Raw genomic sequence first — 143,821 nt, forward strand, 5'->3', positions numbered from 1 at the left:
CTGTGCCCCAACCCTCCCCCATACATCTTCATAATCATTGGGTAGTACCTTGTACTCCCCCCTGAAGGACAATAGCTTCCTGGGTGGTTTGGGGGCGAGCTTCACTCAAAATGTACTGCTGTGGGGTCATTTGGTATGAGTTGTCAGGTGCCTGATTTATCTCCCTAAGATAATTATCAGTCCTAAAATTATTATTCCTGAAATCACCATTATAATTATAATTCCTGTAATTGTTCCTATAAGAATTTCTCCCGTTGGTATAGTTCATCAGTACCCAGGAAAAATTCCTACAGTTCATCATTATGTGGCCCTTCTTATAACAGAATTGGCAGGTAAGGGACTGATAGGTTCTTGGAGAGGGGCTAGCACCATTGGTTGATTAGGTTCTTGGAAAGAGGCTAGCACCATTGTTTGATCATCATGCCCTTTGTTTTGTTCATCAATATTTTCCTCCAAAATTGTGATGTTTTCTCAAGGTTTCTATGATATTATTGGCCTCTTCCTGTTTTTCCTTTTGGCCTTTAAAGACATAAGAAGCAGTGTTTTGCAACTCTTCAAGGTCCATCTGAGGCAACCATAGGCAATGCATCTTAAAATAATCTTGGACCACACTGCAAGAGTTGTTGACAAAATATCTCCTTATTTGCTTAATATCTTTGTCTTTAGAAATATCAAGGCCTAGATATTGACCCCCCCCAAGCTCAATGAGCTTATCCATGAATTGTGAGGGTGTCTCATTTTCTGATTGTCTAAGCCTTCCAAATTTTGGCCATTCTTCCATATCCTCGGAGCATTCTAACATAGCTATTATAATGGCATCCCTACAACGATATAAGTGTAAGTGCAACCAGTCTGAGGTACAGTTATAATCCCATGCAGGATCCTGAGCACAGTGTGGTGCACTACGCCCCCGGGCCTTGTTAGCATGAGAGGTGATTTTATTTTTCTCACGTTCCATTAGAAAAGCATTGAGCAAAATCTCAACATCCTTATAGGATGGGTCATATTGATAAAAAATATCAGCCATCTTCTTGTTCACACCCAAGGGTTCCAATTCAAATGAAGGTATATTATGTATCATTTCTCTAATTTCTTGGGGAGTAAAAGGAATATGGTGTCTTAGGGTCACCATATCCCCATTGTGTCCTAATTTGGGCACTTCCCTTAATGGGAAAAGGCCTTCATAGTAGTCATCTGAGGTCTGTGATTCCCGAGAAATTGACTGTGGGGGTGCCAATGCAACATTGGTAGGAACAGGTATGGTAGCAGAATGAGATTTCTTTGGAATTAGGGCTGGTTGTGAGGTGGGAGAAAGGGCAGCAGATGGTTATAAGAAAGATATGGGGAGGTAAGAGCAGCTAGGAGTTGCAGAGCATGAGAGAGATGTTGCAGAGTATGAGAGAGCAGGGTCTGCACCTGATGTATATGAGAGGGATGTCTCATCTCCATTTTGGGAGAAAAAGGTACGTCCTCTATTTGTGGTTCAGGAGCAGGCTCACAAAATTCAGACTTGTTTTGGATGGGATCCATATTTTTTATTAGGTCATGTAAGTGTTTGAATTTTTTTGGATTGAATTTTCTTGTCTATCTCTATTTCTGCTTTAATCTCTCATATAGGGGTATCTTTTGTTTTAAGAATGAAGATCATAAGGGGGAAGCTGGGTAGCTCAGTGGACTGAGAACCAGGCCTAGAGATGGGAGGTCCTAGGTTCAAATCTGGCCTCAGCTACTTCCTAGCTGTGTGACCCTGGGCAAGTCACTTGACCCCCATTGCCTAGCCCTTACCACTCTTCTGCCTTGGAGCCAATATACAGTATTGACTCCAAGATGGAAGGTAAGGGTTTAAAAAAAAAAAGAATGACGATCAGAAAAATAAAATGCCCTAGGATCACAAGGAGGAGGAAGGAATTTTGAATTTTACATGCTTCTAATTGGGCAAAAAGCAAAAGGATTTCATGCATGGTAACATTTATGCTGCTTAGCATTTTGATCAAAAAATGAAAAAATAATAATGTATATTTATTCTTATTGATTTTTTTTCTTATTATAAGGGGTGGAGTAGAAGATGAGGGTATTTAGCTTATTTAATTTTTTATGATTTATTGGATTTTTGTTTTTAAAAGGGGAAAATATCTTTAATTATTTATTTATTTATTGCTGCAATCTAGTGGCAGTAAACAACCACTGTAGCTAAACAGGAAAAGGGGGAAAAACTAAAGGAGAAGAGAAAGAAGAAAAAAAAGAGAAGAAAAGAGAACCAAAAAAATCAGTGCTCAATATTGACTCCCTAGTGGCCAAGACACAGCACTACAATTGGGCAAGATTAGGAGCATGGTAAGGGGTGGTTAAAAAAGGGGGGGGGGGGGCTAGGAACTTCCCAGCCAAGGCAAAGAGCCTGGTAGAGCCTAGGAGGCAATCAGCTGTCCAGCAGGGAAAGGAAAGCTTATACTCAACATCTGGAATGAAGATCAGGGCAGGGAAAGCGGCAGCAGAAGCAGAGGCAACACGGTGGTGGGGGCCAGGCTGGAACTAGCTCTGGCTAAGAAAAAAAAAATGGCCGTGGCTTTAGGTCACAGGTAGGAGAAGCCAAGCCAGGTGTGACAAGACTTCAGCACCAGGGTGGGCCTAGGGTGTTTTGACTGAGGCAGTGGGGGAGTGGCTTTTCCACCAAGTCCCCTAAATTAAGGCAGCTGAGGTGTAAAGATACTCAAATACTCGGAGCTGCCAGAGGCTTGGATGGCAGAAGAGCTAGAGGAATGAGCCACAGCTGGGCGGCTGGAGGCGGGGGAGCTGAAAACTACAAGTACAAAAGTGGCTTTGCTTGCAAACCAGCAGTTTTAAACTGCCAAGTTGCTCAGCTGTAACTGGGCTGCCAGCTTTAAAGAAAAGGAAAAAAGAAAAGCCAACTTCTAGAATCCTTTCTGGAAAAGGGGATTATGGGAAATTTAGTCTCTAAAGTTCAAAATTCTATATCAACACACTGCAACTCTCTCCTCTGTTCTGGATCACTGCCTCAGCCTGTTTCTCTGTCTCCAGGTGAGTCCAGAAGTTCTGTCTCCTTTCAGTTAAAGGCAGAAGGGCCCCTTCCCTTTGATCACTTTTAATGAAAGGGAAACTGAGGAAAACCAAAAGCCAGAAAAACAGAAATGAGGCTGAAAGGTCAGGGCACCCCTGAATCCCTTTCATTTGAAGGGATTGGTGACCTCAGCCCCACCTGCAAACCACTTCATGCCCAGCAAAGCTGGGACTTTCCAGACCAGTCCCAGGTCTGGTCCACAACATCCAGGCTCATCTCTATGATCCAACGTGAGGCCACTCCTGGACATGTCATTCCTTGCTGTGTGGGTGCAACTGACCAGACTCATCTTCCAGGGGCTCTTCCTGAGAGATCCAAGTAGACGTTGCTGGAAAGAGGCTGGCCACCAGCTGGCAGCCATGCAGAAGCCAGGACACGGCAGCAGCCCTTAGACCAATGCTATTGTTTCCTCCACCTGCAAACTTCTGGTCTTTATTCTACCCTCATGGAAAAGAACGGAATTACCTATGCCCCCTCCCCCTTGTAAAATTAAAATCCAATAACTATATTATATAATATTATATTTTATATTATATTTTATAAGATTTATTAATAGTCACTTGAAGTAGAGGAAACAGATGAAAACAAACGGTAAAGAGAAGCTTGCCCAGACTTCAATGGCAAGAGAACAGAGAGAGGAGTTGAGGTTACAGACTTTTATTTACAAAACCGAAGGACTTAAGGTGGGGACGAAAGGAAAGGGATTCTGGGAAATGTAGTTTTTAGAATGCAAGATTCTAATTGCATACCCTCCTCCCCTCATGCCTAGCACAGGGAGATGGTTCAAAACCCAACCAGAACCTCCCAGAGGGCCCCTTGTGGGACTCAGATTCAGCCTCAGTTTTCCCAGATGTAAGTTGAGGCTGCTGGACTCTATTTCCTAACAGCTCCTTTCAGGGGATCGCCCTATGACCCTCTATGAAGTCCCAGCTTGGGACTGAAGGGCCTGGAAGTCTCCCGCAGGTGCCAGAAGGGCCGAGCTTATCCCCTTGGAGCTCTTTAGTACCCAGAAGCATGTAAGCGGCTCGCTCTGTGCCGGGTCCTGGGCTATGAGCTATGGGGGACATCCAGGACTGTGGCGGGCATCCCCTGCCCTCAGGGAGCTCCCCAGCTGCCGGTTCAGGTTAATATAGTGAAACTGTCCCCAGGTCTGCGATCTTGAGGAGCTCTCAGACTCCCTTCCTGTTCCATGACAGCCTCGCGGGCTTCCTCTAACGGCAGGGAGGCCTCTTCCGCTCGGGTTCCGCTTTCTCTTCTCCAGGATGGGGGAGGGGAGGTGGTGATTGCAAGCTTGGCCCGCGCATGCGCCCCTCCGTCAGGAAGGCCCGCACCTACGAGACACGGGACATCCCCTCAGCTTGGCTGCCAAGTCCTAGAAGTGCTCCCCACGCGCTTGACCCCAGGCAAGGGGGCAGCACCAAGGCCGGCGGAACCTCCCTCCATCCCCGGAGGTCGCCGTCTCCTCTTCCCAGGCTCGCGAGCTCTCCCGTTACTAAACTTCTGCTACCTGGCTGGGAACTTCCCGCGGCGGAAACGGGCCCTTCTTCGGGCCTTCATTTGTGCCCGAGACCGAGGCTGCCCAAAGCCCCGCTCCCCTGGGGAGCTCCTTCCGCAGGGAGGACCGAATCGCCCATCCCGCCTCCATTTCTCTGCCGCCCGCGCGTGGGGAGAATCTCCCTGAGGCCCCCACACTGTCTTAGGGCCCAGAAGAGCCTGGAACTCCGCACGCCTGAGGCCCCGGGACGCTTTTCTTTCCTTCCAGAACCCCGGAGACTGCAGCGCGGCGCCCAGAGCCACTGTGCAGGGGCGGGGAGGGAGGCGGGGCTGAGACAAAGGAAAGGAAAGAGAGGTGGGCCGGATAGGCAGTGGCAATCTAACCTGGGAACAGGCGGCGCAGAGGCCTCCCGGAAACAGGAAGTGAAGATCACACCAGTTCCACCTCCTCCTCCAATTCCTAGGCTTTTCCCTCCGCGGCTCCTTAGCCAGCCGTGGAATTCCTCCGCCTCCAGCCTCCATCCTCGGTAATTATGAAGTGGTGGCGGGAGACAGCTGGAAAGGGGGGCCGAGTGGGGAGCGGCTAGGGGGAGAGGAGCTTGGGGAAGGGCGGGAGGCAGAGAGTAAGACTGAGTTCGAATCCTCCCTTTTACGAGACCCTCTGGGGCAGACACCTCCCGCCCGTGCCTCCCGGAGTCCAATTCCTGGATCCCCCCTAAGCCGCGAGCCATTCCCCCACCCACCCCCGTCCTGCCCTGCGACTGCAGCTGAGCTGTGCTGACTGGGGCAGGAGAGAAGCGGGTCATGCAGCGTCTGGATGGGTGTTTCCTGCGGGGTACAGTGTATCCTGGGGCTGCTCTGGTGTCTGACAGGGGTCGGCTGTGACTTCTGGATTCCTCTGCAGGATTTTCTTTTCTGCTAAAACGTCCTTTATGGAGGGGGTGTCCGGGGAGGGGGGGGGCAGTACCAGATGCAGTTTTACTGAGCCCTCTAAGGACCCAGGAGTCCTGCCTCCCAGTCTCGGTTCCAGACCCCGGAGCACCTGCTCCCCTGCCCCTTGAGCAGCCAGCTCTATTCTGGCTAAACAGGCAATAATGTGCAGAGTGAAGGGGAATTCAGGAGGGCTTCCCAGAAGAGACGAGATTTTTGTTCGGACTGTCCTGAGCCCTGGGCGAGCAGTGGTCTGAGCTGGGGAGGGAGAGCCTGTGAGCCGCCCATGAGGGACAGCCAGAGAAGGGACTCCTGGCCAGGAGCCTGAGGTGCTGTTAATGGACTCCCCAGGAGGCTGGTGTGTCCCAGGCAGAGCAAGTGACAGGGTAGAGGGGGATGGAGCCATTAGGGCTGGGAGGGCAGAAGAGCATCATGGGGGATTTGATTCAGGGTAGGCTAGACCCAAGGAAAGTCACCTGAGGGGCTGAATGGAGGCTGTCAGGGAGGGGGAAGATAGCCCAGGAGGGCAGCAGAGCCCCAGGAAGGCCCTGCAGTCAGGGCTGAGGGGCTGACGGAGGAGGGTCTTCCCCATAGGGAGGATTACCCTCTGGCAAAGGGAGCCCCACCTGGGCTGCTAGGGAGCCCAGTGGAGAGGGCCTGGGTTTCAATGTGGCCTCAGATCCTTCCTGTGCTCTTGGCAGCTCCGCCCTTTTGTCTTTGAACCCTGAGCTGGCTGGAGGATCTCCCCCTGGAGGCTGGCTGAGCCCCCCTGGAGCACTGGGAAGGCCCCCCCCCCCACATCATCCTCCCCTAGTCCTAGGGGGTCTCTAGCAGGCACTTGAGGACTTCTGGGATGGGAGAGACCAGGTGGTCCTCCTGCAGCCCCTCCTGTAGCAATTAAAATTAGTTTACTGCTAGAAGTATTATATTTTATGAGGTTTATTAAAGATTAAGAATTTTAGAAAATACAAGTAAGAAAGCACATGTCTAGGAGGGCCAAAAGGCCCATTCAATTTCACTTACATCATGAGAGACCCGTCTGCGGAAGTAGGAGGGGACCCTTTAAATAGTCATTTGTTCTCGGCCCAGGTGGGAATTTAGGTGAGGTTACAAAGCATTCTGGGAAGTGGCCAAGGACTTCTGGGGATTGAAGTCCAGGGTTCAAATCTCCATTTTTACACTCCCCCATCCCCTGAATTTGGCTTTGGGCCAGTTTCTTGTCTGATAGGGCCTCCCTTGGTCTCTTGGCCACATCCAGGCCCTGTTCCTGGTTCTGGTTCTCCCATTTTTCCTCCTCCCCCACCCACACTGACTCCCTTCCTTCACCTGCCTGATTCTCCTGAGATGGGTCAAACCTCACCACCCCAGAACTCCCAGATGGCCCCTCTTTGTGGGCCTCACACCCCCACCTCAAACCCCCCACCCCACCCATGGGGACCTGTTCTCACCCAGGGGCTCTCTGCTGCCCCCACATTCCTCAGGCTATATCTAGGCAGTTGTGGGGGAGGGGAGGGCAGGGATGGGTCCCTAGAATTGTGGGGGAGTGAAAGAGGGACTGGATGCTGGGGTAAGGGAGTTCTCTCCTGCCCAGCCTGGTGGTGGTGGCCCAGGGGGAATCCCAACCCTTGGGTGGAGTCTAGGAGGAGAGAGGAGCCATTCCAGGGCTTTAAGGATTCCTGACCCAGGTGTCCTGTTCCCCAGCTCCTGCTTAGAGATTCTTCTGTATTGCCCTCAGACCCAGCCCTCTGTGAGGATCCCTGAGCTCTGCCTTCTTCCCCCAAGGGCCACCCAGGAGCCAAAGTCCTTTCCTGGCCCCCTTCTTTGGCCCCCTGGCCCTTGGGCTAGTCCCCATCTCCTAGGGAGACCCCAGCACCCTTTCATTCTGTTTCCCCAGGCTCAGCCACCCCCAGGAACACTTGAGTCTTTCCAGGGTCCCTGCCCTCTGTTATGTTTATAATAGATGAAGGAGAAGGGAACAAAGGGATGGAGACAGAGAGACTGTGTGTGTGAGAGAGAGAGAGATGATCAGAGATGAGTTAGACACCGTTTGGCTCTCCTACCTCTCACTAAAGGTCTCAAGACGGGTATCCCTGAGGTGATGTTTGAGCAAGGATGGACAGAGACCATTGCCCCAAACAAGAGCCTTCGGTGGCTTGAGGAACCAACTTTTTTTTCCCCCAGGGCTTTGCTGAAACCTGGGACCCAAGAAAACCTCCTCTCTGTACACAGTCCTGAAGGGAAAGGCTGAATGGCTTCTACTCTGGATTTACTTGACCAGCCTTCCCCAGTTCCCTCTTTTTTCCTTCTTATCATGTAAAAGGCAACTTTGATCTGACAGCGATTTACTCAGACAGGGGTATTTTATTAGATCAGGGAACAAGAGAGGGTTAGGAAGGAGGGATTAGGAAACCCTAAGAGACACCCCAGCAGTTTGTGCCTTCTCTGCTCAGCCAAGCCAAACGACTGGCTTCTGTGGGTTTTTCTTCTTTCTCCCTAAACTATCTATTAGACTACACCATAGCAGGTCACTAGTGTCCTCCTTGGGTAGCCACAGATTGGGACAGGTCTCCAGGGTGACCCTGCGAGGTTTCAGGGTTAAAAGCCCCTCAGCAGCTGATGATGATATCTCTGCTCCTTTGGTAGGTGCTCCAGTGATTTCAGGAATCTTTCTGTTTCTTCAGGGCAAGGGGAAATTGAGGCAATTCTCAGGTATCTTAGTTTTGAGTCCTGAGCCCAGGTCCTCCCTTCCCATCTCCCTCAGAGTCAAGAGAACAAAAGACCCTCTCCTTAGTTCTATTTCCCACAAGCCTCCTTTTTCCTTCCAACTGTCACTCCTGTCCCTGCTTCCAACATTCTAAATGGTCCCCCTTTGTTCCAGTCTCATTCCTATACCTCCTTGCTAGGAGCTTCCCAACCCCTCTCTTGGCTCCCCTTCTCCATCCTTCCCTGTTCTGACTTCTGATAGAGCCCTTAAGCCTCTTCCCTTCAAGAGGTGATTAGGCTCCCATCCCTAGCCCTGGAGGTTGTGCCTGGGCCCATCCTATGTAGGATCCCAAAGCCCTGCTGCCTCTTGGGGGGTCTGGTAGAATGGGAGAAAGGAGGGGGCAGAAGAGGAGGAACAGAGGGAGGGGGCTAATCTGCCCCTTCAGACCTTCTTCTCTTCCCAAGCTGCCCCACCCCCTCTGTTGGTAGCAGGCTCTTCCCTAGGGCAAGCCTGGCCCTTGGTGGCTCCAGTGTCCTCTCACTCCCTATAGATCCCTGTGGGGCAGCCTCGGATCTGGGAAAAGAAAGGGAAAACCTCTGCCCCTCAGGGTCTCTTCTCCCTCCCCAGTTCAGAGTGCAAAATCCCAGGGCCTGCCTCTAGGAGAGATGGGGATGAGCCAGATCCTGAGCTGGGATGCAGATCAGGGCAGCTTTCTTCTCAATCCTCACCAAGAGCAATTGGCCCAGAAAGTAAGCCCAAAGGCAGTGAAGAAGATGGACTTTTTTCTACACAGAGGGAAAGAGGGGAGGGAGTGCCCTGGGAGCGGGGCTCCAGGTCAGCTCCTGCTGCTCAGAAGGGTTGTGCTGTCAGATGTTCCCTAGGCCAAGGGAGGCTTGTTGGGAAGAGCTTTGGCTGGAGCTCTATTTGGGAAGCCAGAAAGTTGGGGTTGGGGGTGGTGAGGAAAAACGGGAGACTCTAGACCCTGAGTGAGGTGATGTAAAAAGTAATTTTTTATTCCCTTTTTAATTTAACAGGGGACCTGGAGGTGCTCTTACCATAGAGATGTGTAGGGATTAACCAACTCACAGTTACAGGAAGTAGAAACCATAGAGATAGGAAGGAGGAACTATAGAGACAGGAAGTGAGGTGGGAAAGGGGTATAAAAGGGGACCAGCATCAGTTGATCATTCTGTCAGTTGCTGACAGCGATTAGTTGCTGAAATGTAAAGACATGTCTGAGCTTAATGAGAGGGCTTTTTGACTTTAGTCTTTAGGGGGTTTTGGGGTTTGGGTTTGGGCTGTTAGGTTTTTTTTTTCCTTTTGTGAACTTTTCAGGAAGGTGGCTGGTCTTCATTGACAGACTTAATTGGGGTTGGATTAAATACTGATTGAGTTTTGGTTGGACAGGAATTTTGTGAGCTGATTGTTATTAGTGGTAGTTCAAGGCAGGTAGTTATAAGCAGTTTAGGGAGTTATTGGATAACTAGTATAAACATTAGGAAATTTTCTTTCTCTACTTCTTATGTTTCTCTCCTTTACTATATTCATTTTACCATATTCTTTTTCTATCTGTATTTTAATTTAACTAAATTGTTAATTATTAAAAGCTACTAGAAGTTTTCTTTCCTTTGACTTAAAGGGATAATATTAATTTACAACTCTATTCTCATGAAAATTTAAATAATTAAAAGTTCCTCTCTTATTTTGTCAAAACTTCTCATTTAAGCATTACAGAATCAAGGCTGGGAAAAGATGGAGGAACTTCACCAAATGGACTCACTGGGGCTACTTTGCTGCCTCTACAGGGATCCTGGAGTCTCAGGGATGGCATTTGAGAGGGACAGACTCCCAGCCCAGGTCAGTGCATTCCCGCCCCATCAGGCAATGCGGCCCTTCCCTGACTCTGACACAAGATGGGCCGGAAAGCTGCTGCCTCCTACCTGCTGGGCCATTTCTGTCCTCACATCCCAGGGAGGAAGAACAGCACTTCTCAGATCTCATCTTAGCTTTGGGAGTGATTGCTTGGCCCTTGGGTAGCTCAGTCCCCAAGAGCTCACCCTAGGCACTAGCTCCCACATCAGATTTCTCCCCATCACAAATAAGCACCAAGTATAACCATTGACTCTTTCTTCTTCCCTGTTTGGGATTGTGTCTTTGCTCTCTCAGCTTGCCTGGTGATATTCACACCCTCTTCCTATGCCTCTTTTCACCTGTTCCCTCTAGAGTCTGGTCTGGAGCAGAGCCTGAGGGTGTCCCCTGGTCTATGCCATCCTCAGGGAAGACTTTGTTCCCTGGTGTTGTTCACTGGCTTCTGCCTCAAGTCCTCGAGTCTTCCTCTTTCCCATTTCATAGCCCAAGTCAACCAGTGTGGAGGAAGACCCTGGTTTTTGCCTCGCAATGCTCAGCACAAAGGAAGGGAGAAGCCATCAGCCACCCTCCAGGCCACCCATTCCCCCAGTCTGACTAAGGAGACCCGTCAGCAGCTGTTTCCAAACAAGCTCGGGTTCGGGCACAATGGAGGGAGGCATTGTGGGAGAGAAGACTCTAAGGGGAGATCATTGGTTCCTTTGAGGAAGATTCAGCTAGGCCTCGAAGGATGCTCCAAGGGCAGAGACAGGAGGGAGAACATTCCTTGTAGGGAAAAAGACAGCCTTCTGGTGCTGAGCTCCCTGACCCAAAGAGAGTCCAAGGAGTTTGGGGTGAGCCCAGGAAGGGCCCTCACACAGAAATGGGGCCATTTTCTCAGAAGATGAGCTTCAAGTGTTCTTTTTTTTTTTAATTTTTATTTAATTAGATGATTTAGAATAATTTTCCAAGGTTATAAGACTCATGTTCTTTCCCTTCCCTACCCCTACTCCCTCCCGTATCCAACGCGCAATTCCACTGGGTTTAACGTATCATCAATCAAGACCCATTTCCTTATTATGGTGGATCTAAAAGATCACTGATCTTTTAGAGTCTACTTTCCCAGTCATAGCCCCACCTACCAATGTGATCAAGCAGTTGTTTTCTTCTGTGTTTCTTTTCCCACAGTTCTTCCTCTGCATGTGGATAGTGTTCTTTCTCATAAGTCCCTCCAAATAGTTTGGATCATTGCATTGCTACTAGTAGAGAAGTCCATTACATTTGATTTTACGAAAGGTTTCAGTCTCTGTATGCAATATTCTGGTTCTGCTCCTTTTACTCTGCATCAATTCCTGGAGGTCATTCCAATTCACATGGAATCCCTCCAGTTTATTATTCCTTTTAGCACAATAAGAATTCCTTCACCAGCTTATACCAAAATTTGTTCAGCCATTCCCAATTGGAGAGTATCCCCTCCTTTTCCAGTTTTTTTTGCCACCACAAACTGTGCAGCTTTGAATATTCTTCTACAAATCTTTTTCCTTATTATCTCTTTAGGGTAAAAACCCAGCAGTGGTTTTGTTGGATCAAAGGGCAGACAGTCTTTTAGTGCTCTTTGGGCATAGTTCCAAAATGCCCTCCAGAATGGTTGGATCAATTCACAACTCCACCAGCAATGCATTAATGTCCTGACTTTGCCACATCCCCTCCAATACTCATTACTTTCCATTGCTGTCATGTTAGCCAATCTGCTAGGTGTGAGGTGATATCTCAGAGTTCTTTTGATTTGCATCTCTCTGATTATAAAAGTTTTAACATTTTTTCATGTGCTTATTAATAGTTTTGATTTCTTTAACTGAAAATTGTCTATTCATGTCCCATGTCCATTTATCAATTGGAGAATGGCTTGATTTTTTGTACAATTGGTTTAGTTCTTTATAAATTTGAGTAATTAGGTCTTTGTCGGAGGTTTTTGTTATGAAGATTGTTTCCCAATTTGTTGCTTCCCTTCTAATTTTGGTTGCATTAGTTTTGTTTGTACAAAACCTTTTTAATTTGATGTAATCAAAATTATTGATTTTACATTTTGTGATTTTTTTTCCTAGCTCTTGCTTGGTTTTTAAGTCTTTCTTTTCCCAAAGATCCGACATGTATACTATTCTGTGTTCACCTAATTTGCTTATAGTTTCCTTCAATATATTCAAGTCATTCACCCATTCTGAGTTCATCTTGGTGTAAGGTGTAAGATGTTGATCCAAACCTAATCCCTCCCATACTGTCTTCCAATTGTCCCAACAGTTTTTATCAAAAAGTGGGTTTTGGTCCCAAAAGCTGGAATTTGGGGGCTTGTAATAGACTGTCTTGCTGAAGTCATTTACCCCAAGTCTGTTCCACTGATCTTTCTTTCTGTCTCTTAGCCATTACCAAATTGTTTTGATGACCACTGCTTTATAGTATAGTTTGAGATCTGGGACTGCAAGGCCTCCTTCCTTGAGGCTTCCCGAACCCGCAAGAAGCCCCAAGGTAGGAAGATAGAGGAAGGATAGAATTTTGGATATCATGAGGGCATGGCGGAGTCAAGTTAGAGATATGAGGTGGCAGAAATGGGTCAGAAACCAGGCCTTATTGATTATATTGGAGCCACAGCAGAACCCCAATCAGTGGACGTCTTTCCGAAAGGCTAATCCCGTCCAGTGATTCAAATTTAATACCACACAGGTCAGAGACATGATAGAGAAAAGAAAGTTCCTGGCCGAAGGCCAGGTCCCAGGTGAGAGAGATAGAGAAGGAAAGGAATTAAAGATGGAGCTTGGCCAGAGGCCAAGCTCCAGCAAGGACAGGCATCAGTGAGAGCTGAGATCCAAGAGAGAGGTGGAGATTGCTGTGGCTCCTTTTAATGTCTTTGATATGCAAATATACACGATACATAGGGATGATTATCATTGGTTAATGACAAGGTATAGGTGTGGTTTCTCTTAGTCAGGTGAACACAAAGAAACCTGTTTTCCCGCTTAACCTGGGGGAAGCTGGGGTCAAGGGTCAGAGGCTTTCCTAGCCATGCGCAAGACTGAGCATGCTCTCTTCTAAGCCATTGTGTACATTCTGTTTCCCTTGTCCCTAGATAGGGGTGGACTGCTACATTCCTTTGCATTTTTTTTTTCATGATTTCCCTGGATATCCTTGATCTTTTGTTCTTCCAAATGAACTTTGTTGTGATTTTTTCTAATTAAGTAAAAAAGTTTTTTGGTAGTTCAATGGGTATGGCACTAAATAAGTAAATTAATTTGGGCAGGATTGTCATTTTTATTATGTTTGCTTGTCCTACCCATGAGGAATCAATGTTTTTCCAATTGTTTAGATCTAGTTTTAATTGTGTGGAGAGTGTTTTCTAGTTGTGTTCATATAGTTCCTATGTTTTTCTTGGCATATAGATTCCCAAGTATTTTATATTGTCTAGGGTGATTTTAAATGGAATTTCTCTTTCTAATTCTTGCTGCTGAAATGTGTTGGAGATGTTGATTATTTCCACTAGCTTTTTGCTTGATTCTCTGGGATTCTCTAAGTAGACCATCATATCATCAGCAAAGAGTGATAGTTTGGTCTCCTCATTGCCTATTTTAATACCTTCAATTTCTTTTTCTTCTCTAATTGCTACAGCTAGTGTTTCTAATACAATGTTAAATAATAGAGGTAATAATGGGCATCCTTGTTTCACTCCTGATCTTATTGGGAAGGCTTGTAGTTTGTCCCCATTGCAGATGATGTTTGCTGATGGTTTTAAATATATACTGTTTATTATATTTAGGAAAAGCCCTTCTATTCCTATGCTTTCTAGTGTTTCAATAGAAATGAGTGTTGTATTTTATCAAAGGCTTTTTCTTCATCTCTTGAAATAATCATGTGTTTTTTGTCAGCTTGTTAATATGGTCAATTATATGGATGGTTTTCCTAATATTGAACCATCCTTGCATTCCTGGTATGAATCCTACCTGGTCATAGTGAATAACCCTTGTGATCATTTGCTGGAGTATTTTTGCTAGTATCCTATTTAAGATTTTTGCATCTATATTCATCTCTGTTTTTGACCTGCCTGGCTTTGGAATCAGTACCATGTTTGTGTCGTAAAAGTAATTTGGTAGATCTCTTTCTTTGCTTGTTCTGTCAAATAATTTGTATAATATTGGGGTTAGTTGTTCTTTTTAAGGGTAAATTTTAGGGTTGTGACTGAATATAAATTAAATTGGTCACTAGGGATTAATTCAAATCCCAAATAAAATACTCAAGTCAGTTCGGAAATTTTATGGTGGTTTAATTAATATAGAGGGAAAGAATTAAGAAGAAGAGCAAGGGAAAAGGGTATAGGATTTCTCCAGCATAGCCTGAGCCAAGGTTAGTTCAAAGACCTTCTAGCCACAAGGCTTCCTCTGAGATGAGGAACCTCCTAGGAGGATGGCGTTTTAGGAAACTAAAGGGAATGAAATCAGCCTAAACTTTGAGAGAGCTCAGTGAAGATGCCTCACCTGAACTAGGCTACTAAGCTTCTCCCTGTATTGTATCAAAGAGGCTCACTGCCAAACCCTGACAATAACTGCAGCCACTCCAAGATGCCAAGACACTCAATACGCTGCCACCAGCTATCTCTCTGCAAAAAGAGAGTGAGAAAGGAAGTGATGCGAAATATATAGACTGTTTTTTTACATCACTTCCTGTGTCTCACATGTACCAATGTTAGCTTAAGCTTGATTTAGGGCCACCCAGGGGTCTGTAAGTTGTTTCTGATATGTCATTTGCTAGCACATGTCTGTCATAGGGCATTCTTCTCAGTACTTAATCCTTAAATAGCGGTGTAGACATTCCTGTTTTGTTAGACTAAGCAGGGTGGAGTAAATCTAAAATTCACTTATTTGAATGTTTGATAGAATTCATTTGTGAACCCATCTGGACTTGGGGATTTTTTCTTAGGGAGTTCTTTGATAGCTTGTTCAATTTCTTTTTCTGATATGGGGTTGTTTAGGTAGTCTATTTCTTCCTCTGTTAATCTAGGCAATTTATATTTTTATAAACATTCATGTATATCACCTAGATTGCCATATTTATTGCCATATAATTAGGCATAATAATTTTTAATGATTGCCTTAATTTCCTCTTCATTAGAGGTGAGGTCTCCTTTTCATCTTGTATACTGTCAATTATTTATTAGATCAATAGTCCCTTGACTTTCAATTTTATTAATTTCTCCTTTAGGAGAATTAATTATTTTTATTTTTAATTATTTTTATAATTAATATTTATTTAAAATTTAAAATTATATATTATATATAATAATATAATTATAATCAATATAAAAATATAATAAATATTATGTTTAATTAATTAAAAAATTAAAAATTAATTAAAAATTAATAATTTTAGGATCTCTAATTTAGTCTTCATCTGAGGATTTTTAATTTGTTCACTTTCTAGGTTTTTAATTTGCATGCCTAATTCATTGACCTCTGCCCTCTCTAGTTTGTTAATATATGAACTCATGGATATGAATTTTCCCCTGAGTACTGCTTTGGCTGCATCCCATAGATTTTGACAAGATGTCTCATCATTGTCATTTTCTTCAATGAAGTTATTGTTTCTCTGATTTATTCTTTAACTAACAGATTTTGGAGAATCACATTGTTTAATTTCCAATTAATTTTTGATTTGCCTCTCCATGTACCCTTACTAATTATTATTTTCATTACATTGTGATCTTTGTAGGTTGCATTTATTATTTCTGCTCTTTTGCACTTGTTTGCAATGTTTTTATGCCCTGATACATGGTCAGTTCTTGTAAATGTACCATGTTATGCTGAAATGAAATATTCCTTTTTGTCCCTATTTATTTTTCTCCACATATCTACTAACTCTAATTTTTCTAAATTTCATTTATTTCTCTTACCTCTTTCTTATTTATTTTTTGGTTTGATTTATCTAGTTCTGTTAGAGGAAGGTTCAGGTCTCCCACTAGTATAGTTTTTCTATCTAGTTCATCCTTGAGCTCCACTAGTTTCTCCTTTATGGATGCTATGCCATTTGGTGCATACATGTTGATTACTGATATTTCTTCATTGCCTATACTGCCTTTTATCAGGATGTAGTTACCTTCCCTATATCTATTAACTAGATCTATTATTACTTTGGCTTTGTCAGATATCATGATTACGACTCCTGCCTTCTATTTATCAGTTGATGCCCAATAGATTTGGCTCCATTCTCTTAATTTCACCATAGGCGTATCTACCTTCCTCATGTGTGTTTCTTGTAGACAGCATATGGTAGGGTTTTGGTTTCTAATCCACTCTGCTATTCGCTTGCATTTTATGGGTGAGTTCATTCCATTCACATTCAGAGTTATGATTACCAGCTGTGTATTTCCCAGCATTTTGATTTCTACTCCTAGTCCTGCCTTTTCTTCTTTCACTATTTCCTTCTATACCAATGTTTTGTTTTTAATCAGTCTCCCTAATTTCCACCCTTATTTTACTTCCCTTTCTACCCCTCCCTTCTTATTCCCCCCTTATTTTCTTTGCAGTCTTTTTAAAACTACCCCCCCCATCTTCTCCCTCCCTTGTACTGCTTCCCTCCCCACCAATCCATTTGTTACCCTTCTACTTCCCTATAGGGTGAAAATCAATTCTCTGCCCCAATGTATTGGATTGTTCTTCCCTCTTGGGGTCAATTTTAGTGCATGTAAGAGTTGAATATTTCCTATCTCCAACCTCTTTACCCTTCCAGTGTATATACCTCCCACCACGTGCTTCTTTGTGACATATAAATTTACCCCTTCAGTTTCTTTTCCCATTTATTTTAGTATTAACCTCTTTTTAAATTCAATTTGTGTGTGTTTGTGTATATTTATACATACATATATCTATATACATATTTATGTCTTGTCATTTCATCCTATACAGTTTGTCACTGTTCCCTCCAAGTGTACTTCTTCTAGCTGTCCAGCTAATAATAACAGTTTTTAAGAGTTACCAATGACCTCTTTTCTCATAGGGATACATATCATTTTAACTTACTGGGTCTCTTAAAAAAAAGTTTTTTGTTTTTGTTTTTTCTTTTTTCCCTCTTTAATTACTTTTTGATGATTCTCTTGAGTTCTGTGCTTAGACATCAAATTTTCTGTTCAGGTCTGGTCTTTTATTTACGAATTCTTGAAATTCTTCTATTTTATTAAATGACCATACTTCCCCCTATAAGAATATGGTCAGTTTTGCTGAGTAGTTGATTCTTGGTTGTAGACCTAGTTCCCTTGCTTTCCAGAATATCATATTCCATACCTTTTGGTCCTTTAGTGTAGATGTAGCCAGCTCCTGTTTTATCTTCACACATGGTTCCATGATATGTGAATGCCTTTTTCTTGGCAGCTTGTAATGTTTTTCTCTTGGTCTGATAGTTCTTGAATTTGGCTGTAACATTCCTGGGTATTGTCTGTTGGGGATTTAGTACAGGAGGTGATCTGTGAATTCTTTCAATCTCCACGTTTCCCTCTTGTTCTAGAATATCGGGGCAGTTTTCTTGGATAATTCCCTATAGTGTGATGTCTAGCCTTTTTCTTTTGTCATGGTCTTCTGGTAGACCAATGATTCTTAAGTTGTCTCTCTTGGAACAATTTTCTAAATCTTCTCTTTTCTGAATGAGATGCTTCATATTTTCCTCAATTTTTTCATTTTTTTGATTTTGTTTTATGGTGTCCTCCTGCCTTGTGAAGTCACTTGATTCTAGTTGTATTCTGGTTCTTAATGACTGGATTTCATCCCTGGATTTTTGGTCATCCTTCTCCTTCTGGTCTGATTTTCTTTGGAGGTCATCATTCATCCTCCTTGCCTCATCTTTCATCTCCTTTTCCTTCCCCTCTCCTTCCCTTGCCTGCCTTTTATCTTTCCCCCAGCTATCCCCTCCATGGCTCGGGCTCTGGCACATTGGTGACTCTCACAATGACACTGGCTACCTGGGACACAGCAACAGGGCAACAAACACGTGACTGACTCCTACATCCCGCCTGAGATCTAGGCTACACTGGAGGTCTCCTAGAGATTTCCCTTCACACACTGGAAACTGCTTGACTTTCTTCCAGAGCATCCTAGAGCTGGTTTTCTCAATCCTCCATTGAGCTCTTAATGACCCAGCTTCTAGGGCTGGGTCTGATACTGAAAAAGGGCGGGATCTTTGGGCCCCTTCATTCTCTATGGGTCAGTTTCCTTCTGTAACTGACCAGAGGTGGGCTCTTCATTGTGATGTGGCTCTCAGCCCTCTGTGCTCTGCTTTGGCCTGCTCTAGGAGGTGGTGACGTTCAAGGATGTGTCTGTGGAGTTCACAAGGGAGGAGTGGCACCTCTTGTCTCCTCCCCAGAAAGAGCTGTACAAGGAAGTGATCCTGGAGAATGCCTGGAACCTGCTCTCTGTGGGTAAGGAGCTCTCTCTCTGCTGCCCAAGTCTGCCATTCAAGGGAGTATCGATCTCAGCAGCAGGCAAGGTTGGAAGCAGTTTTCAGTCATGAGGAAGAGACGAGGGTTGGTATGCTGAGTCCCAGAGCCAAGGTCCTCCTTCTGCCTGGTTCTCTTATAAAAGGCCTTTGAACTATGTAATGGGACCTTGTGTGCTCCCTTTGGTGCTCCTGAAGTCTGAGATCAAATGCATGTTGGAGAATCTCAGATGTGGAAGTAATCTCTGAGCTGATTCTGTCTCGCCTCTTCCTGGCACAGAATTGTTTCTCCCAAATCCCTTTAGCAAAACTGTTCAAGAGGGTTTTCCTCCCTCCCTATTCCCTTCTTGGATGAATCTACTATTGGGGATCTTTTTCTCTGTAACCAGCGTAAACTCATAGCTCACAGCTCCTAGATGTCCCCAGGAGAGATGGTTTGTTATTAGTCTTCTTTCCTATTGCCCTAAGCCTCTAGCAGAGCCTGTAAGGAAGGGAGTAAGGGATTAAGCATTTATAACGACCTGTTCCTGGCCTGGGGCTCTGCTGAGGGTTTTTCTGTTGTTATGGCACTTTTTCCCCACTTTCATCTTCCTAATTCAGTGACACAATTATCCCCATTTTACAGATGAGAAAATAGATTCGATCAAGTGGCTTGTTCTGAGGCACCCACATAAAATCTGTTTGTCAAAATATAGATTGAGGCCTTCCTGCCTGTAATCCCAGGCCCTTGCCTTCTGCCCTTCTAGCTGCCTCTCATTTCCAGATAATGGATACCTATGGACTGAGTCCAGCCTTCTCTGAAGAGAATGCCCAGAACCTAGCATTCTATTTCCAGATTAGTTCCCTGAATTTCTCCCTACTCCTCTCACCACCCTATATGCTATGGAGATTCTCCCCCAGGAGGCTCTGTAAGCTGCAGACCCTGCTTGCCCTCCTCTATCATTGTCAAGATGAATGGACTGGCTGAGAGATAGCCTTGGACCCAACAGGGATTGTTGAATTCCCCAGGGGACAGGCAGAGACTCCCTGAGAGAAGAGTCCACAAGGCTCAGAGAGGTGTCAGGGAGGGAGAAGCAAGCAGGGTGATGGGACAAAAGTTGATCCCTCAAGGTCCCTGTGTCTGGGGCTTCAGACTGACACAAAATAATGACCCTCAGACTGAGTTTGGGAGTTTAGGAATTTCTGCCAGAATGAACCAGCACAGGATGGGGGAGCAGGGCGGTTGCTAATCTGAGGTCCCCCCAGCAGGGTAACAGGAACATCCTACCCTGGAATCCTGTATTATAGACACTTATGGGTGATATTAGTCTCCTATGGGAACCCCATGGACAGAGTTTCTGAGTGGAGTCACTGGACTCCCCAAACATTCCCTAAAGAAAACTCAGTGACAAGCTTCTCCATCCTCCTCCTTGACTGATTCTCCCTTGCTCAGGGTTTCCAGTGCCCTCGGAAGACATTCTCTCTTATTTGGAGCAGAAGGAAGCCCCATGGATGCTGGAGCAAAAAGGCCTGAGGAGCTGCTGCCCAGGTGAGGAAGGGGAAAAGAAATATGGGAGAGTTTGAGTGATGAGAGACTTCTAGGTGCTGTGAAGATTGGATTTGGCTCTCCCCTGATTGTAACAATGAAGGAAATTAGCTCTTCCTTGATTGTGAAGATTAAATTGTAATCATTTGTTTATTTTTAGATTTTAATCCCCCAAAATGTAAAGCATAGTACACAAAGTAAAAATCCCCATAAAAATCAGGTTGGAGAATCTCAGAAAACTCCCCAAGCGTCTTTATGATGGGGGTGGTGGTGAGGGGGGCGGAGAGGAGAGAAGGGCCTTAGAATCAAAACAAAACCTTTGATTTTTCCAGACCTTGATATTTTAATTGCAATTATCCCTATACATTGCCCCCACATGGTAAGGAACCTCATGTCACCATAAAGGTGGGGAATTTGTACTATGATTGTCTCTTGGATACTGGAGCCTCTACATTGGCCTTGATAAGCAAACCAGATGCAAAATGTGACTCTTTTGGCTCTCTGAATGTAGTAGGTGTATCACAAACACCTCAAAAGGTCCCAAAACTTTCTCCTTGCATAATGTGTGGGACCACTAACAATAGAATACTCTTTTCTTTTAATGCCTGTATCCCCCACAAACTTGCTGGGGAGGGATTTACCATGCAAACTACAGGCCACAATAATTTGTGCTCCAGATGGCCCTATATCATTGGAAGTACCTGAGGAATCTTCAAATTTACTCCCTCAACTTCTCTCAGAGAGCCAGGAGGTAAGAGAGCCTCCCACCTTTGCAATACCTGTAGATATACCGGAGTCTCTTTGGACCCCATCTTCTTCTGATGTAGGCTAACTTAAATCAGCTGTTCCTATGCAGGTTAAAACTAAATCTGGCCCACTTCCTTCCATTCCTCAGTACCCCCTCTCAAAAAAGGCAATTGAGGGTATTACCCCAGTAATAAACTCATTAATTGACCAGGGCATCATAATTCCCTGTAAATCTGAATTCAATACGCTCATCCTTCCCATTAAAAAAAGAAAATTGTAGCCTGATGGCAAGAATACAGGGCCTGAGAACAGTGAACAATCACGTTATAAAGAGATACCTTCTATTGTCCAACATAAATACTATTATTTCTTCCATTCCTAGCACAGCTATATCCTTTACAGTAGTAGACTTGTGCTCTGCCTTCTTTTCCATACCTGTATATGTCAATTCCAGGCATATTTTTGCTTTCACATGGAAGGGCTCTCAATGGACATGGACTCATTTGCCTCAAGCTTACATGGAAAGTCCAGGACTTTTTGTACAAATTTTAATTCAAGATGCTGACAATATAAAATTTAAAACCAGCAAATTTAATCTAGCCTCAGACACACCCTAGCTATGTGACCCTGGGCAAGTCACTTAACCTCCATCAATACCCAATATTGATTCCAAGTTAAAAGGTAAGGGTTTAAAAAAAAAACAGGAAATTAATAAAATATGTAGATGATCGACCCTTGTCTTAAACAAATGCTGAAACATGCCAAGAGGATGATAAGCACCTGTACCTAGAACTACATTAAAGAGGGCATAAGATCTCGAAGGAAAAGGTTCAGTGGTATCTTCCAAAAGTAGAATACATGGGATTTATTCTAACTGCTGGTGCCTGCACAATTTCTCCTAAGCGAATTGAAAATATTGAATCTAGTGAATGAACTCTTTGAAGAAAGATGCTTGCAGAAACCTACACTGCATCAAGAAGATCCAGAATGAACTTTTGGGTACAATCAATTGAACAGAAGGGGATTGAACATTTATTGTAAATATACACTTTTATCCCAAAGCGGATTGCCCCCTACTTTGGCTTTTTGTCAGTGCGCTTAGCAAAACATTGGTTTTGCTTTCTCTCTTTTCTATTTCCCTCTTATCTCTAACTATTGTCATTTCCGCTTAGAAAGTGAAATGTGTGTGTGTGTGTGTGTAGTTAGAAGTTTTTAGGGGTACACAATGATTCTGTTAAATGATCAGTGGGGAGACTAGTTTCCCAATGATCATCAGGGGGGACTGTGAAGATTGGATTTGGCTCTCCCCTGATTGTAACAATGAAGGGAATTAGCTCTTCCTTGACTGTGAAGATTAAATTGTAATCATTTGTCTATTTTTAGATTTTAATCCCCAAAAATGTAAGCACAGAACTTAAAGTTGAGTATGGAGATCTACCCATTTTGGATTTTATCCACAAAAAAAAGGTATGAACATCCATTTCATACATTAAGTGGGAGGTCTGTGACCCATGTGTGAAAGAGTGGGCAGTCCTGGAGTGAAGCATCGTCTGTGATTGGTAGATGTAAAAATTTAGGGGAAGTGATGCAAGAGAAAAAGTTCTCTAAAAGTGGAAACAGACACACACAGACAGATTTGGAGTGGACACTCACACTTCTATGACACACAGCTCTACTGGAGTTGAGGCTGATAAAGAATCTGTTGATTAAACTGACATGTGGTGAGTGTAAAGGCTGATTTTAGTAAATCATTTTTGGGATTTAGTAATTAAATCCCTGCTGACCAATTAAATATATTCAGTCCAAACATAAATTTAACAATTCTCTGGTGAAGCCAAGGCTAGATTGGGGGCAGGAGGATCCAACTTGAAATTCTTTTTCAGAGGTTTTAGCAGGAGCTTCCTGGGCAAGTCACTGAATCCCTGAGCCTCTGTTTCCCTATCTGTCAGATGAGGCTGTTGGACTCCATTTTCTATAAGCTCCCTTCATGGGATCCGTCTGTGACCCTCTGAGAAATTAGTTTTTGGGACTGAAGGGCCTCGAAATCTCCTGCAAGTATCAGAAGGGCTAAGATTATCCCCTCTGAGCTCTTTAGAATTCAGAAACATATATGATGGCTTACTCTTGGTCAGGTCCTTTGCTAAGTTATAGGGGACATAAAGAACTGCAGTGGAAAATTCCCTCCCCTCATGGAACACACTCTCTGCTAGAGCAGACAGAGCATGCCAACAGTTCTGTAAAAGCCCTCTAGATCCCAGCTCCAGGGCAGTCAGTCATGAGAAGAAAGGCTCTAACAAGAAGGTGTACTAAATAGGTCTAATGTGGGGAGATGGCCTGGAGCTTCAGAAGAGCCAGACTGAGGATTCTGGGGGAAAGTGTAGCAGAGAAAACAAGGGAATAGCATTGCCACAACTCACTGCAAATGGCCATCTCTAGCAGTTTAGCTATGAACCCGAGGACAGATGTTAGTATCTCATGGGGAGGAAGAGAGAAATTGAGAGTGTTTGGAGCATTGGGCAGAAAAGGTTTATTGGTTCCCACAGGAAGAGAGCCATTAGCTCATTATTGTAGGAAAGGCTGAAGATGAAAGAATAATGGGGTCATGGCAGGGAGAAATACATGGGCTTAGCTGAGGGATGGGATGGGCTTCTTCGTGCATGGAAAGAGATTTTTTTTAGCTAGGAGAAGAGTGACCTTTTCCTCTGATTCTGAGGCCCAAGAGGATAAGGAGGCAGCTGAGCTTCGTGCAATGTAGAGGATAAGAGAGCTCTGCAGAGAAGTCCAGCTTTTGTTCAGTGCAATATGAGGCCAAGTTCTTAGCTCAGAAGGTGATGCAGGGGGTGGGAGGAAGCTATAAAGGAGATCTGGAGACCTGGGAAATATTTGGAAAGCTGCTCTGCTGGGTGGCAAAAGGAAACCATGAGGGAGACCTCACAGGATTGCCTGGCCATGGTGAAGACACAGCTGAGGTCAGGGAGCCGCAATGCAGAGTGGAGCCATACAACTGGTTTCCTGATTTTCCTTCTCCATTGACCTGCAATCCATGAGCAGTAGTGAAAACTGTTGCCTTACTTGGAAGTGATCCAGGGCTAAGCTTTTCTTCTATCATCAGTTCCAGGCCCTTTCCTGGTCTCTGGGGCTCAGTCTTTGTCCTGTTCTTGGACAATCAGGTGACCACAGTACCTCAGTTTAGGGAGATGAGAGCCTAGAGAGAAGTCTCTGGGATCTTCAGGATTAGGTCTACTCTAGTTCCAAAGGAGTTACTATTGACTGCTGAGAAATAAGGGCAAGAGAGGGACAGAAATATGGCTGAAGCCAGAGCATGTATTTGCCTTCCAGAAGAGACCAGAATGCAAGGATCCTGGTAGAGGTTGGGCCTGACATAAGCCCTGGGCCCCGTCAGTAAACATGTATCAAATGCTGAATATATTCTAGGAGCCATGCTAAGCCCTTAGCATACAGTGGAAGGAAAACAGCAGTCTGGGCTATCCTGGAGGTCACAATCTAGAACCTAAACATGGAGGTGGTTTAGAAAGGAGCAACAGATCCTCAATCTCACTCTGAGATGATCCAGGGAGAAAGGAGTGTTGGAGAATTGAAATGCATTTAATTCAACAGGGAAATCAGGAACTAGAGGAGTGAAGAGAATGACAGTTTAAGGAGAAAAGCAATCAATGGAGGAAATCATCCAAATTCTAATGATAAAAATAAACATCACCATTTGCATATGGCCTCTAGTATATATCATACACTTAATAAATATTTTCTCATTAGATCCTCATAGGAATGCTAGGAGTCACTTGATATTATTATGCCCATATTATAGTTGAGGGACCTGAAACCAGCAGAGCTCCTGTAAGTTGCATAGGTACAATGAGAATGTACCACCACCTGTATTGGGATTTTTAAGAAGAATATCATGAAAAAGCCAATATCTATATAAGGGAGCGGGGGGCAATAGGAAGAGAGTTGTATGAGCTTTATTGCCCATTTCTTTATAAAAAGGATCATGGACTCAACTTATTGTATGAGACATATTTTTAAATATGGGAAATACCATGTTTTTGTTTAAATTGTATTTAGTTGAAAGATTTTATCTTAGTGAAAGAGACATTTAAAGAAAAGAAATGGCTACTCTCAAGGAGCAGGGAACAGAACAAAATCTTTTATGCCTTGGATAAATGTAAAAAAGAGTGCTGAATTTCTTCATCTGATCTCAGATTATGGAACAAAAAGTAGATAGAAAGCAATCATGAAGGGAATTACATAATGCTTACAAAATACATAAAGAGAAGCTAGATGCTGAAATAATAGGATGATTTAATCTACATACACCCAGTGGTGTCATATCCATGGAGAGAGGATTAAATGTGTAGACAATTGTGACAAGGAAATCACTTTTAAAAGACTGATATATATTAATTTAAGGTCGCCAAGGAATTCAGCTATGTAATTCCTTAATGAAAACTCAAGTCAGCTGTCAACCTTTTATGGAGTTTTAATTACAAACAGGAGGAAGAAAGGAATTAGAGATAGAGAGATAGAGGGAGAGAGAAAGGGGAGAGAAGGGAATAGGGCTTAAATACCCCTTCTGTTTAGGCTGGGCCAAAAGGCCCAAGCCCTTAGATAGCTGGGGCAATGAAAGGAGATCAGTCCCTATTACTCACGTGACCAAAAATGGAGAAACAGTCTCTGGGGCCCCCTTCTTCAGCTTCCTTCAGCGCAAGCTTCTCAGAGCACACCGCAACCACTCCGACAAACTCCTCCACACATCCCCCTCGAGTCTTCAGACCCCCCTATCCTTAAGGAAACCATCCAAGTTCCCTCCCCTCAGTCCTCACATCTACCAATCACCTGTCCATCAATTTCCCTGTGCCAATGGAGGCTCTAGCTTAACCCAGGACCGCCCAGAGGTCTCTGGCTTTGCACATGTCTGTTGAAGGTCATATTTTCAAATAATTAAATCTTTGAACCTTTGCTACAGCCCTTTCTAAATCCTGTTAACCTGAGTAGGGTAGAGATTGGAATAATTAAATTTTGATCTAGGCTGCAGCCCTTACTCAATCCTGTTAGGACTGAATAGGGTGGAGATTGATTCCAAGTATCTCTATTGTATCAATTCTAAAATCAATCATGACTCAAAGAAATTCCTGTTCTATGCTTAAGCATAGGTCAAAGTCCTTTCCATTGTTCAGCAAAAGGTTTCTGTCCTAAAGTAATCTTAAGAAGGGAGGAGAAGGAACCTCCCATGCCAATGGGGTTCACATTCCAATAGTCAAGACCCACTATCAATAGGAAATTTTTCAAGTATGAAATTTCCCAATGGTGAAATTTCCAACATTTATAAGTCTAAGAAATTTTGAGGTTTACACAATGATAAGGAAAGCAAAAAGATTGAAACTGAATATTCTAGTACTGTGAACAGAGCATTCCCAGTCATAATATTTGGTCTCAGCTGCTAGGATTTTGGGTCAAGTCACTCATCCAGCCTTTCTGTGGTCCTGGTCTGAGTTAGGAATGTAATAAAGCTAGCCTGACCGAAATCCCAGATTTGTTATGAAGAGCAAATGAGATCACATGGGAGGCTCTTTATTATTTAAATTGTTCTTCAGCTTTGAGGTAATGACATTTTCAAAGGATAGATTGTGCCCATTTAAGTTGGAAGATTTTTCTTCTTATCTGAGGAAATAGGATATAAAGCAGTTTATGTTCTGACAATGGAAGAAAGGAAATAGAGTTATTATATATGTGTATATGTCACTATATATGTATATTTTACTGTTTGTTTCTTTTCTTTTTTTTAATTAATTTAGAATTTTTTCCATGGTTACACTATTCATGTTCTTTCCCTGCCGTCCCCCACCTATCCCCCCTCCTGTAGCTGACATGTTTTACATGTTTCCTTGTGCGTTTCCTTCCTTCTGCGTTTTACATGTGTCCTTGGTCAAGATCTATTTCCATATTATTGATATTTGAACTAGGGTGATCATTTAGAGTCTGTATTCCCAATCATATCCCCTTTGACCCTTGTGATTAACCCTTGTGTGATTTGACCCTTGTGTTTTTCTTCTGTGTTTCTATTCCCACAATTCTTACCCTGAATGTAGATAGAGTTCTTTCTCTTAGGTCTCTCAGAATTGTCCTGGAACATTGCTTGCTACTAGTAGAGAAGTCCATTACATTTGATTGTACAACAATGTATCCGTCTCTGTGTATAAGGTTCTCCTGGTTCTGCTCCTTTCAATCTGCATCCATTCCTGGAAGTCATTCCAATTCATATGGAATTCCTCCACTCCATTATTCCTTTGGGCACAATAGTATTCCATCACCAACAGATACCACAATTTGTCCAGCTATTCCCCAATTGAAGGGCATCCCCTCATTTTCCAATTTTTTCTACACAAAGAGTGCAGCTATGAATGTTTTAGTATAAGTCTTTTTCCTTATGATCTGTTTAGGGTACAAACCCAGCAGTGCTATGGCTGAACCAAAGGGCAGGCTGACTTTTAGTGCCCTTTGGGCATAGTTGCAAATTGCCATCCAGAATGGCTGGATCCATTCACAACTCCACCAGCAGTGTATTAATGTCCCAATTTTGCCACATCCCCTCCAACATTTATTACTTTCCTTTACTGTCATGTTAGCCAATCTGCTAGGTGTGAGGTGGTTCCTCAGAGTTGTTTCAATTTGCATTTCTCTGATTATGAGAGATTCAGAACACTTTTTCATTGATTTCTTTATCTGAAAAATAGTCCATTCATGTCTCTAAACCATTTATCAATTGGGGAATGACTTGATTTTTTGTACAAAGTTTTAGCTCCTCATAGATTTGAGTAATTTAGACCTTTGTCAGAGTTTTTTGTTATGAAGATTTTCCCCAATTTGTTGCTTCCCTCCTAATTTTGGTTGCATTAGCTTTGTTTGTACAAAACCTTTTTAAGTTAACGTAATCAAAATTATTTTACATTTTGTAATTTTTTTCTAACTCTTTGGCTTAAAATGTTTCTTTTCACAAAGATCTGACATGTATACTATTCTGTGTTCAACTAATTTACTTATAGTTTCCTTCTTTATATTCAAGTCATTCACCCATTTTGAGTTCATCTTGGTGTGCAGGGTGTGAGATGCTGTTTTCATCAAATAGTGGATTTTTGTCCCCAAAACTGGGATCTTTGGGTTTATCACAGACTATCTTGCTGAGGTCACTTACCCCAAGTCTATTCCACTGATCCTCCATTATGTCTCTTAGCCAAGTACCATATTGTTTTGATGACCACTGTTTTATAGTATAGTTTAAGATCTGGTACTGCTAGGCCACCTTCCTTCACGTTTTTTTTCATTATTTCCCTTGATATTCTTGATCTTTTGTTCTTCCAAATGAACTTTCTTATGTTTTCTTTTTTATCTAATTCAATGAAAAAGTTTTTTGGTAGTTCAATTGGTATGGCACTAAATAAGTAAAATTGTTTGGTTAGGAATGTCATTTTTATTATGTTAACTCATCCTACCCCTAAGTAATTAATGTTTTTCCAGTTATTTAGATCTCGTTTTAATTGTGTGGAAAGTGTTTTGTAGTCGTGTTCAAATAGTTCCTGTGTTTGTCTTGTTAGATAGATTCCTAAGTATTTTATATTGTCTAGGGAGATTTTAAATGGAATTTCTCTTTCTAACTCTTGCTGCTGAGATATGTTGGAAATATATAGAAAGGCTGATGATTTTTGTGGGTTTCTTTTGTATCCTGCAACTTTGCTAAAGTTGTTGATTATTTCCACTAGCTTTTTAGTTGATTCTCTAGGATTCTTTAAGTAGACCATCATATCATCTGCAGAGTGATAGCTTGGTCTCCTCATTACCTATTTTAATACCTTCAATTTCTTTTTCTTCTCTAATTACTACTGCTAGTTTTTCTAATACAGTGTTAAATAATAGAGGTGATAATGGGCATCCTTGTTTCACTCCTGATCTTCTCATTTATCACCATTGCAAATGATAGTTGCTGATGGTTTTAGATAGATACTGTTCATTATTTTTAGGAAAGACCCTTCTATTCTTATACTTTCTAGTGTTTTCGATAGGAATGAGTGTTGTATTTTGTCAAAGCCTTTTTCTGCATCTATTGAGATAATCATGTGATTTTTGTTGGCTTGCTTATTGATATGGTCAATTATGTGGATGGTTTTCCTAATATTGAACCATCCTTGCATTCCTGGTATAAATCCCAACTGATCATATGACGAATAATCCTCATGATCACTTACTGAAGTCTTTTTAATAGTATTCTATTTAAGATTTTTGAATATATGTCCATTAAGGAGATTGGTCTATAGTTTTCTTTCTCTGTTTTTGACCTGCCTGGCTTTGTAATCAGTGCCATATTTGTGTCATAAAAGGAATTTGGTAGAACTCCTGCTTTGCTTATTCTGTCAAATATATTGTATTGTATTGGGATTAGTTGTTCTTTGAATATTTGATAGAATTCACTTTTGAATCCATCAGGCCCTGGAGATTTTTTCCTAGGGAGTTCTTTGATGGCTTGTTCAATTTGTTTTTCTGATATGGGATTATTTAAGTATTCTATTTCTTCTTCCGTTAATCTAGGCAATTTATATTTTTTGTAAATATTCTTAACACCTATATTGCCATATTTATTGCCATGTAATTGGGCAAAATATTTTAATGATTGCCTTAATTTCCTCTTCATTAGAGGTGAGGTCTCCCTTTTCTTTGATGTTTTTAATTTGGTTTTCTTCTTTCCTTTTTTATTGGATTGACCAGTACTTTGTCCATTTTATTTGTTTCTTTCATTCTTGGGGGTTGTCTTTTGAGGATTTAGTGTAGAGGCTGTAATATAAACTCTTTCAGTGTTTATTTTTCCCTCTTGTTCAAAAACATCAGGGCAGTTTTCTTGGATAATTTCTTGTATGATGTCAAGGATTCTGTTTATTTCTGGGTTTTTAGGTAAACCAAATGATTCTCAGATTGTCTCTTCTAGATTGGTTTTTGTGGTCAATCATCTTGTCCGTGAGGTATTTTATGTTTCTTTCTATTTTGTTAGTCTTTTGACTTTGATTTATTTATTCTTCATGTTTTGAGAGATGATTGGCTTCCAATTTCCCAATACTGGTCTGTAAAGATTGATTTTCTGCTATAATATTTTGATTTTCCTTTTTGGTTTGATCTATCCTGCTTTTCATGGCTTCTAGCTGTTTAATTTTGGTCTCCAAATGGAAGTTCCTGTCTTTTAAACTGTTATTTTCTTTTTGAACAATTTCTCACTTTTCTTGCCAAAACTCTTCCATCTTTGTCATACACTCTGATTTAAATTCATCAAGATTTTGTGGCCAATTTCCATTTTGGGGTGGAGGGGTGTTTGGATGCATTTACTTGTTTATCATCTTCTGCTGTTTCCTCTGTGGTCTGGATTTTTTTCTCCATAAAAATTATCCAGGGTCAATGCCTTCTTATTCTTCTTCTTGATGTTTGGAAGCTGTATTTCCCGGGCATTTCTTGCCATCACTATGCTGGTTTTTCCTTCACTTTCCAGTCAGAAGTCTGAGTGAGGGGGCAGGCTCTCTGTGTATGGAGCTATGGAGCATGGTTTTTCCCTGAGGTCACATCTTGAGTCTCAGAGGCTTCTACTATGACCACCCTCTTTGTACCATTTCTGCAACCAAGGTCCTCACTATTCAGCCTGTGGGATCTCAAGTATAGCTGCTCTCAGGGGTTTGTCCCTGGTGGTCTTAGCTGCCAAGGACCTAGAGGTGCCCCTTGCTCACTTACTGATTCTAGAATGCTGGCTCTGAGTATGTGGCTCCGTCGGTGGGGTGTGGGAGGGTTAATCAGCTCTCATTTTGGTTGAAGCTATTTCACCCCCTTATAGTGTAGAAATGCCCAAATCCCATGTAACTTCAATGCTCCACCCTACTGTGGAATCCCTTCATTCATATGAATTTGGTTTTGGGTTTTGGGGGTTTTTTTTGGTCTTTTGAGGTAGTCTATATGGATAGGTTATGAAAAAAAGAGTCCTGCTTCTACACTGTAACCATGTTAACCTGGAAGTTCCTTCTGTTTTCTTTTAGGAGAGATCATACCTGAATTAAAGGCGAATCCAACAGAGATGAGCCCTCCTGTGGAAGAAATGGACCTACAAAGATTCATGAGTGTTGGTCCTAAAAACTTTACTTCCAGAGAATTCTGTGTTGCATCTCGAAATTTATCCCCTATTGAACATCAAAGAATGCACACTGAAAAACAATCTAGAGAAAGTAATCAATGTGGAAAGAATTTTATTCACAGGGCCAGTCTTGCTCAAAATCAGAGATTATACACTAGTGAGCAAGCTTATGAATGCAAGCAGTATAGAAACACATTCAGTCAGAGCTCCAGTCTTGCTCAGCATCAGAGAAGGCACACTGGGGAGAAATCTTTTGAGTGCAAGCAGTGTGGAAAGACATTCAGTCAGAGCTCCAATCTTGCTCAACATCAGAGAATCCACACTGGGGAGAAACCTTATAAATGTAAGCAATGCGGAAAGACATTCAGTCGTAGCTCCTATCTTGTTAAACATCATAGAAGGCACACTGGGGAGAAACCTTATGAATGTAAGCAATGTGGAAAGACATTCAGTCAGAACTCCAGACTTGTTCAACATCAGAGAGTGCACACTGGTGAACAACCTTATGAATGCAAGCAGTGTGGAAAGACATTCAGTATGAGTTCCAGTCTTGCTCGACATCAGAGAATCCACACTGGGGAGAAACCTTACGAATGCAAGCAGTGTGGAAAGAAATTCAGTGAGAACTCCAATCTCACTGTACATCAGAGAAGGCATACTGGGGAGAAACCTTACAAATGCAAGCAATGTGGAAAGACATTCAGTCATAGCTCTGATCTTGCTAGACATCAGAGAAGGCACACTGGGGAGAAACCTTACAAATGCAAGCATTGTGGAAAGACATTCAGTCTGAGCTCCGAACTTGCTGTTCATCAGAGAAGGCACACTGGGGAGAAACCTTATGAGTGCAAGCAATGTGGAAAGACATTCAGTCTGAGCTCTGATCTTGCTGTTCATCAGAGAAGGCACACTGGGGAGAAACCCTATGAATGCAAGCAATGTGGAAAGACATTCAGTCAGAGCTCCAATCTTGCTAGACATCAGAGAAGTCACACAGGGGAGAAACCTTATGAATGCAAGCAATGTGGAAAGACATTCAGTCAGAGCTCCAATCTTGCTATACATCAGAGAAGGCATGCCGGGGAGAAACCTTACAATTGCAAGCAATGTGGAAAGACATTCAGTCTGAGCTCTGATCTTGCTATACATCAGAGAAGCCACACTGGGGAGAAACCTTATGAATGCAAGCAATGTGGAAAAACATTCAGTCTGAGCTCCAATCTTGCTAGACACCAGGGTATTCACACTGGGGAGAAACCTTACAAATGCAAGCAATGCGGAAAGACATTCAGTCAGAGCTCTGATCTTGCTGTACATCAGAGAAGGCACACTGGGGAGAAACCTTATAAATGCAAGCAATGTGGAAAGACATTCAGTCTGAACTCCAATCTTACTCGACATCGAAGTATTCACACTGGGAAGAAACTATGAATGTAAGAAATGTGGAAAGATGTTCACATTGCAGCTTATCTTGCTATTGTGTGAAGGAAATTCCCCTTTATCCCATTCTGGGGCAGCAGAAACCAAAAAAATAAATGTTGTCAATTTCAACTATGAAACAAAATGATTGACATTCCAATGGACTCAGTTGAATGTGTTATCAGAATAATTGTCTTACATGGATAATCACCATGCATCTATTAGTTTTACACTGTACTGATTGCAGGCAGAGGCTAATGTAGCAACTGATAAAATCACACTTATTTCTGCTATTTCTAACCCATCATTTGCACATCAAATCTTATGCTTATTTTGCATTAAGGTCTATACTACATATGTGGTCAAAATTTTATCACACCAGTACTGAACTTTTGAAGATTGGATTTGGCTCTCCAGTGATTGTTACAGTGAAGGTACTTAGCTCTTCCTTGATTGTGAAGATTAAGTTTTAATCCCCTATTTGTTGATTTAATCCTCAGAAATGGAAGCATAGTACTTGAAGTTGAGTGGGAAGATCTGCCCATGTTAGATCTTATCACCACGGGTGTAAATTTCCCACTTAATCATGAAGTGGGAGGTCTGTGACCCACATGTTTGATAGTAGGTAACAAATTAGAATCAACTAGCTGTCTATTGGGCAGTCCTAGAGCAGAACGTCAACTGTTATTGGTATATGTGGAATTTGGGGAAGTGATGCAAGAAAAAAAGATCTTTAAAAGAAAGACAAGGGCCTGAGGGAAGTTGGTCTTCTGGGAATTTTTAGTGGTTGGTCTTCTGGGAATTTGAAAGAGACACTTGTAATGGAGCCTGCTAGAGTTGAGATTGACTTGACACCATAGTGAGTGTAAAGGCTGACTTCCTTGCCCTTTCTGGAGGCATGAGCCTCCAAGAATGGCCCATTATCTTGAGACTCCTTTCCCCTGGCTGGGGCCTTAGAATTGCTATGACGGTCAGAGGAAGCAGGACCTGTCTCGCTCTGTGTCTTCCCTTTTCTCTCTTCCATATCTTCCCTCTATTGTAAAACAAACTACCATAAACTCCATTCAACTTTATAATTCATTTTTGAGATTTTGAAGATTTAGAAATTTTGGGATTTAGAAATTAAATCCCTGGTGACTAATTAAATAGTCAGTCCAACCATAAATATCTAAGAATCTGGCTGACCACATAGGTTGACGAAATACCCTCAATCTTCCTATGTTTCCTTAACTTTTCCTTTACTGTTGTTACTATACCTAACTCATTTTAATCAGCTGTAGAGGTAAGCTCAAATATTTTCTTTTTTTCTTAAATTAGATACAACATAGGTGTTTTAATATTAGCAACAAGGTCCTAGCTGAGGAAGCTGTTTCCCATTCTCCCTTCCCCTAGGGAACAAACAACCCAATTAGCAGACCCTCACTTACAATACTAGCTGGCTGGATTGCTCTTAACTATAGGTGAGGAAAACCTGGAGAAAGGAGCCCTGCAAGAGAGAGTGCTTGTATTAAAGTCTACTTTCCTATTTTCCAGCCTCTCTAGTTTTTAAAATTTAAGTGAGTTTTGCTCAAAGAGGAAAGCACATTGTCCTGGCAGTTTTAGCCAGAGGGATAAGGAGAGAACACTTGTGACCCCTCCCAAATTTAGCCTTTAAGAGCCTCAGGCAAAAGACTTTGTTTTCATCTGCCTTTTCACCCTGAAATGTTAATTGGATTAAGGCTGTGAATAGAACCAAACCCAAACACCTAGCCAAAAGACAGAAAGGAAAAATTTAGAACAAAATAAGATCCTAAGCAAGCAATAGCTAGATCTATTGACAAAAGGCAAAATTGCAGTCAACTTAGTGATTGACTTTAGGAATATGTGGTTAGAGCCAGTATACAAATTACTCAACAACTGGCTTTTCAGCACCATGACCAAATTTGGAAATGTATTGTTCCTTGTCTCCTTGAAATGGCTTATCCCAGAGAACTTATGGCAATGGTTAAGCTCCACTCTGCTCCTGGTTGGGATTTTAATTGTTGGACCTATAATATTGTATCTATTTTTCTATAAGAGCTGGAAAATACCATACATAAGATAGAGAATCAAATAGGAGAATTATGTAGCATACCAGGCATGTTGGCATTTGGAAAGTATGATTGATGTATTGATACTGTGCTACCAGACACATGGTCAGACCTCTAAATGTTATAGGGACAGTCCAATGGATGGGCAAATTCTTGGGCTAGGCGTGGACAGCCATGCTGCCTTGGCTCAGATTACACTCATTTACAAAACACAGGTACTTTCGCTCAGAGTACACTCATTTGCATAGCGCGGTTGGATTAACCTCCACCTCTTTTATCTCATCATTGTCAGTTCAACCAATGTTAAAACCTATGTAATGTTATGTATTCGTTGATCCACATTCCTAAAAACCTTCAATAAATATGGGGAAACCAGAGCAAAACTCCTCTCTAATGCTCTCTTACTATCTCCACTCTTACTCTATCCTTCCTTCTTATTCTCTCCCTCTGTTCCCTCCTCTCCTCTTACTCTCTTGCTTCACTGTATCTCTTTCATAGCAACGCTGTCGCCCCAGTGCCTCAGCACCAGGAGTAGAGACTCCCACCTTTCCTAGCTACTCTGTTGCCCCAGTGCCGAGGCACCAGGGAGTGGTGACTCCCCCCACTTTTCTAGCGACTTTGTCACCCCCAAAGCAGCCTCTCTTATCTATAGAGTATCAAGGAGTTGGTACTCCTCACCTATTCTCTTATTCCTCTTATTTCCTCAGAGTTCGCGTTACTCCCCATGTGTTTCAACTTTTGTCTTTGAGTCTTCATTGTTATTCTCCCATTTCCTTAGCCCCCTCTTTCTACCTCAGGTCATTACCCATAGATAAATGTTATAGGACTCCCATGTGGGGTCACTTTAAATTATGTCAGACTCCCCTTTGGAAAGCATATTTCCCAGCCAAACTGACCAATTGTTCCTTCTACTATTCAACAATATGTGGAATAAAATGCTTGGCTTGATTTTATAGAGGAAAGTTGGGGGGGGGGAGCTCAGGTTTTTATGAAAAGCATTAAAAGGAACTTAATAACATCCCAGAATAGGAGTGATTTATCTCTGCACACTTCATCATTATGAGAATCTCTGTCCCACCCTGCTCTACACAATTTGGCTCCTACTTCTCAAACACTTCAGTCCATCTGGTCGGCTGATTGACTATGACCAGACAAAATTTATACTGTCCAGCTTTTGGCATAGAGATCAAATCAACTTGACATTGTTCAAATGGTATGTAAGCAAGAGTACACCCACCAAAGGCTTTGCCACCAAAGGCATGTTGATTAAAGGCCTGGCAGGTAGGGCAGGCTGTACATACTCTAGAGAATATCCATACTCATTTAACAGAGACCATGATGACCTGGGTGCCAAAATGATCATTTTTATGAATAGATTGGCAAATTTGTTGACAAAAACTTCTAGGGAGCAGGGGTTTTCCATCTAGGGGGTTCTCCTTGGGCTTTGCACCATCTCCCAGTGCTAGGCCTGATGGGAGGAGGGTATGTAATTAGAATCTTGCATCCTAAAAACTACATTTCCCAGAATCCCTTTCCTTTCATCCTCACCTCATATCCTTAGGTTTTGTAGATAAAAGTTTGTGTAACCTCAACCCCTCTCTCTGTTCTGCCATTGAGGTCTGGGCAAGCTTCTCTTTACTGTTTGTTTTTATCTGTTTCCTCTACTTCAAGTGACTATTAATAAATCTTATAAAATGTAATAGTTGGAGTTATTGGATATTAATTTTAATCTTACAAAGGGGAGGGGACGTAGGTAAGGCCACTCTTTTCCATGAGGGTAAAATAAAGACCAGAAATTGGCAAGTGGAGGAAACAACAGCATTAGTCGAAGGGCTGCTGCCAGCGTCCTGGCTTCTGCATGGCTGCCAGCTGGTGGCCAGCCTCTTTCCAGCAATTCCACTTGAATCTCTCAGGAAGATGAGTCTTGTCGGATTGCACCCACACAGCAAGGAACAACACACATCCAGGAGTGGCCTCATGTTGGCTCATAGAGATGAAGCTGGATGTTGTGGACCAGAACTGGGACTGGTCTGGAAAGCCCCAGCTTTTCTCGGCATGAAGTGGTTTGCAGGTGTGGCTAAGGTCACCATTCCCTTCAAATGAAAGGGATTCAGGGGAGCCCTGACCTTTCAGACTCATTTCCATTTTTCTGGCTTTTGATTTTCCTCAGTTTCCCTTTCATTAAAAGTGATCAAAGGGAGACAGAGTTTCTGTTAGTTAGATTAAGATAGTTGGGTGTAGTTTATTTGTTTTTTTGGGTAGATATCTTAGTTTAGGTAATTGGTAAGTATTTTAGATTGTGCACAAATCCCAAAATAGTGTTTTCAACACGATTTATGCTTTGGGCAAAGGGGGGAATGTAGTAAGAAAAGGAAGATTGCAAAAGGATTTTTGCAATATGAACTTCCATTTGATTGACAGGGATATGTGACAGAAGGTCACATGGAGAGCCTGAGTCAAGAATTCTAATGTCCCAACTGTAAACAGTCTCCTAGTGGAAGTTTTGGAGATTGGAGATTTTCCATCTATGTAAAAGGTTTCTGGCCCTTTGGAAGATACCAGCTTGAGTGAAAGAAAAACCTGCTTGGACTGGCTGCTGGCATCTGGACAGAAGACCAAAGAAGAATCACTCCTCTGCTGGACCTACTTTGGACATTTCTTCTGGGATCTTGGCTCATATACTGAACTCTATTTTATGAGATTGTTTGGAGAAACTTAATTTATTTAGCATAGATAAGTTAGCCATTAAAATAGTTTTAAGGGAATTAATTTGGGGTTTAAGATCAATAACATTCCCTTACCCTTTTACCCTCCTTCCTCTCAACCTTCCTATCAATAAACTTAAAATATTTAGAAATTTTCACTCTTGTTATTTCTCCTACCAATCCCACAATAACACCTTGTAGCTGCCTCCTGGCTATGCCCAGTGAGCTAACCCCAGGTCCAAGTCATACTTGGTCTCCCCATCTCAATATTAACCATAGACCCAGTATAGACCCCAACTCTGTCCCAATAAATACCATTTTGAAGTTATTTGCATGAAGGAATGCTCCAGTCTCCCTACATGGAGTGGGGTGGGAGTGTGAAAGGAACTGGTAGGACCCTGGCCCAATGCCGGGTGCCTCAGGAAGCAGAGAGAGCCTCTTCACCATGGCCTTGACTCCTCTCTTCCTCCTGCTTACTCTCTGCAAAGGTTGTAGGGTCTGACTCCCTGGGATCTTGGGAAAGAATGAGGAAAGAGCTGGATGTGAAGCTGGGGCATTTTGGCATTGTTGCTCATGTCTTTGTTCCTGATATATGTCTGTCCTATTGTTTTTAGGGGTCACTTCTCAGGCAGTGGTAACCCAAGAGCCATCTGTAACTGTGATCCCAGGAGGAACTGTCACCCTGACCTGCAATCCAGCATGGGGGAAGCCACCATTGGCCTCTATCCCTACTGGTTCCAGCAGCATCATGGCCAGCCTCCCAGGAAGCTCATCTATGATACTGACCATCTTGTATCAGGCATTCCTGCCCAGTTCTCAGGGTCCCTCCTTGGGGACAAATCTGTCCACACCATCAAGGGGGCACAACCTGAGGATGAGGCTGACTGTTACTGCCTGATGTGGTACAATAGTGGAACTCGGCTGTACTGTGACAGGCTCAGATGAAGAGCTGAGACAAAAACTTTCTCTGGTTCCAACCAGCCCCAGATGTAGAGGTTATCCAAAGTCTCTGGGATGTCCATCTTCTTGGTTAGTTAAGGGCTGACTGTTCATTCACATGCATGTCCCTGGTCCTGATCAGTCCTGAAAGAATATGGGACCTAAGATGAGAGGGACAAAAGCTCTGTTTCACTTACAGAGGACTTCTGAAACCTTTGAACTCAAAACATTCTGAGGTCTCCTAGTCTTATCCCAACCACATCAAGAGAATGCTTTCCAGTGGCATCTCCAGATGACTGAGGACTAGGGAAACTGTACCTGCGATTAAAGTAGCATTAACTTTTTTTTCCCCACCTCATTCCAAGAGAGGGACATATTAAAAATATTAATGAAAATAATATTTTGATTATTGATAAATCAATAATTTAAAGTCTAGAAGGCTGATTTTCTGGGGAAAACTCCAGAATAAACTACTGAAGAAATGGTTATTGACCTCCAACTGTATAACTGTTCTCTCCAAGGTTGCCATCACTGCAGTTGCTACATTCTTCTCCTTTCTTTATCTACCCCTTTGTGAACCAGTTCAACTTGGATATCAATGATCCTTGATGGCCTTGTCTCTTTATCTCATTTCCAAATACAGCTTGAAAAACCAGCCTTATATTACTCCCACCATTCACTCCTACAAACATGCTACTCAATGGAACTGGATAAAAGCATGAAACTACTGACTGGGTCCACTATAAAATGTTCTCTAATCTGAACTGGATCTCCCCTGCAGTGAATCAATCCTTCCTCTTCTTTAAACAACTTAAAATCTCATTGACCACTGCTGCTGTTCTAAACTTTCTTTCTTCTCAATATCCCCCTGCCCTGCCTCCTCATGGTCAAACCCTCCCAGCTAAGAACTTTGACTCATATGTCACTAAAAAAGAGGCCATTTTGAGTGCTTTTTCTGATCCCTGTCTACTCAATCCCTATCTCCCAGATGCCTTTTGCTAATATCTCTACCTTCAGCACTGTCTCCCATGAGATGGTTTTTCTTCTTACCAAGACAAAGTCCTTTAACTGCATGTGATCCCATTCCATCCTATCTCCTTCAGTAGATAGCCTACTCTACTATCCCCTCTTTCTCACTTGTCTTCAATCTCTTCCCATCTACTACTGGCTTCCATACTGCTTACAAACATATCCATGACTCCCCATCTTCAAAAACCCTCATTTGGTCTGTTCCACTCACTATCTTCCTATAATCTCAACTTTGTAGTTTCCTTGAAAAGGGCTTCTACCATTGGTGCCTCTACTTTGTCTCCTCTCATTCTCTTGTCTCCTCTCTTTCTGCAATCTGACTTCTGTCTCATTATTTAAGTTAAACTGCCCTCTTCAAAGTAATCATTAAGCCATTAGTTTTTTTTTACTACCAAAATCTTTTTATTGAAATCTTCTGTCTCTTACATCACCAGTGAACCACAAATTCCTCCCTCTGCTCCTCCCAGACAGTTATCCCAATGATAACACTTTAACAGAAGAAAAAAATCAGTGCAACTGATCAATGCATTGAAAAAATCTGAAAACATGTACAAGGTGTAATGACATCTCTTCCTGACACCCCTGGGCTTCTTAGGCCCCATCTGAGAGGAAGGTCTCCCAAGAAGAAGCCTGTATAGGCAGAATGAGGAGGCCAGCTTCCCCCAGAGAAAGCTTCTCCCCCAACACCTGGAGACACAAATATGGTCAAAGAAAAACAATCAGTTTTCTGGGAGTTATCTTCTACTGTGGAAGATACTGAAGGAAAGCTGTGAGGGGAGCAGGCAGGACCCAACAAAAGGAAGCTGCAAAATTCACTCAGAAAAGTACCAAAATGGAGCATCCAGATGAGAAAGGAGAGTGTTGGAGCTCCTGGCTTTGACCTCCTTTCAGAGAGGCAGAGGGAAAGAAGGATGCGAAGCCGTATGGGGCTCTTGTATCTTACCCCCATGTCCAAGGCCTTTGATTTTACCTTTGCAGCATCTCTGGAACATTCCCATCTCTTCTCTAACATGCCCCCACCCTGGTGCAGGACATCCTGTCCTAGACAAAGCACCCTGCTTGGCCTTCAGAGCCCTTTGTAATTTGCCTGCTCCTAGCTTCCCTGTTTCCTTATTCCTTTCTCATGAACAAATACTCATAGACCTCCTGACTGTCCCACAAGGAAGTTGTTCCATTTCTCAGCTCCAGGCTTTGTCTGGCTAGCCTCCATGCCTGGAATGCTCTCCTTCCTCCACATTCATTATCAACTTCTCTAGAGTCCTTCAAGTCCCAACTTAAATCCCACTTTCTGAAGAGCTCAGAGCCCTGTGAGCAGATTTGCCCTAGGTCCAGGAGCCTCACCACAGTCTTAAATAGGCCAAATGTCAGAGACTCGGGGACCTCACTGCAGGCCAGTGCAAAAGCCTAGGACTTCAAGGGTTAGTTAGACATGGGATGGTCTGCCATTGACTTAGGTAGGGTCCCAGCATCTCAAAGTTGTTCTGTGCTCAGACTGAGTACCCAACACTCTAGATGGAGGGAAGTTGACCTGCACTCTAGTGTCATGATTTTTTTTTTAATGCTCTTTTTGCTATGATTTTGGTTAGATTACTATATAGACATGATGGTGCATCATGGTGGACAGGAAAACAGGGCATGGATTGGCTTAAACTTTTGTTTATTTCTGGTCCCACTGGCCACTCCCTCTTCTGGCCAATAAGAATGTTTTAGCAGAAAATAAAATTACAAGGGGAACCTGGAAGTCACCTACAAATCATGCTAAAGATCAAAGGAGCACAATTTACAAGTTGTATCACATATTTGTTTTAATTCACATCCTAGTGCTGTGTGCCAAATTAGTTAGTGCTGGTCAGAGTTTATGATCACCTCTAAATTACAGATGCAATCCAGTCAGGAACCATCAGCTCCAGATGAGTAGAACACCAAAAGAGCTTCATGACTTTGGTATGACTTCTAAGTTAAGTAACTAAGTAACATTCTGAACCCCTTGCCTGATGCCTCTGTAATAACTTTAAGAAATGGTAGACGGGGTCAGCAGGGAAAAATAGCCCCTCTCCAGTTTCCTTTATGAGAGTGCTAACTCGAGTGTTGGACAGGAGCAGAAGGAAGTTCTGGGCAGGCTGGGAGCAACAGTCAGTTTCTAATATTGCTTTCAATGTCATTTTGAGGCAGCCCTTCAAGGCCTCAGATAAATGGCAGAAAAGCTTCTTCCTACATCACATGATAGAAGGGAATTCCAATGGAAGTTGGAGGTGAGAGGTAAGTATTTGGAATCTTCCAAAGGGAGTGTCACTGACACCTGGAAGGGCTCCATCTGTAGTTCCTCAGAAGAGAAAAGGGAGCTAGGAGGAGTTTGCAGAGCGAAGTTTCAGTAAAAGGATTTCATTGTTAGAATATCCCTTCAAACAGGACAGTGATGTCAGCCTCACATTCTGTAGCAGCCCAGGGGCAAGGGGAACAGTCAGTCTTGGGCATGCTCAGTAGTGCTCATGGCTGGGAAGGCCCCTGACCCTTGACCCCAGCTTCTCCCAGGTTAGGCGGGAAAACAGGTTTCTTTGTTCTCCCCTGGTCAAGAGAAACCACACCTATGCCTTGTCATTGACCAATGAGGGTCATCCCTATGTACTACGTAGCAAATGGTATTTATGGCCCAGCAAGCTCCGCCTCGCTCTCTCTCCCCCTCTCTCCTCTTTCAGGCTAGGCGATGGCTGTCCTTGCAGGAGCTTGGCCTCTGGCCAAGCTCCATCTTTAATCTCTCTCTCTCCCCCTTTCCTTTATATATCATGACTATGTGAAAGCTGTCCGTACCTTTTTTGTCGCTTCCCCTTTCCTTCTCTCTCTCCCCCTCCCCTCTCAGGGGTCGTAAGGGGCTGGTCCCTAGCAACATTCTTGGTCCTTTTAAAGGGGAGGGAAGATGGCTGGGAAAAGTCAAGACTCATGTAAGCATGGGAAAATGTTCGAAATGGAGACATTTAAAAAGTAAACTCTGGCAATATTCGAACATGGGTGTTTGGGGCATGGCTCTGAAAATGCTCTCAAACCTTCACATGCTGTTTCCAAGAGGCAAAGCATTCATGACATTTAATAGTACTAAAACCTTTAAGGATAGTAATTAGTACTTTGTGGATAGATTTTGCCTTAGGAGTGATCTCTTTTCGAGTATTGATCCATTGAGGCAGTTCTAGGATCATGAAAGAACAGGGGATTCATGAATCTAGCAGAAGTGATTACAGGATGTTAGAGGACAAAATCCGTGTGGATGTCAGACACATTGTGGAGGTTCTTGGAAGAAATGCTTTCTCCCAAGTTCTCCAGATGGAGTTGTACTAATGTTCAAGTGGGCTGGAGACAGAGCTGGCAAGTGCTGAATTCTGGTTTCCGATTTCAGAAGGTCCCCTTGGATCTGGAGGTGCCACCTTTGATAAGGAAATCACTTTTAAAGACTGACATATATTAATTTAAGGTCACCAAGGATTTTATTTATGAAAATCATAAATGAAACACTCAAATCAGAATGGAGTTTTATGGTAATTTAATTACAACAGGAGTAAGAAAGGAAAAGGAGAGAAGAAAAGAGGTTAACTCAACCTTCTGGCAGAGCCAGAGGGAGTTTAGGCCTTGGAGGACCAAGGCAGAGAAGGGAATCAGTCCTTTCACTCATGTGACCAATCTGAAGGAAAGCTGCCTGTGGGCCTCCTCCCAGCTTGAGCTCCAAGAACGAACTCATGCCTAGTCCTGTCCAAGGAAGTAAGTGAACTCCAGAGGCTGTTCTCTACCTTACTTCCTATGCCTCACACGTGCCAATGGTGGCTCAAGCTTGGCTTAGGACAGCCCAGGGGGGCAGCTAGTCATTTCTGATTTGTCATTAACTAGCACATGCCCATGTAGTGAGGGTGTGCACATTTTTGGGTGCTAGACCAAGCAAGATGGAGGAAATTTAAAAATCACAATCCCCCCGATGATGGTTGGGGGACTAGTCTCCCCAATTGATCACTAAACATAAGCATCCTGCACCCAAAAAATTCTAACTGCAGGTATATACAAAATTTTACCTTCTAAGAGGAAAACTACAATAGTTGTAGATAAGGGGAAATAGAGGGGGGAGAGAGACAGCAAAACCAATGTTTTGCTGGGTGCATTGACAAAAGCCAATTAGGGGGCAGTCCCCTTTGGAATAATAGTGTACATTAAAAATAAATGTTCAATCAACCGCACCCGAAGGTTCATTCTGGATCTTCCTGTATTGTAAGGGTTTAGGTATCTTTCTGCAAATAGTTCATATACACCTGTAGCACTGCCCCACAGGCTTCGGGAAAGCACTAGAGGGTAGAACTGAGTCCTCCTTGCTTTTGGGTTCAGAGCCAGTCTCGGGTTCTGCAACTAGGTCCTAGTTCTGTATGCAGCAAAGGCCCTGTCTGGCTTGCAATGCTCCAGCCTACCCTGGAACTGTGACCAGAAATTCAAGAGCAGGAGACAGAGCTAGGAGATGGTCCCATTGCCTTCGCAGGTGGTGACTGAGGGGCAGCACCAACCACCACCCCCTATTTCCTGTCTCAGCGTTCACTCTTAGTCTCCTTAATGCCCAAGGCCATGGAGATGCCCCTGCACCCTCCCTGCCACTAATGCCTCTAACCAAATTGTGCTTGCCTCTTGGTCAGTTCGCAGCTAGGATTTCCAGAGCTCTTTGTCTATCAGCCAAAGCCCCCAAGAGGAGCTGACAGAACTCCTGGGAACTGTTCCTTTCCTGATGAAAAGATGGTCTGGAGGCACACTTCGAGGGGTTTTGGGGGGTGTCCCGGGTGAGCCTGCTGAGCCAAAACACTAAAGCTCCCTCTGCCATCAGCATCCTCCTGGAAAAGGCATTTCTCTTCTTTACTAAGCCCTCCTTGGGGAACTTGGGGAGCAGTCCCTCTCCTGAGCTGCCAGGCCCTGGCCGCATTGGGGCACACAAATTCTGATGCAACAGGACGTTCACCCGAAGAACCTAGTGCCTATGAGGGGACCATAGGGATTGTTTTAGAAAGCCCTAAAAGACTGCTGCACGTCAGGAAGTGCTCCTGGGCAGCCTCTGCTTGAAGACCTGGATGGGGAGAGGCTCAGTGGCTGGAAGCCCAGCGCCCTGCCCTGGTTTCCCTTTTTGGCAGTTCACTACTAGGACGCTTCCTGCTGACACCCGTCTAAATGCGCACTTTCCATCCCTTTCCTGGACTTGAAGCTCTGAATTCGGAAGTGGAAACAAATCACTGAGGAGTGGTTACAGGACTGTGAGGGGAGGAGATTTGGCTTTATATGTTCTGTTCCTTTGTAAAGGATGCTCTCTGCAACTATCTCCGATGTTCTGGATCACTGCCTCAGCCTGCTTCTCTGTCTCCAGGGGAGTCCTGAAGGTCCGTCTCCCTTCAGTTAAAGGCAGAAGGTCTGCTTCCCTTCCATCACTTTTAATGAAAGCTCTTTAGTACTCAGAAGCATGTACGAGGGCTCGCTCTGTGCCGGGTCCTGGGCTATAAGCTATGGGCGAACATACAGGACTGCAGCCACGAGACCCGGGACATCCCCTCAGCTGGCCTTCCTCGCCCTACAGGCGCTCCCCACGCGCTTGATCCCCGCACCAAGGCCGGCGGAGCCTCCCTCCATCCCCGGAGGTCGCCGCCTCCACTTCCCAGGCTCGCGAGCTCTCCTGTTACTAAACTTCAGCTACCTGGCTGGGAACTTCCCGCGGCCGGAAACGCGCCCGTCTAGGGGCCTTCATTGGTGCCCGAGACCGAGGCTGCCCAGAGCCCCGCCCCCCTGGGGAGCTCCTTCCGCTCGAGGACCGAATCGCCCAGCCCGTCCCCATTTCTCTGCCACCAGCGCGTGGGGAGAATCTCCCTGAGGCCCCCTCCCCCCCCCCCCCCCCCCGTCTTAGGGCCCAGAAGAGCCTGGAACTCCGCACGCCTGAGGCCCCGGGACGCTTTTCTTTCCTCCCAGAAGCTCCGAGCCTGGAGCACTGGCGCCCGGAGTTACCGTGGAGGGGCGGGGAGGGAGGCGGGGTCACCCTGGAGACTCAGAAGGAGGGGACAGGACGGGGCAATCTAGCCTTGGACTAGGCGGCGAAGAGGCCTCTGGGAAACAGGAAGTGAAGATCGTACCGGGTTCCCCTCTCCTCCCCACTTCCGAAGCTTTTCCCGCCGCGGCTTCCTCCGCTCCGCGCCTCAAGCCTGGGTAATTTTAAAGTGGCGGCGGGAGACTGCGAGAAAAGGGGGCCGGAGTGGGAAGGAAACAGAGGGAGAGGAGCCTGGGGGAGGACGGGAGGCAGAGAGTAGAACTGAGTTCGAATCCTCCCCAAGTCCCTTTGGGGCAGACACCTCCCGCCTGTGCCTCCTGGATCCCCCTTAAGTCGCGAGCCATTCCCCTACCCCCTTCGTCCTGGGACTCTGCAGCTGGGTGGGGCTGGAGCGGAGCCGGATGGGCAGCGCCTGGGTGGGAGTTTCCTGCCGGGTACAATGAATCCCGGGGCTGCTCTGGTGTCTGACAGGGGTCGGCTGTGATCTCTGGATTCCTCTTCAGGATCTTCTTTTCTGCTAAAACGTCCTTTCTGGAGGGGGTGTCCAGGGAGGGGGGGACAGTACCAGATGCAATTTTACTGCACCCTTTAAGGACCCAGGAGTCCTGCCTCCCAGCTTCGGTCCCAGACACCCCTCCCCCCCTCCCAGCTCCTGCTTCCTCCCTCCTTGGGCAGCCTCTGCTTCAGTCACCCCAAGCAGGCTCTATTCTGGCTAAACAGCAGAGAGTAAAGGGGAATTCAGGAGGGCTTCTTGGAGGAGGCGAGATTGCCGTTTGGACTGTAGAGAAGCCGGGGAGGGCAGTGGTCCGAGCTGGGGAGGGAGAGCCTGTCAGCCGCTCATGGGGGACAGCCAGAGAATGGACTCCTGGCCAGGAGCTGGAGGTGCTGTTCATGGACGCCCCAGGAGGCTGGTGTGTCCCCGGGCCATTAAGGCTGGGAGTACTGAAGAGCATCATGGGGGATTTGATGCAGGGTAGTCTAGGCCCAAGGAAAGTCACCTAAGGGGTTGAATGGAGGCTGGCAGGGAGGGGGAAGAGAGCCCAGGAGGCCAGCAGAGCCCCAGGAACACTGTGCAGTCAGGGATGGGGGACTGAGGGAGGAGGAGGGCCTTCTCACAGGAAGGACTGCCCTCTGGCCAAGGGAACTCCACCTGGGCCACCGGGGAGCCCAGGAAAGAGTGCTGGGCCTGCCATGGAGAGGTCCTGGGTTCCAATTTGCCCTGAGATCCTTTTTTGTGCTCTTGGTGGCTTTCTCTTTTGTCTTTGAATCCCCAGCCAGGCCTGGCCACCTGGAAGGGCTTCCTGGCTGGAGGATCTCCCCCTGAAGTCTGACTGGACCCCCCTGGGTGACTCAGAAGGACCCCCATGACCCTCCCCCAGCCCAAGGGGCCTGTAGCAGGCACTTGAGGACTTATGGGATGAGATCCCAGTTGGTCCTCCTGCAGCCCCTCTCTCTCCTCCTGAAAGCAGGGCTTTGGCTTTGGACCAGTTTCTTGTCAGATTGGGTCTACCTTGTCCTCTTGGCCACATCCAGGCCCTGTTCCTGGTTCTTCCACTCCACCTCTGGTTTCCCCCTCCCATTTTTCCTCCCCCCCCCCCACAATACCCACCCCCCTCCTTCACCTGCCTGATTCTCCTGAGATGGCTCAAACACAACCCCCCAGAACTCCCAGATGGCTTCTCTTTGTGGGCCTCCCTCAGCCATCCCCCCACCCCCATCCCCTGCTCTGTCCCAGGAGCTCTCTGCTGCCTCCACTTTCCTCAGGCTATATCTAGGCAGTTGGGGAAGGGCAGGGAAAGGTCCCTAGGATGGTGGGGGAGGGAAGGAGAGGCTGGATGCAGGGTGAGGTGGGGCTCTCTCCTGCCCAGCCTGGTGGTGGTGGCCCAGGGGGAATCCCAACCCTGGGGTGGAGTCTAGGAGGAGAGAGGAGCCATTCCAGGGCTTTAAGGATTCCTGACCCAGGTGTCCTGTTCCCTAGCTCCTGCTTAGAGATTCTTCTGCATTGCCCTCAGACCCAGCCCTCTGTGAGGATCTCTGAGCTCTATCTTCCTACCCCCAGACTCTCCAGGAACCAAAGCCCTTAACTGGCCCCCTGGTGCTTGGGCTGGTTCACATCAAGGCCCAGGCCTTGGGCTCCATGGCTCCAGTTCCCTTTAGAGATTCCCAGCCTTAGCTGTGCCAGAGGTTTCCAGGTGCCCACCCCAGCTGCTAGGGAGACCCCAGCACCCCTTCATTCTGTTTCCCCAGGAACACTTGGGTCTTTCAGTGTCCCTGCCCTCTATTATGTTTATAACAGATGAGGGGAAGGAGGAAAAGGGAGTAAAGGGATGGAGAGAGAGACTCTGTGTGTCTGTGTGTGTGTGTGTGTGTGTGTGTGTGTGTGTGTGTGTGTGTGTGTGTGTGTGTTAAAGATGATCAGAGATGAGTTAGACACTCTTTGGCTCTCCTCCCTCTCAATAAAGGACTCAAGAGAGGTATCCCTGAGGTGATGTTTGAGCAAGGATGGACAGAGACTGTTGCCCAAACAAGAGTCTTCAGTATGTGGAGGAACCAACTTTTTCCCAGAGCTTTGCTGAAACCTGGGACCCAAGAAACCTCCTCTCTGTACACAGTCCTATCGGGAAAGGCTGACTGGCTTCTGCTCTGGATTTACTTGACCAAAGCTAGGTAGACAGCCTTCTCCAGTTCCCTCTTTCTCCCCTTTTCTCCTTCTTTCTTGTCCTCTAAAAGTCAACTTTGATCTGTAATTTACTCATAAAGGGGTGGTTTATTAGGTCCGGGAATGAAGGAGGGATTAGGAAACCCCAAGAGACACCCCAGCAGTTTGTGTCTTCTCTGCTCAGCCAAGTCAAATAGCTATGGCTTTTGTGGGTTTTTCTTCCTTCTCCCTAAACTATCTATTAGACTACACCATAGCAGGTCACTAGTGTCCTCCTTGGGTAGCCACAGGTTGGGACAGGTCTCCAGGGTGACCCTGTGAGGTTTCAGAGTTAAAATCCCCATAGCAGCTGATGATGGTATTTCTGCCCATTTGGTAGGTGCTCCAGTGATTTCAGGAATCTTTCTGTTTCTTCAGGGCAAGGGGAAATTGAGGCAAATCTCAGATTATCTCAGTTTTGAGTCCTGAGCCCAGGTCCTCCCTTCCCATCTCCCTCAGAGTCCAGAGTGCAAAAGACCCCCTCCTTAGTTCTCTTTCCCACAAGCCTCCTTTTTCCTTCCAACTGTCACTCCTGTCCCTGCTTCGAACATTCCAAATGATCCCCCTGTGCCAACCTCATTCCTACACCTCCTTGCCAGGAGTTCTATTGGACCTTTTGCCTTCCCAACCCCTCCCTTGGCTCCCCTTCCCCATGCTTCCTTGTTCTACCTTCTGGCAGAGACCTTAGGCCCCTTCCCTGCAAGGGGGGTTTGGATTCCCATCCCTAGCCCTGGAGGTTGTATCTGGGCCTATCCTATATGGGATCCCAAAGCCCTGTTGCCTCTTGGGGGTCTAGGATGGGAGAAGGGAGGGTTAGAAATCAGACGGTAGAAGAGGAGGAACAGAGGGAGGGGGCTAATCTGCCCCTTTAGGCCCTCTTCCCAAGCTGCCCCAGCCCCTCTGTTGGTAGCAGGCTCTCCCCTGAGGGCAAGCCTGGCCCTTGGTGACTCCTGTGGCCTCTCACTCTGTGTAGATCCCTGTGGGGAAGCCTCGGACCTGGGAAGAGAAGGGAAAACCTCTGCCCCTCTGGGTCCCTTCTCCCTCCCCAGCTCAGGGTGCAGAGGCCCAGGGTCTGGCCCCAGAAAGGATGGGACTGAGCCTGATCCCAAGCTGGAAGGGAGATCAGGGCAGCTTTCTTCTCAAGTCCCACCAAGAGCAATTGGCCCAGAGAGTGAGCCCAAAGACAATGAGGAAGATGGACTTTTTTCTACACGAAGGGAAAGAGGGGAGGGAGTGCCCTGGGAGGAGGGCTCCAAGTCAGCTCCTGCTGCTCAGAAGGGTAGAGCAATCAGATATTCCATGGGCCAAGGGAGGCCTGTTGGGAAGAGCTTTGGCTGGAGCTCCATGGGGGGAGGGGGGCAGAAAGTAGGGGGGAAAGGGAGGGTCACAACTCTGAGTGGGGAGATGTAAAAAGGAATTTTTTATTCCCATGTTAATGGGGAACCTATAAATCCTCTTACCATAGAGATGTGTAGGGATTAACCAGTTTATAGTTACAGAAAGTAGAAACCACAAAGACAGGAAGTGAGGTAGAAAAAGGATATAAAAGGGGGTCAGCATCAGTTGGTCATGCTGGTAGTTGATGGGAACTTTGCTGCTATGTGTTGGGTTGATGGTTGGTGGTTAGTTGCTGGAATGTAAAGGCAGATCTGAGCTTACTGACAGGGGCTTTTTGGCTTTAGCCTTTAGAGGGTTTTGGGGTTTGGGATTTTAGGTTTTTTTCTCATGTGTACTTTTTGGAAGGTGGCTGGTCTTCATTGACAGACCTAATTGGGGTTGGATTAAACAGTGATTCAGTTGGTTTTGATTGGGCTGGATTTGGTTAGAATTTTGTGGGGTGATTATCATTAGCAGTAGTTATAAGCAGTTATAGGTAGATATAGGCAGTTTCAGGTAGTAAATATAGGTTGTTGTACGTAGTTATAGGATAACTAGTATAAATAGTATAAATATTAGGAAATTTTCTTTCTCTACCTCTTTCTTATATTTCTCTTCTTTATTCTTTTACTATCTGTTTTAATTTAACAAAATTGTTCATTGTTAAAAGCTGCTAGAAGTTTTCTTTCCTCTGGCTTAAAGGGATAATATTAATTTATAACTATTCTCATGAAAACTTAAATGATTAAAAGCTGCTCTCTTATTTTGTTGAAACTCCTCATTTAACCTTTACAGAGACAAGGCTGGGAAAAGATGGTGGAGCTTCACCAGATGGATTCTCTGGGGCTACTTTGCTGCCTCTACAGGGAGTCTGGAGTCCCACAGATGGCCTTGGAGAGGGACAGACTCCCAGCCCACGTAAGTGCATTCCTACCCCCAATAGGAGCCCCATCAGCCAACAAGGTCCTTCCCTGGCTCTGACACAAGATGGGCTGAGAAGCTGCTCCCTCCTTCCTGCTGGGTCATTTCTGTGCCCACATCCCAGGCAAGAGTAACCGCATTTCCTGGCTCTTATAGTGATTCCTTGGCCCTTGGGTATGTCAGACCCCAAAAGCTCACCCCAGGCACTGGTTCCCATATCAGATTTCTCCCCATCACAAATGAGCGCCAAGTACAACCATTGACTCTTTCTTCTTCCCAGGGATTGTATCCTTGCTCTCTCTGCTTGCCTGGTGACACTCACATCCTCTTCCTCTGCTTATTTTCAACTGTTCCCTTTTGAATCTGGCCTGGAGCAGACCCTGAGGGTCTGTGCTGTCCTCAGGGAAGTATAATAAAAGAGAGCAAATATCACAAAGTACAGGACTTAGAGGGATCTAGAGGAAATCTTTTTCTTGTGAACAGCTTCTGACTGAAGTCTCATTCACTTGGATATCTTCTTGGGGTGATTAGATACACAGAAAGAGTGGATCCTGGGTTGGAGATGCACCTGGGGCCAACTTCCCTGGTAGGGTGCCCAGAGAGAAGTCCTCCCCAGATGATCAGATCAGCTCAGTTTCTCCTCTCCTCTCCAAAGTTCTGTCTCCTTCCTGCTCATCTCCCACTCCATAGAATCCTCCAGCTTTTCAGGTCCTCTTCTCTTCTCAAAATCACAAATCTTCTCTTACAGAAGACATTGTCCCCTGGTACGATTCACTGGCTTCTGCCACAAGTCCTAGAATCTTCCCGGGTCTCTCCAGCTCCTTCCTCTTTCCCACTTCTTAGCCCAAGTCTGCCAGTGTGGAGGTGTGTGTGCCTAGCACTGCTTAGCACAACGGAAGGGAGAAGCCATTGGCCGCCCTCCAGGCTCCACCAGTCTGACTGAGGAGACCCCTCAGCAGCTGTGTCCAAACAAGCTCTGTGTGGGCACGAAGGAGGAAGGCATTGTGGGAGGGAAGGCTCTAAGGGGAGATCATTGGTTCCTGAGGGGAAGATTCAGCTGGGAATTGAAGGAAGCTCCAAGGCCAGAGACAGGAGGGAGAACATTCCCTACAGGGAGACAGACAGCCCCTGGAAAGGCCCAGAATTGGGCCATGGAAGGTCTTGGCCAAGGATCAGCTAGGAGGCCAGTGTCCCTGGGTCAGAGGAGGAGGAAGGAGGTGTGAGGGGAAAGGAAGGGGCTAGAAGATCAGTATATGCCAGTGGAGCCCGTTGTAGGAATGGTCAAGGTCCTTGCCAGTGACAGCCAGAATCAGCCAGCTGGGTAGACCCCCAGAGAGCTCCCATGTGGCTTTTGTATCCACCACCACCACCACCACTACCCCACCCCCCCACTGGCCTTCTGCTGCTGAGCTCCCTGACCCAGAGAGAGAGTCCAAGGAGTTTAGGGTGAGCCCAGGAAAGACCCTCACACAGAAATGGGGCCTTTTTCTTAGAAGAGGAGCTCCAAGTGTTCTTCAGCAGAGTTGTTTGTACCAGAACCCGCAGATTCCTCCTCTGTTCAGTAAAATTCCTCACTGTTCTAGTCCCTCCCTTGTTGGACAGACTGGAGGGAAAGGGGTGAGTTTCTGGAAAGCCTGGAAGTTTTCTGTGCAAATAGGGTTAGGGAGGTCCTGAGGAAGACATCCTGGCTTTTGTTACAGACAAAAGAGTGGTTGCCATAAACTGTGACCACAAAAATATGGGTTTTAAGACTGTGAATTGTCCAAACTGCAAAGATAATTTTAGCGTCTTGATTTTATATCAAAAATAAGTGGTTGCCATGGGAAAAATTCCCAAATATGAAATACCCAGGTCAGCTGGGTTTTATGGAGATTTTAATTAATATAAATGAAGGAATTAAGGAAAGGGAAAGAGACAGAGTAAGAGGAAACAGTAGGAAAAGGCTAGGGCCTAGGCCTTTCTCTTTAAGAGAGAAACTAAGTCAGTCTTTAATCACTCACCACAAGATCTTTCCAAGCAAGTTCAGAGACCCAGCAGCCTCCTCTGACTCCTGACCTCCAATTCAGTTACCAAAGCTGAACTAATACCCAGAGCCCTCAAGCTCCTTCCTTAAAGAAAATGTTCTCTTGTGTCACCTCCCTTAAATTTTTACATCTACTAATCACAGTAGATGCTTTTCCTAGGACAGCCCATTCTTAGTTTTTAGTTCTCACCTTCTCTGGGTAGATTATATCTTCTGAGTACTTCACACCTCTTTGCTATACTTGCCCCTTGCAAGTTGCCTGACCTTTTAGTGATTAATTTGACCTTCATAGGTACTTAGCACCCTTTTGTATTAGATCTAAAAATAAACCTAGCTTAAGGGTTTTTGCCTCACTATAAGTATGAGTTAAGTACTTCATTGTTCACTAAGGAGTTTTACAACTTTATCTTCCCCTAAAGTATGCCTAAATATGGGTGGAGTAATTTTAAATTTCCCAATATATTTCTGATCAAGTACCCCCATTGTTTAAATGGGGTATAACCTTAACCATAACCTTAAGATAATGTTCCAAGATAGAGTCTGAGAAATTTTAAGATTCACACTTTGTCAGAAAGGCATCCGGCTCAGTGACAAAGAATGGGATACAGAAAGACTGGAGTGCTTTATGGTCTCCTAAAAATCTGCTTTCAGCAACCTGTGTAATAATGCTCTGGGGTAAATGTTATTATTCTTATCATTTCACAGTTGAGGAAACTGAGACAAATAGTGATTAAGGTTCTGTGCAGAAGTTTTTCTGTATTAAGGAGTCAATTTTTTTGGTAATTGCCTCTACCCCGAGTTCATCTAAGCATTTGTGTCCGAGAACTGCAAAATAAAACACCTCTGAGGCACCTGTCATGCCTGTCAATTTGGCCATTGTGCCAGAAAAAGAACATGATCACTTTGGAGATTTTTGAAAGCTGAGGCACTCGTGCATTGTTGGTGGAGTTGTCATCCATTGATCATTTGGAACTTTGCCCAAAAGGCTTTCAAACTGTGCATACCCTTTGATCTAGGCATGTATCACAGAGATCCCTAACAGGGGGAAAGAACCTATTTATACAAAGATATTTATGTAGCAGATGTTTTTGTGGTAGCAGAGGATTGGAAATGGGGGGACATTCATTCATTGGAGAATGGCTGAAGAAGTTGTGATGTGTGATTATAGTGTAACCCTGTTGGGCTATGAGAAATAACAGCAGCATCATTTCAGAGAAACCTGGGAAGACTTCCATGAACTGATGCAAAGTATGAGCAGAAGCGGGAGAACATTTTATAGGATAACAGCAACATTGTGTGGTCAGATGCTGTGATTCACTAAGCTGTTCTCAGCAATTCAGTGTTGCAAGGCAATCCCAAAGGACTCGTGATGAGAAAAACCATCTGCTTCCAGAGAAAGAACTGATGGACTGAATTCAGACCAAAACATATTTCCATTTTTTCCTTACTTCCTTTTTCTTTGGCTTGAGATTTCTTCCATGAAATGACTAATAAGGAAAAATATTTTACATGATTACTCAGGTAAAGTCTAGATCAGATTGCTCGCTCTCTCATGGAGGTGGAAGGGAGGGAAGGAGACTATTTGAAACTATTAAAAAAAATGAATGTTAGAAATTGTTTTTACCTGTAATTGGGGAGAAAATAAAATATTATTCTATATACATCTCCCTTAGCTGTGAGATGTGTATAAGATGTTTCTCTCCTACCTTCTTATGGTGTGATCTTTAACATTTAGCTTACATTTCCTTAAACCACATCTAGTAGAGTAGGCTTATGCTCTGAGCCTCATTTCCTTACAAGCTACATGCCAGTTTTCTTAGCAGTTTTTACCAAATAGGGAATTTTCTCCCAAAATGCTGGTTTGCCACTTGACAGGAGGTATTTTCTTTAATCTGTTCCATTGCTTTATCTCCTTATCTTACCAATATCCCAGGTTTAGGATGACTGCTGACTTGTCATCTGGTCTGAGCTCTGGTAGTGCTGATCCCCAGTTATCCTGTCTCCTACCTCTCTGACCTGTGATTCTCTGTCTTCTCTGCTGGCTCCTCTAGATCTTGTAACAGTGGGATTAGGGTGAGGGAGTTCCTCTAACCCTGTCTTTGGCTCTCTACTGTTCTCCCTCTGGGCTTCTTTACTTGGTGATCTCATCATTTACCAGGGATGTAAGCACCATCTCTCTGCTGATGAGTCTCAGATCTGTATTTTGTGGCCCAATTTCTGTGCTGACCTACAGTCTTTCATCTCAAATTTTCTTACAGGGATTTCACACTAAGTGACCAGTAGACACTTGAGGTCAATGTGTCCCAAACACATTGTTCTCTCTCACCTAGACAGAACCCCCACCTTCTAGATAACTGTATCCTCTTCATCCCTCAGGCTCAAAACCAAGGAGCCCTCCTTGTGTCCTCACTGTTCCTTACCCACATATCCAGTATGGCACCAGGACCTCTAAGTTTCACCTTTGCAGTATCTCTCCAATACATCCCCTTCTGTCCTGTGTCACTGCCATCCTCCTGGTAGAGGCCCACATCACCTCCCTCTTGAACTATTAAGACAACCTGATGCTGTGTCTGTCTCTCACAAGGCTCTTCCCATTCCAAGGCCTCCTCCATTCTCTCACCAGAGTGATTTTCCTACATCTCACTTCTGATCATGTCACTCCCCTACACCATAAACCCCAGTGACTCTATATTCCCTCCAGGATCAAATACAAAACATTCTGTTTGGTGTTCTAAGTCCTCTTTCCTGTCTACTTATTCATACTCCCCAGTCTATATTCTTAGATCTAGGGAACCTGGCTTCCTGGATTCCTTCACCTGCAGACATTTAAAAAAAAATCCTTTACTTTCTGCCTTAGAGTTGATGGTAAGAATCTGTTGTGAGGCAGAAGATGGCTAAGAGGTAGGCAGTTGGTGGTAAGTGGCTTATCCAGGGTGACATAGTAAGGAAGTGTTAGAGGTCATATTTGAACCCAGGACCCTCTGTCTCTAGTTCTAATTCTCTATTCAGTCTCCTAAATGCCCCCAAATGGAAAAGGTGGGTTTTTTTTAACCCTTACCTTTCATTTCAGGGTCAGTTCTAAGATAGATGAATGATGAGGGCTATGCAGTCAGAGTTAAGTGACTTATACAGGATCACAAAGCTAGAAAGTGACTGAGGTCACATTTGAACCCAGGTCTTCCTGACTCCAAATCTGGCACTCTATCCACTGTGTGATCTGGCTATGTATAGTTCCAGGCATTTTCCATGGCTTTACCTGATGTCTGGAATATTTTCCCTCACATTTGAGAGCACTGACCCCTTTAAACTTCCTGTAAGTCCCAACTAAAGGGTAAAAACTTTCTACAGGAAACCTTCCCTCATCCCTCTTAGTCAGAGCGCCTTCATTCTTTCCATTCTTCCCTATTTCTCCTAGACAGAGCTTGCTTTGTGTAAATGTCTCCATATTGTCTCCCTCCACCACTGGGCTGTGAGCTCCTGGAGGGCAAGGACTGTCTTTTGCCTCTTGGGGAATCCCCAGAAGGGCCGAACAGGTGCTAAATTTAGAGGGAATGGAAATGAAAGTTTCTGGGCTTTGAGATGTCCTTTGTATGTCCCCATATTCTCTGTATCTGCCTCCTCTTCTCCCCTGTGGTCCTGCAATCCAACACAAGAAGCATTCTCCTGGAGCAGATGGAACACCCCATGATTCTTCCCATGATCCCCTCTGTCTTCACCTTTACTTTTAGCCTTGCTGGGTTTCCTCCTTCCTCCCTTTCTCCTTGTCTTTAGTTTTTCAAAGAAGCCTCTTTCTGCTACTACTATTGTCTTTATTTATTCAGTCCTCCTGCATTTCTGCTTCTTGGGTTCTTCAAGAAGCAAATGATCTCTTCCCTTCAGAGTCTTTTCCTAAAAATACTGCAGACTCCTCTTCATTGTGAAGCTCCTATTTGCAGGTGTTGGTAGTGAAATTTAACCAGTGGATAAACTGAGGCAGCTCTCCAAGAAAGAGAAGTAGAGGAATACTGCCTGTCAATAAAAGGGGTCAGGGGCTCCCCTCTGTTAATGCTCCAAATCCTAAGTAGAAGAATAGATCTCTTTGATAGGTTTGGGGGAAGCACAGAACAAAGAACAGACAGGGTAAGTGATGTCTATCATAGGATGGAGGGTCACCAGTGGTTATAGAGCTGGGATACTCAGGGACACTGAGTGACTGGAATAATCAATAATAAGGGCCAGCAGTGCCCCAGCCCTCCTTTCCTCAGACTAAGAAGAGATTCTTGTGAGTCCACTGCAAGGTCAGGGACCCGACTTTGGGCTGCTAGCAACCCAGATATCTCTGAGAAGGGTGGGGGTTGTAGAAAGACTAAAGCTGACTCCCTGGGGCTCGCCTAAATCTTCCAAGGCCAGAGAATGCCTTGAAGTGAAGCTAGAACAGTGATGAAGTGCCCAAGAGCTGGATTCTGCACTTCCCCTATTACTGACTGGCTGAGTCTGGAGGCAGAGAAGCAGGACTCAGGCAGTTACTGGTAAATAGGATCAATAAGTAAATGATCTGAGATCCACTCAGCCTTCTCTGAGGATGGGTCACCCAGTCTGCATCCTGAGTCCCCGAGCTCTCTGGAACACCATCTCCTTTCTCATGCCTTCCACAGTGTTATAAGTAAACATGGATCTGTGGGTTCATTACCAGATTGATGAGCATTTATTAGTAGAGAAAAAGAGAGGTCTCAGCCTTTCTAGATCTCCTCCACTCAGCTTGCTCAGGCTGGGTTTGCCAGAGATCAGGAAAGCTCAGAGAGAAACCCCCAGCCCAGAGAGCCAGTTAGTTCTGGGGGAAGTATAAAAGCCCCCTCTCTTTCCCTCACCTCCCTTTTACCTTCCCCAGCTTCCCTCTCTGTGGCTCAGGCTCTGGCACGTTGGTGACTCTCGTACCACTGACACTGGCTGCCCTGGGACACAGCAACAGGGCCACAGACTCGTGACTCACTCCTACATCCTACCTCGGGGGCCCCTGGGATCCAAGCTGCACTGGAGGTCCCCTAGAGATTTCCCTTTACACACTAGAAACTCCTCGGATTCCCTCTGGTGTATCCTAGAGCTCCTCTTCTCAAGTCTCCATTGGGCTTTTAAAGACTCAGCTTCTAGTGCTGGCTCTGACATTGACAAAGGGCAGGACCCTGGGCCCCTCCCTTCTCTGTGGGTCAGTTTCCTCCTGTAACTGACCCGAGGTGGGCTCTTCATTGTGATGTGGCTTTCAGCCCTCTGTGCTCTGACCTGGGCTGCTCTAGGTGGTGACATTCAAGGATGTGGCTGTGGACTTCACGAGGGAGGAGTGGTGCCTCTTGTCCCCTCCCCAGAAGGAGCTGTACAAGGAGGTGATGCTGGAGAATGCCTGGAACCTGCTGTCTGTGGGTAAGGAGCCTCTCCCTGCTGCCCAAGCCATCCATCCAAGGGAATATCACTCTCAGCAGCAGGCAGGGTTGGGAGCAGTTTTCAGTCATGAGGAAGAGATGAGGGCTGGTATGGTGAGTCCCAGAGCCAGGGCCCTCCTGCTGCCTGATTGTCCTATAAAAGGACTTTGCATTGTGTAATGAGACCTTGTGGGCTCCCTTTGGTGTTCCTGAAGTCTGAGATCAAATGTGTTTTGTAGAATCTCAGATGTGGAAATAATCTCAGAGCTGATTCCTTCTTGCCTCTCCCAGGCATGGAATTGTTTCTCTCAAACCCCTTTAGGAAAACTGTTCAGGAGGGTTTTCTTCCTACCCTCTTCCTCTCTAGGGTGGGTCTACTATTGGGGATCTTTTTCTCTTTAACCAGCATAAACTCATAGCTCCTAGTTGTCCCCAGGAGAGATGGTTTGTCCTTAGTCTTCCTTCCTATTGTCCTAAGCCTCCAGCAAGTGCCTATGACAAAGGGAGTGAAAGGATGAAGCATTTATAATGACCTGCTCTTGGCCCGGGGCTCTGCCAAGGGTTTTCTCTGTAATGTTATAGCCCTTCTTCCTCACCTTCATCTTCCTAATTCAGTGACACAGTTATCCCCATTTTACAGATGAGGAAATAGAATCGATTAAGTGGCTTATTCTGAGGCAACCACAGAAGCTATTTGCCAAAATGTGAACTGAGACCTTCCTGCCTCTAATCCCAGGACCTTGCCTTCTGCCCTTCTTGCTGCTTCTCATTTCCAGATAATGGAAAACTATGGACTGAGTCCAGCCTTCTCTGAAGAGAATGCCCAGAACCTAGCATTCTAGTTCCAGATTATTCCCCTGAATTTCTCCCCACTCCTCTCACCACCCTATATTCTGTGGAGACTCTTCCCCCAGGAGGCTCCATAAGCCTCCCACAGGCCCTGCTTGCCCGCCTCTATCATTGTCAAGATGAATGGACTAGCTGAGAGACAGCCTTGGACCCAACAGGGATTGTTGAATTCCCCAGGAGAGGAGGCAGAGACTCTCTGAAAGAAGAGTCAGAGTGGTGTCAGGGAGGGAGAAGCAGGCAGGGTGATGGGACAAAAGCCTCAAGGTCCCCTGACTCAAAATAATGACCCTCAGTCCGAGTTTGGGAGTTTAGGAGTTTCTGTCAGAATGGACCAGAACAGGGTGGGGGAGGGAGGCTGTTGCTCATTTGAGGTCCCCTTAGCAGGGTAACAGGCACATCTCTAGGATCCTACATTATAGACACTTCGGGGTGAGAACAGGTTCCTGTGGGAACCCCATAAAGTGTCTGCGTGGAGTCACTGGACTTTACAACCTTTCCCTAAAGAGAACTCAGTGACAAGCTTCTCTCCATCCTCCTCCTTGACTAATTCTCCCTTGCTCAGGACTTCCAGTGCCCCCAAAAGACATCCTCTCTTATTTGAAGCAGAGGGAAGCCCCATGGATACTGGAGCAAGAAGTCCTGAGGAGCTGCTGCCCAGGTGAGTGAGGAGAAAAGAAGTGTGGAAGAGCTGGGGTAACCAGAGATTTCTTTGTGCACTGATGAAGCCAGGGCTAGATTTGGGGGCAAGAAGATACGACTTCGAATTCTCTTTCAGAGGTTTTAGCTGGAGCTCCCTGGGCAAGTCACTGAACCCCTGACCCTCAGTTTCCCTATCTGTAAGATGAGGCTGTTGAACTCCATTTTCTATAAGCTCCTTTCATTGGATCAGTCTGTGACTCTCTAAGAAGTTAATGTTTGGAACTGAAGGGACTCGAAATCTCCTGCTAAGCTTATCCCCTCTGAGCTCTTTAGTATTCAGAGACATGTATGATGGCTTACTCTGTGCCAGTTCCTTTGCTAAGTTATAGGGGACATAAAGGGCTGCTTTGGGCTTCCCTTGCCCTCATGAAGCTCAGACTGGAGCAGATAGCAGCATGCCAGCAGTTCTGTAGAAGCTCTTGAGATCCCAGCTACAGGGCAGTCAGTCACAAGAGGAAAGGCAAATAGTCATCTCTAGCATTTTAGCCCTGAACCTGAGGACAGATGTTGGACAGTATCTCATGGGGATGGGAAATCAAGTGAAAATGTTTGGAGCACTGGGGAGAAATGGTTTATTGGTCCCTAGAGGAAGAGAGTCATTAGCTTGTTATTATAGGAAAGGCTGAAGATGAAAGAATAATGGGGGCACTGCAGGGAGGAATAGATGGGCTTATATGAGGGATGGGATGGGCTTCTTTGTGCATGGAAAGAGATTTTATTTATCTAAAGGAATTAACTAATCAGCTCAGAAGGTGAGGCAGGGGGTGGGAGGAAGCCATAAGGAGGCTGGAGAACAGGGAAATATTTGGAAAGCCCCTGTGCTGGGTGGCAAAAGGAAACCATGAAGGAGACATCACAAGATTGCCTTGCCATGAAGAGGGCCGAAGTGAGGTCAGGGAGCCTCAATGTAGAGTGACTACTGTTTTCATGATTTTCCTTTTCTCCATTGACCTGCAGCCCATAAGCAGTAGTGAAGATTGCTGCCTTACTTGGAAGTGATCCAAGGCTAAGCTTTCCTTCTATTATCAGCTCCAGTCCCTTTCCTGGTCTCTGGGGCTCAGTCATTGTCCTGTTCTTGGACAATCAGGTGACCACAGTACCTCACTTTAGGGAGATGAGAGCCTAGAGAGAAGTCTCTGGGATCTTCAGGATTGGGTCTGCTCTAGTTCCAATGGAGTTACTGTTGACTGCTGAAAAATAGGGGTAAGAGAGGGACAAAAACATGGCTGAAGCCAGAGCATGTATTTGCCTTCCAGAAAAGACCAGAATGCAAGGATCCTGGTAGAAGTTGGGCCTGACATAAGCCCTGCGCCCCATCAGTAAACATGTATCAAATACTGAATATATTCTAGGAACCATGCTAAGCCCTTAGCATACAGTGGAAGGGAAACAGTAGTCTGGGCTGTCCTGGAGGTCACAATCTAGAACCCAAACATGGAAGTGGTTTAGAAAGAAGCAACAGATCCTAAATCTCAGTCTGAGACGATCCAGGGAGAAAGGAGTGTTGGAGAATGAAAATGCATTTAATTGAACAGGGAAATTGGGAACTAGAGGAGTAATGAGAATGATAGTTTAAGGAAAAAAGCAATCAGAGGAAAGCATCCAAATTCTGATGATGGATCTAGATGCTCTTCCCTCTCAGAATTCATTTCACTGAGAGTAGGGTATTACCTGTTAGCATTCTCTTCCTCTCCTTCTGATAATAGTATTCTTCTCCTCCCCTTCCCATGTGCCTCTTTGTGTGATATAGATTATCCTATTTATCTTATTCCTTCAAGTTTCTCTTGGTGCCATCTTCTATTCCCCCCTTTTCTTTGGTTTGCCTATCATCTTAGACCATTTATTACCCCAATCTCTACCTATGAATGATTCTTCTAATTACTATAATAGCGAATATAATTTTTGAGAATTTCAAATGACATTGTTCTATATATTAATATAAATAATTTGATCTTATTGAAGCCCCTTAAAGAAGAAATTTTAAATTAAAAGAAATTGTTTTCCCTCTCTTATTTACCTTTTCATGTTTCTCTTGATTTTTGTGTTTGGATATCAAACTTTCTGCTTATTTCTGGTCTTTTCTTTACAAATACTTGGAAATCTATTTTGTTGAATGCCTATACTTTCTGCTGGAATTATTTAGTGAGTTTTGATGGATCCTTAGTTGAAGAACCAAGTCTCTTGCCTTTCTGAATATCATATTCCAAGCCTTGCTGTGCTTTCATGTGGAAGCTGCCAGATCTTGTGTGATTGGTGCTCCTTAATATCCGAATTGTCTCTTTATGGCTTCTTGTAAAATTTTCTCTTTAGCTTGGAAGCTCTTGAATTTGGCAAGTAAGTTCGGGGTGGGGGAGGGGAGTGTCTTTTGAGTATTTAGTGTAGAGGGTGTTCTGTGAACTCTTTCAATGTATATTTTGCCCTCTTGTTCAAGAACACCAAGGCAGTTTTCTTGGATAATCTCTTCTAGTATGATGTAAAGATTTCTGTTTATTTCTGGGTTTTCAGGTAGACCAATCATTCTCAGATTCTCTCTTCTAGACTGGTTCTCGTGGTCAGTCCTCTTGTCAGCAGTTGCCCAATTCTGGTTTTTAAAGACTGATTTTCCGCTATGGTCTTTGGATTTTCCTGTTTGGTTTGGTCTATCTTGCTTTTCATGGCTTCCAAATGTTTAATTTTGGTCTCCAGTTGGGAGTTCCTGTCTTTTAAACTGTTATTTTCTTTTTAAACTATTTCCCACTTTTCTTGCCAAAAGTCTTCTGTCTTTCTCATGAGCTCTGATTTAAATTCTTCAAGAGTTTGTGGCCAATTTCCATTTTTAAAGGAAGGTTTGGATACATTACTTGTTTGTCTTCTTCTGCTATTTCCTCTGTGGTCTGAATTTTTTCTCCATTAAAATTATCGATGGTCAGTGCCTTCTTTTTGTTTTTCTTGGTGTTTGGAAGTGGCATTTCTTGCCATTACTATGCTGGTTTTTCCTTCCCTTTCTAGTCAGAAGTCTGAGTGAGAAGGGCAGACTCAGTGTTTGGATCTAAGGAGTGTGATTTTTTGCCTGAGGCCACCTCTTGAGTCTCCAAGGCTTCTACTGTGTGCTGCCCCTCTCTGTGCTATCTCTTTGCCCAAGGTTTGCACTCTTCAGCCTATTGGGGTCTCAAGTCTAGCAGCTCTCAGGGGTATGTCCCTGATGGTCTTAGCTGCTAAGGACCAAGAGGTGCCCCTTGATCACTGATTCTAGCATGCTGGCTCTGACTGGCCCCATAGATGGGATGGGGAGGGTTGATCAGCTCACATTTTGGTGGAAGCTATTTCACCCCTTGTAGTGTGGAAATGCCCAAATCCCACGTACCTTCAATTCAGTGCCCTACTGTTCAGTCCCTTTGTTCATATGAAATTGATTTTTTTGGACTTTTGAGGTACTCTATATCTGTAGGTGGTGAGGAGAGGAAGAGTCCTGCTTCTACACTGCAGCCATGTTAACTCAGAAGTTCCTTCTGTTTGTTTCTTTTAGAAGGAGAGATCAGGCCTGAAATGAAGGTGAATCCAACAGAGGTGAGCCCTCCTGTGGAAGAAATGGACCTACAAAGATTCATGAGTGAAGTTCCCGATAACTTTGCTTCCAGAGAATTCTGCTTTGCATGTCAAAATTCATCCCGTATTGAACATCAAAGAATGCACACTGAGGAGAAATCTAGTGAAAGTACTCAGTACGGGAAGACTTTTATGCACAAGGCCAGTCTTACTGAACATGAAAGAATGCACACTGAGGAGAAACCTCATGAATGCAAGCAATGTGGAAAGACATTTAGTCAGAGTTCCAATCTTGCTGTACATCAGAGAAGGCACACTGGGGAGAAACCTTATGAATGCAAGCAATGTGAAAAGACATTCAGTCTGAGTTCTGATTTTGCTAGACATCAGAGAACCCACACTGGGGAGAAACCTTATGAGTGTAAGCAATGTGGAAAGACATTTAGTCAAAGTTCTAATCTTGCGGTTCATCAGAGAATCCACACTGGGGAGAAACCTTATGAATGCATGCAATGTAGAAAGACATTTGGTTGGAGTGGTACTCTTGCTAGACATCAGAGAAGGCACACTGGGGAGAAACCTTATGAATGCAAGCAATGTGGTAAAACATTTGGTCGGAGTGATAGTCTTGCTGAACATCAGAGAAGGCATACTGGGGAGAAACCTTATGAATGTAAACAATGTGGAAAGACATTCAGTCTGACCTCCGATCTTGCTAAACATCAGAGGATTCACACTGGGGAGAAACCTTACGAATGTAAGAAATGTAGTAAGACTTTCAGTCTGAGCTCTGATCTTGTTGTACATCAGAGAATGCACACTGGGGAGAAACCATATGAATGCAAGCAATGTGGAAAGACATTCAGTCTGAGCTCCAATCTTGCTAAACATCAGAGAAAGCACACTGGGGAGAAACCTTATGAATGCAAGCAATGTGGAAAGACATTTGGTTGGAGTGGTAGTCTTGCTAAACATCAGAGAAGGCATACTGGGGAGAAACTTATGAATGCAAGCAATGTGGAAAGACATTCAGTCTGAGCTCCAATCTTGCTAGACATCAGAGAATGTATACTGGGGAGAAACTGAATGTAAGAAATATGAAAAAATGTTCACATTGCCGCTCCAGACTTGCTATGGTGTGAAGGAAATTTACCCTCCTCCTTTTCTGAGGCAGCATACCTGGTGTAAGCATGTACTTGACTCAAAGGAGAGGACTGCATGATGGAAACCATTAAGCAAGGATAGAATGAAGGCAGGAAAAAGGCAGCAACAGAGTGGAGAGATCACAAGATGGAGTCAGGAAGATGTCTCCTGAACTCCTCCTTAGTGCTACCCAGGCAAAATAGAAAGCCATGGTTAACTCCTTTGATGAGATTTGTGAGTTGAATAAAGGTTTGATAAACTGAGGCAAGAGTAAACCTCAAAGCTCTTTCAGTCTTGTTGCTGGCTGGACTTGCCTGTGAGCATACCTAGGGTACTGTAATTATGGCCACATAATAGCAAGATAATTGGAGCAGTGAGGAAAGTATATCTCTCCTCTTTTTCCATCTTTATCCCCTACTACTTTAGATTAAGTAAAATTAATTTAGGGCCACTCTCATAACTTTCCCTCTTACACAAATATCACATGAAACCACAGGCATTCACCCTGAGCTCTCACCTGGCTCAAAATCAGACAATACATTCTAGTATGTCATAAGCTCTCCTAAGTTTAGTTCCAAATGGGCATATGGTTTAGACCGAAAGTGTGATCCCATAAGAAAATTAAGTGAGCATAGAATACTTTTAACTTTCATATCAATTTACTGACAAGGGAAGAATTTATGACCAAATAAAAAATGGATATCATTATGAGGTTTAAAATCGGTAATTTTTGTTATATTAAATTCAAAACTGTACAAACAAAACTAAAGTAACAAAGATTGAAAAAAGTGGAAACAGTTATCATTTGCTTTGCAATAATATGTGCAATTAAATACTTCAACATTTAAATGTTCTAGCCCTATTCTCAAATGCCTTAATTCATTATTTCATAGCATCTGGCTCTAAAGAGGAGTTAATTTAGGAAGGAAATAATGTTTACTCTATAAAAGTAATTTATTATTAGCATTGTTTCCTAAATGAGGTTTTCCCAAAAATTCCTTTGAAGCAAAAATCAAAAGCTAACAAATGATATTGTAGATTTCAAATATAAAATAAAATCATTGACATTCTAATGACTTCAGTTGAATGCATTATCAAAATAATTGTCTTACATAGAAAATCGCCATACATCTATCAACTTGACACTGTGGACTGATTGCACCCAGAGGCCAGTGTAACAACTGATACAATTAAACTTATTTCTATAATTTCTAACCCCATCACTTACATATTAAATCTTAAGCCTATTTTGCAATATGGTCTGTGCTGCATAAGTGGTGAAAATTTATCACACGGTACAAACTCCAAGCTAAATAGCTTTGTTGGGAGGAGGCTAGACCTTGGTCAAATCAAGAGCGGAGACCTGAGCCTTAGGAGATAGCCTTTTTTATGCCAAGAGACCTGATAACACAGTGGTAGAAAATAGTCATAATTAAAATAGAATGGATACAAAATCGTTAATATGGACATCTTAATGACACAAGTGCTGATTAATCTGGTAAGTGCAAAATTGATCACTGGGTGGTAACTTTGCAGTACTTGTTTGTGGTGTTTTTACTGGTGATTGTGGTGGAATAATAGGAGTCTGCAGTTTTGGTTAACTGATATATGAAAACTAGAGTAGCCATCCACCTCCTGTGTGACTTTTCTTCAAACAAGACCATCCTTCCTTTTTTTTGTCTGACCATCTTGTTATACACCCAAGAGGGGTATGTTAGGATTTATGGAAACTAGTGGGTTATAGGCTTATGGTCAGAATCTAAACAAGATTTGATAGCACCCAAAACTAATTTTCTTAGCTAATGTTTATAATTTTTTTATAAAGTAAACTATGTTATTTAACTGAACTCAGAAGTAATGTGTTATTAAAAAAATCATGAAGGCTAATACTATAATCATAAAACAGGACAGGGTTTCACACACATAAAAGATCAAATACAATTATACAGATCCTGTACACAGATTTGGTAATGACTATCTGCAATTCATGTTTGACTGAGGCTGAAACTACAGGTTTTGTAGTTGATGTTTAACCAGTTTTAACTAGTGAGAAATGCCAGATTTCAGAGTCTGAGGGTCCCTTTCCTCACTACCCCTCAGTGATATGTACCACCCCATAGTGGGCTATGAGCCCACATCAGAGTGAAGAATACAATGTCTGGAAAGGGGGTTGGGGAATTCCTTATGAAGGGCAGGGCTTGGCAAGTAGAGGCAGACAGAATCTTGAGGTCCTGACCCAGGGTACTATTAGAGGAAAGGGCCCGTCCTGGGGCTTCAGAGGCTGGGCAGAATGGGGCTCTTAGGTGTGGGAAGACCCACCCAGAGTGGGATGACCCTTGGGAGCTGAGATCACTGTCTTTTGGAAACCAACTCTTTGGGTGCAGGTCCCAGGTAAGTCTGTGCCAGGAACCCAGAAGGCACTAGATGTCTGCTCCCCTTTCCTTTGAGCCTCATTCTCTACTTCATGCTGAGCATCATCTGAGGCAATCTGGAACATGGTTCTCTCCTAGAACTAACTACTGGCTATCAACACTCATTCATATCCAAAAAGCCACAGGGAACTTCATACCACTGAGTCATACTTTTTCCTTCTCGCATCACCTATACCAGCTCAGGTGGCCTATATCCCTACCCTCAGCTCTTGGGTAGAGGTTTGATGATACTGCCTCCATCAGAGGCCACTATGAATTAATAATTCTTTTTTTTAGGTTGTATATTTTTATTTGAATTAATTTAGTCAATTTAGAACATTATTCATTGGTTACAATCATCACATTATTTCCCTCCCTCCCCTCCACCCACCCTTTCCACAGCTGACACGCAATTTTATTGGGTATTACTTGTGTCCTTGATCAGAATCTATTTCCATGTTGTTGATGTTTGCACTAGGATGTTCATTTAGAATCACATACCCAACCATATCCCCTCAATCCATGTATTCAAGCAGTTGTTTTTCTTCAGTGTTTCTACTCCCAGTAGAAATTTCCCATGAATATGGATAGTGGTTTTTCTCGTACATTCCTCCAAGTTGTTCAGGATCACTGTATTGCCACTAATGGAGAAGTCCATTACATTCGATTGTACCACAGTGTATCAGTCTCTGTGTACAATGTTCTGGTTCTGCTCCTCTCACTCTGCATCAATTCCTAGAGGTTGTTCCAGTTCCCATGGAATTCCTCCACTTTATTATTCCTTTGATCAGAATAGTTGAATTAATAATTCTTAAAATGGGCCTGCCTCATACTTTGGGTACTCAGTAGGAAAGATCAAAATTGATATTCAGAAGGTGGGAGCAACCATTTTAGTAAGACACAGAAAAGTAGTGAAAAGTAGAAAGGGTAAAATTCCTTTGCTTATTTTGTCAAATAATTTGTATAGTATTGGAATTAGTTATTCTTTGAATGCTTGATAGAATTCACTTCTGAATCCATCTGGCCCTGGGGGGTTTTTCTTAAGGAGTTTTACCAAATTCCTTTCATGACACAAATATGGTACTGGTTCCAAAGCCAGGCTGACCAAAAACCAAGAAAGGAAACTACAGATCAATCTCCTTAATGAATATAGATGCAAAAATCTTAAATAGAATACTAGCAAAAAGACTTCAGCAAGTGATCACAAGGATTATTCAGTATGATAAGGTGGGGTTTATACCAGGAATGCAAGGATGGTTCAATCAATATTAAGAAAACCATGCACATAATTGCCCATATCAATAATCAAACCAACAGAAATCACACAATTATCTCAACAGATGCAGAAAAAGCCTTTGACAAAATACAACCCTCATTCCTACTGAAAACACTAGAAAGCATAGTAATAGAAGGGCTAGTCCCCTTTGTCATAAGAGTGTACATTCAAAATAAATGTTCAATCAACCACAACCCAAAGCTCATTTTGGATCTTCTTGATGTAGTGTAGGTTTTGCAGGCATCTTTCTGCAAACAGTTCACCCTCTGGATTTTAGAAGTTAGTAAGCTTCTTACCTTGAAGATTTTTTTTAAACAAAAATTTTAAATCTTGGATTTTTATGAAAATACAATCCCCCCCCCCCAAGAGGGTGTTGAGAAACACCCAGTTCAGCTCAGGATGCATGGTTGAGTTAAGGGGGTGTATGAGTCAATTATCAAAAGAAGAGGGAAAAAACAAGAAACATAAAAGAAAAAAATGGAAGAATGTTAAACTTTTGGGAGAAAGAAAAAATTCAAAATCAGAATCAAAATATCAACATTATGTATATAAAATTTTGAGTAAACAAGAATAAATTCATAATGGGCCCTTGTATTAGGGTCCAATTAAAGTAATTTTTATCCCACAAGTCTATAGGAAAAAATGCAGTAATATTTCACTTACACATTTGCAGTCAAGACTATAGAAAGTTGCCATACTATAAGACAGAAAAAGGACTAGATATTTTTGTGTGTGTGATAGGTAGTGTCATTCCCTGGTCTGATTTTTCATCATTCTAAGGGATAGGGGGAGTCAGGATGAAAGCCAAACTTTGGTACTTGTCTGTGAATATTTCACAAAGAGTGTGGATACAAGGAGTCCAATGTCTTAACATATGTCAAGCATTACAACCTCGAGTCTCACACAAGGTCAAGTCCTTTCCTGTTAGCATAGAAATTCATCAATCCCACATGGAATGGTTTCTTTTTTTGACCTGTGTGCTCTTTTGGAACTATTCAGGTAAAATTCTGTGTTTCTATGGCACTATATAGATGAAGTCTGAGCTCCTTTTTTGATCCCATTTTGTAGAATCAGACACAAACATTAATCGCAGTCCCATAACATTCATCATTAAATGGCAGATTTCCATAGTCTAAAGCTTTTGGGTATGCATCAATATTACATCAAGTATATATATATTTTAAATTATATTACTGCAGAATAAAAAATAATATTGATTATATGTACCTTAAGTACAAGAAATGAGAAAAGGGAAAAATAAAATATTCTAATCAAAATAAAAGAAAAGCAATAATAAAATAAAGTTCAAGAATTCGATGTGTTCCCCAAAACAGTATTCACTTGTCTATGGATTATTATCTCCAATGCATGTAATAGGATACAGTCAAAAAGTCTCAATAGACGATGCTCTCTCTACATGTGAGCAATGAATCCAAGAGTCCTTCTCTCCAATTTTTATAGATGTTGGAGTGGTTAACAATATTTGGAATGGCCCTTCCTAGGAAGGCTGAGTTGCTCCAGTGAGCTGGAAGTTCTTTATAAACACCATGAATCCTGAGTTCAGGTCATGAAGTGAAAAGTCTAGTGGTACTGCTTATACTTCAGCTCCAGATTCACGGAGTTCACACAGTTTGTGCTGGAATTCCTGTATATAGGAAGCAATAGAAGTATGTCCCCCTAATAGTGATGTTTATGCAGGGGAGAAAGGATTAGCTGGTATAGGTGGATGTTCAAAAAACATCTCAAATGGTGAGGTGTGTAGATCTCCCCTGGGCCTGCTTCTAAGATAAAATAGGGCCAGAGGGAGAATTTCAGCCATTTTAAATATGTCTCAGTGCATAAGTTGACAATCATAGTTTTAAGTTCTCTGTTCATTCTTTCAACTTGGCCTGAGCTCTGGGGATGATATGGTACATGAAATTTGGGGGTTATCCCCAAACAAAAATATATCTGAGTTAGAACAGAATCAGTAAAATGACTTCCCCTGTCTGAATCAATAAGTGCTAGCAGGCCAAAGAAAGAAATAATTTCTTTTAAAAGCACCTTAGCATCAACTAAAGTGTTTTACTTGAGAGGCGGAGTCAAGATGGCGGCTTAGCAAGCAGCAAAAGTTCAGACCTCAGAAAACCCTTCCGTACCGATCACAAACTAAATGCTCCTAGGGCACCAAAATTCAAACTGAAAAACAAGACAGAGGCAGGGAACCCTCCTTCTGGACTCAAATCAAAAGGTACACCCCCCAAAAGCTGGAATCCGAGAATACTCGGGTCAAAGGGGAAGGCAGAGAGAAGGTCCCAGGACCCCTCGCCCCAACCCAGAGGGCTGAGCCCCCAGCAGCAGCAGGAACCTCTGAGCGGGCAAAGGTGCTGGTTTGGAGGGTCTACCTTGTGAGCAGCAGGGCACCAGGCTCAGAGTGTCCAGCGTGGACAGCGAGGAGGAAGCCAGGGGGAGACCAGGGCCATGGCTGGGCCCCTCCATCTGGCTCCAGTCTCACCATTGCCTCGGGGCACATCCAGACCAATCCAGTTGAACATAATCCCATCAGGACTCCTCAGAGCTCAGGGAGGTGGGCAAAGGCACTGGGGAACCTTGCGGACAGTGGAGAAGCAGCTGGAGAGAACTGGAGAGAGCCTGGGCGGCCCAGCTTTCAAGGAGTCTTCGGCCTCAAAGCACATACAGCCCAACCCAGTTGAACTTAATCTGATCAAAAGCCTCCAGAGGACAGGGAAGCTAACATTCCTCCCCTAGAGACTGTACCAAGAGACCTGACAAAGCTCCAAGAGGGGAGACTGACAGCCCCAAAACAAAAAAAAAAAAGACAGAGGAGCAAGAGCACAGACAAATACAGGGAGAAAAGAAGGGGTAAACCCGAGCAAACAGAAAAAGAAGAAAGAAATTACAATAGACAGCTTCTGCACAGGTAATGAGCAAAGAGCAAATGAAATAGAGGGGGAGGGATCAGCAAAGGAAAAATCAGAAATCCCAGCGAATTGGATACAGGCTTTGGAAGAACTCAAACTGCAATTCAAAACACAATTAAGAGAGGCTGAAGACAATTGGGAGAAGAACTTAAAAACTAAGATAAGTCATCTGGAAACAGAGGCACTTGAACTAAAACACGAAAATGAAAGTCAAAATCAACCAGCTGGAAAATGAGGCAAAGGAGATGAAAGATGAGGCAAAGCAGATGAAAGATGAGGTGAAGAAGATGAAAGATGACCTCCAAAGAAAATGAGACCAAAAGGAAAAGGACGACCAAAAAACTAAGGATGAAATCCAGTCTTTAAGAACCAGAATACAACAACTAGAATCAAGTGACCTCACAAGGCAGCAGGACACTATAAAACAAAACCAAAAGAATGAAAAAATTGAGGAAAATATGAAGCATCTCATTCACAAAACAGAGGACTTAGAAAATTGTTCAAGGAGAGACAATTTAAGAATCATTGGCCTACCAGAAGACCATGACAAACGAAAAAGCCCAGTCATTATATTACAGAAAATTACAGAAAAACTGCCCCGATATCCTGGAACAAGAGGGAAAAGTGGAGATTGATAGAATCCACAGATCACCTCCTGTACTTAATCCCCAACTGACAACACCCAGGAATGTTATAGCCAAATTCAAGAACTATCAGACCAAAGAAAAGATATTACAAGCTGCCAAGAAGAAGTCATTCAGATACCAAGGGACCATAGTGAGGATAACTCAGGATGTGGCTGCATCCACACTGAAAAAAAGAAAGGCATGGAATATGATATTCCAGAAGCAAGGGAACTAGGTCTACAACCAATAATCAACTACCCAGCAAAACTGACTATATTCTTACAGGGGAAAGTATGGTCATTCAACAAAATAAAAGAATTTCAAGAATTCGTAAAGACCAGACCTGAACAGAAAATTTGATGTCCAAGCACAGAACTCAAGAGAATCATCAAAAGGTAATCAAAAAAGAGGGGGAAAAAGAAAAACAAAGTTTAAGAGACTCAATAAGTTAAAATGATATGTATTCCTATAAGAAAAGAGGTCATTGGTAACTCTTAAAAACTGTTGTTATTACCTGGGCAGCAAAAAGAAGTACACTTAGAGGGAACAGTGACAAACTGTATAGGGTGAAAGGACAAGACATAAATAGGTATACAGATATATGCATGCAAAAATACATACACATGAGTATGCATATATATATACATATATATATATAACTAGAATTTAAAATAGGTTAATATTAAAAGAAATGGGAAAAGAAATAAATGGGGGTAAATTTATATGTCATAAAGAAGCTCATGGTGAGAGGGGGGAGAACATCAATACACTGGAAGGGTAAAGAGGTTGGAGACAGGAAATACTCAACTAAATTGACTCAAAGAGGGAAAAACAATCCAATTCATTGGGGGCAGAGAATAGATTTGTGCCCTATAGGGGAGTAGAAGGGTCTGGTGGGGAAGGAAGCAGTACAAGAGAGTGAGAGGGCGGGGGTTAATTTTAGAAAGACTACAGGGAAAATAAGGGAGGGAGGGACAAGAAGGGAGGGGGATAGAAAGGGAAGTACTTGAACATAAAGAAGGAAACTATAAGTAAATTAGGTGAACACAGAATAGTATACATGTCAGACCTTTGGGAAGGGAAAGATTTTAAAACCAAGCAAGACTTAGAAAGAGTTACAAAATGTAAAATAAACAATTTTGATTACATCAAATTAAAAAGGTTTTGTACAAACAAATCCAATGTAACTAAAATTAGAAGGGAAGCAACAAATTGGGAAACAATCTTCATAACAAAAACCTCTGACAAAGGTCTAATTACTCAAATTTATAAAGAGCTAAATCAATTGTACAAAAAATCAAGCCATTCTCCAATTGATAAATGGACAAGGGACACGAACAGGCAGTTCTCAGCCAAAGAAATCAAGACTATTAATAAGCACATGAAGAAGTGTTCTACATCTCTTATAATCAGAGAGATGCAAATCAAAACAACTCTGAGGTATCACCTCACACCTAGCAGATTGGCTAACATGACAGCTATGGAAAGTAATGAATGCTGGAGGGGATGTGGCAAAGTTGGGACACTAATTCATTGCTGGTGGAGTTGTGAATTGATCCAACCATTCTGGAGGGCAATTTGGAACTATGCCCAAAGGGCGCTAAAAGACTGTCTGCCCTTTGATCCAGCTATAGCACTGCTGGGTTTGTACCCCAAAGAGATAATAAGGAAAAAGACTTGTACAAGAATATTTATAGCAGCGCTCTTTGTGGAGGCCAAAAATTGGAAAATGAGGGGATGCCCTTCAATCGGGGAATGGCTGAACAAATTATGGTATATGTTGGTGATGGAATACTATTGTGCTAAAAGGAATAATAAAGTGGAGGAATTTCATGGAGACTGGAACAACCTCCAGGAATTGATGCCGAGCGAAAGGAGCAGAACCAGGAGAACATTGTACACAGAGACTGATACACTGTGGTACAATCGAATTCTCCATTAGTGTCAATGCAACCAAACAAGAAATAGATGAGACTCCCTCCCAGTTTATGGGCAGACTTATTGTTGTGGGCAACATATATATGGACTTTGAACAATCCAGAGAAAGGGACATTAGACAACTACGTAGACAATTCATTAAGCATTGTTGTTCAGTAGGAAAAGACTACTTTAAAACAAGCTGCCCAAACTGGGACTCTATGGACCTCAAAGAATTGAGGAGAGTAGCAGTCTATGTTTATAAAGGCCATACAAAAAGATGGGGGGGGAGGGCCTAAGTCAGTGGAAGACTTAGAGAAAGAAATTAAAATATTAAAAAGAAAACTGAAAAATCAGGGAGAGACTATACCCCCTTTGCAGGAATCCATAGATAAATCAATAAACTGCCTTTACTGTGGAAAAAGAGAATATGTAATGATGGTCTGTGAAAACTGGCTATGGGAAAAAATAACAACTTTAGAAATAATAACTATAGAAATGACTATAATAATGATCACAGAAATTACAACTTTAGGACTGATAGAAATACTATAATAACCACAGGAATCGTAATACTAATCAAAATAATGACAGTTCTCAAACTGAGACAAATGAATATACACAACAAAATACTCAACCACAATATATAAAAATGGAGCTTGTCCACGCTAGACCCAGGGTGAAAATCCCCATCAGTGTGGAGAATTCGGAAAATTACCCATGCACCTGGGGGGGGGGGGGGAGGTGCCTTGGAATCAAAGAACAAAACCTTTGATTTTCCAGACGCTGATATTTTAATGCCAATTATCCCTATATATGTGTTGGAGCACAAAGGACAACACGGCCATCCAATGCAGCTGAGGAAGTCTCCAGGTGTAATGATTTTTCGTGCCATTGGACCCAGGTTTCCTATGCCGAGAGTGGGACTGTCTCTGTGCAACGACTTTTCCACTTAAATCTCCTTCACACACAAGTGTCTTTGTGCACACTCATCTATACACCATAGATGAAAAAGCACAATGAAAATCGTCATCCTCGGTTACCGAGAGGCTACTACTACTACTAACCTATGTTGACCAAGATTGACACTGTAAAATTTTTACACAAATATAAATACAACAATTAGTGCAAATTCTTAACAAGTACCAAAATTCCCATAAACATTACATTCTGATTTGTTGTTTAAATAACAAGAATGACGATAATGAAGTGACATTGCAACTTCTTGCTGCATATTTCTTATATCAGCCTTATTTAAATCTCTACTTCTGTATAAAAGAACCATTCAATATAATAACCTAGAATATAACATTGCCAATGTATGAAAAATTCACTCTACTAAACCAATTTTTGGGTTAATAGAAGCCTAAGTTTCTTTTCATGTAGAAGCAATTTCTACAGCTTCTTGCTCATATAGAATTTGATGCAACTTAATTCCTTGTACATGTAAAACATCCAATGTGCTTTTTCTACAAGCTTATTAGTGCCAATTTTATCCAATTTTTAAATATATATTCCAAAAGGGGAAACTCGGTGTATACTTTGCCTCTGTCCCATGTAGGTGTAGAATAGCCTATTCTACAGAGGAAGGACAACAACTGTGCGTCCACAGAGGTTGTCCAACCTTGAGTACTCAGTTTACCACTGAGGCTAGACTTCCCACAAACCAGAACATCTTCCAGTATTAGAAGGGGAAGATGATAGACCCCAAATCCAGCGGCCTGCCTGAACTCTGGGGCTTGTGGGAGAGAGCATTAAAGAGTTCCCATAAAGATATCACCCAAAAAGATGGGGTTTCAGGAGTAATGATCAAAAATGGTATTAACATGTAACCACACCAATGGTGGTTAGTACATAATGTCTACATAGGCATTGTCAGGAACATAATCTATATACATATATGTAGATGACCATTTTCAAAAACTTAGGTTCCTAATTAAAAATTTCAAAGTGCATTTTGCCAGACATCTCATCCTTTTTTAAGAGTTAGATCAGGACCATCTGTCCATTATAAATTCCTGTTCAGTGTCTCCTGCTTTAAACATAATTTTCTGTTGTCAGGGTTACTAGGTATATGCTGTGGATGAAAAATTCTATCTCCTCTTTTTAGAGTCATACCAATGCCTATACAATGGTTAATAGCAGCATTTCTTACAATACAAGTAGGAATTTTACAATGCATACAAAATAAATTCCTTTTGACAGTATATAGCTTCGACATATAAAACGAAAGGTATACAGTAGTGTCTGAACAACTGTAGCTATTCCCTTTTGATCCCATGGTAAAGTCTTTGGAGTGTGGGATCTATCTGGTGTCATTAACATACACAAGTGGGGCTTAGCCCATACATGTTAACATTCTTGATATTGGTTTAGGTATAATAGACCAATAGATGTCAGCATGACAAGTGTCCATCAGTAGAATAATAGTAAATGTCATTAAAAGCAGTGTAATGTCAGTCTTTGGTGTGTTTGTAGTCACCAGTGATGGTTTCTTCCAGTGTGTCTGGAGTGTGGCTGGTGTGCAGCTAACTGATGTCAACAATGTTGTTCCTCTGCTTCTCTTCCTGGTCTTGTGTCATATGGTATGATGTGTTTTGTGGGTGACCAGATGTTTTCACTATCTGTAGAAATACAAACAAACCCTCGACCCAATGTTATCATCCTGTTGGGTCCCTTATAGTCTTAATTTCCTGGTAATATTCAACCCAATCCAGGTATATCATACAATGTAATCCTTATCATTACATTCAAACTATTATTGCATAGGATTAGCCTATATCCCTCTGGGATGTAGGAGAGATAGATGGTTAGGAATACCATTACCACCCTTTTTCCTTTTAAAAGTTTAAATGCCATTTCCAACAAAATTGACTTTTAAATAAATCTGATTCTAATAAAGACATACTTTCTTCTTGCAAATATAAAATAAACCATATAAGACAATTATCATGCATACATTTTGGATAATAGAAACAATTTCCGCTGCAATTGAACAGTATCCAATGTACTGTCATAACATTCCCAATTGCAAAATTTGTTATTTAATCAAATTTGGGTAAAATGGAACAATTCCAATAAAATAATTGCAAGTTACATATTGTACAAATACCATTTGAAATTTTCAGGTATATGATAAACCTTGATCTTACAACAAATACCCATATACTGTTAGAATAGAATATCTGTAAGCAAATTAATGTTATTCTTCCGTAGGTCAACTGTCTCTCAGTAAAAGTTAAGTTGTGCGGATGTTGCAATAGACCTGCCTATAAGGCAGTGGTTTTGCCTTTCTAGTTCATCTGCTGTTTTTTCTGGAGTCTGGCCTCTGTGCCGTGCTGTCGATGGTGCCAGACAGACATCTGTATTGTCCTCTTTCTGGGCCGACTTCCTTTCTGCTGGATGCCTTTGTTTTTCCTCCATGGATTTCTGGTATCTGAGAAAATAGAAAGAAAATCTCAACCCCAAATGAAAGCCTTAATGGGTCTTATTAAGTTATAAAGTAACTGAAAATATATGCTTCTTGTTTTTGAATTTTGGGGCTTATAAATTCCTGAGCCCTTTCTGCAATTGCTTGCATTTAAGCCATGATTTATCCAATTCAGCCTATCTATTGCTGGTAAAAGCATTGTTATTCCAAAACTGTTTTGGAATAGTCAAATGTGCAAGATCATTTACAAGATGTGCACTAACTTTGCATACTACTTCATTTTGAGCTTAATCTCATACATCAGGGTAGTAACTATCTCCAATCACATATTAGTTTTCAATTTTTACAACCAGAGCATATTGTAATGCATCCCTTAGTCCACATTGTGTAGTTCTTAAAATTCTGCAGATACCTCTTTGAAATGAATGAGTGACATGATATATTCCACAAAATTTTGCACTGCCAAGTAACTTCACTTGTTTGTATAGAATATTGAGGTACAATAGCTCTGGCAGTCTGATACAGTAGCAAGTGCTAATGATCTGCCTGCTAAAAAGCAGTGGCCTCTAGGCCTTTTACTTTTGAAATACCCGCATAGTTAGCTCAAGGGAGTTCATGTCCCTGTACTGTGTGTTATTAAAGTTTTCACTTTGACTTTGCAAGATAGCATACACTGATGTTTAATATTCACCTTTTAAACCAATAATCATAAAAACAACATATAATGCATCACATATGATTTTACAAGTTTGTGCTATGATCTTAAGCATGCGTCTACCTGCATGCAACTCTGCTTTCTGCAAAAACTATACTGTGCATGCATCAATATTACAGTACTGTCTGATATAGAGTTTCTGCTTTTTCCTGGCTTAATGCAGAGAAAGTATGCACAGCATTATGAACAAGGTGCAATGATGTTATTATTTTTAAACTATCACATCTAAATTCATAATTGAAAAGATTTTGGTACTGGGAATAGAATAATCAATTTTACCTACAAACTTTGCAAAATTCAATTGCCAAAATAGATATTGTACAAGTAACAGTTGAATTTGTATTCTTGTCATTGGTCTTAGATTAATATAATAATCAGGACCAATATTTGTAATTTGAATAAGTAGTAGTACTGCCAATTCTAAACCACAAATAAATCACTTTACTGGTTAACCAATTAATTAATAACCTTAATAATCAACTACTGGTTAACAATTTGAATCCATCCAACCCTGTGTCTACTCTGATGTCATGCAATAATGAGAGTGTGCCTCATCTTTATAAATTGATGCTACATCATTTTGAGAATGAATAATTACAAATAATTTGCTTTTTGGATAAAGTTGCATTAATATGCCTTATATAAAGTTTCTGAATTTCATTCAGGCTTTTTAAACAATATCTAATAATTTCTATCCTTGCTGACCTTATGTCCTGTTTAAAAAATAATTGTTCCTACATACTTGAAATCTGGCTATTTTAGAAATTTATCTAAAGTATATACCAATTTATGCTTGTCGTTTAAACAATTGTACTTAGTATTAACTTTCCTTTTGACTAATTCCAGGACTTGTGATAAAAACTTTTAACCTGAGGTGAAGGTGTCCTGCCATCCACGTGGCAGGATCAATTTATCAATCTGCTGGAGTGGCTTTCCTTTAAAGATCTAAATAGGTTTAGCAGTAAGTCACATGGTTGCAACAGTCCATGTGGCTTCACCTCTAACTAAAAGCCTTGAAAAATTCTTTTTTGCACCTTGGTACTTAACCTACAGTTATACTAGAATTTAGATTAAAGTTTTATTACAGATAAAATATCTCTTGTCCAAATATTCTGTGGTATATGACAAATATCAGATAAAGATTTTGACTTTCCCTATAAAGAAATATAATCAGATATTTCTTTATAATTTTGCCATGTCCAATATAAGTTTGAGCTATATAACTGTAAATTTGACTTCATAGTAACTTAATCCTTTAGCAAAGCACTTTTAAATTTAGATTTTTTATTCTTTTGCTTTTATACAATACTGTGTCTGGATTCTTTGGGAGTGCTTCCGTCTCCCAGATCTTGATATCTCCCAGATTTTGATATGCTAAGATCGTGCAGAGTTCTTCTAAGAAGAGCAAAGTTTATTGCCTCGGCTATCTGCTTGAGAGAAAAATGTCTTTTTTTTTTAAACTAGCCTTTTCTGAATTTTAAAGTAACTCAGGATTACTTCATCGATTTACCAATTTTTCTTAGGCCTGTGGTCTTAGTAGAAAAATTTTAAGAAACTATCTTTGCTGAAAATTGACCTGATCCTTTGAAGTATCCAGCTTTGCTTGAGGCAAAGCAAACACGTGGTCTTCCTTTCAAATTGAATTGCATTCAAATTCCTTAGGACTAAAGGTAAAGGCTTGTTCTGCATATAACAATTGCCTATTAAGCCTTCAAAATTTACCTGTGCCAGATAATTCCTGATAGATAATGGGTACATATATTCCATTATGATTTTTAGCTTGTTCCTTGCATAAATTTTGAAATAAGCAATTTTTAACTTAAGAAATCTCTTGAAATAAACTTAGATTCTATTGATACCAATGATCTGGCCTTAGAATTTGCTGGCCTTATCTAGCTCAGTAGTCTTTAGTTAAAAGAGCTTCATTATCATGCTGAATTACCTTGCTTTGAATTTCTTTAAGAGTTAGGAGTTCAACACCCTTAGTCTGAACTAAATTTGTCTGCACTTTCAGAATTATCTCTAATTTCTGTTTGAGAAGCAGTTCTATCTGCTTTCTTCTACAAATTTAAAATGATCTTAATACCACATTAAGTATTCGTGGAGGCAGAGTTTGAAATTAAGGAGTGGGGAGGAAAGGAGGTAAAGATAGTCTGGTCTGCTCCTGCAGTAAGCTGACAGTGGGAAGTGGGGGAGGGGGAGGGGCATGGATGAGATAAGAGCAAAGAGGAATTCAGTTAATTACATTGTTAGTAGTGTTAGTAAAAGTTTGGGGGTAGAAACTGAGAAATAAGTTAATCCTCCATATTTAATGCAGCATATTAATTAGAGTCCATTTGCTCTCAATTGTAGGTAATATTTTTCTTAATTTCCAATTATCTGGTGTAAGAAATTGCTGACTGATATACTTAATTAGCGCTATAGTGCTGAGAGCCTTAAGAGTTTTGAGTATTATAGCACAAGCTAAAAATTCTGCTCCTTTTTTTTTTTAGCAGGGGTTGTCTGCAGCCTCACTGATACCCTTTTGGTCACCTCTGGTAGCAGAGGTCTGGGGGGAGGAGCAGGATACATTTGAAAAGAAGCATCAAAAGATGAAGGTGGCTGAAGAGAGCTAAATGCCTTCGAGGAAATAGCATCCTCTTGAATTTGTAAAGCTTTTTCTACCATATCATTGGAATACTGAAATGGCTTTTTATTTAATGCCATTTGTACAATGTTCCACGTGATCCAATTAACTTGTAAGCAATGCTCTGATCTTAGCCTCTGAGATCTTAATACCTCTCTTTTTAATTAAAACCGCAAGCATGAGAGGCTGAAGAGTGACCCATTTTCTGAATGAGTGATGGCTTACCTCAGAGGCCACCTGACAGTTCCATCGCTCTGGCTCCAAACTCTGTCCACCAATTCTTCTCAAGCTGTGTTCACACATGAAATAATAGCGCCTATAAAAAATTATTTTCCCACGCCAGGGTGCCAAATATAACAGTCCAATCAGCAGCTGCTACATAAAGTTTTTCCTTAATGGGTTTGGGCTTGAGAAGGAGAAAGGAGTCGGAGAAAATGGGTGATAAATCCAGAGACAAACACAAATTAAAATATATATGGGGAGCGGCGATGGCCCCGATAATATTTTCCTTAGAAAAATAATTAAAGGAAACTATGAGAAATAACAGAACACATTGAAGTAAGAATTCCGAGATAGAAAGCACTTGGCCGAGAGTGGAGCTGGGAAAGATAAAGAGAGACAGCAGGGAGAGCTCCCAAGCTTGCAGGAAACAAGAGAAAAGGCATCGAGCCTCACCCCAGCATTTATTGTGGATTGAGAGGCAATCAATGAGTACGTAACAAAGCATAGTTGATTCACATTGGTTGAAATGGTAATGATGACAACTTCTAGGCATGATAACTTCAACCTGCGTTTTGCAAATGAGTTAGGCTCCGTGCTAAATGTTAATGAGTTTTCCCTGAACAAAGGCAGCATGGTTAAGTCAAGAGCTTAGCTCATAAATCATACACTATCAAGAGGCCTGGTAATACAATATTATTACATCAATCATACTTTCATGCCTGGCATGTTACATGACCCATGTTAAATTTATGGTTGGACTGAATATATTTAATTGGTCTCCAGGGATTTAATTTCTAAATCCCAAAAATGAATTACTAAGGTCAGAATGGAATTTATGGTAGTTTATTTTACAATAGAGGGAAGATATTAAGGAAGAGAGAAAAGGGGAGAGAGAGAGAGAGATCTCTGGCTTCCTCTGAGCCAGGTAGCAATTCTAAGGTCCCATCCAGGGGAAAGGAATCTCAAGACTATGGGCCTTTCCCAGAAGCTGAAGCCTCCAGAAAGGCCAAGGAAGAAAGTAAGCCTTTACACTCACCACGTGTCAGTTCAATCAGCAGATTCTTTACCAGACTCAGCCTCGATAGAACTGCTTCTTACAGGAGGCTCCTCTCCAAGTGTGTCTCTTTCAAACTCCCAGAAGGACCTCCTCTCTTCCTTTCAAGGACCTCTTTTCTGGTATCACTTCCCCTAATTCCCCACCTACCAATCACAGCTGACACTCCTCTCTAGGACTGCCCAGAAGGCAGTTAGTCGATTCTGATTTGTTACCCACAATCGCCCACGTGGGTCACAGACCTCCTACCTCCTGATTAAGTGGGAGATTTATAGCTTTGGGGATCAGATCTAACATGGGGCAAGTTCTGTGCTTACACTTCTGGGACTAAATCAACAAATAGAGCATTACAATTCAATCTTCACAGTCAAGGAAGAGCTTCAGTGTTACAATCAGGGGAGAGCCAAATCCAATCTTCACACCCAGGAAGCAGCCCCATGGCCTGTCCTCTGGCCTGGAGGAAGGAGCCTGGCTGGATCCCTTCTCAACGGACCTTCCAGCTCTGCCCGCAGTGCCCAGCCCTTGCCTTGGGCTAAAAATGCTCCTTTTCCAGGCTGTGCCTCACCTGATCTCCCCCAAACTTCTTCCAAAGCCCCCCTGGCAGGCCTGACTGACATCCCCAAGCCGGGGGCCTGGAGGGCAGGGGCAGAGCCTGTCCTGGGTCATCCATGGAGCTGGGGGACACCCAATCATCCCCGCTGGGGGGGGGGAGGAGGAAGGGATGGCAGCGCCTGGGCCTGACTGGTGGCACCTGGGTGGCTCATCCAGGCAGGGGCTACCAAGGCCAGGAAACCCCAGAACACGGTGGATGGGGGGCATCCAGGGAGGACCCTGGAGCAACCCCTGAGCACAAGCAGTGACGGCGCCCCTGGAAGTCTGGCAAAGACAGCTGAGTTCTTCTGGATTCCAGCCTGGCCTGGGGAGGGGCTGCACTCATTGGGAGAAGGGCCTCGGGGTCCCAGGGGCCATTCCTCTGGCTGCGGGCTCTCTGCGGGGCCACCCTGGGGTGCTTGGGGGGGGTAGCAGCCCCAGGGGGGGAGCCTTCCTCTGTGTGCGCCTGGGGGGAGGGGAGAGGGGGAGGGCTCAGAGGGGCTCCCAGCCCCTCCCCCATCCGGTCACTGCACACACACCCCCAGGGGCCTCCTGGCCCCGGGGCTGGCGGTGCTTTCTGTATCTCCTGGGGAAGGGCAAAGCCCCGCCACGGCTCCGGGTGCAGACTGGGCCTGAGTCGGGCACTTCCCTGTTTGTCTTTTCTTTGGTCCTCTAACAGACTGGGAGACAGACACTGAGACCTCCCCTCCCCCCCCAACACTTACCCTTCCTGGGGCTCCTGCCTGGGCTCTCTTTTGCACATGCGCACACACACCCTCCTAAGCTGAGGATTCTGGAAGGAGCTCTGGAGCAGAAAGTCTTAACTGACGGGGGTGGGAAGTTCCGCAGCGCCTGTGCCTAGACTCCACCCCGCCCCCACCTCCCCAGGAAAAGTTCCAGAAGCCCAACTGGGATCCTTCCTGGAGCTGGGAGGGCCCAGAAGCGATTCCCAGAATGCCTTGGGGTGCCACAAGAGGCAGGGACAAGATTTGCGTGATGTCAGATCCTCGGCATTCTGGGAAATGGAGTCCACCTGCCTGAGCTCCCGGGTTTAGAGGCTTGGTGGGGGAGGGGCCAAAGGAATTGTTACCACCCTGGGGGGCTACAGCCTTCTCCCCCTCCCCCCATTTCCCCTTCCGGCTCAGCCGGCTGATTATTCCTTAGACTACAAACTGCGCCAGGAGGGGGTCCGGCACACAGCAGGTGCCTAATAAGTGTCTATTGATTGACTGACTGATCATTCCATGGATCTCTGCTCACCAGAGCCTGGGGATGTAGTGCTGAAACTGAGGCAGAGGTTAGCGGCGGGCAGTCCAGGGCCCAGGCCCAGCCCCGCTCCCACAGGTTCCGCTCCTCCAGGGCTCTCTCTGCATCTCCACTGACTGCGGCCCCCTCCCGAGCCTGGAAGCCCAAGAACCGGGCTCAGATGTCGCCTCAGTCACTGCCCAGCAGGGGGAGCCTGGCCAAGGCCCTCCCTCAGCCTTTGCCTCACTTTCCCCTCCGAGGAGTACAATTGTGGCTTCATTGGGGGGGCACAGAGTGCGGAGCGCTGGCTGGGCCTAAGCAGGGGGGGGGGGGGGGACGAGAGAGGGACGGCAGACAGAGGGAGGCTCCACTTGGGGGGCTCAGAAGTGACTCAGGTCACAGGGATCCCCCCAGTGTGGCTCCACCTTCCCATCCTCTGCATCTGGTTCTGCCTCCTCCTCCTGTCCTCCTTGGGCTTTCCCAGCACGCCGAGTGTCCTCTAACGTGTCCAGCCTTTGGGAAGAGCCTGAAGTTCCCACTTCTTAGTCCGGTCAGGTTTTCAGGCCTGTCCAAGGACTGATCAGACGAACAAGTCGGGCTGGAACTCTCGGAAGCGTTTTCCCGTTACAGCATCGCTGAGGCCGTGACGGTCGTAACTTGTCCGTGTGGAGGTTTCTCTCTCCCACCAGGACACCCCCAAACGGCTTCCCTCGGGAACAGAAAAGGGGGCTTTTATCCACACTGGAGGGAACATCGAGGATCTACACTGGCACGCATACATGAAGCTGCTCCGGGAGGGGTTTCTTCCACTCTCAGAAGAAGCTGCCAATCCAGGATGACTAGAATAATCTAGGGATGTTGGGGAATAAAGCACAATGTCATCCCACACACCCTCACTGTGGGATCCGGACAATAAGAGCCTGAGCCGGGGCTGTGGGGAAGCTGGTCCAGAGAGGATCTGGGGGGAAACAGCTGCTTCCTCGGGGTCTCCTTCAGCCCCTCCCCCAGCCCACAAGGCCCAGAGACCCTTCAGAGGCCTGGGGGAGGCTCAGGAACCCCCTCTTACCCTTTGGGAGGCCACAGAAGGCAGCAGCAACCGCTGAGCCCAGGCTCTGAGCCCTGATGGACAGAGGACAGTCTGGAGGTGTCTGTGTGTCTGTCTGCAGAGCTGCTGGGCTCAGGCTGTTCAGGCCAGGCTGCCTCTCCCCCCCCCCCTTTGGGGCTTTGTGGGCAGAGGCTGTGTGGCTTTGCCCTCTCCTCCTGCAGTCCATTGGACAGGGGAGGAAACTGAGGCACGCAGGCTAAAGTGACTTGTCCAGGGTCCTGCAGGGGGAGAATTCAGGCCTCCCTGACTCCAGACCCTGAGCTCTAGCAGGCATTGAGAGGCTAAAGGCCCTGGAAGGGCTTCTCTCCCTGGAGGATTCTTCCTTTGCTGGCCTCAGGCCGGGGCTGCTGCTCTGAATTCCTCTCTGATGTCTCTGGGACTCAGGAGGGGAGAAGACACAGGCCTGGGCTGCGCATGGCCTGCCCTCCCCTGGGATGGGGGTGTTGGGGGCCCCCCAGGCCCTTCCCTGGACTCCAGCCTCTCCTTCCAGGCTTTGGGCCTGTCCAGGCTGAGCTGAGAGGGAGCCTAAAAGGGAGGCCCAGTGGGGGAGGCAGCAAGGGGGGTCCAGCACCCTCTGGGGGGACCTCCAAGGCCTGCCAGCCCCCAGGAAGAGCTCTTTCCTGCAGGACCCCCAACCCGGCCCCCAGAACAGGCCATTCTTCTGGCCCAGGGAGGCCCCCACAAGGCAGCCTCGGGGCCTGGGAACACTGTGGGGCTGGGGGGAGCCCGTGCCTGGGGATGTCCACAGAACCGAAGAGCTCAGGCTTCCCTCCCTGCCTGAGGGAGGAGGACCCGGAGAAGGTGGGGACAGGTGCCCCAGAGGCCCGGCAAAGGGGCTGGAAGAGGCCTCAGTCCCAGAAGAGAAGCCCAGAAACCCGGAGAGGGTCCTTCTGGCGAGCTGGCTCTCCCAGGTCCCTCCTGGGCGGCCTCAGCTTCCCTGGGGCTGCCGGGGAACAATTAGCCTCTGGAGGACCCTCCCCACAGCCCAAGTCCAGGACAGGGAGCCAGAAGACATCGGGGGAGGGGCTGGGGGAGGGGCAAGGTAAGAAACCCGCTTAGGGGCACTCAACCTGGGACTGGGAAAGAGGGAGGAAAGTCCCTCAAGGAGGGGTGGGGCAAGTACTTTTGCAGCCAAGCTTTTTCTTTCTTCTCCTCCAGCAAGGCCCCACTCTCCTTTCCCCATTGGCTTGGTACTTCTAGGAGACACATCTTTAATCTGTTTCTTCTTTTGTCCGGCCCCTTTGCCTTAGGAGATAGCCCTGCTTTAGGAGTGGGTAAGTGCAGATTACTGTTGTGCTTCCTTAGCACTGTATAATGGCTCTTTTGTTATTCCTTATCCTGGAATAAGACACAAAGTTTCATAATATTTAATGGCTTTTGGGTATGTAATTATATTAGAGCAAATGGATACTTTAAACTTATATTAGAGCAAAATTTTAAAAAACCATTAATATTGGTAACATTTCAAGTAAAGAAAATGAGAAAAAAAGAAAACTCAAATATCTCATTGCACATACAAGGAAAAACAATAATAAAATTTAAAAATCAAAAATATATAGCTCACAATCACTGACATACTGTGTTTGCCCAAGAGAGTCAGAATACAAATGTTTCTCACCCCAAAATGAGATCCATTTCCTTCTTAACTTGACCATGATTCTCAGTGTGAGTGCAAATGATTTTTACCAAGTAATAGTTTCTCAAAACAGTATAGTATAGTAGTAGTCTCTCGGTGACCGAGAATGACTATTGTCTTTGTGCAGTTTCATCTATGGTGTACCCTCATGTGGTTTTGAAGTACAAAGGCTGAGGCATAAAGTTTGTGGCACATGGGGCATGGAACTCCAGTTGTTACGGGAGGTGCGTTTGTGGCCTGGTGTCAGCATTCATGCGCAGTGGCAAGACGTCGATGTAGCTCATCTTCAAAGGTGGTGGTGGCATGGTTAATGTGGGTTCGCCAGCTACTTCTGACAGAGGCAGCAAGTTCTAGTTGCTTTGGTGTAATGCCAGCCCACTTCAAGTTTGACTTTAGCTGATCCTTGAATCTTTTCTTCGGTTAGCCTTGTTTCCTGAGTCCAGCTGAGACAGCTCACCATAGAATACGTGTCTTGGTATTCGCTGTGGGTCCATGCGGATGATGTGTCCAGACCATCGTAGTTGGGTTTTGAGGACCATTACTTCGATGCTGGTGGAGTTGGCTCTGTCAAGGACTTCCTGATTGGTAATTCGGTCCTGCCATTGGATCCTCATGATTGACCGGAGAGAGCATTTGTGGAATTGCTCCAACTGCTTCATGTGCTTCCGGTACAGTGTCCATGTCTCACAACTGTACAGGAGCGAGCTGAGGACCACTGCATTATACACTTTGAGCTTCATTGCAGTGCTTACACCTCTGTGTTGGAGGACTTTGGAGCACAGCTGCCCGAGTGCCTGACTGGTCTTTTGGATCCTGGCATTAATCTTGTGGTCTAGGGACCCGTCGTTGGCGATGCTGCTGCCCAGGTACTTGAAATGTTGACGTTAGAAAGCTGTGTGCCATTGATTGTAATGCATGGCTGGTTAGTTGGCCTCCCTGGTGCAGATTGGAACAGCACCTCTGTTTTGCTGAGGCTGATAGTCAGGCCAAACAGTTTTGTTGCGATGGAGAACCTGTCCACAGTGTTTGAAGATGATTTTCTTGGTGGGCCATGAGAGCACAGTCATCTGCAAAGAGAGCTTCCAGGATGAGTCTCTCTGTTGTCTTTGTTTTTGTGGTCAGGCGGCGAAGGTCTAATAGTGAGCCATCCAGTCGGTATTTGATGTAGACACCCAGGTCTAGATCCATCACAGCATGTCGTAATACTTGGGTGAAAAATAGGTTGAATAGTACCTGAGCAAGGACACAGCCTTGTTTCACACCATTGGAGATGTTGAAGCGATCGGAAGTCTCTCCATCAGATAGGACTTCCCCTGTCATGTCGACATGAAAGAGCTGGATCAGTTTGACGAATTTTGCTGGGCAACCGAGCTTGCTGAGTATCATCCACAATGCATCCCTGTTCACTGTGTCGAACGCCTTTGTCAGGTCTATGAAGACAATGTAGAGATTCAGGTTCTGCTCAAGGCATCTTTCCTACATTTGCCTCACCGTGAAGACCATGTAGATGGTGCTGCAATCTGGTCGGAAGCCACATTGTGATTCAGGCAGGTTCTGCTCTGAAACAGATGACAGGAGTCTGTTGAGTATAACACAGGCGAGGATCTTTCCAGCAGTGGAGAGTAGTGAGATGCCTCTGTAGTTGTCACAGGCTGCTCGTGAGCCTTTGTTCTTGTATAGGGCTACACATATGGAGGCATCTCTGAGTTCTGGGGGCATTTCTTCCTCTTCCCATATGCTGGTCAGCACTATGTGGAATGCCTAGAGAGCCTTTCCATTTAAGGCCTTGTATAACTTGGTTGGGATCCTGTCTTTACCGGGTGCCTTGCCTGCACTCATTTCTTTAATGGCTTTTTGGACTTCCTCTATTGAAGGAGGGATGTCAAGTTGTTCAATGGTGCGGTTTTGGGGGATCTGGTCAGGTGCGGTTTGGTCGACTGAAGAGGGTCGGTTGAGAAGCTGACTGAAGTGTTCTTTCCACCTGTTGTTGATGCCTTTTTTAATCTTTTATGAGAATGTCACTGTCAGAGGATAGCAAGGGAGTGGTGGTGGGTTTTAATGGCCCACAGACAGTCTTGAGGGCACTGAAAAATTGTAGTTTTTCGTATCAGCAAAGAGCTGGATTTCTTCTGCCTTTTTTTCCCACCATTGGTCTTACATCTTCCTGATCTCACGCTGCGCCGTGGCTTGGAGAGACTTGAATCTGTCATTTTTAGGAGCAGAGTTTGGGTTATTTTGCCACTCCATAAAGGCTTTGTTCTTTTTGCTCAATAGGTCTTCAATAGTGTCGAACCAGTCCTGGTGGTTGCATTGTTTGGGGCCTAGGACTGCCTTTGATGTTTCCTTCACTGTGTCTCTGAACTGGTTCCATTTCTTGGTTGAGCTTTGTGACAAGGAAATCACTTTAAAAGACTGATATATATATTAATTTAAGGTCGCCAAGGAATTCAGCTATGTAATTCCTAAATGAAAACTCAAGTCAGCAGTCAACCTTTTATGGAGTTTAATTACAAACAGGAGGAAAAAGGTATTAGAGAGAGAGAGAGGGAGAGAAAGAGAGAGAGAGAGAGAGAGAGAGAGAGAGAGAGAGAGAGAGAGAGAGAGAGAGAGAGAGAGAGAGAGAGAGAGAGAGAGAGAGGAAGGGGAGAGAAGGGAATAGGGCTTAAATACCCCCCTCTGTTTAGGCTGGGCCAAAGGCCCAAGCCCTTAGATAGCTGAGGCAAAGAAAAGAGATCAGTCCCTATTTCTCACGTGACCAAAATGGAGAAACAGTCTCAGGGGCCTCCACCTCCAGCCTCCTTCAGAACAAGCTTCTCAGAGCACAACTTCTCAGACCAACCACCTCTAGTCCTCCGACCCCGCTATCTTTAAGGAAACCATCCAAGTTCCCTCCCCTCAGTTCTCACATCTACCAATCACTGTCTATGTCTTCCCTGTGCCAATGGTGGCTCTAGCTTAACCCAGGACCGCCCAGAGGTCTGTGGCTTTGAACATGTCTGTTGAAGGTCATATTCTCAAATAATTAAATCTTGATCCTTTGCTACAGCCCTTCCTAAATCCTGTTACCCTGAGTAGGGTGGAGATTGGAATAATTAAGTTTTGATCTATGCTGCAGCCCTTCCTAAATCCTGTTACCCTGAGTAGGGTGGAGATTGGAATAATTAAATTTTGATCTATGCTGCAGCCCTTTCCATTGTTCAGCAAAAGGTTTCTGTCCTAAAGTAATCTTAAGAAGGGAGGAGGAGGAACCTCCCTTGCCAATGGGGTTCACATTCCAATGGTGAAATTTCCAACATTCACAAGTCTAAGAAATTTTAAGGTTTACAGCTTCCAGTGAGTGGTCCCTTGGCAGACAGCTTGTCGTCCAGGCAGGACTGGAATGTTTGCAAATAAGATGGATCTCTAAGACAACTCACGTTATAAGATGCGTGAACTGTCTGGGCGTGTTTTGGATGGCAAGGCACAATGCGCATTTGAAGAGTCACTCTAACAAATCGATGGTCTGTCCAGCATTCAGCTCCTCTCATGGCTCTGGTGATCTTACATCCTGGATGTCTCGCCGGCATACAATGATGTAGTCAATGAGATGCCACTGTTTTGATCGTGGGTGCATCCATGTTGTTTTATATTTGTTCGCCATTCTGAACACAGTGTTCGTGATGGTGAGTTTGAACTCTGAGCATTTGCTGAGTAGCAGTAGGCCGTTGTTGTTCATTTTGCCCACACCGTGTTTGCTGAGCACTCCTTTCCATCTTTCATGGTCCTGGCCAACGCGGACGTTGAAGTCTCCCAGTAGTATCAGCTTGTCATTGGTGGGCACTGAGTGCAGGATGGCACTCAGGTCAGAGTAGAATTGCTAGATGGTCTCCTCTGTGATGGTCAGTGTTGGGGCATATGAGCTGATGATTGTGGCATACTGGTCTTTGCTGAGAGGCAAACGGGTCTTCATCGGCCTCTTGCTGATGCCCACAGGCAAGTCTGTCAGCTATTTGAGCAAATTGGTCTTGATAGCCAGGTCAACACCGTGAATTCTGTCTTCATTTGTGGCTCTACCTTTCCAGAAGAAGGTGTATCCAGTGGTGGGTTTGCTCAGTGATCCCTTTTCTGGGGATCTCAAAACAGAAGTATAGCAGCTAATGCACATTTAAGAAGTACTAAACCCCCCAAACTGATAAGAACACATTTAAGGCCTATAAGCACAAGGTCAAGGAGACCTACCAATCCCAATGTGAGTGATGAGAATCTGCCTAAAAATAGAGGACTTGTTTTGGGGTTTGAGGAAGTGGTTATTTGACAATATCAGATGCAGTATTTCTCTGCACCATATTCCAAAAAGTACCTCCGTTTGGCTAGAATATTGGCTCCCCCATCCCTGAGAGTAAAGTCAGACTAGGGAATACTATTTCCCATCTGCTACAAAAATCTAGTCCCTTTTCTGTCTTTCATAAGTGGCAATTTTCTGTAGTCCTGTCTCCTGCCTACTGATTGGGTAAGTGAATATTGCTGCAATGGTCCTACAGACACATGGGACATAAATCACTTTATTGGGCCCAGATTCTAGGACGTGTTATAGGATTATTTTTTTTTAAACCCATACCTTCTATTTTGGAGTCAATACTGTGTATTGGCTCCAATGCAGAAGAATGGTAAGGGCTAGGCAATGGGGGTTAAGTGACTTGTGTGAATTTTAAAACTCTCCATCTTGCTTGTTCTAGCACAAAAAAAATTGTGCACACCCACACTACACAGGCATGTGCTAGTCAGTGACAAATCAGAAATAACTAACTGCCCACCTGGGCTGTCCTAAGCCAAGCTTGGGCCAACATTGGCACTTGTGAGGCACAGGAAGTGACGGAGAAAGCAGCCTCTGGAATTCACTCACTTCCTGTGGACAGGGCTAGATGCTAGTTGGTGTTAGGAGCTTGAACAGGGAGGAGGCCTGCAGACAGCTTCCCTTCAGATTGGTCACGTGAGTCAAGGACTGATTCCTTTCTACCTTGGTCCTTTGGGCCTAAACTCCCTCTGCCTTGGTCAGAGGTTGAGTAACCCCTTTCCTTTTTCTCCTCTCTCCTCTCCCTCTCCTTTCCCCTACTTCCATTGTGATTAAACCTCCATTAACTCCATTCTGACTTGAGTGTTTCATTTTAGAAATTTCATAAGTAAATTCCTTGGCGGCCATAGTTTTAATATTATAACAATCTTAAAAGGTGAAATTTTCACTACAACAGTTGGAGTAACCACTTCAGGAAAACGAAATATCTCAATCTTCTGATTCTTTTCTCTGATCTTTAGTTCAGCCTTTAATAGCTACTGCCTAGAAAAAAAATTTTTTTAAGCCACATTTCTTCAAGATGATTTTTTAGAAAACCATTTTGATCAGCTCCTGCTAGCCATCCACTTTGGCCTTTCTTGATTCAATATAGAACACCTGGTCCCGGCCCCACCCCGGCTACCCGCTCAGGCTCCTGGCCCTGCTTTAGTGCTTCTAAGGTTTATCAAACCTCAATAAATTTCCTGAATTTTCTTGCCTTTTCACCCCAGTTCCTCCTCACTCAGTCAGTCCTTTTTACCAGCTAACTCAGCTTAAAGACACAGTTGCTAGAACAGGTGAGTATAAAACACCTTTTCTCTCTTCTCTTTTTTCCTTAATTTAAATTGGGGTCAGCAGGTTTTTTTTTCCATTTCCTCCTCCCTTTACGTTAAGGAGGTGGCTCAGTGGATTGAGAACCAGGCCAGGCTTATCTAATCAACTGATTAGTAGTGAGGAAACTCTGGAGAACAGAGCTCTTAGGAGCTCTTACCCCCAACAAAAAACAGCTGAGAACAGCTAGGGAGCCAACTTAAAACCCATTTTCCTGTTTTCCTGGCCTTTCTAGTCTTAAAAATTTAAGTGGGCTTTGCTCAAGGAAGACAGCACATGGTCCTAACAGTTTTAGCCTGAGGGCTAAAGAAGATTGCTGGGACCCTCCCATATACACACTTTGTATGTAGCCTCCCGGCCTGCGAGAGGCTGCAAGGGGTGAGAGAGAGAGAGGATAGAGATAGAGTAGAAGTATTGATCCCGCGAAGGGCGTGAACGAGCCGACTTTAGAGATGTGAATAACCGAGTCAGTAGACAAATATTATTTGTATGAGCCACAGCTAAGCTCCGACCACTGAGTGTGACTATTCAGGCTAAAATCACCCAATGATCTCGATTTAACACCATACTGGTCAGAGGATAATGCTAGCTCAGATGGAAAGGAGATCAGAAACTGAAGGAGGTAGATAATGCTAGGTAGCATTAGGAGAAAGAGAGGAAGTAAGGCAGGCCTGGCCTAAAGACCAGGCCTTAGTGAGAAAGATAGAGAAGAGAGAGAGAGAGACAGGCAGGGGAGAAGATGCTCCTTGCCAAACCTGGGAATGCTCTTCAAGTGGGCGGAGCTTACTGGGGCTCGTTTATTTATAGTCTTGACAGCTCAATACATATTGAACAGTTATATGATACCTCAATACATATGGATGAGTTACCTGGGGTATTCCCATTGGATAATGCAACTTATGACAAGGTGAAGGTGGGGTTATTATCCCCGGGAGAGTGAGACAAAGGAAAGCCAGGTTTCGCGCCTAAACTTCAGCCACGCTGGCAATAAAATTTATTGCCATGCACAGGATGGCTATGTGCTCACTCACATTCCTTGTCTCCCCATAGTGTCTATGGGCTGGACTGCTACATTGTAAAAGAAGGAGTTTTAGCTCTACCGTTTGTTTAGAGCCTATTCACTCCTAATCAGCTTTTTCATAGCCTCTGCCTGCCCACATAAGGCTTTTGTGACCCCTCCCAGAATCTTAATAAGGAGAATTTACAACAGAATAGGCCCTTAGCCTGTATAGGGTTGTAGACTGTAAAGGGAGCCACCTACTGACAAGAAAAAAGTTACAGACAACTTAGTAATTAAAATAATAATAATAAAATAAATTAAAAAATAAAAAAGAAGGAAAAATGTGGCTTCAACCAGTGCATGACTTGCTTCGAAATTGGCTTATAAGTTCAATAACCAAGTCCATAAGATTCTTAGTAGGTGTTCCTATAGGATGGTTTTTTTTTCTCAGAAACTATAAGCGTCTTGGTGACCCTTACATTCATCTTCCTTGGGATTGTAATTGATGTACTTGTAATAATATATCTAATCTCCTCTAAGAGAGAACACTCACTTGTTCCTTCTATTACTAAACAAATTAAGGAACAAAATACTTTTATTGATCAAAAAATTAAGGAACAAAATACTTTTATTAATCAACAAATTAAGGCACAAAATACTGTTACTGATCAACAAATTAAGGAACAAAATACTTTTATTGATCAATGAATTACGGAACAAAATACTTTTATTAATCAACAATTGGTGGAACAGGATGAAATTATGGAGGGAAAATGAGGAGAGATAAAAACTTTCCTGCAAAACATTGAAAGGGAGTTAAAAACATCCCACAATAGGAGTGATTTATCTCTCCATTCCCCATAATTATCAGATTCCCTGACCCACCCTGCCCAAAACAATTTGGCTCAAATAACAGCCCCTTCACACCAACCAGCTCCTCCCCCTCCTGACCACCCAGCCCCTCCCCTGCCATTCCTGCCCCTCCCACCCTGGCCCCTCCCTCTGTTCATGCCTCTTATCCTGCCCCCTCAGCCACTGCCCCCTGTTCCTGTCCCGGCCCCTCCTCCTGCCCTTCCCCCCACCCATGCTCATGTTCCAATCCCCAACCCTCATGCTCTGACACCCAATGATCTTAACCTTTTCCCTTCTCTTACCTACCCCACTGCAAACAGAGCAAATAGCCTAGAAACAGTAACACCAGATAATTTAGACAGAAGTTTATTTCCATTGAGGGAAGTACCCACCTTTAATAAAGAAGGGAACTTGGTGTCTGTAAGACACTATACACCTTTTAAACCTGATGATTTAGAAAAATTCAAGCACAATGTTCCACCATTTGAGGCAGACCCAATATTGGTTATAGAAAAATTAGAGAATATATTTAGAAACATTGACCCTTCTTGGTTGGATGTGGAAAATTTGTTAGATACATTTCTGACAAAGAGAGAAAAATAATGTCATCTCTCTAGCTAATAAGAAAAGTGGTAGAGGAGCTCACCATTGGCCAACTGTAGATCCACACTGGAACCCCAATATTGTACAAGATCACACAAAACTAGTCCTGGCCAGAGAAGCATTATTAAGAGCCATGAGAGACTGCTCTGATAGACCTGATATATGGGAAAAATTTGAACGAACCCAACAGGAAATTGATGAGACCCTCTCCCACTTTATGGACAGACTTATTGACATAGGAAATACATATATGGACCTTGATTTGACCAGAGAAAAGGACATTAAACATATACGCAGACAATTCATTAGGAATTGTTGTTCAGCAGTAATAGACTACTTTGAAACTAGCTGTCCCAACTGGGAGTCTATGGACCTCGAAGAACTGAGGAAAGTAGCAACCTATGTCTATAAGCGTCATGCAAAACAACCTGAGACTCACAATGGGTCAGGGAATGACTTAATGAAAGAAATTAAAAGAATACAGGAACACGTTAACATTAAGGGAGAGACCATGGCCCCTTTGCAGGAATCCATAGATAAATCACTAACATACCCCTTAAAATGCCTCTTCTGTGGGAAGAGAGGCCATGCAATGATAGTCTGTAGGAGCAGGCTATGGGAAAAAAGAAATAATAACAACTTTAGGAATAATAACTATAGGAACCACAATGCCAATCAAAATAATGACAGTGCTCAAAATGCGGAAAATGATAATACCCAACACAATGCCCAACAACAATATATAAGAAATGGAGCTCAGCCATGCTACACTCAGGGTGAACACCCCCAAGAGCAAGGAGGGTCCCAAAAAACTGCCCAAGCATCTTCATGAAGGTGTGAAGGGGGGTGGGGGTGAGGGCCTTGGAATCAAAGAATGAAACCTTTGATTTTCCAGACCCTGATATTTTTTAATGCCAATAATCCCTATATATTCCCCCTCCCCCAAACAGTAAGGAACCTCATGTCACTTTAAAGGTAGGAAATTCATACTATGACTGTCTTTTAGACACTGGAGCATCTAGGTCAGTTCTAGTAAGCAAACCAGATGAAAAATGTGATTCTACTGGCTCCCTAAATGTAGTAGGGGTTTCAGGAAAACCGCTAAAGGTCCCAAAACTTTCTCTTTGCATGGTACGCATGGGACCCCTAACTGTTGAACATTCTTTTCTTTTAATGCCTGGATCCCCCACAAATTTGCTGGGGAGATATTTACTATGCAAATTACAAGCCACAATAATGTGCGCCCCAGATGGCTCTCTCTCCTTAGAAGTGCCCAAGGAAACCTTAAATTTACTCCCTGTATTTCTCTCAGAGAGCCAGGAGGCAAAGGAGCCTCCCACCTTTGAAATACCTATAAATATACCAGAGTCTCTTTGGGCCACATCTTCTACTGATGTAGGCTTACTTAAATCAGCTGCTCCTGTGCAAATAAAAACTAGATCCAGCCCATCTCCTTGCATTCCTCAGTATCCTCTCTCCAAGGAGGCAACAGAGGGCATTACCCCAATAATAAACTCATTAATTGACCAAGGAATAATTTTCCCTTGTAAATCTGAATATAACACGCCCATCCTCCCCGTTAAAAAACCAAAAAGGGATCCCGATGGCAAACACCTCTATAGATTCATACAGGATTTGAGGGCTGTGAACAATCACGTTATAAAGAGACACTCTGTAGTTCCCAATATCAATACTATTATTTTTTCTATTCCTAGCACAGCTACATACTTTATAGTAGTAGACTTGTGCTCAGCTTTTTTTTCCATACCCATACATGAGAACGCGAGGCATATTTTTGCTTTCACCTGGAATGGCACCCAATATTCCTGGAGTCGTTTGCCCCAGGGTTATGTAGAAAGCCCGACCTTATTTGCCCAAATTTTGGGACAAGATACAGATAATATAAAATTTTAAAGCAGCAAATTAATAAAATACATAGATGACCTACTCTTGGCTTCCGCAGATGCAGAAGTGTGTCAGGAAGATATTAAACACCTTCTTTTGGAATTACACAATAGAGGTCATAAGATCTCGAAGGATAAAGTTCAGTGGTGTCTCCCCAAAGTAGAATATTTGGGGTTCATTCTGACAGCTGGTGCACGCTCTATTTCTCCCAAGCGAATTGAGAATATTCAAAAATTGAGTGCACCTACCACTAAAAAACTGTTAAGAGCAATTCTGGGAGCAACAGGGTTTTGCAGACAATGGATTCCTTGCTATGGGGAAATTACTAAACCCCTTATAGCCCTAACAAGGGATTCGGTCCCCAAACCCCTCAAATTAGAGCCTGAACACCTGTCAGCTCTATCAGAGCTAAAAAGGGCTATCCTGTCTGCCCCTGCTCTAGGCATCCCAGATTACAACAAGCCATTTACTTTGTATGTACATGAGCGAAGAGGAGTAGCCTCAGGCGTTTTAACTCAGACTCTGGGACCTTCTCAGCGTCCAGTTGCTTATTATTCAGCCCAGCTGGATCCAATAGCTTCAGGAGCACCAAAATGCCTTAGAGGCATGGCTGCTACTCCTTTACTAGTAACAAAAACTGTTGATCTAGTACTGGGATGCCCACTAACAATTATGTGTCCACATGAGGTAGAAGCATTATTGCTAAGACAGAGAACACAGGCATTTTCTGATCAGCGAATTACAAGATATGAAATAACCTTGCTAAACAATGAAAATATTACTCTGAAACGCTGTACAACCCTTAATCCTGCCACCTTGCTTCCAGACTTACCATCAGGAGAACCATTACACAGTTGTGAAACACTAGTGTCTGTGGTAGAAATGCCTTGGGATGATCTCTTGGAAACTCCCTTAAAAAACTCAGACTTGATCTTATTTACTGATGGTTCTTCTTTCATGAGGGATGGCATACGCTACACTGGAGCTGCTGTAGTCACAGAATTTGCCACTGAGTCGTCAGCTTCACTGTCCTCTAACATTAGCGCTCAAGGGGCGGAACTCATAGCTCTGAAACATGCCTGTATAATTGCCAAGGGTAAAAGGGCAACAATTTATATGAATTCTAGATATGCTTTTGGCATTTGTCACTCAGTCGGGATGCTATGGCTCCAGAGAGGATTTTTAACCTCAACTGGAAAATCCATAGCTAAGGCTGAAATTATTAATGAAGTTCTTTCTCCTCTTCAGCTGCCTGAAGCCCTAGCTGTAGTTCATTGCTCTGCCCATACAGGTGGCTCTGACCCTGTCTCTAGGGGAAATGACCGAGCAGATGCTGCTTCAAAGCTAGCAGCCATAGGGCCTGAATTACTTTTACCATTAACAACTACTGATGACTTAAATTTATCACTTTCCTATAATGAGAAGTAAGTGGAAAAATGGAAACAAAAATTTAAAGCAAATGGGTGTCGTCTGAAGGAAAACCCCTGCTCCCTAGAAGTTTCTATCACCAAATTTGCCAATATGTTCATAATGGCCACTTTGGTTCCCAGGGCATCGTGGACTCTGTTAAGAGAGTATGGATAGCCACCGGTGTAACTACCATAGCCTCTAAAGTGTGTTCAGCTTGCTCTACCTGCCAGGCATATAACCAACACGCCTTTCGTGGCAAAGCCTTTGGTGGGCGTCCTATGGCTTACACACCTTTTGAGCACCTGCAGATAGATTTCATAATGATGCCAAAGGCTGGACAATATAAATTTTGTCTGGTCATAGTAGACCAACTGACCAGATGGCCTGAAGCATTTCCTACATCCCGAGCCACAGAGGCTTTTGTTGCTAAGGTGCTTTTAAAAGAAATTATTCCTCGCTTTGGCCTGTCAGCACGTATTGATTCCGATAGGGGGAGTCATTTTACTGATTCTGTTCTAAATCAGATATATTCTTTCTTGGGGATAATTCCAAAATTCCATGTTCCATATCATCCTCAGAGTTCAGGCCAAGTTGAGAGGATGAACAAAGAACTTAAAACTATGATTGGCAAATTATGCACTGAGACACATTTAAAATGGCCTGAAATTCTCCCTCTGGCCCTATTTTATCTTAGAAGCAGGCCTAGAGGAGACTTACACATCTCACCATTTGAGATGCTTTTTGGACATCCACCTATACAGGCTAAGCCTTTCTCCCCGGCTTATACATAGCTGTTAGGGGGAGATACTTCTATTGCTTCCTATATACAGGAATTACAGCACAAACTGCGTGAGCTACATGAATCCGGAGCTGCAGTACAAGCCGGACCACTAGACTTCTCACTTCATGACCTGAACCCAGGAGACAACATATATATAAAGAACTTCCAGCGTACGGGAGCAACCCAGCCTTCCTGGGAAGGACCATTCCAAATATTGTTAACTACTCCAACATCTATAAAGGTTGGAGAAAAATCTTGGATTCACTGCTCACATGTAAAGAGAGCATCTTTTGTTGAGACTGATTGACTGTATCCTATACATGCATTGGAGATAACTACCCATTGACAAGTGGAAGTGTTTTTATTCTGTTTTTGACACACTAAATTCCTAAATTTAATTTTTTTCTTTTTTCCTTTTTTCTCTTTTCTTTATTTTTTTATTATTTTTTTAACAATATTTTATTTTTTCCCCTTTTTCTCATTTCTATGTACTTAAGGTACATACAATCAATATTAATTTTATTCTACAATAATATTAGTTTAAATATATATACTTGCTATTATTATTAATACGCACCCAAACAGCTTTAGACTATGGGAACCTGCCATTTATTGATAATTGTTGTGGGACTATGATTAATGTTTGTGTCTGATTCTAGGAACGGGATCAAAAAGGAGCACAGAGATAACCTGGATAATGCCAAAAGAGCTCACAGGTATAAAAATCAAAGACCAATCCAGGTAGGATTAGTGCATTTCTAAGCCAATACTAAGGACTTGAACCTAGTATGAGACTAAGGGTTGCGACACTTGACAGATGTTAAGATGTAGGCCTTCCTTGTATCTAAACTCTTCGTGAAAATACCTACAGACAAGTACCAAAGGTTGGCTACCATCCTGGCTCCCTCCATTCCTGAGAATGAAGGTAAAATCAGAAGAGGGAATGACACTTCCATATAAAAATAAGAATCTGGTCCTTTTTTCTCTCCTATAGTATGGCAACTTCCTGTAGCCTTGGCTGTAAATGGGTAAGTGAAATTTGCTGCATTCCTTCCTACAGACTTGTGGGATTAGAAATTACTTAACTGGACCCAAATACAGGGACCTGGGGAAAAAAATTTATTCTTGCTTTCTCAAAATCTTGAATACATAGATGTTTTGATATTTTGATACTGATTTTGAATTCTTCTTTAATATAAATATATGTATATATAAAGGGTTTATATATATATATATATATATATATATATATTTCTTTTTTCCCTTAATTTTTTCCCTTTTTCTTCTGTTTTTTGTTTTTTATTTTGTTTTCATTTTTGTTTTTGTTTTCCTTTTGAATTAACTCACATACCCCCACAACTGAACCTTGCATCCTCAGCTGGACTCGGTGTTTTTTCAACACTTTCTTCAGGGGGATTGTATTTCATAAAATCCAAGATTTAAATTTTGTTCGAGATAGATCTTCAAAGAAGAAGCTTGCTAACTAACTGAATCCAGAGAATGAACTGTTTGCAGAAAGATATCTAAACCTTTTCACTACAGAAAGATCCAGAATGAACCTTGGGGTGTGGTTTATTGAACATTTTTTTGAATGTACACTCTTATGCCAAAGGGGACTGCCCCCTAATTGGCTTTTGTCAATGAGCCCAGCAAAACATTGGTTTGCTGTTTTTCTCTCTCCTCTATTTCCCCATATCCACAACTATTATAGTTTTCCTCTTAGAGGGCAAAATTTTGTATACAATTACAGTTAGAATTTTTAGGGGTGCAGGACACTTATGTTAGTGATCAATTGGGGAGACTAGTCCCCCAATCATCATCAGGGGGGATTGTAAATTTTAAAACTCTCCATCTTGCTTGTTCTAGCACAAAAAAATTGTGCACACCCACACTACACAGGCATGTGCTAGTCAATGACAAATCAGAAATAACTAACTACCCACCTGGGCTGTCCTAAGCCAAGCTTGAGCCAACATTGGCACTTGTGAGGCACAGGAAGTGACAGAGAAAGCAGCCTCTAGAATTCGCTCACTTCCTGTGGACAGGGCTAGACACCAGTTGGTGTTAGGAGGTTGAACAGGGAGGAGGCCTGCTGACAGCTTCCCTTCAGATAGGTCACGTGAGTCAAGGACTGATTCCTTTCTACCTTGGCCCTTTGGGCCTAATCTCCCTCTGCCTTGGTCCTTTTTCTCCTCTCTCCTCTCCCTCTCCTTTTCCCTACTCCCATTGTGATTAAACCTCCATAAACTCCATTCTGATTTGAGTGTTTCATTTTAGGAATTTCATAAGTAAATTCCTTGGCGGCCATAGTTTTAATATTATAACAATCTTAAAAGGTGAAATTTTCACTACAACACTTGCCCACACAGCTAGGAAGTGTCTGAGACCAGATTTGAGCCTAGGACCTCCCTTTAGGCCTGGCTCTCAATCCACTGAGCAACCCAGCTGCCCCCCATTATAGGATTATTCTTGCCTACTGTGAATTTTAAAACTATTCCACCTTAATCAGATCATTCTTTAGAAGCTCTGATTTGGCTATTTCCTGATCAATAACAATGGAGATATTTGGAATAACAGAATCAGGTCTTGGAAACTCCACATTCTCCACCCTACTCAGTTTAACAAGATTTTTAAAGGTCTACATGAAACTCAAGATTTAATTATCTGAGGAGATGGCCTTCAATAGACATGTGCAAAAAAAAGGACAGACCTCTGGGCTGTCGTAAGACAAGCTAAGTCCTCATTGGTACAGAGGAGACGCAGAAAAGTGATGTAAAAGCATCCATATAAGGCACGTCAGTTTCTGCCTCTGTTTCTTTCCCTGGACAGATGTCTCTGGCTGGCAGCATGCTAAGTGTTCCTGGCTGGTGAGTTTTGCCCTGGAGCCGATTTCAGGTTCGGGTATCTTAGCTAAGCCTCTTTGGAGGTCAGGCTGATTCTTTCCTCCTTCACACTCAAAACCTTACCTTCTGGATCTCCTATCTTCCTGCCCAGTACTAGCCCCTTCCTTCCTCCTTAAAATCTTCTCTACTATATCAAATAAATCACCATAAAATTTGGCAGCTGACTTGGGTATTTTATTATTTAGGATTTCCCTTGACGACCACTTAAATTTAGATTTTTTTTTCAGTCTCAACCATAATGTCACCCTTTACACTACTCAGAATTTGTATGTACTATTTAATTTTGAGAAGCTTCCAGTCAGGGAGAGACAACCCACTGAATCTGAGGGCAGGTTCATGCCATGTTTTGTGCAATCTTCAATCAGTCATCATTGTTCATGGTGACACAGATTCACTTAGAGTTTTTTAATAAATCCATCAATGAATCAACAATATTTATTAGGGTATAATATGTGCCCAGCACTGTTCTAGGTGCGAAGGATACAAATAAAAGATATGAAATATTCCTGGCAAGGTAATGAAGGGTTTGAAGTCTGGAGGGGAAAGGGAGTCTGGATCAGATTTATGATCTTCTTGTTGATACTCAATGTTGCTGAGGATTGCAGGGTGATTGGGTCAATGGTGATTGGTGCTACAGGAAGACCACAGAGGGTGGCAAAGTTATAACCAAAAATGGTCTCTTTGGGTTTTTTGTCCATAGATTATGCATTCCTCCTTATGCCAGATTGCCCAGCAAATCTTATGGGGAGAGATCTGTTATGTAAACTGCGGACAGCTATCCACTGCACACCTTCTGGGGAGATTTCACTGCATCTCCCAGAGGAATCTTTGAAAGTTTTTCCAATGTTTTTCTTAGATTCAGTGGAGGCTGAGGAGGAAAAAAGATCTGTTTTTCCAATACCTGATGGCATTCCTGACGGTCTATGGGCTAAGTCTTCCAGTGATATAGGGTTATTAAGTCAGCAACCCCAAGCGGAGTGAGGAATAAAGGGGGTCCTCCACCTTGTATTCTCCAATACAAACTGAGTAAAGAAGTGGTGGAGAGCATCCAGCCAATTATAGACTCATTGATTAGGGATAATTGGGATAACTGTACCAACATTTTCAGCATACAGTATACCAATCTTTCCTATAAAAAAAGCAAAACTGGATCAGAAAGGCAGGCCAATCTATAGATTTATACAAGATTTAAGAGCTATAAATGATCATATAATAAAATTTCAACCTGTTGTCCCAAGCCCAGCTACAATAACATCATCAATCCCAAGCAATTGGGATTTTACACTGATATTACACTGTGGTGGACTTATGTTCTGCTTTTTTCTCTATCCCTATTCGTGAAGATTCCCAAAATGTTTTTGCATTCATCTGGGAGGGAATTCAATTCAAATGATGCTATTTGCCTCAAGGGTACTCCAAATCCCCAAATATATTCTCCCAAACATAGAAAAAAAAAGACCTTTAAATGATAATATTTAAGGAAAGCAAGCTGGTGCATTTCATAGGTGACATTCTTCTAGCTTCTCTGAATGCAAAAGTTCATCTAAATAATAGTAAGATCCTTCTTTGTGAACTATATAAGCATGAACATAAGATTTCCAAGGCCAAACTACAGTGTGCTTGCCTAGAGTTGAGTATTTAGGATTTGTTCTAGCAGGGGGTAGTAGAAGCATTACCCACAAGAGAATTTCAGATATACAAAATCTCAGTGCTCCTGTAAAAAAATAGACTCAAATACAGGACTACAATCCCCACAAGCCTTTGCTCCACTTCCCCAAAATGCTTTGTAATCTCACGGAAATTCTCAGGTGGGCCAAAATCGAAAAGGGATTTAAGCTGGTGGCAAAGGTTTTTTGGGCTCCTCTTGGACTTCCATTTTGGGGCAGATGTGGCTCTTTCCATAATGTAGGTGAGATCTTGCCTAGGCCACTCTGGCCTAGGCACGTGTTTCTTATCCTGTATTTTCTTTTAATCCTTAACTTTTAATAAACCTCTAAAAAATATAATACTCCTTGCAGAGAGAAACTAATTTCTACCTGCCTCAGTCTTCCCTAAATTTTAATCTTTACACTCCCAAGACCAAAAAGCAGCTTAGAGGAATTCTTGAGACCATGAGAATTCTGTCATCAGTGGATCCTGAGGTATAGTGTTTAACAGATCTGACCAGGAATGCAGTACCTGAACCCTACTACTCAAAGCTGAGTATCTGCACACTCTGGCAAAGCTCAAAGAGTCTATTTTGACAGCCCCAGTGCTAGGGATACCAGATTCTTCCAAAGAAATCCATTTCTTTGTAAATGAGACCAAAGGAAAAACTTCTGGAGTGCTGACACAAACTCTGGGACAGAACTTTAGACCAATAGCATATTACAGTTCCCAATTAGATCTAGTAGTAGCTGGAATGGTTCCATGTCTTAGAGGTATTGCAGCTGCAGCATTTCTAGTAAAAAAGTCAGCAGATTTAGTGTTGGGATCCCCACTATCAGTGTACTATTTTCACCACATTGAGGCACTTTTGAGATGTCATACTCAAGCATTTACAGACCAAACACTTTCACAGTATGAAATTATACTCTTAGGTAATGAAAACATAAACAAAAAAAATGCAGTGTACTGAATCCAGCAACACTGCTACCTGATCTGCCTCTAAATGGTGAGCCTCTACATGAATGTGAAGAAGTAGTAAAGTTGGTGGAACAGCCCAAGTCAGATGTAAAAGATGTTCCAATTCCTGAATCTGCTTACCAATGGCTCTTCTTACTTGCACGATGGGATCTAGTACACTGGAGCAGCAGTGGTCACTGAGTCTGAAACTTTGTGGTATGCAGCACTGCCTAGCAATATTAGCTCTCAGGGAGCAGGATTGGTGGAAATTAAAGAAACTTGTAATTTAGCTGAGGGGAATAGTGTAAACATTTATACAGACTCAAAATATGGCTTCTTGGTGTGCTATGCAATAGAAGTGATCTGGAAATATAGAGGCTTTGTAACATCTGGAGGCAAGCAAATAGCCCATGCACATATAATTAAAGATTTGCTAGAAGCTAAAAATAACCTAAGCAAATTGTTGTAATTCATTGTAGAGCACATGGGTATGGAAAGGATTTTGTGTCTAAGGGCAATTATAGAGCCAATGTCACAGCTAAATTTGTGGCTAGAAAAGCTCCAGCTTATGTCATGAATCTATCAGTCATAGAGTCAGCTGATCTTACCAAAGCTTACAAGGTCTCAAAGATTCAGGCATGGCAAGACAAATTTGGAGCAAAGAAAGTAAATGGAATATGGCTCTCTGACACAGGAAAATCTATCTTAACAAAGGTGTTTTATTACCATACTTGCAATTCCATCCATGGTAAAGGACACTTTGGGACACAAGTTTTCATTGATTGTGTAAAACAAAACCAAACACAGAAGAGCACTGCAGAGTCTCAGGGAGACAAGTGCATGGGCAGGACTTCCCCATGGTAATTGTCTGCCCAGGTTTGATAATTTAAGAGAAGATATTTTGCCCTCTGGCTAAAACACATAGGTGGAGGGAGGAGGGAAGAAGGAAGAGACAAAGACAGACAGACAGAGAAAGAGATAAAGACCACAGGAAGAAAAAGAGAGAGAAAAGGAGAGATAAAGACAAGAGAGAGAGAAAAACAAGAAAGAGAAGAGAGGGAGAGACAGAGATAAAGACAAGAGAAAGAGACATAAAGACCAGAAATAGAGAGATTAAGCTGGGGGAGAGGGTTGAGAGACAGAGACAGAGACAGAGAGAAAGAGTTCTTAATAAGTGGAAATTCTGAATACAAATTTCAGAATGCACTGAGTCAACTAGCTCCCCTTCTATTTGGAATGGAAACAGGATGCTAAGAAGGCAGTTAGGAGGCTCAGCAGGCTTACAAGTAGGACATCCTGGGTTCAAATCTACCCTAAGAGACTTCCTAGCTGGGTCATCCTGGGGGAGGTACAGAAATCCCATTGTCTAACCCTCATTATTCTTCTCCTGTGCAATCACTACACATAATTGATTGTAAAATGGAAGGTATGTTGAAAACAGGACAAACACAAATTAACCAAGATGTTAGGTCAAATCACCTCACTTTGCCAACTTTTAATCTAACAAAAATGTGATAATTCATGGTAATGGGAAATGTTTTGGGACGCATTCACCATGGAAAGAACCATGTAACTCTTACCTTCCATTAAGAAAGAGAGCATGAAGCAATTCTGTAATGGCTGTCCAACTTGGGTTATATGTGCTAAATATCCCTTCAAACTTTGTAATCACCACAACAGGTGCCTCACCAAAGGCAGACTCCTGCCTCTTTGCTAAATGAATCTTTCAGTGGAGGAAAAGGTGTTTGATGTCTAATATTGACTAATTCCCTTATCTGTCATAAGTGGGAACATCTCTGAAGGGGAAAAGGTATGAATTGGACTTGTCTGTGGTTCCTGGTGCTTGGCTTGTTGTTTGAGTGGAAACTGACCACAATGTCAGGGTGTGGTGGAGGAAGGGGGAGGAGTCGTAGTGAAAGAGGTCTAGGGGAAGGAGGGACTGGGCAGGGGAGGAAGAGGGAGAGGGAGGGGGAAAAAGCTGGAAAGTAGGGAGGGAAAAGCTGGGCAAGGCAAGAGAGAAGATGGGCAGGGCAAGGCAGAAGCAAGGCACAGGGCACAAGTTAACCAGTGAGGGGGGATAGAGATGCTACCAAAGGTGGGCTGGGAGGTGAGAGCAGCATATTAGGGGGAGGTGCTGAAGGAGTCAGGATGGCCTGGACCAAGACAAGGAGTAGGTTCATGGCAGGTGAGCTGGGAAGAAGTCAGCAGGTCAGTTTTTTCAGATTTAACTGAGAGATTATTGGTAATACTCAGATTGGTTGAACCATCAAGGTGATATGCCCAGGGCTACAAGTTGGAATATTCTCTGAAATCCTTGCTGTCAATGGCTGGTTACAATTCTTTTAGAATTTAAAGTGAAAAGAGCCAAAGTGGGGCCAGGTAAAAGACTTCAGTGTCCAGGCTTTGCAGAAGCCCTTTGTCTCATCCCTTGACATCCAATGCTCCTTGAGAAATGCTAGTTCATCCAAAACACATAGTAATTTATACAATGGTAAACCCTGAGGAATACGACTTGACTTCTTCATAATAATATTCCCCATAATGGGGGATTATTAGTTGATTATCTGCCCAGAAGCTGTTTTTGTTCCCCAAATTTAGAAAAACCCATAGTCTTTCTTTCCTATTAGATTGGTAATCCTACTATGGTTGCTGCTGTGGCAGAAAAGAAACCCCAATATGGGGATGAAGGGCAGCTTTAGAGTTATGATATGGCCTTTGCAGCAGGTATGTGGTACTGAGCCTAGGGCCCAAGAGTGAACTGTACAAAATCAAATAATTAATGAACTCCAAACCCATTTCCAATACTCTAATAAAAAATTAAGACACTACTTCCTTTAAGCTTATTTTAAAAGACAACCAAACTGGACTTTGGTGTTAGGGTTAAAAAAGAAATCAATGCAAAGCAATAAGTTTTGAAACAATGGACTACTGAATTGGAGTACCAAATTTAATTTTGTGTATTTATTATTTTATTTTATTAATTTTATTTAATTTAATTTTCTTTACTTTAATAAATTTTTGTTTTTTTAAATTATGTTTAATTTCATCATTTGATTTTAACTTATTTTTAAATTGCCTGCATTTTTACTGTTAGCCAGTAGGTAGCAGGTGCACTAGCTTGTGGGATCCTAAGCAAGAAAGCAGGGTATCCCAGGACTAAGGGGCAGTGCTGTGGAGAAAAGACCATACTGGGGATGCCAGGGTGGCAGGTGAGCAATAGCCTCATGGCTGCCCCTTGTTTCTTGGGACCTCAGAAATGAGGAGAGATATTATTATAAGTTACTTTACTGGTTGCTCAATTTTGCTGCTATTCTGTCTCCATCATTAGGGCTCCCTAGCCATGCTCACAGGAAAATCCTGTTAGCAACAAAACCCAAAGAGAAGAGCATGAAATCTGTTCTTCCTTCAGTTTATCAAACTTTTTCTCTTCCCGTTAACCCTGACATATTAAGTCTCAGGAGCTAACTGTGGCTTTCTACTTTGCCTGGGCTTCCCAGAGGGGCACTCCAAAGTGCAGTGCAGGGGACATCTGCCATGATTCCTGTCTCTTGATTTCTTGACTCTATTGCTGCACTTTTTCTGCTGTCATTCTATCCTTGTGACCCAATCCACTCCATGATTTCCTTCACACAATCAGAATCTAGCCACTTAATCGACAATAATTTTTTGAAAGGGAAGGTTTTGGCCACATTAGAAAGAGTAAATTGAAAGTGTATATTCATGTATATATAAAAATAGCTGCTGGGGATGGGAATTTCTCTACTCTTCATAAGGAGAAATTAGAAAAAAAAAAAATATATATATATAAAATCCCTTCTGAAGGGTATCAAACTTTCACAAATTTTCTATAGGAAGCTGCCAATCCAAGATTACTAATACTAATTAGTGCATGCTAGAGAACAAGGTATGATGTTATTTTGAGTTTAGATCAGTTACAGATTACAGATATAATAATAGCCTGTTAATAGACTATAAACAGATTTAGTTATTGGGAGTTGGTGGCTGAGAGTTGGGTGGGCCAGTAGTTGAAGAGACTTGACTAGAGATAAATCTTGCATGAAAAATTATTTATTTATATTTACTTCTATACAAACAGTGATAGGAAAAGGAAATTGGAGATACTTTAATTGAAAAGTTGAGGAAATATCTTTCCCTAAATCTAATCAATATTAGCTAACAACCCACAACCAACTGTCTCTCATGAGACTTTCTTCTTGCTTGAATTTACAAGCCTAACTTAAAACTACTCTTACTGACTAATCTATTCCCCCAAACTAATTAACTTTCTATCCTAAACTAAAATATTAACTTAATAAACAGAGAGGAATAAGAAAGATTTCTTTCCTGCTACTTAGATGAAATTCAACTTCTCAGAATTTCACTGACTTCTCGACTCATCCTTTGCTCTCTCCCGCCACCACTGGCGAAGCAGATGTTCTTCAGCACCACTATTCTCTTCTAGGATGTTCTTCAAGAAAATTCACCAGATCTTCTCCAATTCTCAGAACAAGCTCCTTGGACAACTTTCCTTGTTCAGAATAGCCCAAAGGATGATCGTTGGTTCAATTAACTTTCCCAAAGCTCCTTGGGAAAGTTCTCTTCCCATCATTCCTCTTTGAGATTCCACTGTGACTTAAAGAAATCCGAATCATCAACTCCTCTCTCTTATCCATTATCTTACTCCTTACCTAATTAACAAACAACCTACAACATATCCAATACAATAAAGTTTCTCTCCAGTGTGGATGCTCTGATGTCTGGCAAGATGGTCCTTCTGTATAAAAGCCTTTCCACACTGTTTACATTTATAAGGTTTCTCTCCAGTGTGGATTCTTTGATGTATGGCAAGATGACCCCTCTGTGTGAATGCCTTTCCACACTCTTTACATTCATAAGGTTTCTCTCCAGTGTGGATGCTCTGATGCTTAGCAAGAGAGGCGCTCCATGTGAAAGTCTTTCCACAGTGTTTACATTCATAAGGTTTCTCTCCAGTGTGGATTCTCTGATGTGTAGCAAGATTGCCCCTCTGTGTGAAAGCCTTTCCACACTGTTTACATACATAAGGTTTTTCTCCAGTGTGGATGTTCTGATGTGCAACAAGAGAGGCCCTCCATGTGAAAGCCTTTCCACACTGTTTACATTCATAAGGTTTCTCTCCAGTGTGGATGCTCTGATGTGCAGCAAGAGAGGCCCTTGATGTGAAAGCCTTTCCACATTGTTTACACTGATAAGATTTCTCTCTAGTGTGGATTCTCTGATGTGCAGCAAGTTGAGAGTTCTGACTGAAAGGTCTCCCACCTCTATCACTAACAGAAACCATCTCAACACCTTTAGTTTTTGGATGTTTAATGAGGTCTGAACTGCAGCCCAAGGCCATTCCTCCTTCGTTACCTTGATGCACAGGTATTTCAGGTTTCTCAGGTGACTGAACAACTACTTCTTCAAGAAAACATTTCCTGTATTCACTATCCTGACAATAGTCATTTCCTGAGGTCAATTTCATATACTCATTTAGGACTGAATACTGGTTGCATTTCTCTGAAGTTTCATCAAATTCACAGTCACTCTTTGGATTTTGAGTTACCTTGATAGTAGAGTCACACATTTCTCTTAAAATGAAGTCATGGGAAACCTCATTCATACATCCTTGGGAGTCATATTCTTCCACAAAAAGGCTCGGTTTCGTAGACATCTCTTTCACTTCAAAATCTACTGCTAAAAAAACAAATAATGATATAAACACAGAAGGAAGGAGGATACATACACACACACACACACACACACACACACACACACACACACAGAGCAATATGAGTTCTTTCCTCTGATGGCAGAAAGTAAACTGATTTTTATTCTAGTTCCCCAAGCAAAAAGGCAGTTTTCAAACTGAAACAAGCAGAACTACTCTTTGGATAGATAATTTGGCAATATCTGCAAGATGGATGATTTTAGAAAGACTTTCACATACAATTACAATGAAACCTAACAATGGACCTGTGACACAGGAAGGCTCAAGACTCTTTTCATACTTTGCACTCATTTCATAAGGAGGAATGACCTGAAAAAATTCCTTGCAGCTAGACTAAACTCAAATCCTGTGCTTGAGCATGTTTTGTCTATAGTATTGCACAATCATTCTCCATTGCCCTTTCTATCTTTACTAAAAAGTCACTCCTCCATTATTCTTATACATATTTTATTATATATTATATTATTATAATTATACATGTAATTATGATTATAATACCTGAATGTCAGGTAACCTTCCAGATATTCTTTTCTTGTCCTTTAGATGCACTATCACATGGTCCACCTTGGTAAATTTTGTATGCTAAGCAGAGAAACAACTTTACTCTTTTTCATTCTCCTGCAGTAATTTTCAAAATGGAATTTAAGATTTCTTTTCTCTACAGATGCAAAGACTGTATCCCATTAAGGGCAGACATATTAAAGAGTCATCTAATTTTACAATCTACCAAAAATTATGAGTCTATTATCCATTTCTCAGGAAATAAACAGCATGACTCAGCATTGGTCTGCCAGACCCCAAATCTAGCATTCCCTTCACCATAACAGATAAAAGTCTTTTGGGATGCCAGACCTTATACACCTGTTTTCAACTCACTCACCTGGACAGGAGCTCCTTGGGTCTTTTTGTTCTAGTAGCCCTGATGCTCTCCCTTGCTTAAAACAGGAGATAAAATTTTCTCTAGGAACTGGAAGCCCTGGGCATAAGAAAGAAGGATCAAGAGAGAAAAATTAAAAATATGGTCCAGTTAAAGGAAAGTGGGAATGCAAGTAAGGACCACAGAATGGTTTCTGTTGTATTCAGTGTTCGGACATTTACAGGAGGATAGAGAGCATGGAAACCATTTGAAATCAGAAAATTCCATCTTTATTTACCTCTTGTATTAGAAGGATAGGCACATTGTACACCCTCCATCATCTAGAAATTAAAGGCAACTGGTAGTGAAGGGGTAAGATATCAGAACTTGGAGTCAGCCGAGCAAATTTAATTCAGCCTCAAAGAGATGATATGTGGATGCCCCATGGCAAGTTATTTCATCTCAGTTTGCCTCAACTGTGAATTGAAGACAATAAGACTATCAAATCCACTGGGATGTTGTGAAATTAATAATAATTATGAACTCATATAAACAATAGAGATTAAAGAGCATGTATTTTGAAATATTTATGCCTTCCTTTCCATTCCTATCGTGTGGTCTGGGATTTGAGTGAAGAATGAAGGAGGAATGAGGATAAATTTGCTCAACTGACCAAGATGAGGAGCTGTGAGTTTTAGTTTTATACTTAAAAAAAATTTTGATCCCCATATTGTTACTTAAGCTTCAGGTGAGATTTAGAAAATTCACACCCTTAGCTGTGAATCATTTTGATATGAACTTAACCTTCAGAAGGTGAGAAGTTGATCCCACAGACACTGCCCCCTGGGCAATACTAGATAATTTGGAAACTGTGATTGTTCCCTCTGAAGAGAGGCAGGAACATTAAGTCACCATAAAAGCAAGCTCTGAACAACCTCAGAGGAGATTGTCTTTGAGAAAGTAGTCTGAAGAAATTTCCTTCTGGAGATAGTTTTCTGACTGGGGAAAGTCTTTTTTTTTTTTAATTTAATCAATTTAGGACATTATTCCTTGGTTACAAGAATCATATCCTTTCCCGCTCTCTCCTTCCCCCACTTTTCTCATAGCTGATGCACAATTCCACTGGTTATTATATGTGTCCTTGATTAGAACTTATTTCCATGTTGTTGATGTTTGCACTAGGATGTTCAATTAGAGTCTATATTTCCCCTCAACCCATGTAGTCAAGTAGCTGTTTCTACTCCTACAGTTTTTCCTCTGAATGTGAATAGTGTTCTTTCTCATAGATCCCTCCAAATTGTTCAGGATCACTGCATTGCCACTAATGGAAAAGTCCATTACATTCAACTGTACCACCGTGTATGAGTCTCCGTGTACAATGTTCTCCTGCTTCTGCTCCTTTCACTCTGCATCAATTCCTGCAGGTCATTCCAGTTCACATGGAATTCCTCTAGTTAATTATTCCTTTGAGCACAATAGTATTCCATCACCAGCATATACCACAATTTGTTCAGCCATTCCCCAATTGAAGGGCATCTCCTCATTTTCCAATTTTTGCCACCACAAAGAATGCAGCTATGAATATTCTTGTACATGTATTTTTCCTTATTATCTCTTTGGGGTACAAACCCAGCGGTGCTATGGCTCGATCAAAGGGCAGACAGTCTTCTAGCGCCCTTTGGGCATAGTTCCAAATTGCCCTCCAGAATGGTTGGATCAATTCACAACTCCACCAGCAATGCATTAATGTCCCAATTTTGCCACATCCCCTCCAGCATTCATTACTTTCTGTTGCCATCATGTTAGCCAATCTACTAGGTGTGAGTTGATACCTCAGAGTTGTTTTTATTTGCATCTGATTATTATAAGACATTTAGAACTCTTTTCACTTTTTCATGTGCTTATTAATAGTTTTTATTTCTTTAACTAAAAATTGCCTATTCATGTCCCTTGCCCATTTATCAATTAGAGAATGTCTTGATTTTTTGTACAATTGATGTAGCTCTTTATAAATTTGAGTAATTAGACCTTTGTCAGAGGTTTTTGTTATGAAAATTGTTTCCCAATTTGTTGCTTCCCTTCTAATTTTGGTTGCATTGGTTTTGTTTGTACAAAAACTTTTTAATTTGATGTAGTCAAAATTATTTTACATTTTGTGATTTTTTTCTAATTCTTGCTTGGTTTTAAAACCTTTCCTTTCCCAAAGATCTGACATGTATACTATTCTGTGTTCACCTAATTTACTTATAGTTTCTTTCTTTATATTCAAGTCATTCACCCATTCTGAGTTTATCTTGGAGTAGGGTGTGAGATATTGATCCAAACCTAATCTCTCCCATACTGTCTTCCAATTTTCCCAGCAATTTTTATCAAATACTGGATTTTGGTCCCAAAAGCTGGGATCTGACTGTAGAAAAGTATTGCAGGGAGGAGCTAATAATTTAGGCTTAATTAAGAAGGTTCCTGAAGTCTCAGAACCTAGAGCAGATATTGAGGGTGGATTGTCTACATTCCTCTGTGGGCAGTTTTAAATCCAGTTCCCCCTTATCTCTCAAAATAGACTCCTTCTGTCTAACTTTCAAGTTGTTTTCCTCAAGAGGGGCACCTAACTCTCACCCAAGTTTGTTCTGTGACACTGGTCATTGAAAAGTATATTTTAAGATGGCTTTGATGGTCTCAGAGCAGGTCCAACTTTTGCTTCTACTATTGTCACCTTCTTGGCTTCATCTCTCCCATTAACACTTAATAACAAGAAATCCTTTCTAAATATCAGACCCAGGCAAAAGGGTAAGGGGCTGTGTTGGCATGCAGAAGGTTCCTTTCAATGACCTTCTTAAAGGAAAAGCTGCCTGGGTATAAACAGAGGATTTGCACACAAAATTCAGGTCTAATTAGAGGCTGGACTAGATGACTTTTGAGATTAGCTTCAGGAATAGAAATCCGTAACACTAGTTTAAGTTTTCACCTGAGGCTACCCGAAAACAGAGGAGAAACAATTTTAGGGGTAAGAAAGGAAAGTCCCACCTACCCAGAACAGAATTCAAAGCCTTTTTTTTTTCTTTTTAATGAAAAGCAGGCACAAGTAGAACCCTGGGCAGAGATCAACACTTCTGCTTTTTTAATCATTGACAAAGGCTCAAAATCCTGTACATCTGGCTTAGAATAAAGACATTCTCTTAATGACAGATTCAGAATTAACACAGAAAATGGTCCTTACCCACAGAGCGTAGATTCTTCACATTCTCCAGCATGACCTCCAGGTACAATGCTTTCTGGAAATGGTTCAATAGGCACCATTCTTCCTGGGTGAAGTCCACAGTCACATCCTTGTATGTTATTGACCCCTAAACCAACAAAAGTCACAAGATTTAGAGCTCAGAATTTATGTAATACAACCCTTATCAACTGACTGGAGGAAACTGAAGAAAACAAGGGATTTACCCAAACTCTGAACCCTGAAGAGTGTCAGAGCCACCACTGGAGACCTGTCATTCAGAGACCCATGGAATATTGACAAAGGCACTTTGTGTCTCACTCGGGAATCATGTTGTGAAGAGTAAAACCTGGAGAAGTATCTTACTCTGAAATGCTTTCCTTTGGGGAATCAAGGAGATGGGAAGTGCTCTCTGAGTGAAGTATGAGATTCTGTGGAGGAGAAAGAAAGGTGATCTGAAATTCCTCCTCATCAAAAGTATCAAGAGTTGATTTCTTAAGAATTTTTTTTTGAAGAGTTTCTGAGAAGGCGACATGTATTGTGTATTCTAGGGAGGAAATATTACTAGTGATCAATGAGGAGAAAACAATGAAAAAAAAGAGTTCTCTACTTAATTTCCTAAAATATCTGAAATACTCTTATCTAGATGAAAGCCTAAAGAGAATTCCATTGACCTTATTTGGGATCAGACTCTGATTCTAGCTAAGTGAAAAAGTGTACCCTCATGGTAAATGGAGAGTTTGAGGAACAACTGAGTATGATGTGCATAGCCAAAACATTCTGTCTTTGTTTTATGACAAATGACATTTATTTTAGGAATATATTCAGTTGTTTTACATTTTACATTTAGCGACAGGGAAAGAATAATAACTATGATGAGAAAAAGAAGGGGTGTTTCATCTGTTTTAAAATGTGATATTTTGACGATTAAGCCAATTCAAAAGAAAGATACTGACAGTGTAATGACTGGAATTCTCAAGAGGCAAAGTTTCTTCATTTAAATGATTTCTTAATTGACTGGTCATTTAATGTGGTCAGTTGACACTCCAAAATTTAAAAGAAAGAAAAATGGGTAGGGCAAGCTAATAAAAGTAATAAAAATAAAAATCCTACCTAAATTAATTTACTTATTCAGTGCCATACCTATCAAACTATCAAAAATAATTTTATAGAATTAGAAAAACTTCTAACAAAGATCATCTAGAAGAACAAAACATCAAGAATATCAAGGGAACTAATGAAAAAAAAGTGAACTATGGTAGCCTAGGATTACTAGATTTTTTTTTAAACCTGTACCTTCTGTCTTGCAGTCAATACTATGTATTGGCTCCAAGGCAGAAGAGTGGTAAGGGCTAGGCAATGGGGGTCAAGTGACTTGCTCAGGGTCACACAGCTGGAATGTGGCTGAGGCCAGATTTGAACCTAGGACCTCCCGTCTCTAGGCCTGACTCTCAATCCTCTGAGCCACCTAGCTGCCCCACAATACTAGATCTTAAACTGTACTATAAAGCAGTAATCATTAAAATATACTACTGGAATGGACTAGGGGTAAATGATCTAAATGGAAAAAAATTGGTAGTTCTCTTCTTTAGCACAGGTTGTTTGTCTTTATCTCTCAGATTTTATATATTTTACAATTGGAGTTAATGGATACTATTCTACTTCACCCCTTCCTGACCCAATCCCTATTGTTCAGCCTGGAATGTCCCAAGACATCCAGGAGAAGAATAGTCTGAGGAAATGCTGAGTTTCTAAGCCTAGGAAGACACAATTCCTCAGATCCTCAATACAATCTAGAAACCTGAAACTTTACAACAGTAAAGTCCACTGTCCTATACATGCATCCAGGGGTTATTCTGTCCCCCTAAAAGGCCTTTGTCCATCCCCATGGTGACACCATGTGGAATATCCTTCAATTGACACTATCATGTCTTGGGAGGAACATGGCAGAGCTACAGTTCTTTGGGCCAGCACCAGTATTCCCTTTCATACAACAAAGCTCACTCTCCCACAACAGTAGCAGGGGCAGAAAGCAGCCCCTGAAGTCAGGTCTTGCAGGGAGAATTGCTCTTGATATAGCTAAAGGACATTCAAAGAGTTCAGACAGGAAAGATGAGGCCCAGTGGAAAGGGCAGCCATCACCACTAGCAGGGACAGCAAAAGGTTCTCATTCACATATACTTAGAGCCAAGAGGCAGAAAGAATTTAGGCCCAAAGAAAAGCAGAGAAATCTGGGCTCAAAGGGAGGAATGCAGAGAGACCTCAGGGCCAAGGAGAGAAGACAGCTTCTTGTAATTCTTCTACTCCGGGTGGTTCCTGGTAGTCCTCACTACCCTACCTACCCTACCTCTGAAGTCCTGAGATCACTCATGTCCTCCACTGGCAACCAAGATCAGAACCTCAGCACCCTGCCTGCCTCTCCACCCAAACTCTGCCTCTATTATCTGGAATTCCACAGCCACCAGAATGAGCTCTCTTCAGTCTAGACTCTTCCCAGGCATCTAAACCACCTCAGGGCTTGATATTCCACTTGGGCAGCCAGCTACAAGGCTGGTCACCCTGAGAACTTCTCCCTCACTCTCCTTTCCTCCCCCTCATTCCCTTCCCTACTCTAGGAATCCAGTGACACTGGGCTCTTTCTTGTTCCTCACAGGAGACTCTCCATCTCCTGACCTTGTTCCAGGACTCCTCTCCCTCCTCCCCAGCTTTCACTACTGTCCACACTAGTCTCTGCCTCCTCAGTGCTGGATTCCTTCAGGTTTGGACTGAAATCTCATCTGTTGCAAGAAACCTTTTTTGATCCACCTTTTGTTTGATTTCCAACAATTTATCTTATTCATATTGAAAGGAAAATTGTTTTATTGCCTTTATTTTACTGATCATGAAACAAGGGATCACATAGAATCCTTTAGATAAGTAACTGCAAGGACAGTTAAAGAGTTAGACCCAATTATTCCACTAATCGTGTACAAGATATCAAGTATAATAGAATGCCGGTCACAGTATCGGGAGGGATGCAGTTTGGTGGGTCATCAGCGTATTACAGCAATGAATGATATTGAAGACTTTCTGTGGGAAGAATAAAAGCTTTAGGTCTGTGCAGTTATCTAGGGAAGCTGAGAGCCAAGCAGAGCAGCTGGGCTCACTGGGACTGGGGAGTCTACAGCTGCCCTGAGGAGATCCCAGGAAAACAAACTGGGCATGTTCAGGTCCTGTTGGATCCTTTGAAGACCGAGGCCAACTAGAAGCTGCCCAAACCATTGTGGCCCAGAAAGGTTCCTGTGACCCAAGTGGTAGGAAAGTTCTGGAGGATTCGGGAAATTCTCTCCTCTGAAGCTGGTCCTGAAGTTGGGACTTTGTATCAAAGGCTCCAAACCTTTGTTACCAAACACACTGCGTGTTCCTTAACATCCTCCGTACCTTCTGCCTTGCTAATGACCTGCTGCTTATCTGTCAGAAACCCACAGAACACAGTGCTGGACGACTCTATGGGACCTTTGCTGGGTGGGGTGACATCTCCAGCTGTCATTGACCACAATTAGGTTTGGATCTTCAGCTCGGAATTATGGCCGGGACATTTCTTTATAGTTTGTCAATGTGAGGAGATTAAGGGAAGGATTCAGGATTCTGAGATCCCTCAGGAAGTTCTGGAGATGCTCAGCAGCTTTTCTTTTAGGGAGCTCTTTGTTTTCTGACTCCCCATTAAAGACCCATGTTGAGCTGAGCTGTGCCCCATCTCAGGAGGGTGATGTTTCTCCTGGGCTATTTTGTGTGGTCTGGTCTTGTCAGGGTGTAGTGTGGTTACTGTCCTTTTCTTTACAATTTCTAGTGAGCCAAGAGCACAGTCACAGAGAGAGGCCCACAGGGCTGGTCTTGTGCCCCCACCAGAGTTGGGTGGTCTCTGGCTGTACCCGGGTGCTTTCTATTCCTTCTCAGAGGAGAAAATTTCTGCAGGACCTCATCCAAGTGTGTCAAGTGTTCGTTTTTCATCGAGCTCTAGAAATCATTTGCCTTTGAGGGAATATTAAAGGTGTTCATTTGACACAATTGCCTCAAAAGAAGTCTGTAAATTTCACGTTATTCTTACATAAACTAGCTATTCCAAAGGATTAGCTTTTCTTAAGAAAAAAACTCAATTAAGGACTCAGATTTTGATATAATAGAATTTAATTACATTATAGTAACCACAGGCTACATATATTTATTCATGGTTTCAAATTTTTAGAAAGGATAAGCTAGCTTTATGATCCAGTACTGTTAGAAATGTGTTGTATATAAATTTCTAAATAAGTATCTTAAAGAACAGAAAAGAAACCTTAAAGTAATCTCTGCTACTGAGCTGTGAAGCTTGTAATAAATTTCTGAGACATGAAACAACTGTTTTGGTAAAATACTTCACTTAAAGTGATTAAGCCAGGATTAAAAATTAAAATCTGGGGCAGAATTCTTTGAAATACCCTCCCATATGGGCTAAAACCACAAAACTCCATTAACTTTCTCAAGTTCTACTACATGCCAAAAGACAGAGCTCATATTCAGCTTTTAAGTCTAAGTTAAAGAAATAGTCCTCTAAATAATCCCCCCCCCCCCAAAAAAAAGAAAGGAGATAAAATTGCACCCGATCATCATCAACTTCCGTGATTTTGCTCAAATGAACCAGCTTTTGTTAAAGACTCCTATCTTTGTTCTGTATGTCCTTAAGAGGAACTTTAGAGGGAGTATGAACAGGAGAAAGCAATAGGAATAGTGGTGATAGCTTAAGAAATGAGAGGAAATCAAGGGCATACTCTCATTTTCTTTATTTATGTTTGGTAGCAACAGGGTTTATTATATATGTCTTAGCATTTTTTGGTCTGATTAACCAAAACATAAGAATGAATAATAACAATAATAATAATATCTGCTGGCCACATTAAAAAAAACTAGAAACAAGGACAATATATAAAACCAAATTGAAATGAATGAGATGGCTAGGACAGAAATGCTTAAATTTCTCAATTTCTAAATGGTGTTTATTTCAAAATTAGAATGTGTATTTGTTTTTTTTGGAGTAACATCTTAAATCTTAATTGTGCTTAATAAACTTAATAAAATTCCAGATTCTAAATATGAAATTGGGATTATATATTTGCAAATTGTCCATCAGATTTTATAGGAATACAGATGCTGTGTCTATTGCTGGTTTTATAAAAGTTTCAATCATTTCATGTCATAATCATAGATTTGGTATAAAATTAGTATAAAATTACTTGACAAATGATTCTTTAGAAGGGTTCTGCTTAAAATATTGATGTTCTTCATTGCTTCAAAACACAAGAAGAATTGTTCCATCTTATTAGCAGTAAAACATTCACACCTTTTACATTCACCTACTCTGTTTAACTCAATTAATGGAAATAGGCTATTTAAAAACCTTTCTTCACTCTTCACATATCTATGTACTTCAAATAATTCTCTAAACAGGTTATTCTCTCCTTGGAACTTTGATTTAAGATCCCTTACTAAACTGCACTTGTCTTATTTCTTTCCATTTAGATCCAACATTCCTGGTACCACCTGCCCCCCATCATTTCAAATAGTTTGTACACTTCCAAAGTATTGCTAGAATTCCTAATCAGTAACCCAAAAAGTTCCAAGCTTTAAAAAAGCTTGCACCACTTAAACACTGTGTCTTAGCACATAAGTATACTTGAGACCATAGGACAAATAGATAAACTGTGATAAGTTCTTATGGTTAAATAAAATCCCTGAAATATGAGGTCTGTATCAGTTACACTAATTTTTACATTCAACCAATGAAATCACATTTTTATTGTTAAAGTATATATTTTAATCTTATTCCAAACTAATTGATAGATATAACATCTTAAATTTACAGATTTAAACTTTCTCCTTTTTTGTCAGGAAATGAACTTGTAAACACGTTTCCTTGACTGTTGTAAAATCTTAGGGCTTAACTGACTCTTCCTTCGATAAAGATGGTAATAAATTTCTAATGTTCAGACTATTAAATTAAGGAATTTAATTCAGCACTTAGTAATTCAAGATTGTCTCTCATCTGGTTTACTAGCGAAAGTTAATTTGCCTGTTGATCTCAAAACAACTTCCCTTTCTCTTGAAATAGAAGAATGTTAATCTGTTTGTGACTATTTCTTATTGTTGCAAGGGTACTCTGACTTGGCTAGAGAGCAGCTGCTACTAAGTATGGGGACATACCTGCCCACATGCAATGGAGAGAGATGACACTGTTGGTACAAGGGAAAGCTCTGGGGTTTGCCTACTGATCTCTACTGATGACTAGTAGATCAATATTTCTCCTAATCTTCTCCTACCTTCTCTCCCTCCCTCCTTGACCCTTTCCTCCCTGTCTCCCTCACCTCCCAGTTCTTCTTGAAGCCTTTGGCTTCTTCCCTCCCCCGAAGTGAACTATAAAGATACTCCTTTCTTTTCCTTTTCAAGTCAGGGGGAAACTGAGGTAAGAGGGATGAGGCTGTCCCTAATCTAAAACGATTATGAGGCCTTGGGAAGTCACAACTGTGACAGAGGGATAGTCAGAGATGGAGGACAACAGTTAAAATCTTCTTTCTTCTTCTTCACAAAGAAATCAAGGTCTCTCAGCTTAACTCCAGAAGCCCCGCCCCTCAAGGGTCCTTCAGCCTGGGGTAGAACTAACAAAATTGGTTCAGGGCTTCTTCCCCCTCAGCCAGCAACCAAGAAAAGTCTCCTTCAGCCTGGCTTTCCTCCAACTGCTGGTCAGTCAAATCTCAGAGACAGCAGAGGTTTCTCCCTTGGTCAGAGCCCCAAAACCAAGCCAGCCCTTACAAGGGTCCTTCACCAATGAACAGAAGCTAACCAGGATCAGTTCTCAGCTTCTTCCTCCCTCCAGTCAGGCTCAACTGCCTCTCCTCCTGGGAACATTCCATTCTGAATCTTCCTCTTGATTGACAGATAGGTCCCCAGCCTTGGTTCTTGCATCTTGGCTTGTCCTGCAAAACCTCTCTCTCTTTAAGTCTCATCCACAGCTGATAACAGGGCTTGATTGTTGTCTCACATGATGACCTACCACATCTCTTATCAACAATCCGGGTATTTTACTAAGGGATGATTCAATTTAGAAAATTATTTTAAAAGTTAAAAACATAGCTCAAGTATTTTTTTCACTTCCCAGGGAGACCAATCAGGATATGTTTAACAATTGAAAATCCTTTTTTAAAGGCTGGGGTTAACACTGATTCTTTGAAGACATTAAGTGGATTTCTGTCTTTTAATTCATTCAACTATTTTATTCATTTAAATGTCAACAATAAAAGCAATCCTCACAATATTAAACAAGAGACTTCTTTGAGTAGTATACACTACATCAAAAAGTTAACATTTTTATATGGGAAGAAATTTCAAAGACTTTACCTTTCACCTACTTTTTCCTATATATTTCTTCAACCTTCAAAGACAATGACTTAATCTCTTCCTTAACAGGAATTTCATTCATGCTACAAATTCTATCATATGAAGAAACTATCATTTCAATCAATTCAATCAATCCATCAATTCAATGAGATAAGACACATATATTTTTTCTCTTCTTTTACCATTATCAGATTGATGTATAAAATAAGAGTAAATAGGAGTGTGATGACCATAGTTGGTCAACCATACAGAAATTGTGCAATAATTTAAGTGGCTTGATAACCCGTCCAAAGGTAAGTAACAGAAAACCTTATTCCTAAATTATATCAAAACAAAAATTTGAGCATAGTCCGGATCCAAGAGAGATGATCAGAAATTTAAACTATAACCACAGAAGTAATTATGAGTTAATTTATTAAAAAACATGATCTTAAGAAATTCTTAAGGATGCAAAATCAAAATTCCATAAATGAAAATTCAATCTTAAATTATAAAACCTTTTGTAATGCCTGGGAATGTTTAAATTTATAAAACTGCCAGGCCTCAGAATGTCACAATTTGCCAGCAGGAGCTGACAAGGTCTTCCAATCAAGCATTTTTGTTTTTTTTTAATAAACCCTTACCTTCCATCTTGGAGCACTGGCTCCAAAGCAGAATAGTGGTAAGGGCTAGGCAATGGGGATCAAGTGACTTTCCCAGGGTCACACAGCTGGGAAGTGTCTGAGGCCAGATTTGAACCTAGGGCCTCCCATCTCTAGGCCTGACTCTCAATCCACTGAGCCACCCAGCTGCCCCCCCCATCAAGCATTTTTTTTTTAAACCCTTACCTTCTGTCTTGCAGTCAATACTGTGTATTGGCTCCAAGGCAGAAGAGTGGTAAGGGCTAGGCAATGGGGGTCAAGTGACTTGCTCAGGGTCACACAGCTAGGAAGTGTCTGAGGCCAGATTCAAACCTAGGACCTCCCGTCTCTAGGCCTGGCTCTCAATCCACTGAGCTACCCAGCTGCCCCCTCCAATCAAGCATTTTAAAGAAGTTCATAACGAGTTTCACAGACTATATTAAGAGTACACATTACATTTAAATTAAAAAATAACAAGGAAACCATGAGGAAATTTCAGAGCCAGGATTTCTAACAACTGATCCTTATACCAAGATGAGTTTTAACAAAAAGAAAATCAAATAAAACTTGTGAGATGAAATACATTCTCTGCATTTGAATCATGGAAATTTTTCTGCTCTAAACTGTGATTAGTAAGATTTGTCATGTAAAGGAAGAGCTTTGGGAACTATCACTAACATTATTTTGAGTCTTGAGTTCAATTATAGTTTTTTGTTAGGTTCTTGGTCATGAAATCAATAACCCACCATTCCAGAGAAAAGTCACAAGATACTCAGAAGGAAAGTAATCTGGAATAGTCACACGTGGAGATCATTATTGGGCATAACTCAGGGGGATGATTCTCAGCACATCTGAGGGAAGAATCCCTTTTTTATTCAGAATTTCCACTTTGTCATTTTCTACTAAAAAGGAATGTTTCCCACTTCATTTCTCCTGAGTCTGGCTGTAAAGTGAAAAATGGGAACATAATTCAAATTTTAAGATGTAACTCTTTTTAGTCTAATTTGGTCCATCCATATCCCAAACAACTAAATGAATTGGTCATTGCACTGTGTATCAATGCTAAATATATATAAGATGATATAGAAATCACATATAAGATGGAGTCCTTGGACTATCTCATTCTTCCTAAATATAATTAGGGTGGAATATTTGTGTAATATTTTCTCCATTTGAATGTGGTCAACAAGCAATAATACCTCTTACTACAAGCAATTCAATGGCTAAAAACTGTGGTCTATATACAATGGGGAATTACTGAAGTATTTCTTCACCCCACGCACATTTTTGTTTTAATGGAGTATTTTAGTCTCTTGTGAGTTAATTCATTTGTGGAATCACTCAAAGAGGGGTGGGGGTAAAGAAATCTTTGAGCCAAAAAGGATTGTTGCTTATGTTTTTATGTATAAGGTTATAAACCCAAATGCATCTCATCTTCCTAAAGGAACTGAAATTAAAAATATTGAGGGTTTCCGGGTAAACATGGAGGCAGTCTAGATGTAAGACTCATCCTCTCCTCAGCACCCGCCAATATAGACTACCTCAAAAGACAAAAAAAAATCAAATCCATAAGAACGAAGGGACTCTACGGTAGGGCGCAGCATTGAAAGTATGTGGAATTTGGGCATTTCCACACTATAAGGGGGTGGAAAAGCTCCCACAAAAACCACAAGCTGATCTACTCTCCTCCACCCCACCTAGAAATCCAGAGTCAGAGCCAGCGCACGCCAGAATCAATGAGTGAGGGGCACCTCTAGAGTGAGTACAGGGCACCTCTAGGTCTTTGGGAGCTGACCAAGATCACCAAAAACCTACTTCGGAGAGCAGCTACACCTGAAAGCCCAGTAGGTAGAAGAGCACAGACTGTAGGCACTCATGGGAAAATAACACAGAGAAGGGCAGCAAACAGCAAAAGCTGCAGAGATTTGAGAGCTTATCTCAGGCAAAATCCTTGCACCTTAGCTCCATACACAGAAAGCCTTCCCATCTCACTCAAATTTCTGACTAAAAAGGGAAGGAAAAACCTCCACAGTGGTGGCAACTTGTGCCTAGGAGCAACAACCTCCCTCTAAGAAAAACAGAAAGGGTTGACCCTGGAAAATTTTTACGGAGGAAAAACCCAGGCTACAGAGAAAATACAGGAGAAAATGTAAATAAACCCAAGACCTTCCCCAAAAGATGGAAATTGTCCACAAGCTATTGAAGAATTTAAATTGGAGCTTATCAAAAAGATGGAAGCTTTCTGGCAAGAAATGTGGGAAATAATTCAAAGAGAAAATAACAGTTTGAAGGACAAGAGATCCCAATTGGAGAAACAGCTAGAAGCCACAAAAAACAGGATAAACCAAACCAAAAAAGAAAAATAAAAAGATTATAGTGGAAAATCAGTCCTTAAAGACCAGAATTAGGCAATTAGAAGACAATGATCTTGCAAAACGGCAAGAATTAATAAAGCAGAGTCAAAAGACTGACAAAATAGAAGAAAACATAAAATATCTTACTGACAAGATGACAGATCAGGAAAACAGATCAAGGAGAGACAATTTGAGAACCATTGGTCTACCTGAAAATCCAGAAATAAACAGAAACACTGACACCATACTACAAGAAATCATCCAAGAAAACTGCCCTGATGTTCTTGAACAAGAGGGCAAAATAGACATTGAAAGAGTTCATAGAATACCCTCTACACTAAATCCTCAAAAGACAACTCCCAGGAATGTAATTGCCAAATTCAAGAGCTTTCAAGCTAAGGAGAAAATTCTACAACAAACCAAAAAGAGACAATTCAGATACCAAGGAGCACCAATTAGGATAACACCAGACCTAGCAGCTTCCACACTAAAGGACCACAAGGTTTGGAACATGATAATCAGAAAGGCAAGAGAATTGGGTCTTCCATCAAAACTGACTATATACTTCCAGGGGAAAGTATGAGCATTCAGCAAAATAGAAGATTTCCAAGTATTCATAAAGAAAAGACCAGAACTAAGTGGAAAGTCTGATATCCAAACACAAAGATCAAGAGAAACATGAAAAGGTAAATAAGAAAGGGAGGGGAAAGGGGAAAATTTTTTTTTATTCAAACTTTCTTCTTTAAGGGCTACAATTAGATCAAATTATATATGTATGTATTAATATATGGGGAAAATATTATTTGTAAGTCTCAAAAATTATATTCACTATTATAGTAATTAGAAGGATCATTCACAGGAAGAGATTGGGGTAATAAATGCTATAAGATATACAAAAAAAGAAAAAGGGGGGGGAATCAAAGATGGCACCAAGAGATACTTGAAGAAATAAAATAAATAGGATAATCCTTATCACACAAAGATACGCATGGGAAGGGGAGGGGAAGAATACTCTTATAAGAAGGAGAGGAAGAGAGTGCTAATACATAATACTTAAACCATACTCTCAGTGAAATCAATTCTAAGAGGGAAGAGCATCTAGATCCATTGGAGTCTTGAATTCTATCTTATCCTACAGGGAAAGTGAGAAGGGAAAACTAAGGGGGTTTGAAGGGAGGGAGTACAAAAAGAAAGGGAAAGAGAGGGGGGAGGGAACTGTTACAGTTAAAAGAGTGGTTGCCTTAAACTGTGACTGCGAAAATATGGTTTCAAGACAGTGTTTTGATTTTATATTAAAAATAAAGTGGTCGCCATGGGAAAAAATTCCCAAATATGAAATACCCAAGTCAGCTGAGTTTTATGGAGATTTTAATTAATACAAATTAAGGAATTAATGAAAGGAAGAGAGAGAGTAAGAGGAAGTAATGAGAAAAAGGCTAGGCCAGCCTAGGCTTAAGCCTTAAGAGAGAGATCAGTCAGTCTTTAATCTATCCACCACAAGATTTGTCCCAACCAAGATTCTAGTGTTCAGAGAGACCCTCCAGTTTAGCTCCTCAGCTCCCCTAAGTTCAGCCACCGAGCCCTCCAATTCAGCTTTGGCAAGCTGACTCCCCAGAGGCCTTTCTGACCTCCTTTTAAAGAGAATTTTCTCCTATGTCACCTTCCCTAAGTTCTCACATCTACCAATCACAGTAAATGTTTTCACAGGAGTGACCATTCTTAATTCACACCTTCTTTAGTTCTCAACTTCTCTGGGTAGCCTAAAACTTCACACCTCTTTTGTTAAGCTTGTCCCTTGCAAGTTTGAAAGTTGCCTGATCTTTTAGTGATTAATTAGACTTTTAATAGGTACTTAGCACCTTTTTGTATTAGATCTAAAAATAGACTTAGCTTGAGGGCTTTTGCCTCACAATAAGTATGAGTTAAGTACTTTTTCATTATTCAGTAAGGAATTTACAACTTTATCTTCCCCTAAAGTATACTTAAGTAGGGGTGGAGTAAGGTTAGAGTTCTCACATTCCTGATCAAGTACCTTCATTGTTTAAAATGGGGAATGGTCTTAACCAAATGTTCTAACGTAGAGTCTGAGAATCTTTAACATTCACAAGTCTGAGAAATTTTAAGATTCAGAGAACTTAACAGATGCTAAAAAAAACAAGAAGGGAACAAAAAAGGGGGGGGCAGCAAGGGAAGCATATCAAGGTAGGGGATTGGGGAATTGACTAGAAGCAAACCATTGGTTTTAAAAGCATATAACAAAAGAAAGGACAGAACTAGGAGAGGATATCAAAATGCTGGGAAATACACAAGTGGCAATCATAACTTTGAATGTGAATGGGATGAACTCACCCATAAAATGAAAACAAATAGGAGAATGGATTAGAATCCAACCATATGAGATTATTTAAGAATTCCATTTCTACTTCTGTTAATCTAAGCAATTTATATTTTTGTATATATTTTGTATTGTCTAGGGTGATTTAAAGTGGAATTTCTCTTTCTAATTCTTGCTGCTGAGATGTGTCGGAGATATATAGAAATGCTGATGACTTATGTGGGTTTATTTTGTATCCTGCAACTTTGCTAAAGTTGTTGATTATTTCAATTAGCTTTTTGGTTGAATCTCTAGAATTCTTTAAGTAGACCATCATATCATCCGCAAAGAGTGATAGTGTGGTCTCCTCATTGCCTATTTTAATACCTTTAATTTCTTTTTCTTCTCTAAATGCTACTGCAAGTGTTTCTAGTATAATGTTAAATAATAAAGTTGATAATGGGCATCCTTGTTTAACTCCTGATCTTACTGGAAATGCTTCTAATTTACTCCCATTGCAAATGATGTTTGCTGATAGTTTTAAATATATACTATTTATTACTTTTAGAAAAGATCCATCTATTCCTATGCTTTCTCATGTTTTCAATAGGAATGAGTGTTGTGTTTTGTCAAAGGCCTTTTCTGCATCTGTTGAGATAATTGTGTGATTTTTGTTGGTTTGCTTGTTGATATGGCCAATTATGTGGATGGTTTTTCTAATACTGAACCATCCTTGCATTGCTGGTATAAATTCCACCTGATCATAGTGAATAACCCTCATGATGACTTGCCAGAGTCTTTTTGCTAGTACCTTTTTAAGATTTTTGCATCTATGCACACATTAAGGAGATTGGTCTATAGTTTTCTTTCTCTGTTTTTGACCTGCCTGGCTTTGGAATCAGTACCATATTTGTGTCATAAAAGGAATTTGGTAGAACTCCCTCTTTGCTTATTATGTAAAATAGTTTGCTTAGTATCAAGATTAGCTGTTCTTTGAATGTTTGATAGAATTCACTTGTGAATCCATCAGGCCCTGGAGATTTTTTCTTAGGGAGTTCTTTGATGGCTTGTTCAATTTCTTTTTCTGATATGGAACTATTTAAGAATTCTATTTCTTCTTCTGTTAATCTAGGCAATTTATATTTTTGTAAATATTCATCCATATCACCTAGATTGGCATATTAATTGTCATATAATTGGGCAAAATCATTTTTAATGATTGCCTTAATTTCTTCTTCATTGGAGGTGAGGTCTCCCTTTTCATCTTGGATACTGTCAATTTGGTTTTCTTCTTTCCTTTTTTTTTTATTAGACTGACCAGTATTTCAAAGTACCAGCTTCTAGTCTTATTTATTAGTTCAAGAGTTCTTTCACTTTCGATTTTATTAATTTCTCCCTTAATTTTTAGGATCTCTAATTTAGTTTTCTTCTGGGGGATTTTAATTTGTTTGCTTTCAAGTTTTTTGATTTGCATGTCGAATTTATTGACCTCTGACCTCCCTAATTTATTAATATATGAACTCAAGGATATAAATCCCCCCCCTGAGTACTGCTTTGGCTGCATCCCATAGGTTTTGAAAGAATATCTCATCATTGTTATTTTCTTCAATGAAAATATTATTTCTTTGATTTGTTCTCTAACTGATTTTGGAGAAGCATATTATTTAATGTCCAATTAATTTTTGATTTGGCTCTCCATGTACCCTTACTGATCATTATTTTTTACTGTGTTATGATCTGAGAAGGTTGCATTTATTATTTCTGCTTTTCTGCATTTGTTTGCCATGTTTTTATGACCTAGTACATGGTCAACCTTTGTGAATGTACCATGTGCTGCTGAAAAGGTGTATTCCTTTTTGTCCCTATTTATTTCTCTCCAAATATCTATTAACTCTAATTTTTCTAAGATTTTATTCACATCTTTTACCTCTTTCTTATTTATTTTTTTATTTGATTTATCTAAATTTGATAGTGGTAGGTTCAGGTCTCCCACTAGTATAGTTTTACTATCTATTTCCTCCTTCAATTCCACTAGTTTCTCCTTTAGAAATTTGGATGCTATACCATTTGGTGCATACATGTTGATTAGTGTTATTTGTTCATTGTCTATACTCCCTTTTATCACGATGTATTTACCTTCCCTATCCCTTTTAATCAGATCTATTTTTACTTTAGCTTTGTCAGATATCATGATTACAACTCCTGACTTCTTTCTATCAGTTGAGGCCAAATAGGTTTTGCTCCAACCTTTGATTCTAACCTTGTGAGTATCTACCCGCCTCAGGTGTGTTTCTTGTAGACAAGATATGGTAGGATTTTGGATTCTAATCCACTCTCCCATTTGTTTTTGTTTCATGGGTGAGTTCATCCCATTCACATTCAAAATTATGATTGTCACTTGTGTATTCCCCAGCATTTTGATATCCCCTCCTAGTTCTGAATTGGAACAATCTCCAGGAAGTGATGCAGAGCGAAAGGAGCAGAACCAGGAGAACATTATACACAGAGACTGATACACTGTGGTACAATCGAATGTAATAAACTTCTCCATTAGTGGCAATGCACTGATCATGAACAACCCAAAGGGTTCTATGAGAAAAAAACACTATCCACATTCAGAGGAAAAACTGTGGGAAAACACCGAAGAAAAACAACTGCTTGATTACAGGGTCAAAGGGGATATGATTGGGGATATAGACCCTAAATGAACATCCTGGTGAAAACATCAACAGCATGGAAATAGGTTTTGATCAAGAAAACATGTAATACCCAATGGAATTGCGCCGTTGGCTAAGGGAAGGGAGGGGGGAGGGGAGTTAGGAATAGAATGTGATTTTTGTAACCAAGGAAAAATGTTAAAATTGATAAAACAAAACAAAAACAACAAAAACAAAAACAAAAACAAAATATTGAGAAAGCAACAAGTTAGTAATCCTTTTAATTTCAATGGAAATTATTTTAATGGGACATGGAAAGATCTAAAGTTTCTGTATTTTAAGTGTACCCTAGTTCCTAATATTTTAATAACATTTGAAAAGCTGCACTAATCTATCCTGAGATCTACTTTGTAAAAGATTTTAGTGAAACACCTAAAGAATCTCTACAAGCAAAGCAACCACAGAAGCAAATTTACTAAAGAGGAGACCTATTTCTGTCTGTGAAAAGATAGTTTTGGAACCTCGAAGAACTACCTGCAACATCTGAGATGGAGTTTCTTGACATCAAGGATAGATGAGGACATTGCAAAGAAGCCAGATGTTAGTTAATGTTGTCAATTGCTAACGTATGACCGTTGCTTTCTGTATTATTTTCTCGGCACACGCATTTATTCTGTTTACAAGCTGAGGAGAAACAGAGCATTTAAGATCATTATAGTAATACCTTAGGGCAATCTCACCTCAACTGGCCTGATATATCATCTGTATTTCTTTAAGAAAAAAGAATTTGCATAATGAAACGTTTTGGTTTTCTTTTTCTAATGATTTTTATAAAAACCCTTTTCTGCTCTTTTGTTTGATACTTTTAGAATTTTCTCCTGCTTTTGTCTTGCTGACAACTCTCCTTGAATGATCTGTATAATCTGAATCTTCTGATATTTCCTCATTTTAAACTGAAAATTTTTTTCCAGGTCTGAAAAGTGATGTCTTCTTTCTGCTTTGTTGGCTTAAGGATACAGATAAAGAAACCTCAGGGGACAGCTAGGTGGCAGAGTGGATGGAGAGCCAAGCCTAGAGAAGGGAGTTCTTGGGTTCAAATCTGGTCTCAGACATTTCCTAGCTATGTAACCCTGGGAAAGTCACTTCACCTACAGTGCCTAGTCCTTACTGTTCTTCTACCTTGGAAATAATACACAGTATTGATTCTAAGACAGAAGGCAAGTGTAGCATACCAGGCATGTTAGCATCTTGGAAGTATGGTTGATGTTTTGATACTGCATCCAGTATATTCATTTACCAGACACTATAGTCAGATCACTTAATGTTCATTGTTTGGAAAGGGACAGTCCAAAGGACTAGCAAATTCCCGGGCTGGGCATTGACAGCCACAGTGTCCTGGCTTAGACTACATTCCCTTACAAAGCATGGGTTGGATTAATCTCCTCCTCTTTGATCCTATCATTGTCAATTCTACCAATGTAAAAACCTATATCATGTCACGTATTCATTAATCACCTCCCACTTGACATTCCTAAGGTCCCCAATAAAGGCTGGGGAACATGTGTAAGCCTTCTCTTCTCTTACACCTCTTGCTCTCACAGCCCTTGCTCTTGTTCCTTGCACCTCTTAATCTTGCTATGGCCTATAATGGCCTCCTCATATCTGATTGACTGACGCAGGACAGTTGCCCCGCATATCTCCCATTAATCTCTTGACCACCTGGTCCATGGGGAATATCCCGGAGTTCTCAGCTCCACACATGTTCTCTTGTTTCTCATACTTATGATTTCTCCGCTTGCTTTCTCTTTCTAGAGAGGTATTAAGGAGCTTGCTTCTCCCCACGTGTTTTAACTTGTGGTCTCTGAGTCTTTATTCCTGCGTCTCTTCCTCTGACTGCCTTATCTATCTCACATCCATATTCCTCTAGCCTCCATTCTCCTTCGCAGGTCACCACCCATAGATAAATTATATAGGAACTGCAGGGCGGATCCTATAGCAAGGATTTAAAGAAAAAGAAAAAAAAGAAAAAAGAAAACCCAAACTGGGCACCCCAAGAGAGTAATTTCTTCATTGGAAAGAGGATTTAATTCGTGTTTTCTCTTTTACCATCCTACCCATGGTAAAAATGCTGCTCTAAAATCTTTTCAAAAGAGATCTTTGCTCTCCACCCCTGACCTCCCAGATGGATGCATCATTCCACCTAAGGTCAAGCAGGAGGGAGCTGAGCCCTGAACCTCTGCAGTCTACTCTGGGCCACCAACAGCAATTCATCCCTGCTCAACTCAGTCTAAGTGGCTGCTGGTGTCTCAGAGCAGCTGCTGTCCATTGACAGGGAGCCTAACATCATCCAGTCTGTGTCCTGGAAGAAAGCTGGCCAGGGTTCAATTCATTCACATAAAGCTGATCATTGGCTGTATTTATCTAATATTTGTGACCCTACACTGTAAACTGATACCGCCAAACTGTGAATCATGGCAGCTTTCTCATCCTCTGGGAACCTCATGTTCTGAATGTTGTCAGTGTTGTAGCAGGTTTCTGTCCACCCTAACCAGCTTGTGTAATGTCTGCCTAAAGTCAGGGAAAGCACCAAAAAGCTTGTTCCTGTCACTAGAAATGACACAGAGGAAGTTGTCTGGCACAAATAGGAAGGCCCAGCTGTGACACACTGGATTCTAATCCACATTAAGGATCGTGGTCCAGAGTGCTATTTCCAATAGGTGACTCTTACTGCTACCCAGTCTGTGTTCTCTTAGTCTATGTCACACTAAGACCTTGCCCTGGAATGCAATTCCTGATTGGCGAGACGAATTCTGTTCCCCGAGTCCATTCAGTTCAAGCTGCCAGAAGTGAATAAACAAGGCCTCCAAACACAGGCATGAACCATATCTTATAGAGACCTCATCTGCTCATTGTTGAATACCACATCAGAATTTCTTAGCACTGACGTGTGTGAATCTTAAAACTGCTCAGACTGTACCTTGGAACATTTGGTTAAGGTTATTCCCTTATTTTAACAAATGAAGGTACTTGATCAGGAATGTCTTGGGAACTTTACATTACTCCACCCAAGGCATACTTTAGGGGAAGATAAAGTTGTAAACTCCTGATTGAACAATTAAGTTACTTAACTCATACCTTATAGTAAAGCTAGATCCTTAAGCTAGGTCTATTTTTAGATCTAATACAAAAGGGTGCTAAGTACCTATAAAGTTTAAATTAATCACTAAAAGGTCAAGCAACGTACAAAGGACAACCTTAGCGAAGAGATGTGAAATACTCAGAAGATATCATCTACTCAGAGAAGGTGATAACAAAAGAAAGATGTGAATTAAGAATGGACAGTCCTGTGTAAAAAGTCTACTGTGATTGGTAGATGTGAAAATTTAGGGGAGGTGACATAAAAGAAACTTCTCTTTAAAAAGAGCTGTCTGAACTCAGCTGAGGGAGTTTTTCACAGTCAGGGAGTTTGAGTTTGCCGTGGTGTGAGTTTTGCTTGGAACGATCTTGTGGTAAGTGATAAAGGACTGACTAGTCTCTCTTAAGGCTCAGGCCTAAGCCATTTGGCCTAAGCCTTTCCTACTATTCCCCCTTACTCTGTCTCTCTCCCTTTCCTTAATTCCTTCATTTGTATTCATTAAAATCTCCACAAAAACCCGCTAACATGGGTATTTTTCATATTTGGGAATTTTCCCATGGTGACCACTATTTTTTGATTTTTAAATCAAGACACTAAAAATTATCTTTACAGTTTGGCCGAAACCTTACAGTTTTGGCAATTCACAGTCTTAAAAACCATATTTTTACGGTCACATGTGGTGCCTAATAATCCAGCAATTTCAGGGCCTTGTCAGCATTGTAGGGAGCATCCTGCTGAGGGGCATTTGTTTGTGTAACATGGAGAATGTTCCTTTCCACAAAACAATATTAAAAAATATATAATAAATGTGAGGAGTGCCCTAATACTCCCAATAAGAGGAAATGTGCAGCTCATAGTGTGAATTTTAAAAAGTCTCCATCTTGGTCTAGCACCCAAAAATTGTGCACACCCACACTACACGGGCATGTGCTAGTCAAAGACAAATCAGAAATAACTAACTGCCCACCTGGGCTGTCCTAAGCCAAGCTAGAGCCAACCATTGGCATTTGTGAGACACAGGAAGTGAGGTAGGGAACAGCCTCTGGAATTCGCTCACTTCCTGTGGAGAGAGCTAGACGGGAGTTGGTGTTAGGAGCTTGGACAGGGAGGACGCCCGCAGACAGCTTTCCTTCAGATCACTCACGTGAGTTAAGGACTGATTCTTTCCACCTTGGCCCTTTGGGCCTAAAACTCCCTCTGCCTTGGTCAGAGGTTGAGTAGCCCCTTTCCCTTTTCTCTTCTCTCCTTCTTTCCCTCTCCTTTCCCTACTCCCAGTGTGATTAAACCTCCATAAACTCCATTCTGACTTGAGTGTTTCATTTTAGGAATTTCATAAGTAAATTCCTTGGCGGCCATTGTTCAATATTACATAAATCCTGTAGCCACATTTTTAACCATTACAGTTGCTCATAACCTCTCCCAGAAGCCTAAAATTTCTACCATTACAATAGTCTTAAGAAATGTATTCAATTAGGAATGTCCTGGGTTCCAGAGCCTGTGGGATGTGTTATTGATAAATGGGCCCCTGAAGCCATTTTTAAATCTTGAAAAAGTTTCAAAAAAATTAAAAAAGACTCTCTACAAAACACTTGAGCATCAGCCAAAGGCAGCTCAATCATTATATCCAGCCATGAATCAAAACACGACTTTGACAGAAGAGAAGGTAGATTTGACTCCAAAGTAACACAATCAGACATCATTATTGGTCATGTATTTGTTTTCTGCATCCTGGTAAAAGAACGCCTGTCCTGGATTGCACCTATTTCATACAGATGTCCCTCTGGGTAAGGAAATTCTCATCTAGGCTCCTCTGAAGGTCTTCCCAGCAGTCTGGCCAAGGGGGAATCATTCATCGCCTCCATATCACTGATTATGAACCACATAGGATCCTTTAGAGAAGTCTCCATGAGGACCATTTTAGGAAGAGTAAGGCCCAGGTAGGACACTAACTGTGCAGCAGACATCCATTATAGGATGTCTGAACGTGGGCAACAGCAGTGGAAGGGATGAAGTCTGGGGTATCAGAATATTAAAGCAATTCATAACATCAAAGACTTCTATGGGATGAATCACAGCTCAGGTCTGTGTCCCCATCTGGGGAAGCTGAAGGCCCCACAGAGCCGGGCTCCCTGGGAAAGACAGGTGACTCGCTGGCCGGAGGAGATCCAGGAAACAAGTTTGGCCTATCCAGGGACTCTCTGAGCCTGGGAAGATTCATGCCAACTCGGGGCTCCCCGAGGATTGTGATCCAGAGAGGCTCCTGTGGCCTCGGGAGTGTGAGAGCTCTGGAGGATTCAGTCCATTTTCTTCTCCTAATCTCGTGCTGAACTCAGGACTTGGGATCAAAGGTTCCACTCTGATCAAATCCCACTGCTTGCTTGCTGCCATCCTCTGAACCTTCCAGCCTGGTAATGACTCTGCTAAGGGTCTGTCAGACACCCAGGAAACACCTGTCCCACATCTCTGGGGGATCTTGGCTCCAGGCAGGCTGGGTGCCACCTGCAGCTTCCACTGACTACAACTAACATTTGGATCTTCAGCTCAGAACAATGGCCCAGAGACGTCTCTGATCCCACAATATTTTCCACAGAGGGAACAACATGGATGAAGTACAAGAACCCACCAGGCAGGGCAGAGCAAGGGGTCACTTGAGTCAGATGTCCACCTTGGCCCTGACTGGCCTTCAGGAACAAGAAGTGCTCTCTGATGCCACCTTCCTGCCAGGCTCCTGCCTCACTTGCTCCCCAGCTCCCACCGGGGCCTGCTCTCCTCCCTGGGGCCGCTCTCCTCAGCCAGCCCAGCCCTCTTCCCTGGCGCCCCTCTGCCCATCCTGATGCTAGCCCCTGCCAGGCTTTTTCCTCCTTGGTCTAGGGAAGCCCAATGCTGTCTGTCACACTCCCATTCCCCAGCTCCTACCACTGAGGCCTTCCTGTGGCCAGAGGGAATGGCAGTCAGCAGGGAATGTGGCGGAGAAGCTCAGGGACTGTCCTGGAGGCTGCCTTTACTGTGAGGACAAAACAAGGTGCTGGATGTGCTCAGCAGTGCCCGCCCCTCCCCCTCTTCTTCTTACTGTCTAATAAGGCCCAAAGGCCTGGCGAAGGCTGACCCACTGCCTGACCAAGGAAGCAGCCCCATGGCGTGTCCTCTGGCCTGGAGGCAGGAGCTTGGCTGGAGCCCTTCTCAGAAGACCTTCCAGCCCTGCCCACAGTGCCCAGCCCTTTCCTTCTGGTAAAAACGCTCCTTTTCCAGGCTGTGCCTCATCTGATCTCCCCCAAACTCCTTCTGAAGTCCCCCTAGCAGGCCTGACTGACCCGTCCAAGCCCAGGGCCTGGAAGGCAGGAGCAGAGCCTGGAGCTGGGGGACTCCCAGCCATCCCCGATGAGAGAGGGGGTCGCACTGGGGGGAGGACAAAGGAATGGCAGTGACTGGGCCTGTCTGGCTGGAACCTGGGTGAGCTCATCCAGGCAGGGGATACCAAGGCTGGGAAACCCCAGAACTCTGTGGATGGGGGGTAGCCAGGGCTGACCCTGGAGCTCCCCCTGAGCACAAGCAGTGATGGCACCCATGGAGGCCTGGCAGAGACACAGCTCTGAGTTCTGCTGGATTCCAGCCTGGGGGAGCTTGGCCAGGGCTGGGGAGGGGCTGCACTCACCTGGGAGGGGGGCCTCAGGGTCCTGGGGGCCATTCCCTCTGGATTCCGTCTCTCTGCTGGGGCCACCCTGGGGTCCTTCAGAGGTTGGCAGTCCCGAGGTGGGGGAACACTTCCTCTGTGTGCACCTGGGGGGAAGGAGAAAGGGGGAGGACTCAGAGGGGCTCCCAGGCCCTTCCCTGGGCTCAGGGAAAACTCTCCCCCACAGGGGGGCACAGGGAGCCTCAGGGTGGGAAGGACCTTGGACTGGCAAGCAGAAGCCTCCCCTCCCCCTCTGCTGCCACCTTTGGCTTCATTTCATTCAGAAACTGCACTGGGTGGATTAAGGGAGATTGCTGGGGGGACAGGGATTACAGGAGAATAGGGCTGAAAGGGGAGATGGGCATCAGATGGAGGAGGGGGAGAGCATGCTGGCATTTCTTCAGTGTCCAGAGATCTGGGCTCCTCCATGTGGGCACAGGGAACCCGCCCTCCCACACACATTGGCTGCTTCTCCCCTTGGCCTGTTCTGACCTGGATGTCCCCCTGGGGGAAGGGCCCAGACCTGCCCCTCCCCCACCCTGTCATTGCACCCCCTCCCACAGCTGCCTCCTGGCTTCCGGGCTGGCAGCCCCTTCTCTGTCCTGGGGGGTGGTAAAGCCCCCCGGCCTGAGCCTGGCACTTCCTTGCTAGTCTTTTCTCTGGTGCTTTAAAATGAGGGACAGAGAGACACACTGAGACCCAGACTTCTGCCCTGCTCTCTTACACACACACACACAAGCTGACAATTCACCTCGCAGGAGTTCGGGAGCAGGAAGTCTTAGGGGGCAGGCTGAGGAGCTCGGGCCGCGCTGGCGGCCCAAACTCCTCCCCCCTTCCCTAAAAAAGGTCCCAGAAGCACAACTAGGATCCTTCCAGGAGCTTGGACTGCCCACAGGAGATTCCAGAATGCCTCGGGGTGTCAGGAGAGGCGGGGCCAAGACTTGTGTGACGTCCGACCCTGGGCATTCTGGGAAATGGAGTCCTCCAACCCGGGCCTCTGGGTTTAGAAGCCTGCAGCCTTCTCCCGTGCCAATTCCCCCCCAGCCCTGCCTCGCTGCGTCTTTACTCTCGAAACTACTTCAGGCAAGAGCCCGGCACCCGGCAGGTGCCTAATAAGTGTCTATTGATTCAGGGACCGATAGATCAATGGAGCGAAGCTCTACAAGGTCTGACGAGGTGGCGCTCGGATCACCCATTTGGATACACACACACTCTCACAGACTCTCCCCTCCTCCCACCACACACTTTTACCCAGTACACCACCCCGCAGAGCCGCTCTTGTTTGCGCATGCGCACATGCTTTCGCCTAACCTCCAAGGCTCACTAAGAGGGGACGGGTCCACCCGGGTCTTCCCCGGGAATTTGGGCGGAGAAAGTCTCAACTGTCAGAGCAGGGAACTCAGAACACCCTGTAACCCCAACCCCACCTCGTCCATTTACTCCCTCCCCTCCCCCTCTCACCCAGCAAAGGTTCCAGAAACACAGCTGCATACCTTCCATCATCAGAGACTGCCAAGTCTTGCATGACGTCAGAACCTAGGCATTCTGGGAAATGGTCTTCCACGGGAAAGGGCCATAGCTCACTTGAAGTTATGACACAGGTATTCTGGGAAATGGAGTCTTTTGCCTGAGCTCCTGAGTTCAGGGTTATTGGGGGAGGGGCTATAGGAATTGGGGAGAAGGTGCATGCAGCCTTCTCTCTCCCACCCCCATTTCCCCTCCAGTCCTGCCCTGACTCCTCCATAGCCTGGACAGTGCCTCCAGGGAGAGCCTGGCGTACAGCAGGTGCTATAATAAATAATATACTAACAATATATAATATACAGTAATATAGTATATAATTAAATAATAAAATAAAAAATAATAATAAAACACTGATTGACTGAAGGATCAATGGATCTCTGCTCCCCAAGGCCTGAGGAGGTAGCGCTAGGATCCCTCAGGACACTCATCAGTCTCCCTTCCCCCACACACACACACACTTTTTCAGCTCGGTGGACCACCAACCACACCCCACCTGCTGCACATACGCACAGGCTCCCGCCCACACTCCCAGGGACCTCCCCAGCCCCAGCAGTTCAAGAGCAGAAAGTCTCAACTGCCAGAGTAAGGAGCCCCGACCAGACCCTTACACTGACTCCCTCCCCTCCCCCTCTCATTCAGCAGAGGTCCAAGAAGCACAGCAGAGACCCTTCCAAGAGCTGAGACCATTCAAATAAGGTTCCCAGCATGCCCTGAGGCTGCCACAGTGTGGAGGACTCAAGACAAGGGAGAAGTCAGAGAACCGGCATTCTGGGAAATGGAGTCCTGCACAGGGGAGGGTCAAGACTTGCACGATGTGATGACACATTCTGGGAAATGGAGTCCTCCTGCCTGGGCTCCTGGGTTTAGAGGCTTCGTGGGGGAGGGGTTATAAAGGAATTGTTCCCAAACGAGGGGGCACTGCAGCCTTCTCCCCCTCCCCCCATTTCCTCTTCCTTCCCTGTCATCTGTTTCTTCCTTAGACTGGAACCTGCCTCAGGATGCAGCCTGGCACCGAGCAGGTGCCTAATAAGTTTGATTGATTGACTGACTGATCAATCCATGGATCTCTGCTCACCAGAGCCTGGGGATGTAGCGCTGAAACTGAGGCAGAGGTTAGCAGGGGACAGTCCAGGGCCCAGGCCCAGGCCCCCCTCCCACAGGTTCCCCTCCTCCAGGTATCTTTCTGAACATCCTGGAGCTCCTTCTGTTTTGGGGGGACCCCGGTGGACCCCCTCAAAGGAGGAATCAGGTGACTCGGAGGCTGCCCTCCTGGGCCTGGAACCCCCAAGAACTGGGCTCAAATGTGACCTCAGACATTTCCCAGCTTGGGAGCCTTTTCTTCAGTTTCCCCTGCAGGGGGGGCTCATTCCCCCATGAATTACTCTAATGAGCAGACAGGAGACAATGCTGGCAGAGTTCATGTGGCTTTATTCAGAGGCGGAGGCTGGGGCCACGGATTTCACAGGGATCCACCCCAATGCTGGCTCCACTTTCCCATCATCTACATCTTATTCTACCTTCCTCCTGTCCTCCTCCAGCTTTCCCAGCACTTCTGTCTTACAAATATATGGGAATATTCCTTAAATTTGCAATTTTTAGTTGAGTCTTGTCCAAACATTTATCAGATTGCAACAATTCAGCCTGAAACACTCTTTTGTAGAAAGGGAGATTTTTTAACCTTTGGACTTCATCCCCCAGAAGTCCCTTAGTATTTCCCAAAATTCCTTTTAATCTCCCCACTAGGTTATGTGGTCATGTTTGTATAAGTTCTGAGGTTCTACCTCCCTGACTCTTCTTTTCGCAAGTAGGCTGGGTTAGCACCTTTTTTAGCTAGTTCTTTTTTTACTTTTGTTATTATTAATAAATCTTATAAATATAGAACCTGAGTTATTACCATTTTAAAACCCAGACTTTGAAACATTTTTCCAGTTATAGCATCACTTAGTCAAGTTTATAACTTATATGGTGGAGGTTTCTCTCATAGGGATTAGGTCACCCCTAAACTTCTTCCCATGGGAATAGAAGAGGGGGGCTTTTATCCACATTTCAAAGATCTACACTTCTACTCTTCAAAAGGAGAGATTGATATCTCCTAGAGGAGGGCACTAAACTTCACTATATTTTCTATAGGAAGCTGCCAATCTATGATTACTGCTTTTCTAGCCTGGCATAGTTGTAAGTAATCTTGCTCTGAATTTTGGTCCCATTTGGGATCTTCAGTTGGTCAATGAGTTGTTCCCTCTTTCTGGGTCTGATTAACAAGAAAAAGAATCTTATTCTTTTCCCTTTCTGTTAGCAAGGCCTGGAGAAAATCTTCCACATCAACTCATGTGGAGTTATATGTATGAAAAATGTTCTCAACCCTATTTATTAACAATATAGGCTCGGTTTCAAATGAGGGAAAATTTTCTTTGAATCTCTCAATATCCTGTGGAGAAAAAGGTATATGATGTCTAATGTTTACTAAATCTCCATGTCTGTTATATGTAGGAACATCTCTTAGAGGGAAGAGACCTTTATTTGAATCATCTGTGGTAACTGCTGCTTGACCTATGTTGTGGAATTCAATGGAGTGGGTTGCAGTGAGGCCAGTAGGGGAAGGAGGTGAGGTGGTTGAATGGAGCTAGTCAGCAGGTGGGGAGGCAGAGAGAAAAAATCAGGGGCAGGGTTGGGGTGGGATGGAGAGGAACAGGGTCGGGGCTGGGGGCAGGGTGGAGAGGAGGAGGGTGGGACTTGGTACAGGGTGAAGAGGAGTAGGATGGGTGAGGTCTAGAGGAGTCATAGCAAGGTGAGTGGAAATGAGGTTACAGAAAAGGATTGAAGTAGGGATCGTATGGGTGGGGATATGGGAGATAGGTGGGCACTGGGTAGTGGGATGTTAAGGGAGGGTAGAGAGGTATATTGGGAGGAAAGGGGATGGGAGGAGTAGGGGATAAGTGAGGTCTGACAGGGAGGGGAGCTGAAGGGTTCAAGTCCTGGTTTGGGTCAGTATGAGGAGAAAACTCACAGGCCAGGTGGGATGATAGAGTGTGTTTCTTGCTAGATTTCACTGAAGGAGTTAAGCTAGAATGATTTGGTTCCAAAGAAAGAATGGTTTCCTCACTGGAGGGAATGGTTGATTTATCAATATGATATGCCCACACAAACCAGTATTTATAATCTTTGGAATCCTTGTTTTTAATGGCTAACTTCAAATCATTTAATATCTTGAAGTCAAAAGAGCCATATTTTGTCCAGGTAAAAGATATGTTCATCCATGCCTTATAAAGCTTTCTAGCTTCTTTCTTTGTCATCCAGTTCTCCTTAGGCAAATTAGAATCACTCCAAGAATTAAAAAAGTATATGCAGGGATGAATCAGAAGGAATATTTCCTGATTTCCCTTGATTTGTTGCAGTATTTCCCATATGGTCTAGTCTGTATAGCTTAACCTACCTATTCAAGCTAGTTTGAGTATTGCTAAGTGGTCAGTTTAAACAATGAAAAGTTCCTAAAACATAAAAAAAAAAATGGAGACAAAGTCCTTCAATGTTATTGTGGAAGGCAATAAGAGGAGGTTTAAAATAAAAAGCTAATGTAAGGAAACAGTAATTGTTGCACAGCAATAGTATCAATAATGAATGTGTATTTAGTGTAATTATTGTTGTTATTAATAATTAATAACAATATGCATTTATTATAAGTGTCGATGATGTTATTAATAATAACACATTTAGTATAATTATCTATAATGTTATCAATAATTAATAATGTGCCTTTGTTATAATTATTATTAATAATAACCATGAATAGGTATCACTTACAATAATGATTATTAGTGATTAATAATAGGTGATAGTAACTAATAATAGTTATTGAAAATTAATAATTATTTCCATTGATAGTGTTATTAATACTATTGTGTTCTGAAATTATTCCTTAATATTGTATGTAATTAATTTGATTTGTGTTGGCTTTGTCTAATTTTAGAAATTTGGTTTTAATTTAAATTCAATATTATTAATATTTCCTATTAATAATCCTTTTATTTGAATTATTCAATTTAATAGCATTATTTTAGATCACTAGTAGCAGTAGCAAAGGAATTCTTTTTATTTTCCTGCAGTTTTAATTCTCGACAGTAGGTGGCATTATAATAAATAGAGTGGAAGGCACTTGTGGGTAGGCCTTTATCTAAAAGCAATCAGATAAAGGAAGAGAATGGAAAAAATTTTGACTTTTAATGTGCTAAAGAAGGCAGGCAGTCTGCAAGGAAAGTTTGAGAGTAGGGGAGGGAGAGAGAAAAATTCAAAGAGAACTTCCTTATAAAAATGTAGTTTCCCCTCCCCCAGAGGGGAGTCAGTGGCCACCTGTTTTCAAAGTTTGAGGGATGGGGCAGGGAGCTCCTAACCCTAGTCCACAGCCTGGAAGGACCCCCCAGGATTAATTTAAGGGGTGTCTCCTCCTTCAGGCCAGAGCCTGCCTTATCAAAGCCAGCAGTTTCACATGCCCAGGGAAGTCAGGAGCTGGGCTGGGCTGGGTTCCTGTTCTCTGACTGAGACTTTACTGACCACCCCCTCAGCCAAGGTAAATGAATGGGGGTGAAGAAACACATGGGAGGGAGTTTGATCACCAGTCGATATGGGGAGGCGTTTTAGACAGTTCTGCTTCTCTTTCTCAACCAAAGTGAGTTTCGTATATGCAGGCAGGCAAGCTTTTATTCTTGAGCTTATCTAAGCACTCACTCAATACTTCTCAGAAGAAAATTAATAGCCAGCTTATGAAAGATTCTAAGTCTTGAGACCTGTCAATCATTCTAGCAACTTCTACCTTCCCTTGCTATAGTGCTTAGCAGAGCAAGGGATGGGAAAGGACTGGCACACACCACCTCCATGGAGGCCCATAAGACCGGGAACATTCATTTGGATCTCTGCGAACTTTTAGAACCAGAATGGCAACACCAATCACAAGCTTTTTGGTGTGGAGCCATGACAGGAGAGCTTTTGTTGTCAGAGGTTCCCTTCTATGCTTATCCTGCTGTGGGGTTGGACCACTGGAGGAAACCAGGGCGGTTTCATTGTGCTGATTTGTGAACTCTCCTCCCTAGTGACCTACCAGTGCTGAGTAGGGGCACTTTAAGTTCTTGATTTGATTAGCTAAAAATAGACAAAGGGAGACTTAATTCTATCTTCACAATGAGAAACACTAACACTGGAACAAATGCAACATTCCTCAAAATGATAAATTACATCTACTTAAAACTATTAGCAAAGATTATTTGCCAAAAGGATGAACTAGAAGCCTTTCTAGGAAAGACCAAGGAGACACATCATCACCACTACTATTCAGTATTGTACTAGAAATGTTATAGAAATGAAAAGAAAAAATTGAAGGAATCAGCATAGGCAAGGAGGAAATAAAACTATCACTCTTCCCAGATGATAGGAGAGTATTACATAGAATCCTAGAGAATCAACCAAAAAACTAATCAAAACAATGAACAATTTTAGCAAAGTTGCTGGATATAAGATAAAACCACATAAATCATCCCCATTTCTCTATACTACCAATAAAGGCTTAAAGCAAGATATAGAAAGAGAAATAACATTTACAATAACTGTAGACATCATAAAATACCTGTGAGTTCCTGCCTCCTAAGACCAACTCAGGAACCATGTGATCACAACTAAAGTAAAGGAGAAATGGACATATGATTTAGAAATAATGTGTGAGACCATAAACAAATTAGAGGAGCATAGGATAGTGTACCTGTCAGATCCATGGATAGGGGAAAACTTTATGTCCAAAGATAACAGAGAATATTATGAGATGTAAAATAGATAACTTTGACTACATTAAATTAAAAAGGGTTTTTTTCCCACAAACAAAACTAATACCACCGAGATTAGAAAGGAAACAATTGAAAAAGAATGTATAACAATGTTCCTGACAAAGGCCTCATTTCTCTAAGATATAGAGAAAGGAGCCAATTTTATAACAATACAAAGCATTCCTCATTTGATAAGTGGTCAAAAGATATGTGGAGGCAATTTTCAGATCAACAAATTGTGAAGAGTGAATCAAACTTTCTTTGTCTATCAATCAGCAATTTTTGGGAAAAATTTTATTTAGTCAATTTAGGACATTATTCCTTGGTTATAAGAATCCTATTCTTTCCCTCCCTCCCCTCCCCCCACCCCTTTCACATAGCCAGCACACAATTCCACTGAGTTTTACATGTGTCCTTCATCAGAACCTATTTCCATGTTGTTGATGTTTGCACTAGAGTGATCATTTACAGTCTTCATCCCCAATCATACCCCCCTCGACCCATGTAATCAAGCAGTTGTTTTTCTTCTGTGTTTCTACTCCCACAGTTTTCCTCTGAATGTGGATAGTGTTCTTTCTCCTAAATCCCTCTGAGTTGTTCAGGATCACTGCACTGCCACTAATGGAGAAGTCCATTACATTCAATTATCAATCAGCAGTTTTTAAATTAATCAGTCAAAAACTTAAACATTCCTACTTAACATGAAATAAGAGAGTTTGCAAGTCACTTACTAAAGTGGGTAACAACCCCATAGGACACTGACCAACCCCTGAGCAGTGCTAAGCAAACTGAAAGATTACAACTGGTTCCCATAAAGTGGAGGAAGGGCCAGGAAGTGACATGGAAAAAAGAATATAAAAAGTCCCAGAACTTTGTGTTGTGGAAAAGTGAAATGAAGGAAGCCTGCAAACAGAGAAAAGGGGATGCAAGTTTGCAGAGTTGTCAGTCAAGGTGCATACCTGAAGAGAATGTCACCAGGAAGAAGCAGTTGAGAAGAGATTCAAAACTTCCTGGAAATACTTCTGTCTCTCTTTCTCTTGACTCTTGGCATCTAGAGAGTGCTGAACCTTTCTCGCCTGATACCTGGAAGATACTGATTTTTCCTTTGGCCCTTGACTGTTACTGACTTTCTTTTAGAAGAACTCAAAGAGGGGGGCAGCTGGGTAGCTCAGTGGATTGAGAGCCAGGCCTAGAGAAGGGAGGTCCTAGGTTCAAATCTGGCCTCAGATACTTCCCAGCTGTGTGACCC

General features: G+C 42.7%; 3 protein-coding genes and 2 long non-coding RNA genes across 5 annotated transcripts; 2 read left to right on the forward strand and 3 right to left on the reverse strand.

Annotated features, from left to right (window-relative positions):
• Positions 1-3,599: 3,599 nt before the first annotated feature.
• Positions 3,600-4,719, reverse strand: LOC103099918 (uncharacterized). Its single transcript, XR_466169.3, has 2 exons — positions 4,584-4,719; positions 3,600-4,407 (listed from the first exon to the last, which is right to left on the reverse strand). It is a non-coding gene; the product is annotated as an uncharacterized LOC103099918 (long non-coding RNA).
• LOC100619395 (zinc finger protein 345-like) lies at positions 4,404-36,146 on the forward strand. The gene is made up of 5 exons (XM_007490626.3): positions 4,404-5,097; positions 9,931-10,061; positions 18,369-18,495; positions 19,945-20,040; positions 30,864-36,146. The coding sequence occupies exons 2-5, from the start codon at positions 9,957-9,959 to the stop codon at positions 32,387-32,389; spliced, it is 1,854 nt and encodes a 617-aa protein (XP_007490688.1). The 5' UTR covers positions 4,404-5,097; positions 9,931-9,956; the 3' UTR covers positions 32,390-36,146.
• An 8,813-nt stretch (positions 36,147-44,959) lies between these two features.
• Positions 44,960-64,864, forward strand: LOC100619433 (zinc finger protein OZF-like). The gene is made up of 5 exons (XM_016432756.2): positions 44,960-45,320; positions 50,033-50,155; positions 57,452-57,575; positions 58,986-59,081; positions 62,628-64,864. Exons 2-5 carry the CDS (start codon positions 50,051-50,053, stop codon positions 63,683-63,685), a joined length of 1,383 nt encoding a protein of 460 aa, XP_016288242.2. The 5' UTR covers positions 44,960-45,320; positions 50,033-50,050; the 3' UTR covers positions 63,686-64,864.
• A 6,858-nt stretch (positions 64,865-71,722) lies between these two features.
• On the reverse strand, positions 71,723-82,504 carry LOC107652150 (uncharacterized). The gene is made up of 3 exons (XR_001629616.2): positions 82,305-82,504; positions 79,938-80,001; positions 71,723-76,377 (listed from the first exon to the last, which is right to left on the reverse strand). It is a non-coding gene; the product is annotated as an uncharacterized LOC107652150 (long non-coding RNA).
• Positions 82,505-107,316: 24,812 nt separating this feature from the next.
• On the reverse strand, positions 107,317-136,790 carry LOC100619470 (zinc finger protein 829-like). The gene is made up of 5 exons (XM_016432757.2): positions 136,703-136,790; positions 135,224-135,348; positions 113,087-113,213; positions 109,894-109,989; positions 107,317-108,979 (listed from the first exon to the last, which is right to left on the reverse strand). The coding sequence occupies exons 1-5, from the start codon at positions 136,764-136,766 to the stop codon at positions 107,949-107,951; spliced, it is 1,443 nt and encodes a 480-aa protein (XP_016288243.2). The 5' UTR covers positions 136,767-136,790; the 3' UTR covers positions 107,317-107,948.
• Between the last annotated feature and the right edge of the window lie 7,031 nt (positions 136,791-143,821).

Source organism: Monodelphis domestica, chromosome 3 (genome assembly GCF_027887165.1).
Source record: "Monodelphis domestica isolate mMonDom1 chromosome 3, mMonDom1.pri, whole genome shotgun sequence".
NCBI classification, from domain to species: Eukaryota; Metazoa; Chordata; class Mammalia; order Didelphimorphia; family Didelphidae; genus Monodelphis; species Monodelphis domestica.

Coding starts and splice junctions, on each gene's coding strand:
- LOC100619395 (XM_007490626.3), top strand. CDS start 9,957: ATGGAGGAACTTCACCAAATGGACTCACTGGGGCTACTTTGCTGCCTC. Junction 10,062..18,368: donor GGGACAGACTCCCAGCCCAG/GTCAGTGCATTC, acceptor GGCCTGCTCTAG/GAGGTGGTGACGTTCAAGGA. Junction 20,041..30,863: donor CCTGAGGAGCTGCTGCCCAG/GTGAGGAAGGGG, acceptor GTTTTCTTTTAG/GAGAGATCATACCTGAATTA.
- LOC100619433 (XM_016432756.2), top strand. CDS start 50,051: ATGGTGGAGCTTCACCAGATGGATTCTCTGGGGCTACTTTGCTGCCTC. Junction 50,156..57,451: donor GGGACAGACTCCCAGCCCAC/GTAAGTGCATTC, acceptor GGGCTGCTCTAG/GTGGTGACATTCAAGGATGT. Junction 59,082..62,627: donor CCTGAGGAGCTGCTGCCCAG/GTGAGTGAGGAG, acceptor TGTTTCTTTTAG/AAGGAGAGATCAGGCCTGAA.
- LOC100619470 (XM_016432757.2), bottom strand. CDS start 136,766: ATGCAAGACTTGGCAGTCTCTGATGATGGAAGGTATGCAGCTGTGTTT. Junction 109,990..113,086: donor GAAGAATCTACGCTCTGTGG/GTAAGGACCATT, acceptor TCTTATGCCCAG/GGCTTCCAGTTCCTAGAGAA. Junction 108,980..109,893: donor CCCAAGGAGCTCCTGTCCAG/GTGAGTGAGTTG, acceptor TTGTTTTTTTAG/CAGTAGATTTTGAAGTGAAA.